Source organism: Pongo abelii, chromosome 20 (genome assembly GCF_028885655.2).
Source record: "Pongo abelii isolate AG06213 chromosome 20, NHGRI_mPonAbe1-v2.0_pri, whole genome shotgun sequence".
Taxonomy (NCBI): Eukaryota; Metazoa; Chordata; class Mammalia; order Primates; family Hominidae; genus Pongo; species Pongo abelii.
The window spans coordinates 61,928,317-62,065,475 of NC_072005.2; the positions used below are offsets into that span (position 1 = coordinate 61,928,317).

Below are 137,159 nucleotides of genomic sequence, written 5' to 3' on the forward strand. Positions count from 1 at the left end.
TGCAAGGTGAAAGCCTGAAGCTTAGAGAGATGCAAGGTGAAGGCCTGAAGCTTAGAGAGATGCAAGGTGAAGGCCTGAAGCTTAGAGAGATGCAAGGTGAAGGCCTGAAGCTTAGAGAGAAACATTTAGTTGCATCTAGGGAGAATTTTCCTAAACTTCATAAAATTGGTACATGGAGGAACCTCCCCTCCTGGCCAGAGTCAGCATCTAAGCACTAAGGCAAGGAGGCAACTCTAGTCAGCACTGTGCAAATGTTTTAACACACTGGGTGGGAGAGGGAAGCAGGCAGGGAGAATGCTTCCTTCTTGTATTTTTTATTTTTGAGACAAAGTCTTGCTCTGTTGCCCAGGCTGGAGTGCAGTGGTGTGATCTCAGCTCACTGCAACCTCTGCCTCCCGGGTTCAAGAGATTCTCCTGCCTCAGCCTCCTGAGTAGCTGGGACTACAGGTGCGTACCACCACGTCCAGCTGATTTTTATGTTTTTAGTAGAGACGTGGTTTCACCACATTGGCCAGGCTTGTCTCAAACTCCTGACCTCAAGTAATCCTCCCACCTCAGCTTCCCACAATGCTGGGATTACAGGCGTGAGCCACCGCACCTGGCTATTTTTTACTTTTGAGACAGGGTCTCACTCTGCTCAGGCTGGAGTGTAGTGATACAATCATAGCTAACTGTAGCCTCGAACTCCTGACCTCAGGCGATCCACCTGCCTTGGCCTCCCAAAGTGTTGGAATTACAGACATGAGCCACCACACCTGGCCTATTTTTAAATTTTTAGTAGAGATGAGGCCTTGCTATGTTGCCCAGGCTGGTCTTGAACTCCTGGCCTCAAGCCATCCTCGTACCTCAGCCTCCCAAAGTGCTAGGGTTATGGTTGTGGGCCACCATGTCCAGTTGGAAAATGCTTCCTAATTATCATAAAAATGGACACTTCGGTGGACATCACCATGCCACGCCTCCTCTTATGGGTTGGATTATGTCTCTCAAAAAAGACGTTTGAGTCCTAACTACCCAGTCCCTGGGACTGTGACCTTATTTGGAGAGAGGGTCTTTTCAGATGAGCAAGTTAAGATGACGTTATCTGGGAGGCTCCTAATCTAACGTCGTCAGTGTCATCATAAAAAGGGGGAGTTTGGGCCGGGCGCGGTGGCTCACGCCTGTAATCCCAGCACTTTGGGAGGCCGATGTGGGCGGATCACGAGGTCAGGAGTTCAAGACCAGCCTGACCAATATGGTGAAACCCCATCTCTACTAAAAATACAAAAATTAGCTGGGCGTTGTGGTGCACGACTGTAGTCCCAGCTACTCGGGAGGCTGAGGCAGGAGACTCGCTTGAACTCAGGAGGCGGAGGTTGCAGTGAGCTGAGATCGTGCCACTGCACTCCAGCCTGGGTGACAGAGAGACTCTGTCTCAAAAAAATAAAAAAAAGTGGGGGGTGGCATTTGGATACAGAGACAAACACACACAGAGGGAAGACTATGTGAAGACAGGGAGAACCACAGCTACAAACCAGGGAATGCCTAAGATACCAACCAAGCACCAGGCCTGAGAGAGAGGCCTGAGCAGATCCCCTCTTGAAGAATAAACCAGCCCTGCCACCTCCTTTTTACTTTTTTTTTTTGAGACAGAGTCTCACTCTGTTGCCTAGGTTGGAGGGCAGTGGCAGGATTTCGGCTCACTGCAACCTCCACCTCCCAAGCTCAAGCAATTCTCCTGCTTCAGCCTCCTGGTTAGCTGGAATTACAGGTGCACGCCACCACACCTGGCTAATTTTTTTTTTTTGTATTTTTAGTAGAGACAGGGTTTCACCATGTTGGCCAGGCTGATCTCAAACTCTTGACCTCAGGCGATCCTCCTGCCTCGGCCTCCCAAAGTGCTGGGCTTATAGGCGTGAGCCCCTGCACCTGGCCGGCCTGCTACCTCCTTGATCTCGGACTTCCAGCCTCCAGAACCGTGAGCCATAAAGTTTTGCAAAACTAGTACACCCCACCCACACCCCTACACTTTAATGCTATTCAGCCAAATAATTTGAATATAAGGAGGTGACCTCTAGAATCTACAAACAAATGCTCACATGCTCAGAGGACAGAGGGCTTTCTTAGGACAAAACCCAGAACTTAGAAGCACCCTACAGTGCACCCCCCATCCATCCCCTGACCCCTCAGCTTGGTGGTGGGCCCTGGCCTGGGAACACATGCTTCGAGCCCACCCTTTGGCAAACTGCCCACCTACTACACCCAGCTACACGTTTGTGGCCAGGGGGCCTCCCCTGTGACCCATAAACGTGGGTGGAAATCCATCCTTTCTCCACAGTAAGCCTTGAGACCTTCGATCAGGAAAATGTCCATTTATTCCAAAAAATACCAAGTCGCAGCTCCTCTGGCTGTCCTCACCAGGGAATTAATTAGGGGAAGGGGCCAGTGTTGGAGAGGGGAGTGGAGAGAAGAAGTGATGAGGAGGGAGGCAGAAGCTGTTGGAGGGTCTTCAGGTGTGGAACTATTTATCTTCTCCCTGTGAACTGCCCCCTCCCATGCTCCCCCAACCAGAAGGGGAGATGCCTGTGTGTGTGTCTGTGCTTGTGTATGCATGGGTTTGTGTGCATTTGCATTTGTTGGGGCATGGGGAAGTCTCAGATGACGAGGTCCCAGCTCAAGACGTGGAGGGGAATTGTCAGTACACACCTGCTCCCACCCCTCAAGACCTCTCCCCTCTATGGCTTATTTGAGATCAAATCAAGGCCCCAGGGTCAGGCAGCCTGACCTGAATGGGGACAGGGCTGGGGGTGGGATCCCTGGAATCCAGGCTGGGCTAGAGCTAGTGGAGGGGGGATACAAAAGCTGAAAGGCCCAGACCCCCAAATCCCGGCAGCTGGACAAAGCTGAGTGTTCCGCGGAGGTGTTGAGCAGAGGGGAGGGGGCTGGGAGGGGGCGGGTGCTCAAGCTGGCTCCTTTCTGGGGAAGTCACAGTCAGCCTGAGCGGTGCGGGGCTGGGGAGGCTCTGGAAGGGATGGGAGGAGCCCCTCAGAGCAGCTAGAAGCTGTGGGGTTGAAAAACTGGCACCAGGGCCCAGGTAGATTTGGGTAACCCCCTTGTTTCCTCAGTGTGGTGGGAACCAAGGGCCAGTTGTCTGCCCCAAGCTCCTGACAAGAAGGAGTGTGAGGTGCCAGTGTTTGCGGGGAGACATAAGAGGGAGGGGGACGGCCCAGGGGAGGAAGAAGAGGCCCCCCCCACCTTGCCCTAGGGGCTGGGGGAGGGGCGTGTAGCCCTTTAAGAGTGGAGGAATGGCCGCCCCCGCAACATGGCTATGTACAAAGGGAATTGAGGGAAGATTGTGCATTGGGTGCTGGGGACTTCCTGCCACCCCTGGAGGCTCCCCCGATGTTAGGGTGTTAGGGAGGGAGGTGAAGGAGCACCCCTGACCCCCGCAGATGTGCTGGCAGGGACCATTGCTCTCCAGTGTCCCTGCTGCAGGGTGAGGCCAGCAGAAGACAGCACTGAAGGCCCCAGGTCGGTCACTAGCTTTGACCCATCCCGTGGGGGTCAGGGATCTCTGAGGAGAATTTGGCTGGGGCCAGCGGAGTGCTGATCCTGGTAGGGGCCCAAGAGACAGGGATTGGGCAGGGGGCAGTGGCGTCACCTGAGGGTTGAAATGCTTCCCCTCTGGTGATAATGAGAGGTTGCTGGGTTGACCCTGTCACCAATCAGATGGCTGGGTGAGGGGCAGCGCTGCTGTCAGGAGGGGCCTGGGTGCCTCACCGGGGGGTAAGGTGAGGTTGGCTGAGGCCACATCTGTAGTGGGATTGATGCAAGCATCATCCTCGGTCAGGAGTGAGGCAGTGACGTAGGAGGGCCAGAGTAGGGGTGAAGTCATCAGAGGGGGAGAGCTGGCCCCACCCCTGTCCTTTTTGTGGAAACGAGAATATGGCCTGTTGTGCTGGTTCCCCTTAAGTGAACAACTGTAAGTACCATGCGGCCCCAGAGGACAACTGAAATACAGCCCATCACGGTACTTGGCTCCTAAGATGATGGCTCTTGGGGGATGATGGCACATGGTTGCAGTGGACTCTGGGATGACACCAGGGTTATGGTGGATTCCAGTGGATGGTGACAGCACTGGACCTCATGGATCACAGGAGATGATGACACCAGGGTTATGGTGGATCTTAGTAGATGGTGACAACACTGGACCTCATGGATCCTGGGAGATGATGACACCAGGGTCATGGTGGATCCTAGTGGATGGTGACAGCACTGGACCTCATGGATCCTGGGAGATGATGACACCAGGGTTATGGTGGATCCTAGTGGGTGGTGACAGCACTGGACCTCATGGATCCTGGGAGATGATGACACCAGGGTTATGATGGATACTAGTGGATGGTGACAGCACTGGACCTCATGGATCACAGGAGATGATGACACCAGGGTTATGGTGGATCCTAGTGGATGGTGACAGCATTGGCTCTCGTGGATCCTGGCAGGTGATAACACCATAGTTGAAGTGGATACTGGGAGGTAGTGGCACATGGTTGAATGAAATCCTGGGAGGTGGTGGCACATGTTTGAAGTGGATCCCTGGAGATGATGACACCATGGATCCCTGCAAATGATGATGACACTATTGGGCATCATGGGTCTTGGGAGGTGATGACACCAAAATCATGAGGGATTATGGGAAATGGTGGCATCATCAGTCCTAGTGGATTTCAGTAGAGGATGTCTCTGTCAGGCATAGTGGATTCTGGAAGGTAATGTCATCATTGGTCATGGTGGAATCTAGGAGATGATGACACCGTCAGCTGTGGTGGCTCCTGAAAGATGATGACACCATGGTTGTGAGGAATCATGGAGGATGGTGACACCATTGGCTATGGGGAGTCTTGGGAGATGGTGACACCATTAGTCATGGTAAACCCTGGAAGAAGATGATACCATAGTTGTGGGTCGTAGGGAATCCTGGGGAAGGATTCCATCCTCAGACATGGGTAACACTTGACCCCGGGTGCAGTGCCATCATGAGTGGCGGGTGTTGTGTGATGCTGACAGTGTCAGCGAGGGCAAGAGTAGGTGTACCCCAAGCACCTCCCCCCAGTAGAAGGCTAGGACTTTGTTGACAGAGGCGATTGTCTCTAGATATGGCAGAAAGAAAAGTGAGGCCAGGCTATGGGACACCTATGAGTGCCAGAACTCCAGGATCCTGATGATCCAGAGTGGCCTCCTGGGAGCAGAAGCCTCCTGTCTCTGAGGAGTTATGGCACAGGTATGGGATCCAAGGCCCCATTTCCCCTCAGAGGGTCTGGCAGAGATCCTGCTGGGCATGTCCCTGGAGTCTGGGGAGGGAGCAACCAAGCTAAGTCATGGTGGGACAAGGCAGTAACTCTGGTGACACCATCAATACCGATGGCCTTCCAGAGTGGGCAGTGCCTCTGAGGAGGAAGCTCTGGTGATGCTATCACAGCATTGGGAGTAGGGGTGTCACTGCCAACAGCCTACACAGACCATCATCTCTGGAGGAGGCCCTCCACATGGGCGGCTCCCCAGTGATGCTTCCTTCAGACAACATCTCAGGACAGGGCCCCTCTCTGCTCTCTGGCATCTTCCCTGGGGTGGTCCTGGACTCTGGGCCTGCCCTGCCTTCTACAACATGGTGGCAGCAGTGGAGGCATCTCTTTGTGCCATCTCAGAGCACATAGCCTCTGGGCGACATCACAGAAGGGACCTCCTCCTGGAGAGGTCCCAGAGTGGGTGGTCATCTCTGGTGATGACATCACAGGAAGAGGCACGGTCCCTCTGATGACGTCATAGGGCAAGGCACCTTCTCTGGTGATGGCATCACAGGAAGGAGGCAGGGTCCCTGTGATGATGCTGTGAAAAGGAGACCTTACGTCTAGTGAGGACACAATTGGTGAGGCATTTTCCCCTGCGACGTGTCCCAGGAAGATGGCTTTGTCTGTAATGATGACATTGTAGAACAGAGGCATCTTCTCTGCTGCAAAGACACAGGGAGAAAATATCTTCCCCATGGCGATGATGTCAAAAGAGGCCTTGGAGTTAGAGATGACATCATCCAGGTGAGATTGTCTCTGCAGTGACGCCACAGGAAGGAATGCCATGGAACAAGGCATGGTCTCTGTTACTACACCACAAGAAGGAAGCCTCTGAGGACACCATAGAACATGGACATGGCCTCCAGCGATGACCTCACGGGCTGGCCTCTTCCTCTGGGATGACCTCATGGGAAGGAGGCTTTGTCCCTGTGATGACATCACAGAACACAGATACTTTTGCTAGTGATGACCTCATGGGCTGGCCTCTTCCTCTGGGATGACATCATGGGAAGGAGGCCTTGGCTCAAGCGGTGACGTAATAGGAGGAGGAATCTTGTCTGCCAGGACATCCCAGAAGGAGGCTTTGACTCCTGTCCAAGGGCCGATCTGGGCCCCAGGCCCCTGGCACGTGTGCGCCTGTGTCGGGGGATCCAGGCTGGGACGGGGGGCCCGGGAGGCCGCAGCCCCCCAGCCCCGGCCCTGGCCTCAGACAGTCACCTCGTTCTTGCTGGCCGTGCGCAGGTGCTGGGGCAGGTGGTGGCCCGGGATGAACTGCAGCTGCTCCAGCGTGCCCTGGCGCTGGAAGGGCGGCCTGCGGGCCAGTGTGCCCCCGCCCCCGCCGGCGTCGGACATCCAGGCGGGCTGCGGCGAGCCGTGCAGGGCGTGGTGGTGGTGGGCGTGCAGGCTGGACGGTGGCGGCAGCCCGCGCAGCGGTGTTGGGGGCCCCCCGGGCCCCAGCAGCAGGTTGGAGTGCGAGGCGGCCAGGCTGGCCCGGGCGGTGGGGTCGGGGGGCAGCGCGGGGCTGCGCGGGGGCGACAGCAGGTGCTCGCGACTCTGGCGCAGGGCCTCGGGCGAGGACAGCAGCAGGTGCTCCTGCGACACGAGGCGCGCGCGCGGCAGCGTGAACTCGTAGCGCGAACGGCCACCATCGCCCAGCAGGTGCTCCTGGGACATGACCCGCCGGGGGTTGGGCGCGGGCGCCAGGCCCAGCTCCTCCGGACCGCCCCAGGCCTCCATGCGGTAGCCACCCCCGGTGCCCGGCCGCCGCAGCGCGTGCAGGGGCAGCGTGCCGCGGGGCAACTCCAGGGGCCGGCGCTTCAGGTAGGCCTCGTCCAGATCCTTCTCGGCTGCGGGGAGAGGGGGAAAAGCCACAGCGGTGGGTCCCCTGCGCATCCAGAGCCCTCCCCCTCACACCTCCTCGCATCCCGCTCCTATGCTCCTTGTGCCCCCACAAGGATCCCGGGCATCAGGCTAGCTGTGTGGCCAAAATGCAGATTCCCAGGCCCAACCCACAATGCTGGGTCAGTAGATGTGGAGGACTTCCTCTTCTTTTTTTTCCACCGCTGCCTCTGCCTATCCCTTCTTTTGGGAGTAGAACCCAACTCTTCCTTTTGGGGAACCACTGAACCCCTCTCATCCTGTAGCAATGTGATTCACACTTGGAGTTGTGACCTGTTACACATTGTGAAGTTGATTTTGCGGGTAGTGAGCAGCATTTTGAAAAATGAAATCAAATAGAACAGAAGAGAAAACTATCAGAAAGTGTTGATGTAATAAGGGAATCAGGGGTAAGTGTTGGTTCATAAAATTCTTACTTCAGACGTGTATGTGTGTGTGTGATTGAAATATTAAAGGATGAGATTTAGTTTAAAAGAATCCACCAAGGTCAGATGAGGTGGCTCACTCCTGTAATCCCAGTACTTTGGGTGATTGAACAGGAGGGTCCCTTGAGCCCGGGAGTTCAAGACCGACCTGGGCAATATAGTGAGACTTCATCTCCACAAAAAAAAAAAAAAAAAAGAAAAAATTAGCTAAGCATGGTGGCTCATGCTTGTAGTCCCAGTTACTCGGGAGGCTGACGTTGGAGGATTGCTTGAGTCCAGAAAGTTAAGCCTGCAGTGAGCCATGATTACACCACTGCACTCCAGCCTGGGCAAAAGAGTGAGACTTTGTCTCGTTAAAAAAAAAAAAAAAAAAAAAAAAGGATCCACCAAAAAGTGGGGTGGAGGGAGGATAGATTAACAAAATGTGGCTAATTATTAAGGCTGAGTGATGGGAACACTCTCTACTCGCATGTATGTTTGCAAATGTCCATAATAAAAAGTTTCAAAGCCTTCCTGTAATTAAAAATATATACATATATGTGTGTGTGTGTGTGTCTCACGGGTCACAATATGAAAATTGTTTCTGGGCTGAGCACGGTGGCTCACGCCTGTAATCCCAGCACTTTGGGAGGCCGAGGCAGGTGGGTCATCTGAAGTCAGGAGTTCAAGACCAGCCTGACCAACATGGTGAAACCCCGTCTCTATTAAAAATACAAAAATTAGCTGGGAGTGGTGGTGTGTGCCTGTAATCCCAGCTACTCTTGAGAGTGAGGCAGGAGAATCGTTTGAACCCAGGAGCTAGAGGTTGCAGTGAGCCGAGATGGTGCCATTGCACTCCAGCCTGGGCAACAAGAGTGAAACTCCGTCTCAAAAAAACAAAAAGCAAAATGAAACAAAACAAAAAACGCTGGGCATAGTGGCTCACGCCTGTAATCTCAGCACTTTGGGAGGCTGATGTGAGTGGATCACAAAGTCAGGAGTTTGAGACCAGCCTCACCAACATGGTGAAACCCCGTCTCTACTAAAAATACAAAAATTAGCCAGGTGTGGTGGCGGGCGCCTGTAATCCCAGCTACTCAGGAGGCTAAGGCAGGAGAATCACTTGAACTCGGCAGGCAGCGGTTGCAGTGAGCCAAGATCATGCCACTGCACTCCAGCCTGAGCGACAGAGTGAGACTCTGTCTCAAAAAAAAAAAAAAAAACAATTGTTTCTAGCTGGGTATGGTGGGTCACTCCTGTAATCTCAGCACTCTGAGAGGACAAGGTGGGTGGCTTGCTTGAACCCAGGAGTTTGAGGCCAGCCTGGGCAACCCAGTGAAAACCTGTCTCTACAAAAAACACAAAAATTAGCCAGGCGTGGCCCCGCGAGCTCTTAGTTCCAGCTACCCGGGAGGCTGATGTGGGAGGATCATGCTGGAGCCTGGGGAGGTAGAGGCTGCAGTGAACGATGATCATGCCACTACATCCAAGCCTGGGTGACAGAGTGAGACCCTGTCTTGAAAACATAATGGTAATAAAGAAGAAAAAATGTTTCCTAGTGAGGCTCTCAGTTTAAGATGTTTGAAGGCTGCTCCACTGCCAGAAACGGGCCACGGACTGCAAAATGTCCAATGAGAGTCACAGGAATGGGTTCAGGGATGGGCATGTGACCCAGCTTGCACCAGTGGCATCCAGGCCTGGGATTTTTTGCCGGAATTGTTGGGAGAGACTCTTTTCTGCCAGGGTCCCTGAGCTGGTAGAACGGCAGCCTGAACATCTGCAGGGGGATCGTTGCCACCACGAGGGGAGACTGTCTGAAAATGAGGCCCGCTGGTTGCGTAGAGAGCTAAGAGACAGCTCTTGAGCCCCCAAAACAGCCACATCGCAATCTGGTGACCTGTAAATTTTCCATGATCAAGTCAACATATTTTTTTTCCTTTAGCTTAAGTAGTATTTCTATTAATTGCAAGTCCAAGTCCTGATGAACACAATAATATGTCCTGGGAGGGGAGACCAGAAGGTTGCATTAAAAAAAAAAAATCAGAAGTGATTCTGATACAAAAGTACCTCAGGTAATTCTAGAACCAACTTGGAGTAAAACCTGGGAGAGAATCTAAACCATTGGAAGGCTCTTGGGCCACTGTCCACGGTCCTGAACCCAGGCTCTGGCCCCGCCCCCTCCCCTTCACCGCCGCGCTGCCCTTGCTAGGACTCACCCAGCCTCTTGAGGGAAGAGTAGCGGTTCAGCTCAGATTTCACGGCAGCCTCGTAGGACGGGGGCAGATGCGAGAGGTTGTGGAAGGACCGAGAGCAGGACAGCGTGGAGTAGTGCAAGGAGGGGCTGGGCGGCGGCAAGGCTCGCCAGTCTGGGTTAGAGGGGGCAGGGCCAGGGTCAGTCAGCTTCCTCAGACCCAGGAGTCCAGGCCCCCAGCCCCTGCTCCATCAGACCCAGGAGTCCAGAAACCCAGCCCCTCTTCCTTCAGACCCAGGAGTCCAGGCCCAGCCCCTCCTCCCTCAGACCCAGGAGTCCACACCTCAGCCCCTCCTCCCTCAGACCCAGGCGTCCAGACCCCAGCCCCTCCTCCCTCAGACCCAGGCATCCAGACCCCAGCCCCTCCTCCCTCAGACCCAGGAGTCCACACCTCAGCCCCTCCTCCCTCAGACCCAGGTGTCCAGACCCCAGCCCCTCCTCCCTCAGACCTAGGCGTCCAGGCCCCCAGCCCTTCCTCTCTCAGACCCAGGAATCCAGGCCTCAGTCCCTCCTCCCTCAGGCCCAGGAGTCCAGGCCTCAGCCCCTCCTCCCTCAGGCCCAGGAGTCCAGGCCTCAGCCCCTCCTCCCTCAGGCCCAGGAGTTCACGCTTCAGCCCCTCCTCCCTCAGACCCAGGCGTCCAGACCCCCAGCCCCTCCTCCATCAGACCCAGGAGTCCAGGCCCCCAGCCCCTCCTCCATCAGACCCAGGAGTCCAGGCCCCAGCCCTTCCAACCTCAGACCCAGGAATATAGACCCCAGCTCCCTCCTCCCTCGGACCCAGGAGTCCAGGCCCCAGCCCCTCCACCCTCAGACCCAGGATCCAGGCTCAGTCCTCCTCCCTCAGATCCAGGCGTCCAGGCCTGCAGCCCCTCTTCCCTCAGACCCAGCAGTTCTTTGGGGAGTTAGAAATCTGAGACTGTAGCCCATCACAGTTCCAGCAGTTCAGGCTCCCTCTTCTCACCCCAGCCCCTCTGCTCCAGGAGACAGGCTTGATGCTGGGGAAGAGGGCCCCAAGAGGGGGGCACCGGGCATTTGTCAGCCCCCACTGAGTGCCTGGCCCCAGGCTCCATGCACCTTCTCCTCAACAATGTGGGAGAGAGATGACCACTTTTGGCGTCCACACGAGGAAACAGGCTCATTTGGTGACCTGGCCAGACCATGAGCACCATGAGGACTGGGTTCACAGGGGTCTCACTCCTGTTCTATACTGGGCACCTGGCATGGCTGGCCCAACACAAAGGGGGAAGGGAAGGAGGCCTGCTCTTTCCTGCAGCCAGGCCCTCTTCAGTACCCAGTGTGGCGGCGTGGCGTTTGGGGCTGTTGACGTTGAGGTGCAGGTAGTGGTGGTGCAGATTATCTGGGGGGACCGAGAAGGGAGGTGATGTCACTGCCATCGCTGACTCCCAGCTGGCACCATGGCCCTGATCTCTGGGAAGAACTCTGGCCCCAAGGTCGGCCCCACATTCAGGACCTCGTTAGAGCTCCACAGATCAACCCATGCCATTGGCCACATGGGGGAAACTGAGGCTGGGGGTCTTGAAGTGGAAAGTGTGGGCACAGGCTCAGGGCTGGGTAAGTGGTCTGTCCCAAGTTCCTAGCACCCCCCTCCCTGGTGCCCAGGCTAGAGATCTGAGGGGGTCGCCTTGCTACTTCCCTCCACCTCCCACTCATGTCCACTTGGTTCCTCCTGACATCTGAATCTCTGCCCTGATGCGTCCTCTCCCTCCTGGATCACCAAAGCAGCCTCTGGCCATCCAGCCCATCCATCTCCATGATCAGCCTCACCAAAGTAACTGCCCTTCCACTGCTCAACAGGCTTCCCATGGCTCGCCATCACCCACGGGACAAAGTTGAACCCAGGAATGGTGTTTGAGGCTTCAAAACCTGGACCCACTGGATGTCTGCAGCCCCATCTCCCATCCCTTCCCTCAAGCCCCACTGCTCTCTCCAGTGAGCCCAGCGTGGTCCTGCCACAGGGCCTTTGCACATGCCACCATGCTGTTCTCACTGCCTTGAAGCCCTTCTTCCCATCTGCCTCAAGATCCAGCTCAGATGTCTCTTTTCCTCTCCACCCCTGACCCCAGCTCCATCCTCGTCCTCTTGCTGCCTGGACCATCATCCCAGCCTCCTCCTGGGCCTCTTTCCTCCCATCTCTGCCCTTCGCATGGGTTCCAGAGGACCGGTTCTCCCACCCACTGCTGGCTGTGTTGCTCCTCTGCTCGAACTCCGCAGCTCTCCATCACCCTCAGGACGGAGGCGGAGTTCCTCAGCCCAGCCTGGCGCTCAAGGCCCTCTTTGAGGTCACCAACCACCTTCTCCCTGGCCTCAAGTCTGGCCACCTCACAAGCTCTGCCACCCAGAGCTTCCCAGCCCCAGTAACTCCTCTCCTCCTCCAGGCCTTTGCTCAAATACCTTCCCCTTGGAGAAGCCCTTCTAACGCCTCTCCTCCTCCAGGCCTTTGCTCAAATACCTCCCCCTCTGAGAAGCCCTTCTGCCCCCAAACCAGACCACATCTTCTCAGTTCCCCTGACAGCTCCTTGGACTTCTCCACTGATGCACTCATCGTAAATTATAATGATATAGATCATATTTAAATGATATATAATATTAAATATGATATATCATATTTTAAATATGTAATTATATATATTTAAGAATAGCAATAGCCCACACTTACATAGTATTTTTTTCTGTGTTACACATTATTCTAAACACCTGCCTTGCCAATTCATTTGCTCTTCACCGTAACCCCATGAAGTGAGTATTGTTATGTTTCTCATTTTACGGATGGAGAAACTGAGGCCCAGAGAGGTGAAGTCACTTGCCCCAGGTCACACAGTGGCAGAGTCAGGATTCAAACCCAGTCGGTCTGGCTCCTGACAAATTCGAATTTGGTAGTTGTGCCGTTGTGTGTAGTTGGCTGTTGGGTGGTCTGACACTGAGCGCAGTGGCTTGAGAATGTCTAAACCTACGTCACCAAGGTGCCCATGGAGCCTACCCAGGGGGGTCCACAGGAGGGCAAGGAGAGGGTCTGGCTCTCTACGGAGTTCCTAGCCCCCGTCCGCCTTTTGCAGGGCAGGACCCGGCGGTACAAGGCGGGCGTAGAGGGGTGAGGGCGGGTCCTGGGCGATGGGGGTGGAGCCGCCATGGAGGGCGGGGCTACAGGATGAAGGGGCGTGGCCATAGACGGAGGCTGCGCCGGATCCCACGTGCCACTCACCGAGGTTGGGGGTCTTCACGGTGTTGTAGAGGTTCTTGGGCGTCCTGGGGGCCATGCTGTCGGGACCGCCGATCCCCGGGGTCAGGGAGCTGCTTCGGGCCCGGTCCGGGCGGGTCCCAGGCCCCGCCTGATGTCTCAGAATGTCCACCAGAGCTCTAAAGGTGGCAGAGAGGTGGTCAGCGGCCTGGGGCCTGAGGGTGGCAGGGGTACCGGGAAGGCCCAGGCTTCTTTCCGCTCCCTGCTCTCGCCCTTGGGTAATCTGTCACTCAGTCTGCTTTTTTCGCCTTTGGCCACGCCCCTTTCTCGTTGGCCCCGCCCCCTAGAATGACCCCCTTTCTCGGGCCACACTTCCTGCTTGAAGCGCTGCTGCCTTAACTCGTGTGGAAGCCACCGCTTCTGTGGTCCCTCTCACTTCCCTGTGTGCTCGCCCCACCCTGAATCTGGGACCTCATTCCCGTTCCTTTTGCAGCCTTCCCCATGGCAACAAAGGGTGCTCCATTTACCCAGTGATGCGGACCTCAAACATTAAATCACCTTGATTCTTCTTTCCCCCACCTTCATACCTTTCAGCAGTCCTACGGATCGAACCTCCAAAACATATCCCAAATCAGACCACTACTCACCACCTCTGCAATCTCTCACCTGGATCATTGCAACAGCCCCTTCACGGGTCTTCCCACTCCCACCCTAGCCCCGTACAATCCAGTCTCACGCGCAGCCCGCATAATTTTAAAAATGGACAGATGGCATCACGCCCGAGCTCAGGACCCTGCAGTGGCCCCATCACACTTAGGATAAACCCGGGCCCGCCTGCTTCTCCTCACCTCCTGCTGCCCACCGCTGCCAGCTGCACGGGCGCTTCCCTGCCCTACAGGCCACCGAGGGCCTTTGCACGTGGTTCCCCTGCCCAAAACCTCTCGCCCACAGATCTCTGCCTGGTTCGCTCCCTCCCTTCGGGTCTCCGTTCAGAAGCCTTTTCGGATCACTTCCTCTAATCCAGCGCCCTCTCTCTCAACACTTTCCGCTGATTTTCTTCACAGCAGTCATCTAAAATTATACCGCACATGCATTCGCCTGCTTACGGACTGGGCCACTGATAGTTAATGAGCCCTTACGGTGTGCCAGGACTCTGCACGAATCAACTCACTTAATTACAATCCGAATAGGTGGGGACGATGATTAGTCTCATTGTGCGGACAGGAAACTGAGGAACAGAGAGGTTGAGCAACTTGTCCACCGTCACACAGCCTGTAGGCTGTGAACTTGGATTTGGAAGTCAGGCTTTTCCACCAGGGCAGAGACCTTGTTTTGTTCACTGGTGTATCTCCAGCTCCTGGCCCACAGAAGGTGCTCAAGAAATATGTGTCGAATGAATGAGAGTCTGAGCTTCTCCCGCTCCCTGCATCACTCCGCAACAGCCGGGTCGGCTCTGGCGCGACTTTCTCAGCCCCTGCCCACCTTCAGCTACGCCGGCGGCCGCCACCTGGGTCTCTGACCACGCCCTATCCCTGCAGCCCCTCCTCCTCGGATGGCTCCACCTCCCTTGCTGGGCCCCGCCCCAGGCTCGCAGTATCCTCCCGCCCGAGAGCACACGCACCTGGGCACGTTGATCTCCCGGTGCGCCCGGGGCGCACGGGACGCCTTGCTGAAGGCCACTTTGGCGCCGACGCCCACGGCCAGGGCGAAGCTGATGACCCCGCACACGACGTAGGCTGTGCTGCCCCCGGGGCCCTCGCCCCCACGGCCCCCGGCACCCCCAGTCCGGCCCCCTTCCAACCACCCGGCCTGGCCGGGCCCTGGCCCGCCGCCCGCACTCCCAGCGCCCCCGGCGCCCCCAGCTAGCGGCGGCGGCGTGGTGGCCCAGCGCGGCGTGTCGTAGTTGGAGCAGGAGGCCTGCGCCAGGCGCATGTGACGGTGCTCGCAGCAGAAGCGGTAGTGGCAGGTGCCGCAGCAGAAGCGGTAGGAGCCGGTGCTGCAGTTGAAGGTGGCGTCGTACTGGCCCATGACATCGTAGTAGCCGTGGCAGAGCTCGGCGGGAGGGGGCGCCCGGGCCGCCGCGCCCGCCCCTCCCGCGGGGCCGGTCCTGGTGCTGTTGGCGCCTGGGCTTGCCGCGCCCCCGCCGCCCGTCAGCGCCCCGGTCAGGCGCCGCAGGTGCGCCAGCAGGGCGGGCAGCGGGCCCGCGGGCTCGGCGCTCGTGGCGTTGGACGGGCGCGCCCCGGCCTGGCGGGCGCTAGAGGCCAGGAGTACGAGGAGCAGCAGGGCCGGCATGGGGCTTGCAGGGGGTCGCACCGGGCCGCCAGGCTGCGGGGAGAACGAGAGCAGAGGTTGGAGCGCTGGGCGGGAGAGAGACGGTCAGAGGGTGAGAAACGTAGAGATGGGTGGGCAGAGAGGCTGGGGAGGGCGGGCGGGGGGCGGCAGAGTGTGGGGAGCAACAGGCGCCAGGAGGCAGGAAGGGCGGAGGGAGCTGAGCTGCGTGGGCCCAAGTTGGCCGCCCCACGCGCGGTGGTCGACGATGGGAGAGCAATGGAAACGCGCCAGGGCACGGCTGGGGGAGAGAAATGAGCATGGGCGGACAGAACCGGGATCAGGCGACAGATGAATGCAGGAGAAGCGATTGGGAGGGTCGACAGACACCAGAGGGGTGTGCAGACATTAGGACGAGAAGCGAGGCGAGGCGCGATGTAAGGAGAAGAAACGGGGGCGGCGAAGAGGAGGGGGCAGGGGAGGCAGCTGGAGGGAGGCGCGGGGAGGGGAGGGGAGGGTGGCGAGGGGAGTGGGGACCGCGGAGGGAGGGAAGGAAGGGAGACAGATGAGGGGTGGGTGGGAAAGGAGGAGTCAGGGAGACCGGGAAGGAGGGAGAAAAGAAGGGGAGTAGGAGGAGGGAGTTGAGAGGGAGGGAGGAGGAGAGAGAGAAGTTGAGAATTTGAGTTTATAGACCAGGCAAGTGGTAAGAGGCAGTGCACGGTTTTTCAACACTGACATTCGGGGACCGATGCTGCTTTGTGGTGAGAGCCTGTCCTGAGCACTGTAGGATGTTTGGCAGCGCCCTCTCGATGCCAGCAGCACCACATTCCCCCGAGTTGTGACAATGTAAGATGTTTCCAGGCATTGCCAAAAGTTCCCCTGGTGGGAGGAGGCCACAGCTGCCCCCGTGGAGAACCACTGACTTACACCCATATGGTCCTCAGTGCCCCGAAATGCCAATTTCTCTCCTTTATTTAGATCTGATAATCAAGGGATCTTAGGTGCTCTCTCTCTCTCTCCCCCTCTCTCCCCGACATGCACATGCACACACACCACTCTTACGGCGTCGGGTTTGAAGTGTCTCTGTCCACAGCTGAACCACAAGCACAGCAGGGTGGTTCATCTGCCGACTGGACCTCCTGCCAGCTGCCTGACACTGACAGGCTCTTATCTAAGCTCCCTGTGCCCCAGTTCCCCATCTGTAAAATGGGGATAAGGATGGTTATCTCTGAGTGGCCAGGAGGATGAACTGAGGGAATATGTGTAAAGAGCTTAGAACAGTGCCTGGCATATTGCAGGTGAAATATGAAAGTGTTTGCTGCTGCTGCTAACTATTTCAGAAGGGAGATACAGGCTGAGAAAGGGTGGTCCGGGTGTGGTGGCTCACGCCTGTAAATCCCAGCACTCCTGGAGGCCAAGGTGGGCAAATCGCTCAAGCAGGAGACCAGCCAGCCTCGCCAACACAGCAAAACCCTGTCTTTACAAAAACAAACAAACAAACAAACAAACAACAATTAGCCGGGCGTGGTGGTGCGCACCTATAGTCCCAGGTACTCAGGAGGCTGAGGTGGGAGGATAACCTGAGCCCCAGAGATCAAGGCTGCAGGGAGCTGTGATTTCACCACCGCACTCCAGCCTGAGTTGACAGAGTGAGACCCTGTCTCAAAAGAGAGAGAAAAGGTGATGGAGAAGAAAGGTGGAAGTTGGTGGTTGTGGTGGTGGGCAGGTCTTCCAGCTGTTTCTATGGCAACAGTCCAGCCAAGTCCCAGACACGCCCACCCCCGTGGACATAGAGGGATGATAGGGGTGGGAAGGATGCTGGCCTCGGGTTATGGGAGAAGGAAACGTCTGAGCTCTACCTGCAGGAGGAACCCCCCAGGGGTCTGGGGTGACTGCCCACGGAGTCTTACGTTTCCTCTCTGCAAGAACCTGATCTGAACAGCCCCTGCCCTGAGCGAGCTGCCGAGAGGCTGCCATAGAGCTTCCCAGGAGCCGGCATGATGCGCCGGATGTGCATTTGTTCTGCAAATCTTCATTCAATAAATGTCTCCTGAGCAGCCTCCCTGGGCTGAGGATGCAGCAGTGAATAAGCCCACAGGGTTCCTGCCTTTACGGGGGTTTACGTGCTAGTGAAGGGGGACAGTCAGCAGATGGACACAAATGAATGGGACACATGTTGACGCCAATTGTGAAGAAATAAAAAGGAATGATGAAGGAAGCCGTGAAGAAATGAAAGCACATAAAGGGATGGAGGGGGTGGATGGGATTGAGTCAATAAATATCACTCGGTGTTATTTTCTATTATATGCCTCTTTCCATCGTGTGTGTGTGTCTAGGGACCACACCACTGTCAACAACATTGCTGCTGGTGGGGAGGGGCAGAGGGTTGGAAGGTTCACCTTCCAGAGCCTCAGTGAGCTTCATCGCCCTCCTGCATGGGGCCTCACCTTTCCTTTTCAGCTCCAGCTTGGACCCCTCCCCTGACTCGGTGCTAGAATACCCCACTGCCCACTGGACACTTCCTCCTGGGTGTTTAATGGGAGTCTTAGAAGTGGCTTGACCCCACACTGTGGAAGAGAGTTTGGTGGTTCCTTAAAAAGTTAACTAGAATTGGGCCAGGCCCAGTGGCTCACGCCTGTAATCCCAGCACTTTGGGAGGCCGAAGTGGGCGGATCACTTGCGGTCAGGAGTTCGAGACCAGCCTGGCCAATATGACGAAACCCCGTCTCTACTAAAAATACAAAAATAATTAGCCGGGCGTGGTGGCATGTGCCTGTGGTCCCAGCTACTCAGGAGGCTGAAGCAGGAGAATCGCTTGAACTCCGGAAGTGGAGGTTGCAGTGAGCCGAGATTATGCCATTGCACTCACTGCACTCCAGCCTGGGCAACAGAGTGAGACTCCGTCTCAAAAAAAAAAAAAAAGTTGGCCGGGTGTGGTGGCTCACGCCTGTAATCCCAGCACTTTGGGAGGCCGAGGCAGGTGGATCATGAGGTCAGGAGATTCAGACCATCCTGGCTAACCAGGTGAAACCCTGTCTCTACTAAAATTACAAAAAATTAGCCGGGTGTGGTGGTGGGTGCCTGTAGTCCCAGCTACTCGGGAGGCTCAGGCAGAAGAATGGCGTGAACCCGGGAGGCGGAGCTTGCAGTGAGCAGAGATCGTGCCACTGCACTCCAGCCTGGGCTGACAGAGTGAGACGCCGTCTCAAAAAAAAAAAAAAAAAAAAAGTTAACTAGAATTACCATGCACTTCCACTCTGCAGTGTCTACCCCAAAGAATTCAAAACATGTGTCCACACAAAAACTTATCCTTGAATGTTCATAACAGCACCTTGCACAACAGCCAAACACTGATAACAATACAATCACCCATTATGGAGGAACTGACAAACCAACGACGGCCTACCCATGTCACAGAATATTACTCAACCGTGACAGGTACCAAGGGCTGAGATACAAGCCACAGCATGAACCAACCTTCAAGACATGACGTTCAGTGGAAAAGTCCAGCCATAAAGCTCACGTAGTGTATGATTTCATTAATATGAAATATCACAATAGTCAAATCCACAGAGACTGAAAGCCGATTAATAATTGCCCGGAGCTGGGGACAGGGGGATGGGGAGTGACTGCTAAAGGGTGGCCAGGCTTCCTCGTGTGGTGAGGAAAATACCCTGGAAGTAGATAGTGGTGATGGTTCCACAACCTCATGGATACGCTAATGCCACCGAATCAAACACTTTGAGAATGGTTAAATGGTGTATTTCCCCACAATTAAGAAGGTAACAGGGACTGGCATGGTTGCTCACGCCTGTAATCCCAGCACTTTGGGAGGCCGAGGCAGGCGGATCACTTGAGGTCAGGAGTTCGAGACCAGCCTGGCCAACATGGTGAAACCCTGTCACTACTAAAAATACAAAAACGAGCCTGGCGCAGTGGCGGGAGCCTTTAATTCCAGCTACTTGGGAAGCTGAGGCAGGAGAATTGCTTGAACCCCGGAGGCTCAGGTTGCAGTGAGCTGAGATCACACCACTGCACTCCAGCCAGGGTGACAGAGTGAGACTCCATCTCAAGAAAAAAAAAAAAAAAAAAAAAAGGAAACAGGTCAAATGGCATCAACCACTCCCCTGTCCACATTCTGGTTCCCTGTCACACCTGGAATAAAACCCCAACTCTGCCAGTAGCTCCTCTTCTCATCCTTTCCTTTTCCCTTCATACCTTCCAAGTTCATGCTCAAGACGCTCCACCTTCCTGCTTGTGCACCTGCTGTTTCCTTCGTCTGGGAGCCCCTTCCTTTCCACAGACCCTGCTCTGACCTGCCTCCTTTCTCTCTTCCTTCAGGGTGTCCCTGGCATGTCATTTCAGCCAGCCTTCCTGTCCTAGCGGTAACAGCAGCCCCAGACATGCTCCCAATTCCTCACTTGCTTTGCAACTTTCATAGCTGTCATCTCTGCTGGCCACATATATGTGTATTGACACACTCATTTCAGATGAGGACGCTGGGATTCCAAGAGGTCACATCATTTGCCTGAGACCCAAGGTGCCCAAAGAGTGGGGCTGGGCTTTGAACTCAGGTCTCTGAGCACTGTGACCTGTACAGCATGGATGCCTTTGTCCCCCACACAGAGACACATCCCTTCCAGAAGTGGCACATGCACGCAGCACTGCAGATTCCTTGATTCATTGAGGGCTGCCATGTAGGGTTGGGCAGGTCGTGCACTGCACAAGGGGGTCTGGCTGAGAGGCTGAAATCCTGCTGGGCTCGCCTCCCCAGGGCGTGTGCTAGTGGGGCTGCATCCATTTGGGGTAAGGAGTGCCCCTTTCAAGCTCACACAAGGGTGCCATCTGCCTGCCAAACCACAGACCTAGGAGAGCTGATTGGGCAAGGTGGGGGGTGCCTTTGTCTCATCTGCACAGAGGCTGCTGTATGGGCTGGCAGTTCTGCTCACTCCGCATTCTGTGCCAAGCCTCCGCCAGGCTCCATGGACACTATTTCTCCCTCTGCTGACAGAGTCCCACTGGCTCCTCCAACTGCACGCACGTGGTGCACACACCCAGGGAGACACAGCTCCAGGCCATTGACAACTCCAGCAGGGGGACAGGGAGGGAGAGCAGGAGCAGTGGTGCACCTCCTCTCAAACTCAGCGATACACGCAGACACACCACACACAGACCACACATACACACACCACACACACACCACACACACACCACACACACACACCTCACACTGACCCCCCACACCACACACACGCCACACAGACCACACATACACACACCACACACACACATACCACACACCACACACACACCTCACACTGACCCCCCCACACCACACACACGCCACACAGACCACACATACACACACCACACACACACATACCATACACACACACACACCACACACACACCACACACACACACACCTCACACTGACCCCCCACACCACACACACGCCACACAGACCACACATACACACACCACACACACACCACACACACACCTCACACTGACCCCCCACACCACACACACGCCACACAGACCACACATACACACACCACACACACACCACACACACACCACACACACACACACACCTCACACTGACCCCCCACACCACACACACGCCACACAGACCACACATACACACACCACACACACACATACCACACACCACACACACACCTCCCACTGACCCCCCCACACCACACACACGCCACACAGACCACACATACACACACCACACACACACACACCTCACACTGACCCCCCACACCACACACACGCCACACAGACCACACATACACACACCACACACACACCACACACACACCACACATACACACACACCTCACACTGACCCCCCACACCACACACACGCCACACAGACCACACATACACACACCACACACACACCACACACACACCACACATACACACACACCTCACACTGACCCCCCACACCACACACACGCCACACAGACCACACATACACACACCACACACACACCACACACACACCACACATACACACACACCTCACACTGACCCCCCACACCACACACACGCCACACAGACCACACATACACACACCACACACACACCACACACACACCTCACACTGACCCCCCACACCACACACACACCACACAGACCACACATACACACACCACACACACACACCACATGCACACCACACATACACGCACACCACACACTGACCCCACACACACACACCACACACCCACCACACACACACACACCACACACACACACACCACACACACCACACAGAACACACATACACACACACCACACACACCACACACACGCCACACAGACCACACATACACACACCACACACACACACCACACACACACCACACACTGACCCCCCCACACCACACACATGCCACACAGACCACACATACACACACACCACACACAGACCACACATACACACACACCACACACACCACACACAGACACCACACATACACACACACCACACACCACACACACACCACACATACACACACACACCACACACAGACCACATACACACACCACACACACCACACACACACCACACAGAACACACATACACACACACACCATGCACCACACACACCCCACACATCACACACACAAAACACACACAACACAGACACACACCACACACCACACACAGGCACCACACACACATACACCACACAACACACACCACAGATGCACACACCTCCCACACACACCACACACCACACACACACCACACACATACACCACACACGCACCACACACACACCACACACACCACACACACACCATAGATGCACACACCCACACACACACCACACACACCACATATCACACACACCACACACACACCACACACAGCCCACACACCACACACTGCACACACCACACACACACCACACATACCACAGATACACCACAGACACCACACACCACACACAGACCACACACACCACACAGACACCCCACACACCACAAACACCCCACACACTCCACACACTACACACACCACACACACCACACATGCCACACACACCACACACCCCCCATACACTGCACACACCACACACACCACACACACCACACACCACACATACCACACTCACACACCACACACCACACACACCACACACACTGCACAAACCACACACCACACACACACCACACACCCCCCCCACACACCACACACAGACCACACACCACACACACACCACACACCACACATACCACACACACCACAGACACACACACACCACATACACACAAACCACACAACACACACATACACAACACACACACCACACACACACACACCACACACAGTTTCTCTACTCCTCCTGGTCAGGGCAGCACCTATAGGTGGGTGGAGAGAGGACGTGCACCTGCAGACACAGCGGCCCCATCCAGACACTGGACGAATTCTTCCCTGACCTGACACAAAGCTGTGCAGAGACACTGCCGAACACGCTGACAAAGAGCACAGGGCACCCAGATAGTCCCAGACACAACACACTGCCGAACACGCTGACAAAGAGCACAGGGCACCCAGATAGTCCCAGACACAACACACTGCCGAACACGCTGACAAAGAGCACAGGGCACCCAGATAGTCCCAGACACAACACACTGCCGAACACGCTGACAAAGAGCACAGGGCACCCAGATAGTCCCAGACACAACACACTGCCGAACACGCTGACAAAGAGCACAGGGCACCCAGATAGTCCCAGACACAACACACTGCCGAACACGCTGACAAAGAGCACAGGGCACCCAGATAGTCCCAGACACAACACAAAAGGACCTGGTGGCACTCCTGTGGCCTCCTCCCGGCACACGGACACACATACACACCACCCCACGTGGACACACAACACAAACATGGGCTTCTGCACATTTCAACCCCTACACACTGGGACCACTTACAGCTCTGGGACAGGGCCAGGGACCTGCCCCACCTGGCTCCACGTGGGCCCACGACCACACACATCACAGCTCACAGCCATGCAACCTCAGGGGTGCACACACGTGTGCAAATACACCGTCACCAGCAATGGAGAGTCTGGAAGGAGCCATGTGACACCTCCGCCCCACACCCGCCCCCACCTCGGCTCTCACGCACACAACGGCGCTCTCCTCCTCCACAGCTGAGGGGGAAGGGGTCCGGGACCCCAGGCTTCACGTCTGCATCTTGCATGCCCCGCTGCACCCCAGCTCAGGACCTGACAGACACAGATGTGGGGACACAGGTCAGAGAGCCAGCCTGGGCAGGGTCCCTGGGCTTCTGGGAGCTCCTCCCCCACCCCCCACCAGCCCCCTGCCCAGCTCTGTGCTGCACACTCCACCTGCTGCGTCCCCTCCCAACCCTCTTGGCTGGGGGCTGGGGGCCAGGACACCCAGAAGCTCAGAGAAAGGGACAGGGATACTGAAGGGGAAACAGGTCCTGGGAGAGGGGACAGAGAGCCAGAGGCAGGGCAGATTGTGTGTGTTTGAGAAGGGGGTACAGAGACCCAGAGAGGGGGGACAGAGACCCAGAGAGACAGAGGGACAGAGAATAGAGAGACAGGGGGACAGAAACCCAGAGATGGGGACAGAGACACAGAGAGATGGGGGACAGAGACCCAGAGAGAGGGGACAGAGACTCAGACGGGGACAGAGACCCAGAGAGATGGGGGACAGAGACCCTGAGAGAGGGGGACAGAGACCCTGAGACAGGGGGACAGAGATCCAGAAAGACAGGGGGACAGAGACTCAGAGAGAGAGGGAACAGAGACCCAGAGAGAGAGGATGACAGAGACCTAGAGAGACAGGGGGCAGAGACTCAGACAGAGAGAGAGAGGCGGACAGAGACTCAGAGAAAGAGGTGGACAGAGACCCAGAGACAGGGGGACAGAGACCCAGAGAGAGGGGGACCAGAGACCCAGAGAGAAGGAGACAGAGACCCAGAGAGGAGACAGAGACCCAGAGAGGGGTCAGAGACCCAGAGAGAGAGGGGGTCAGAGACCCAGAGACAGGGGGACACAGACCCAGAGACAGGGGCACAAAGACCCAGAGAGAGCGAGAGGGACAGAGACCTAGAGACAGGGGGACAGAGACCCAGAGACGGGGGACAGAGACCCAGAGAGAGAGGGGGACAGAGACCCAGAGAGAGAGGGGGGACAGAGACTCAGTGAGGGGACAGAGACGCAGAGAGGGGACAGAGACCCAGAGAGAGAGGCAAAAGAGACCGGCGGGGGGCAGGAGACAAATGCTCAGAGGGGATGCAGCGTCCTAGAGAAGTGGGGTTCAGAGACCCTGAGAGGAGAGAGAGCCAGAGAGGGGAGGACCTGACCTACAGAGGGGACAGACGCCCGAGAGAGTCGGCGCCTCTGGGGTCTCGGGAGCTGGGCTGGAGTGGGGTCCGCAGGGGGTGGGTGGGGGGCTGAGGGGCGCAGTGGGTATGGAGAGAGAGGCCAGGGCTGGGCCGGGCGGGCGCCGGTCCGAGTGCGAACGGTGGAGCTCTTCTGGGGTTGGCAGGTCGGTTTGGGGTAGGGGTGTGCGTTCAAGAGGAGGCGGGCCCAGGCGGGTGGGGAAAGCCCAGAGAGAAGGGGCGGGCTCCTGCTGGAGGGCGCGGGGACCCCAGTTCCGGGCGCCAGGGGCGGCGGGGCGGGGAGACCCTGGGGGCTGCACGGGGGCGCCGTGCCTCGCGGACCGCGGAGAAGGCAGGGACCGAGCGAGGGAGGCCGGTCCCGGCGCCCCCGCCCAGATCCCTGCGCCGCCCGGCCCGCGTGCTTGTCTCCGGGCCTCTGGGTCTCTGCATCTTCGCGTCCCGGGGCGCCCCGTCCACGCCTCCTCCCGGACCCCCGCCTCCCCCGCCCGTCTCTGTCTCTAGGGGGGTCTCAGCCCTCGTCTCTCGCTGCAGGTCTCCTCGCATCTCGGCGTCTCTCTCCGCGTCTCTCTCCGTCCCGGCGCCTCTGTCCCGGGCTGTCCCCAGCTCCGAGCCTCAGTTCCCTGCGCGCCTCCATTTCCCTCCTTCCCCCGCCCGGTCTCCGTCACCCCTCTGTCTCCACATCCCGCTTGTCTCTCCTCCCTGGCTCCACGTCTCTGTCTCTGTCCCAGGTTTGCTGTCGTCAGATCTCTGTCTGAGTGTCTGTGTCTCCACTCACCCCCGACCCGGACCCCCGAGCCCCCTCCCGGGTCCCCCACTCCCATTCAGGCCGGGGTTGGTGGGGTGGGGGGGCGCTGCGGCGGGAGCTGTGTGTTCCCAGCGCAAAATAGACTCTCGTTGCCATGGCGACGCGCGCGGGGCCTCGGAGACGCGAGGCTTCGGGCTTGGGGGGTGAGGAGGGGGGACACCTGGATCCGGAAGGCGGGGGCCGGGGGCGCCGCCGCCCGGTCCCAGGGGCTCCTCCTAGATCCCTGGGGAGAGGGATGCTGGGCGCTTCGACGCTGGGGGCCAGGGGACCGGACCTTCTGGGAGGGGTCTGGGCTCCCAGGGTCGGCGGTGGGGGCTCCGATTGCCCAACGCGGGGCAGGCTGGCTGACAGCTCTGGCGCCGGTGTCTCTGAGGACTCAGGTGTGGCCTCTCAGGTCCCCAAGGTTGGGGAAGAGGCAAGGGCTGCAAATCTGGAACGGAGGAGCTCTCCCTGGGGGTCTGCAGAGTTCCAACTCCTAGATCTGCAGAATTCTGGGAGCCCCCATGTGGGTCCCGGAACTCCTGCGTCTGGGGGAGCCGGGACTACAAGGTTTTCAGCCCTTCCTTCCGTCCATCCATCCTTCCATCCATCCACCCACCCATCCACATGGCTGTGTCTTCCTTCCTCCCTGTCTCCATGTCCCCTTGCCTCAGTTTCCCTTCCGCACCGGGGTGCGGTCTCGCTCACCTCGCTTTCCGGATGCGGGACCCTTGGGGAGCCGGGGGTGGTGGCGTGGGGGGCGGCCGGAGGCGGCGGCGGAGCGCGTGTCTGCCGGCAGCTGGGCTGGGCGTGCGCGCGCCGGCGGGGGGCGACCCCGGCCGCAGTTCTCCTCCGAGCAGATGCGCCGCGTCCGTGCAGATGTGTCAGCCGCCAGCCCTCGCCTTTGCCTCGCGCCGGCTTCGAGCCGAGAAGAGGCACCTCCCCCTCCCCACCTGCTGGGGACCCCGCTTTCTCCCTCCTGCAGCCCCCAGTCGCCCCCGGGATACCCCCCAACCCAAGAATGGTTTGGTCCACAGCCACATATATGTTTATTCTGCGAGTCCGTGTCCCACAGTCTGAGACTCTTCTTCCCCTCCCCTTCCCGCCCCGTGAAGTGGCCCAGGGCCGAGCCCCGCCTCCATCTCGGCTCAGCCAATTCCCACCCAGCTTCCAGGAGTCTCATTTGCATTTCCGGGAGCAGCTGTCCAATGGGAAGGCAGCACCCTGCCCCTCCCCCCCAGGGGGCGGCACTCCTGGTGGATCGCACCACTCTTGGGATCCAGGGATGGGGGGAACGCACTTCCACTGAGGTCCGGGCGACAGGAGGGTGGTCTTCCCTCAAGGCAGGGTTGGAGTTCAGTGGAGGAGGGAGTTCTGGCCTTGGAAGAGGCCCAAGAGTCCGCTGTCTGGGGCGGGCTCCTTGATGAGCTTCTGGATCTGTAAGGGCAGAGGGCGTTGGATCAAGAAGCGTCTAGGGTCCTGATCTCCATGGATGACAAATCTGAGGGACACCTCTCCGTCTTCATCTCTCGGACCTTCTGGCCAGCAGCTGCCTAAGACAACACTCCCTCTTCCCAAGACTTTTCCTGGGGCCTCCCTTTCATTACACGTGACTGGTTGAGCTCCTCACTGCCCGCCATCTTGGTGTGCTTTGCGGGCTTGGACCACTAAGGGTGGACAGCTCTGTGCTGGGGCTTCCTGTCTACACCTTCCTCTTCTTAAGTAACCTTATTTCTCCCATCCTTCTTCTGGGTCCTCAGCTCACAAATCCAGCCTGGACTTTGCCCCTGAACTCGACTCATCTATCTAACTGCCTCTTAGATTGACATGAGCAACCAACCGCATTTCATCCATCAGCAAGTCCCAGCAAGTTTATCTCCAGAAAATAAAAAAAAATTAAAAAAAAAAAACAACAAAAAAGCATGCATCCCCACTGCCTCATCACCGCTTGCCTGGGTGCCCAAATTAACCTCCTTCCTCCTTACTGACAGGTCTCCCTCCTCCCCTCTACGCCCCACTCCCTAATCCATTGGTCACACTGTGCCGGAAAGAATTTTGTAAACTGCCGATCTGATACGGCCAGCTCCCCTGCATCAAACCCTGATGGCTGCCCATGGCTGAAATCCCAAACCTTTGGGCTCTGGCTGCTGTGTGAAGACAGGGTGCTGGCTCCTCCCACCCAGTGCTCACCCTGGCCTGCTACAGCTCCTCGGACAAAGAAAGCTCAGTCCCCCCTCCCCTGCGAACACTGTGAGTGCCTGATGCCCCCTTCCCCGGCAGGTCAGAATTCAGGGCCACCCCTGCCACTCTCGCTCATCCCTCTGCAACTCCTGCCCCAGCTGGGGGTCACAATGTGTCACTGAACATGGATTGATGCAGACTCCAGGGCTCACCACAGTGGCTGGCACGGAGTAGGTGCTCAGTCAATGTCCCACAGAGCTGAACTAGGAGGGCAAGGAGCAGACCTGGGAGGGCCTGGGAATGTCAAGGTCTGGGGCCTCTCCAGCATCCTGAGGGCCAACGGCTTGAAGCAGGGAGGCTCAGTACCTGGCTGACCCCAGTAGCAGGGTGGCCAGTGGAGTCTGAGAAACTGGAGGAGGGGCACCCGGGCCGGAAGGGGCAGAGGCGGAGGAGATGGAGAGTTGGAGATGGGTGTGGACGGGTCAAGGGGCTTCTATCTAGAGGGTCTCTGCTGACCTGTTCTTCCCCAGTGTCCTGTCCGCCTGGTCACTCCCTCCTTCAGTTCATTCTAAAGTCACCTGCTCCAGGACGCCCCCCGGACCCTCCAATACAAACCCCCTCCTCTGTGCCCTGACCCTCTGGATCGCCTCCCCCATTTTATTGTTCTCTGTGGTTCTTGTGGTCCATCTGTGGGCTCCTTTCATGGATTTATGGCGGTGACAGTGACCAGCAGCCTCCCCTCCAAGAACCTGGGTCCCCCTGGAGGCGGCAGCCTGCTGGTGCCGACATGTATTCTCGGAGCCCAAAGACAAGACCTTTGTCAGATGCAGGGGAGGTGGGGGTGGCCAGGCGGGCATTACCTCCTTGAACTGGGGGTGGGCGGCATCACCCACAAGCTGCAAAATGAGCCCTTCGCTGGTGGAGAGGAAGGCACCACTCTGTCTCATGCGGGCCAGAGCCACCAGCCGGTCCACCTGGCTGTGAGTGGGAGGGAGGGAGGGAAGGTTGGTGTGGACGCCGTAGTCTGGACACCCAGACACGCGGGCACCCTGGTGGGAATGCCACCTGTGGCCCTACCTGGGAGCCCCTGACGGCCCCCATGTGCACCCACCCAGGGAGGGGCCCTCTCACCTGCGTGAGGAGCAGGCGTCCACCACCACGTGGACCTGCAGCCCCCGGTCCAGGAGATCCAGGGTTGTGTTCTATGGGTAGAGAGAGGTCAGGGCCAACCCCGGATAAGAACAGGGGTCCCGGGTAAGGAACTGGGGATGGTGAGTCAGAATTAGGGGCCCAGAATGGGGAGGAGGGAGGCTTGGATCAGAGCAGGGGGCCCCCAGGTCAGGAGGGAATCCAAGATAGGATGGGGCCCACAGGTGAGGAGAGAGGGCCCAGGTCAGGATGGGGGTCCTGCAGGGAATGGAGGTTTCTGGTCAGGGTTAGTACGAGGGACCCCTGGGGTCAGTCAGCATCTCACCAAGATGCAGGCCTGTGCCTCAATGCCACAGAGCAGCACAGAGCGCAGCTGGGGCCGACTGTCCAGCTCCTGCTGCAGGGCGGGCACCATGCTGAAGCAGGTCTTGGCCAGTGGCCGAAGGCCCTCAGCCCCCAGCTCGGGCACCGTGGGGCCCAGGCCTTGCGGGTACTGCTCCGTCAGCATGACTGGCACCTCAAGCAGCCGGGCCACCTGTGCCAGTGATGGGGAAGAAAGGTCAGGGTCTGAGGGAAGAAGAGCTGGGCCTGGACTCCTGGGTCTGAGGGAAGAGGGGCTGGGCCTGGACTCCTGCGTCTGAGGTAGGAGAGGCTACGCTTGGACTCCTGGGTCTGAGGGAGGAGGAGCTGGGGCCTGGACTCCTGGGTCTGAGGGAGGAGGAGCTGGGCCTGGACTTCTGGGTCTGAGGGAGGAGGGGCTACGCTTGGACTCCTGGGTCTGAGGGAGGAAGAGCTGGGGCCTGGACTCCTGGGTCTGAGGGAGGAGGAGCTGGGCCTGGACTCCTGGGTCTGAGGGAGGAGGAGCTGGGCCTGGACTCCTGGGTCTGAGGGAGGAGGAGCTGGGCCTGGACTTCTGGGTCTGAGGGAGGAGGGGCTATGCCTGGACTCCTGGGTCTGAGGGAGGAGGAGCTGGGCCTGGACTTCTGGGTCTGAGGGAGGAGGGGCTATGCCTGGACTCCTGGGTCTGAGGGAGGAGGAGCTGGGCCTGGACTCCTGGGTCTGAGGGAGGAGGAGCTGGGCCTGGACTTCTGGGTCTGAGGGAGGAGGGGCTGGGGGTCTAGACTCCTGTGTGTGAGGGAGGAGGGGCTATGCCTGGACTCCTGGGTCTGAGGGAGGAGGAGGAGCTGGGCCTGGACTTCTGGGTCTGAGGGAGGAGGGGCTGGGAGTCTGGACTCCTGGGTGTGAGGGAGGAGGGGCTATGCCTGGACTCCTGGGTCTGAAGGAGGAGGAGCTGGGCCTGGACTTCTGGGTCTGAGGGAAGAGGAAGTGGGCCTGGATCCCTGGGTCTGAAGGAAGAGGAGTTGGGCCTGGACTCCTGGGTCTGAGGGTGGAGGGCTGAGCCTGGATCCTGGGTCTGAGGGTGGAGGGCTGAGTTTGGATCCGGGGTCTGAGGGTGGGAGGCTGAGGTCATACCCTGAGCATGCGGGCAGCCACTGAGACGATCTGTGGGAAGTAGGCGATGTTGTGGCGGAACTTCTCCTGCATGTCACACAGGAACAAGATAGAGGATCCTGGGAGGACTCGACCCAGGCTGGGCCTGGCAGCCGCCATTTTCTGGGGGTGGGCAGAGGGGCGGTGGATCAGGCCCAAGGGCTCCTCTCAGTGTCTCCAGCTGGCATCCAGGTCCTCGCACTCAGAGCCTGGCAGGGCCTGGGGCACCTTGCCAACCTTCTTCCCACCTCCAAGTCTCTGCGTCTGCTGTTCCCCGGGCCTGGAATGGGCTTCTTTCTTATTTCTGTCCTGTTCAGCAGGGAGGTGACTTCCTTGGGAAGCCTCTGGGCCACATCCACACGTGGCTCCGGGTGTCTCTCTCCTGGTCCCTGCATTCTCCTTGCTGAGGACTGTGCACAACGTCAAGGAGTGCTTCATGATCCTGGTTACCATCCGCCCCGGTTACCATCCACCCTGGTTACTATCAGTCCCAGTTACCATCAGCCCTGGTTACCATCAGCCTTGGTTACCATCTGCCCCGGTTACCATCAGCCCCGGTTACCATCCACCCCAGTTACCATCCACCCCGGTCACCATCCGCCCTGGTTACCATCTGCCCCGGTTACTATCAGATCCCAGTTACCATCAGTCCTGGTTACCATCAGCTCCAGTTACTATCAGATCCTGGTTACCAATAGATCTGGGTTACCAACAGCCCCAGTTACCATCAGTCCCGGTTACCATCAGATCCTGGTTGTTACCATCAGCCCCGGTTACCATCAACCCCAGTTACCATCAGATCCCGGTTACCACCAGCCCTTGTTACTATCAGATCCTGGTTACCATCAGATCCCGGTTACATCAGTCCCGGTTACCGTCAGCCCCGGTTACTATCAGATCCCAGTTACATCAGTCCCGGTTACCGTCAGCCCCGGTTACTATCAGATCCCGGTTACATCAGTCCCGGTTACCGTCAGCCCCGGTTACTATCAGATCCCGGTTACATCAGTCCCGGTTACCGTCAGCCCCGGTTACTATCAGATCCCGGTTACATCAGTCCCGGTTACCGTCAGCCCCGGTTACTATCAGATCCCGGTTACATCAGTCCCGGTTACCGTCAGCCCCGGTTACTATCAGATCCCGGTTACATCAGTCCCGGTTACCGTCAGCCCCGGTTACTATCAGATCCCGGTTACATCAGTCCCGGTTACTGTCAGCCCCGGTTACTATCAGATCCCGGTTACATCAGCCCCAGTTACTGTCAGCCCTGGTTACCATCAGCCCCAAAACGGAGGCTCTGCTGGGCGTCCTCCTGTGTTAGGCCAGCCCACTCCCCAGGGCCTCCTGAATGAAAGGTCCACCCTGATCCTCACCCCACTCCAAGAGGAAACTGAGGCCATATTCTTCAGCCATAGGAAAGAAGGGGGACCCTGCACAGGTCACAACCTGGATAGACCTGAACACAAAAGCCACGGAGTGTGTGATCCCGTTTTCCTGAAATGCCCAGAACAGGCAAATCCGCAGACAGAAAGCAGATGGGGCCGGGTGCGGTGGCTCACACCTGTAGTCCCAGCACTTTGGGAGGCTGAGGCGGGTGGATCACCTGAGGTCAGTTCAAGACCAGCCTGGCTAACATGGCAAAACCCTGTCTCTACTAAAAATACAAAAATTAGCCAGGCAGTGGCGGGTGACTGTAACCCAGCTGCTGGGGAGGCTGAGGCAGAAGAATTGCTTGAAACCCAGGAGGCGGAGGTTGTAGTGAGCCGAGATCACACCACTGCACTCCAGCCTGGGTGACTGAGCAAGACTCTGTCTCAAAAAAAAAAAAAAAAAAAGAGACTGGGCTTGGTGGCACACGCCTGTAATCCCAGGACTTTGGGAGGCCGAGGCGGGAGGATCATCTGAGGCCAGGGGTTTGAGACCAGCCTGGCCAACATGGTGAAACCCCGTATCTACTAAAAATACAAAAAATCAGCCAGGCATGGTGGCACGCACCTGTTGTCCCAGCTACTTGGGAGGCTGAGGCAGGAGAATCACTTGAACCTGGGAGGCGGAGGTTGCAGTGAACAGAGATAGCACCACTGCCAGTCCAGCCTGGACAATAAGAGCAAAACTCCATCTCAAAAAAAAAAAAAAAAAGAGAAAGAAAGAAAGCAGATGGTTGGCTGCCAGGGGCTGTGGCCCGGAGGAATTCAGGTTGACTGCTGGGGGGTGTAGTTTTCCGTTTGGGATGGTGAAAATGCTCTGGGACTTGGTGGTGACGTCTGCACAACAGCGTGACTATGAATGCCGCTCCACTGTGCATTTTCAAATGGCTGAAAGGGTAAGTTTTATGTTAAGTGCATTTTACCATAATAAAAAAAGAAAGAAAGAAAGAAAGAAATGAAACGAAAAAGAAAAAAAGGACAGGCTGGTGAAGCCACCTGGCCAGCAATTCTTTTGCAGGGGAGGAAACCTCGACCCAGAGGGCCCGTTAACCTGCCCTAGGTCCTGCAGCCATGCAGGGCACACCTGACTTCCACTCAGTCAGAGCGTCTATACTGTCAGAGCGTCTACACCGCAGGGGCCCTGAATCAGCATGTCTTGGCCTACGTCCCTGGGAGGCTTGTGCTTTTGGGTCTCCGAGTTTGCTGCACCACTGAGGGTTTGGGCCGGGCTTTTGTCTGCAGCTTTCTCCCTGTCTGTGTGTACAATTTGTTTGTACTTAACTCATTTATTCATTAATTCACCAGGGAAATGGGAGACCCTGGAGGCTCATTGGAAGCAAGACAGAAGGTGTTCTGGGAAGCTGAGGGAGGCAGGGCACTCAACAAGAAGCTGCTATTTTCTTTTTTCTTTTTTTTTTTTTTTTGAGATGGCGTCTTGCTCTGTCACCCAGGCTGGAGTGCAGTGGCGCCATCTTGGCTCACTGCAACCTCTGCCTCCTGGGTTCAAGGATTCTCCTGCCTCAGCCCCCCAAGTAGCTGGGATTACAGGCTTGTGCCACCATGCCCGGCTAATTTTTGTATTTTTAGTAGAGATGGGGTTTCACCACGTTGGCCAGGCTGGTCTTGAACTCCTGACCTCGTGATCCACCTGGCTTGGCCTCCCAAAGTGCTGGTGATTACAGGTGTGAGCCACCACACCTGGCCTTGAGCTGCTATTTTCAAAGCTGGGTAGTGAGGACAATGTTGTTCATTGTCTTTCTTTCTCTCTCTCGTCCTGGCCTCAAGCAACCCTCGTGTCTTGGCCTCCCTGTACTATTTTTCCTTTTTGAGACAGGGTCTCATAGTGTCACCCAGGTTGGAGTACGGTGGCGCAATCATAGCTCACTGCATCCTTAACCTCCTGGGCTCAAGTGATCATCCCACCTCAGCCTCCCAAGTAGCTAGAGCTACAGGTGTATGCCACCACACCTGGCTAATTTTTGTATTTTTATATTTTTAGAGACAGGGTCTTGCTATGTTGCCCAGGCTGGTCTCGAACTCCTGGGTTCAAGCGATCCTCCCACCTCAGCCTCGCAACATGCTGGGATTACAAGCGTGAGTCACCAGGCCTGGCCTATTATTCTTTGAACAAAATCCATCTATCATAGCAGATGTTTTCTGTGTGCACCATATCTCAAGTTTAAAAACGAATAAATGGTTAAAATGGTGAATTTTATGTTGTGCAAATTTTATCTCATTAAATAAAATTGAATGGAAACTCCCTCTGAAACAAAACCACAGTGAATTAATCCCATAATTACAACTGTGATAAGTGGGATTTGGAGGGAGCCAGATCCGGCTTGGCAGGGGCTGCAGTGTTCTCCTAGAGAAACTGAAGACAGAAAAATGATCTTTTCACAAAACACAAAGCTATTACTCCCCTGTCTCAAACTGTCCCCTGACCCCCACGGATTCTCTCTGTCCTCAGGACTAAGATACAGACGCCCCTTTCCCCCACCCCGCACTGCTCTGAAGACCCTCCAGCCTCAGCCCAGCCACTCCCTCCTCTCAAACAGCCCTTGCGGTTTCCTCCCCCTGGAGTGACCGTCTCATGCCCACTCACATGCTAACTCTTCCTCCCCTGTGCAGGAGGCAGGACCTGGGACACCCAGGCCCCAAGGGATGGTTCTGAGGGAACCAGGAGCTGGAGAGCTGACAGGTGGGTCACAAGGGCCGTGGAGTCTCTCTGCTGAGGGCAGTGAGGAGCCATGGAGGGGCAGATCTGGGGGCCAGCATGTCCAAAAGCCTAGGACAGGCATCTGTAGCACCCAGGAACTCCCCTCTCCTGGTAGGACTGTGGGTCACAACAACTCCTAGGGACAGCTGAGCAGCTGCATTTCTCAAAACGATGGATACACAAACCCTCTGACCTCAAAAGCTGCTCCTAAGCATTTATCCTACAGACATTCATGTGAAACGACACAGGGTTATTCATTACAGGACTCTTCCCCAGAGCAAACGAGCAGAAGTAAGTATCAATGTCCACAATTAGGGTACTGGTTACGTAAGTCATGCCGTAACTATACTCTGTTATTCCTCGCAGCCAGAAAAAATTACGAGGAAGCTCTTTAAGTAACAATACGAAAACATGTTTGAGAGAAGTGAAAAAGAAGCAGAACAGTGTGTATGGAATGCTCCTTTTTGTGCCAAAGAAAAAAGGGAGAGGAAAATGTGTCTGTGTTGCCTATATCTATATCTGCTATCTCTGGCAAACAAGCAAGAAACGGGAGACTCAGGCGGGTGAACCAGGCACCGGGGAAGTGTGTAGGAGCCTTTTCACTGGGTTCTATTCTGTTTCTTCTGAATTCTGGACAATGTGCAACAGGTTGTCTAGTCAATACTATATACAATAAAGGGTTGACATAAAGCCCAAACCCAGCAAAACTGATCTATGGCGTCAGAAGCCAGGACAGTGACTGCCCTTGGACCACAGTGATGGAAATGACGACGGCGGGAGATCCTGGGATGTGGCGCATGTTTGACTTTTTTCTTTGGCTACTTGTTTACACCAGGGTGCTCCCTTTATAAATATTTATTTAAGCTGTGTATTTGCAAACCGTTTGATTTTCTGCGTATGCGGTATTATTCCAGAAAAAGTGTTCAAAATGCAAAATACAAAGATGGCTTCATGGCCCCGCCGTGCGGTTGAACTGGAGGCAAAGGCCAGAGAGCAGGAGGTCGGCGCTGGGGCCCAGTGGGACAGGGGAGAAACAGGAAGGGGCAGCTGTGACGGTGGGGAAAGTCGGGGAGAAAGGCCCCCAGTTTCTGGTCGAGCCAGGGGCATGATCTGAAGATTCATAGGGGATCCCGGGGAGGGGAACTGATTTTTGGGAGATGAAAAATTGGGTTGAGGGTGGGTATGCGAGAGACAGATGTGGAGGGGAGGTCTGTGCTGGAGAGGGTTGGGCGTGTCCTGCGGAACGAGGAGAGATTCAGCCTGGGTGGAGGGTACTCAAGGCCAAAGGGGGCGTGGCTGGAGGTGGGCGGCAACAGGGGGCGGGGTAGGGCCGTTGATTTTCCCACGCGGTCACGGAAACCCGGCCTTGGAGCCCGGACTTCCTGGCTGTGTGACCTTGGGCAAGTTTCTCTTTGTCTTAGCCTCAGTTTTCTCGTCGGAGAAATGGGGATTAAACCTGCCCACCCCGCAGCGCTGTTACAGAGGCGGCAGGCGCGACCCAGGGACGCTTCGAGTCTCTGGCCAGCCAATTCTGGCGGGGCCAGGTGGAGTCCTCCTTCTGGTCCTGTGACCTTGGCCCGGGACGAACAGGCAGAGCCTCAGTTTCCCCATCTGCTAGACGGGAAGGTCGGTCTCCAAATAGCGCCAGCAGCAAGAGAGGACTTACCCGGAAGGTGCCGGGTTCGAGCCCGGAACGGCCCCTCCGCAGGTGAGGCCAGGGACACCCTCACCTCTCGGCGCTCGGACGGCCACCGCTGAGGTCTCTTGCGGGCTTCCCGGGACTGGTCACCGTTTCATTAGGGCAGGACACGTGGCCCACCCCCTGCACCGTCCGTTTTCCGCCCACTTGGGCCCAGCCGTCCAATCGACACTCATCATGCTCTGCCTCGCCCCTCTCTCCGGCCAATCCGCATGTGCCACTGCCTCTGCCCGCAATCGGCGCTCACCAACTCTCCCCGCCCCCTGCCTCTCAACCAATCCGCATATGCCGCTGCTTTGCTCCCGCCCCAGGGGAGGGGCGGTGCCAGCAAGGCTGTCAGTCTCAAGAAAATGATTAGCTTGCAAAGGCGCGGTGGAGGCGGGGCAGCAGGTCGTTCTGCCAATGGAGAGCCGTAGAGGGCGTGAGTGGCGGCCGACGGGGCGGAGTCGCGCGGCGGTCTCCGAAGGCTCAGATCCTGGCTGGAGAGAGGGCGTCTCGGCCCGCCCCATTGCACAGAGCAGATCGCCGAGGCCGGGAGAGAGAGAGAGGGGTCTTACCTAGAGTAGACGCATGTCTGCAGTTCGAACCTTGGCCCTGTCTCAACAAACGGAGGCTTACAAAGATACTCAGGCACTTTCCAGGAAGGGGCTGGCTGAGGGAGCGACCAAGTGAGGAATTTGACGCCCCCCTGTCCTTTGCGCTCTGTGCTGCCTCAGTTTCCCCATCTGTACAGCACCTGCCTCCTCGAGTGGTGTTTAGAATAATTTAGACTCTGTGCTTGGAAATGGTGGTTGAGAGAAAGAGAGAATTCCCTATCTGTCTTGGAATAAATCCAAACTCCTCCCAATTCATGGTGGGCCTTCCTGGTCCCGGCAGACCTCGCCTCTCACCACTCCCCCTGCTCACTCCGCTCCAGCCACTTGGGTCTCCCTTTGCTGTTCCCTCAATGTCCCACCGCAAGGCCTTTGCACGTGTGCTACCTCAGCCTGGAATCCTAGGACTCCCCATGGCCCAACCTTCCAGGCTACCACCTGGTGTCAGGTAGCCCTTCCATCAGGTCGCTGTTTTTAATTTTTTTGAAACATCAAAAAAAAAAAAAAATTGCTCTATCACTCAGGCTGGAGTACCATGGTAAGATCACAGCTTGCTGCAGCCTCAACCTCCTGGGCTCAAGCGATCCTCCCACCTCAGCCTCCTGAGTAGCTGGGACCACAGGTATGCGCCACCACACCCGACTAATTTTTTAATTTTTTTGTAAAGACGGAGGTCTCACTCTGTTGCCCAGGCTGGTCTTGAACTCCTGGGCTCAAGTGATCCACCTGCCTTGGCCTCCCAAAGTGCTGCGATTACAGGTGTGAGCCGCCGCACCCGGACTTGTGTTTTATTTTCTTTTCAGCACTAACTCCAATCTGAATTGGAAATGAATCTTGCTTTTTGAAAAATGCATGGATATACTCTTTTATTGTCAGTTCCCCGCCAAAACACACACATGCACACAGAACGGGGAGCTCCCTGAGGCAGGGGTCCCGTCTGCCTTGTTCACTGCTGAATCCTCAAGTCCTAGACCTGGGCCTGGCCCGTAGTAGGCACTCGATACATCTTTGGGAATAAATGAGAGGAGAGCAGACATTAGGCAGAGGTGAGCCTGGGTGAGAGTGAGGGGTGGATGCCGAGATGGGGCTGGGCAGAAGGGGGAAGGCAGGAAAGCAAGAATGGGGCCCCCAGAAGAGGTGGAGGTGGGGCCCCTGGGCCCAGGAGGAGACCCCTGAGGCAGTGGTTTGAAGTGGGGGTCTGGGTTGGTATATTTTCCCAGGGGCTGCCAGGAAGGGAGTGGACAGGTTGGGGGCTCCTGAAGAGGGCTGTAGAGCTGTCATGGAGGGGCCTCTGGCTTGTCCTGGGTTCTGGGCTGGGTTGTGATTGGCCTCATGGGGAGCTGGTCCCCCAACCCTCGGGGATCCCCTGAGAATCCCAGGCACGAGGCACCTCCCACCAGTCCACCCAACCCCAGTCGGGAGCCACGAGATCAGCCTCTTCCCCCAGGGCATGCTGGGGAAGGGGCAGGGGGCCGCAGAAATGTGGGACCTGCCTCAGGTCTAGCTGGCCCAGGTCGCGATAGGACAGACCCGGCACTGGCAGGGGAGCATCAGGACCAGAGGAGAGGTCCCATGGCACTGAGGCACACTCTGGGGTGAGCGCAATGTTGTCAAAGAGGTCGAGGGTAGAGGTGTCCAGGGCAGCGAGACTCAGGCTGGCGCTGGCATGGGGAGCCTCAGTGGGGGCCACAGCACAGGCCACTCCCAGGAAGGGGGACGGAGGCGGCGGGGGTGGCTTTTGGAGCGAGGGTCTCTGGGGAGGTGCCTCCTGGGACAGGATGGAGAGGGCCAGGCGCTGGGTGGCGGCCTCAATCTTGGTGAACTGCCTGTAAAGACAGATGTGAGCAGGCTGGTCTCTAACGCCTGAACTCAAGCGATCCTCCTGCCTCGGCCTTTCAAGGTGCTGGGATTGCAGGCTTGAGCCACCACCCCCGGCCAGCATATTTGCAAGGGTCACCTATGTGGTCGCATCACACCATGCTAGTTATTGATTTTGGTGATTCCTACCGTCTGCCACCCCCATGAAAACACAACCTCCACGACAGCAAGGAACTTTATCTGCTTTGCTAACTGGCCTGGCACACAGTAGGCACTCAATAAATGCACGCTGACTGTTGCTGGCATCCAGCCCTGGGGGCTGCTCCTCTCTGTCTGTACCTGGTCTCCCCCAGCCAAGGGTGCTGGTTGCTCCTTCCCCTCTTCCCCCTCCCGTACCCACCTTCCCCACCAGCCCCCTCACCTGCAGATCTGGTTGTGCAGAAACCTTCTGTGGTTGGGCCGCCTCTTGGGGGGCCGGGTGCGCCGGGGCTGCAGGGCCCGCAGCATGTGGCCGGCCGCCCCGCTCACGAAGGCACACAGCTCCCGGGGGCCGGGCTCGGAGACCCCAGGGCCTTCGGGGACCCCGGGGTGCATGGCCAGGGTGGTCTGGAGTAACTCCCCACAATATTGCTGACCAAAGCGCCCCCAAATCTGTGAGCAGGCAAGGGCAGGGAACTCTGGAGGCCCAGGCACCCCAGGCCGGGGAGGAGGCAGGGCTGGGAATTGGGCCAAGGCCTCCCCACCGTGCCCTAACCCTGTCCCCACCTCCCAGGAGCCCGACCTGAAGTCTGAGGGAACGGCAGGTGGGGGCTGATATAGGAAGGCAGGGAACAGGGATGGGAGGGGGCTTTCTGGGACCCTCTAAGTGCCCAATTAGCGCATAGTTGGACCTGGGATATGGAACCGGCGTGCGTCGGCGGGGGCAGAGAATGGTGCCTGGAGATGGCCAATTAAGGGAACAAAGGCCTCATTCGGGAGGCAAGGCCGCCAGTAAGTCAAATGCAGCGATTGAGCATGGAGGACGCTTAATTGGAGCCATGGGGAGGGGGCTGGGAGGGAGCGGAGCTGGGCTGCACTTGCCCACCCACCCCCAGACACACCTGTGCCTCCCTCCCTCTGCTCAGCCCGGCGTCTTAGGAGGGGAACCCGAGGCTCCCAAAGGGGCTGGTGCGGGCCAAGGTCTCCAGCCAGCAGGAGGGGTTGGCTTCTGGGGGGTCACCCCCGAAATCCTGGGGCTCATAGAATCCTGAGCAGCAGAGTGAGGGAGGAGAGGGGAGGGGTGTGGCAGGATGGGAGGGGACGGGAGAACAGGGCGCAGTCTCCCCCAGGATGTTTTATTGAGGGACTGGGACCCCTGGTGTCTGTGGCAGGCAGAGGATGGGCCGGGTCACCTTGTTTCTGGAAGGGTGTTGGCCAGAGCGGGGACCCTGGGTCTCAGGTTGGGTAGGGGAGCGCCGGGCATGACAGCCTCAGTCTCTGCTCAGACCCCCACCCTCGGGAGTCTACTCTGGGAAGCCAGGATGTTTCCCGAAATTGGTGTAACAAATGACCACGGCTCAGTACCTAGAACTGCACGCGCTGATTCTCCTGCCTGAAGCAGGGATTTGAACCTGACGTCATGAGTTTGCTTCCCAGGCCCGCTCACTGGCCAGCAGTACTATGGGCAAGGTCAGCAGCTGAGGTCCTACCAGGCCTAGGGTGGGGGCCAGCAGGCAGGTGGGGGCATATTGGGAGCTGGGGCTGAGTGCAGCCAGTGATGTTGCCAGAGGTCCACTTTTCTGTCAGAAGGACATGGTGAGACCAGCTGCAGTAGGACAGCCAGACACCCAGTGCCCTCACCAGCCATGGCACGTACACGTTGACTGCTACCCCTGCCATGCTCAACACTACCACCGTGCTGAACTACTGCACAGGTGGGGCTGCTGGGCCTGGTGCGGCCGGTGTCTGTGTTGGGGACATCATGGGCCTCCCATGTTTCTCTTGGGTGTCTCCAAGGGTCTCCAGCCTCTTAGACAGCCTCTTGTACTCTGCCCCTTGGTCCCTCTGCCTGCCAGCTGTCTGTGACTCACATTAGCCCCATTGCTATCTCTCCATCTCGCCCGCCCTTGCTCTTTCCTCTTCTGCTCCTCCTGGCTTTCTGTCCATCCCTGAGTTATCCACAGTTCTCTCAACTATCATCTATCTATCACCTGCCTATCTATGGATCTATCATCTATGTATGTGTGTGTATGTATGTATATATCTATTTTTAGAGACAGAGTCTGGCTCTGCCACCCAGGATGGACGGCAGTGGTGTGATCCTGGCTCACTGCAGCCTTGACCTCTTGGGCTCAAGGGATCCTTCCACCTCAGCCTCCTGAGAAGCTAGGACCACAGGCACCTGCCACCATGCTTGGCTAATTTTTTTCTTTTGTAGAGATGGGGTCTCACTATGTTGCCCAGGCTGGTCTCAAACTTCTGGGTTCAAGTGATTCTCCTGCCTTGACCTCCCAAAGTGCTGGGATCACAGGCGAAAGCCACCGTGCCCAGCCTCTCTCCTCTGTGTTGCCTCTCTGACTTCATCTCTCCCATTTGTGTTCTGGTTCCTCTCCCTGTCTCTGTCTCTTTCACCGTCTCTGGAGTTTCTCTCAGTGTTTATGTTTTAGACTCTGAATGCTCTTCACTGCCTGTCTCTCAGCTTTTCTGTTTCTGTCTGTCTGTCTTCCCCAGGGCATGGTGTGGGTGTGTGTGTGTGTGTGTGTTTGTGCACGTGTGTGATTGTTACTGGATGGTACTGTGCAGTTCCAGTCTCCTGGTGTCCAAAACAAAGAATTGGATGAGACACGCACAGACAGCAAAGGAAAGGAGCAAACGTTTATGAAGCACAGTAATCCACTCTCAGAGGGGAGAGCGGACTGAACTCTCCGAGATGAGATCAGCCCCAGTTTGTTACATTTCATGGCCTTTTTTTTTTAAAAGACTTTTTTTAAATTTTTTTTTTATTATTATTTTTGAGATGGAGTCTTGCTCTGTCGCCCAGGCTGGAGTGCAGTGGTGCGATCTTGGCTCACTGCAACCTCCGCCTCCCGGATTCAAGTGATTCTCCTGCTTCTACCTCTAGAGTAGCTGGGATCACAGGCTTGCACCACCATGCCCGGCGAACTTTTGTGTGTTTTTAGTAGAGACAGTTTCACCATGCTGGCCAGGCTGGTCTTGAATTCCTGACCTCAAATGATCCGCCCACCTCGGCCTCCCAAAGTGCCGGATTACAGGCACGAGCCACCGCGCCCGGCCGTACGTTTCATGGCCTTTTATATGTTTTTCATCACTTGCTTAACCTCACTTTATCTCTTGTAACTTAATTGCTCATCCTTGCCTAATCTTACTTTATCTCTTTTGACCAAATTGCTCATCTTTAGCTTTATTTTTCGTGGCCAAACTGCTACTGCAAGTCCTTCTGGCTTATTTTCCTTATCTTGCATGTTCCAACTCACCGCTTCCTCCCTTATTTCGCATGTCCTGCTTCTGCCCTCTGACACGTTTTGCTTCTGCTTAAGATAACCTATGTCCAACGGTCCCCTTTGCCCCCCGAATTCCTCTGCTATTCTCCTGCCTCAAGATGTTCGTGAGTCTGGTTCACGCCTGTGGTATTGGGGGTGGCCTGAAGGTTTCCTGTCCTGTTCCGCTCCAGGTCTCAGGCACAGAGGGAAGGGTCCAGGGTCCCTTGGCAAGAGGCCGAAGGGAGCGGACCCCTGGGTCTCTGGAGGATGGGAAGGAAAGGATTGGCTCTGAGAGCCGGGAAGGGGCCGCCGCCACGTGGCTGGGGCATGACCTTTGCTACCTTGATACACACTTTATCGTGTATATTCACATCTGGTAGCTTTTATTTCAAAATTTGCATTCCACAGTCCAGGGGCCAAGAGCAACATCCACCGGCCAGCTCTGTCCCACTCAGGCCGGCCAGCAATGCACAGGGCGGCCGCCTGCAGGCTGCGGCCTCGGGACTGTCCACCAGGGGGCGCCCACCTGGCCGGTGCTGGGCGGCCCGGCTCGAGGGGTGCGGCCGGAGAACTTGGGGCCCTCTCCTGTCTCCTGTCATTGAGAACAATCAACCACAGCAGGGAGCTGGCTTCATGGGGTCTTTGTTGAGGACCTGCACTTTCAGGTGCTGGAAGGTCTTCCCCAGCCTCCTCTCCCCTATCCCAGCCCTTGAAATTCTGTGTGTGTTGGGGGGTGGATTTAGTCATTAAACAAATTTATTGAGCATCTTGCTTTACTGAGCAACGGAGGAGGTGAAGTCAGAGAAGCTGAGGGGGCGCGGGGGGCAGACCCGCAGGGCTTTGTGAGCCAGGCAAGGGTTGGGCTATAAGGGTAAGCATGATGGAGAACCGTAGAGGGTTTGGGGCAGGAGTAGACCTTGCCCCCAACCTCCTTTGTAGGCCTTGCTACAGCTGGAATGTGGAGACCCCAGCCCCCAATCCCCCTACAATCTGGATGGGGGTGTCAGGGCCAGGCCAGGAAGCCAGGGACAACCCAGGTTGTGTCCTTCCCTGTCCCCACCTGCTCATCTGCTATCTGCTCCCTCTCATCCAGTCATTGTGGGACCTTGTTTCCCTTAAATTTTTTTTTTTTTTTTTTTTTTTTCTGAGATGGAGTCTTGCTCTGTCACCCAGGCCAGAGTGCAGTGGTGCGATCTCGGCTCACTGCAAGCTCCGCCTCCCGGGTTCATGCCATTCTCCTGCCTCAGCCTCCCGAGTAGCTGGGACTACAGGCGCCCACCACCACGCCTGGATAATTTTTTTTTTTTTTTTGTATTTTTAGTAGAGACAGGGTTTCACGGTGTTAGCCAGGATGGTCTCAATCTCCTGACCTCGTCATGATCTGCCCACCTTGGCCTCCCAAAGCGCTGGGATTACAGGCGTGAGCCACCGCACGCCTGGCCTTTTTTTTTTTTTTTTTTGAGACAGAGTCTCTCTCTGTCGCCCAGGCTGGAGTGCAGTGGTGCAGTCTTGGCTCACTGCAACTTCTGCCTCCTGGGTTCAAGAGATTCTCCTGCCTCAGACTCCCAAGTAGCTGGAATTACAGACGTGCACCACCACGCCCGGCTAACTTTTGAATTTTTAGTAGAGACGGGGTTTCACCATGTTGGCCAGGCTGGTCTCGAACTCCTGACCTCAGGTGATCCGCCCGCCTTGGTGTCCCAAAGTGCTGGGATTACAGGCGTAAGCCACTGTCCCCGGCCCCCTTAAAATTTATTATAAAAATGTACAGATGGCAGCATCACAATGTATCACCCTGGTGTTCCCAACCCAGATGCAGAGGGGCCAACCCTGTTGTGTTTGGTTCACAACTCTTCTTCTGAGAGAAGGCAGGCGGTGGCTGCATGTGTCCCCCCAGATTCAGATGTTGACATTGTAACCTCCATGGTCCAGAGTGAGACAGTATTAGGAGAAAGTATTTAAAGAAGCAATTAACCCAGGTCTCAGTGGCTCACGCCTGTAATCCCAGCACTTTGGGAGGCCGAGGCAGGTGGATCACCTGAGGTCGGGAGTTCGAGACCAGCCTGACCAACATGGAGAAACCCCGTCTCTACTAAAAATAGAAAATTAGCCGCGTGTGGTGGCGCATGCCTGTAATCCCAGCTTCTCCGGAAGCTGAGGCAGGAGAATCACTTGAACCTGGGAGATGGAGGTTTTGGTGAGCCGAGATCACACCATTGCACTCCAGCCTGGGCAACAAGAGCAAAACTCCGTCTCAATGAAAGAAAAGAAAAGAGGCTGGACGCGGTGGCTCAGCCTGTAATCCCAGCACTCTGGGAGGCCGATGCGGGCGGATCATGAGGTCAGGAGATGGAGACCATCCTGGCTAACACAGTGAAACCCCGTCTCTATTAAAAATACAAAAAATTAGCCGGGGGTGGTGGCGGGCGCCTGTAGTCCCAGCTATTCTGGAGGCTGAGGCGGGAGAATGGCGTGAACCCGGGAGGCAGAGCTTGCAGTGAGCCGAGATCAGGCTACTGCACTCCAGCCTGGGTGACAGAGTGAGACTCCGTCTCAAAAAAAAAAAAAAAAAGAAAGTAAAGAAAAGAAAAGAGAGGAGAGGGGAGGGGAGGGGAGGCAATTAAGTTAAACAAGGTCATTAGGGTGGGCCCTAATGCAATCTGACTGATGTCCTTATAGAAGAGATTAGGACACAGACACGCACAGAGGGGCCACCATGGAGGCCCCACAAGGAAGACAAGCGTCTGCAAGCCAAGGAGAGAGGCCTCGGGGGAAAGCAACCCTCCTGACACCTTGACTGCGGACGTCCGTATCCAGAACTGGGAGAAAATAAGTTTCTGTTGTTGGGGCCACTCAGTGTGGAACTTTGTTATGGGGGTCCCAGCAGACTCGTATATATAACGAGTGTATTCGCTATCTACGCTGTGTAAGAAATAGCCACTGATGCAATGGCTTTAAACAACGTACATTCATTATCTCACAGTTCCGTGGCCAGGAGTCCAGGCACCATGGTTTATCTTGGTCCTCTGGTCAGGGTCGCTGCAATCCTCGAGTGACCCAGGGCTCATCTGAGGTTGGGGTCCGCTCCCAAGTTTACATAGCAGCATCCATTTCTGTGCTTCTTTTTTTTTTTTTTTTTTTTTTCAGACGGAGTCTCGCTCTGTCGCCCAGGCTGGAGTGCAGTGGCACAATCTTGGCTCACTGCAAGCTCTGCCTCCTGGGTTCACGCCATTCTCCCGCCTCAGCCTCCTGAGTAGCTGGGACTACAGGCGCCCGCCACCGCCCAGCTAATTTTTTGTATTTTTAGTAGAGGCGGGGTTTCACCGTGTTAGCCAGGATGGTCTTGATCTCCTGACCTCGTGATCCGCCCACCTCGGCCTCCCAAAGTGCTGGGATTACAGGTGTGAGCCACCGCACCCGGCCTCATTTCCGTGCTTCTGAGGAACGCATGGAGCCCTGGGTTCACGGCCAGCAGGAGAACCTCAGTGCTTCCCATCTTTGATCTCTAGGCCCAGCTTTAAAGAGCTCCACTGACTAGATCAGATCTACCCAGGGTAATCTTCCTGTATTAGTCAGGCTTCTCCAGAGAAACAGAATCAATAGGCTATGTCTGTCTATCCACCCATCAATCAACCTATAAATCCATCTGTTTATCCATAGATTGATCTATGTGGATAGCGAAAGATATGAATAGCTACAACAATACAGATATATCTCTCCAGAAAGAGACTGATTAGAAGGTGTTGGTTCATGTGATTATGGAGGCCAAGAAGTCCCACGTTTGCTGTCTGCAAACTGGAGAACCAGAAAAGCCAGTGGTGTAGTTGGAGGGCCTGAGAAGCAGGAGCTGATGGAGTAGATTCCAGCATGAGTCTGAAGGCTGGAGGACCAGGAGGCCCGAGGACAGGAGAAAACTGATGCTACAGCGCAAGCCTGAGGGCAGGGATGGAACTCCACCTTCCCCTGAGGCTGGATGCCCACCCACGCTGCGGCAGGCTGCCTGCTTGGCTCACGCTGCCAATTAATCTCTTCCGGAAACACTGTCACGGACACACCCAGAATCATGTTTAACCAGGTATCCGCACATCCCGCGGCCCAGTTGAGTAGATGCATAAAATTTAACCATCACTTTTCCCCTTGAACTCAAAGTCCACTAATCAGGATTCTATTTTTTTTTTTAATGAGACAGAGTTTCACTCTTGTTGCCCAGCCTGGAGTGCAGTGGTGCGATCTCAGCTCATTGCAACCTCCGCCTCCTGGATTCAAGCGATTCTCTTGCCTCAGCCTCCTGAGTAGCTGGGATTACAAGTGCTCTGCCACCATGCCCTGCTAATTTTTTGTATTTTTAGTAGAAACGGGGTTTCACCATGTTGGTCAGGCTGGTCTCAAACTCCTGACCTCAGGTCATCCACCCGCCTTGGCCTTCAAAGTGCTGGGATTACAGATGTAAGCCACCGCGCCCGGACTCAGGATCCTTGATTGCATCTGCCAAGACCCCCCTTGCCTTCACCATATCACATAACCATCACATCCACACGATGCAAAGGCACTCACACAAGGGCACGGGGTCCATGGGGGTCATCGTAGAATGTGGCAGCCACTCTTAGGGAAATTTAGCATGTATCTGTCCCTGTCCGTTTTTGCACTTAAAACGGAGGAATGTTTTACCTGTACAGATGGAACCCTGTATATTGTTGCTTCCTCCAGGGAGTCTGCCCTGGTTTCCCCCAGGCTGCGTGAGGAATGTTTTACCTGTACAGATGGAACCCTGTATATTGTTGCTTCCTCCAGGGAGTCTGCCCTGGTTTCCCCCAGGCTTCGAGAGGAGTCTCCCCTAGCTCCCACGTCCTGGGCAGCCTCCATGAGGGCCTGACCGTGCATGTGAGACCTGCTCGATAGGCCTTGGAAGTGGGTGGACTCTGGGGTTGGGCACATTCCTGGTCCAACCACTTCTGGGCTGTAGGAATTACTTCCTGGTTACAGGACACTACATCATTTCCTGGTTCTGTGGCTTGGCCATGAGACTTCAGAGGGCCTTGCCTTACCCCACTGTGAAATGGGGATCGCACCCCTTCTGAGTGGAGAGGCCCGTTAGCTTGGGGCCGGCTGGGGCTGCCACGGGGGCCTTAAGAGATGTCAGAAGGGAGCATCCTGGCCGGGTGCGGTGGCTCACGCCTGTAATCTGAACACTTTGGGAGGCCGAGGTGGGTGGATCATCTGAGGTCAGGAGTTCAAGACCAGCCAAATTAGCTGGGCATAGTGGCAAATGCCTGTAATCTCAGCTACTCAGCAGGCTGAGGCAGGAGAATCATTTGAACCCGGGAGGCTGAGGTTGCAGTGAGCCAAGATTGTGCCATTGTACTCCAGCCTGGGCAACAGAGTGGGACTCCGTTTCAAAAAAAAAAAGAAGGAAGCATCCTAAGTCTGTGGGAGGCATAGGCCTGCCCCCTGGGTCCCCTGTCCCTGGTGACTCCCTTTGCCCATCCCCTCTGGTGACTCCCTTTGCCCATCCCCTCCACCTTCGGCCTAAAATGCATCTCTGGTTCCTTACTCAACTTGTTTGAAAAAGGACGTTTTATTTTTCGTCTCTGGCCCTGGGAATCCAGTCATTACTCCAGATACCTCCTTCAGTCCCTGACTCCACTTTCTGGAGAGGGAGGGAAGGGGAGTGGCAGGTCCTTTCTAAAGCCTTCGGCTGATCCTCCTGGGATCGGGGTGGATGGAAAAGAATCTCCGAAGTGCGTGCAGGGCCTCTGGGCAGGAGTGACAGCGCAGTCCCCAGGAAAGGATGGGTACCTAGAGGGGCTGAATGGTTTACTTGGCTGGCAGGGGGCAGGGCTCAGAGTCTGAGGCTGGGCAAGGAGGCTGATCTAGTTGGGGTGGGGGGAATCGTGCCCCCAAAACACCTGGAGTGGGGTGTTGTTGGCCAGAAACAGAAACGTCTGGGGCCTGCAGGGGTGCAGGGGTGCAGGGGTGCAGGGGTGCGCATCCGGGTGTCTGCTTGGTCCTGCATTTGAGGCTCTGGAGGTCCCCTCGCTGCCCTGGAGCTATATTCCCTGCTGGGCTTTTCCCTGCAGCACTGCGCAGCGGGTAATCTGTCTTCTTTGTTACCACTGCATGCCCTGGGAGGTTTTGTGAGCTCACTGGGATGGCAAGTTTTTTATTGGCTTTCCCCCTCCACATTGCTATGATCCAGCTCCCAGGGCAGGACTTGGGGTGGAACCCTGGTCTGGACTGTGGGTGGGAGCGCTGCTGGGCCTGGAACAGCTGTAGCTGAGGATTCTGTGTGATCTTATCCATGTTTTTGGCTATTTGATTCTGTTTTTGTCTGTTTGTTTGTTTGAGATGGAGTCTCGCTCTGTCGCCCAGGCTGGAGTGCTGTGGCACGATCTTGGCTCACTGCAAACCTCCGCCTCCCGGGTTCAAGCAATTCTCCTGCCTCAGCCTCCTGAGTAGCTGGGACTACAGGCACATGCCACCATGCCCGGCTGATTTTTGTATTTTTAGTGGGGGGGGGGGGGGTTACCACGCTGGCCAAGCTGGTCTCGAACTCCTGACCTTGTGATCTGCCTGCCTCGGCCTCCCAAAGGCTTGGGATTACAGGCGTGAGCCACTGCACCCAGCTGATTCTGTTTACTTGTCAGCATGAGGGACCTGACAACATCCCTTGAAGGGCTACACAGATGTTCCAGGGGGTTGGGGGACAACCCCACCTCCCCATCTAGGTCCCTGAGACTCCTCCTTGGCCAGGAAAGTGTTGGACACAAGGCTGACCTGAGTTTCCTCCCGTCACTGTCTCCAAGGGGCTACGAGGCTGTTCTGAAAACAAACCTGTTGAATCCACACCACCTTTTCAGAGACAGCAGGTTGCCCAAGGCCATTGACTTCAAAACCTTTGTTCACCTTCTGGCTGCAAAGTGGGGAATGTTAAGGAGAGTAAGAGCCAGTCTTAGCCATGCCAATCTCTCTTTCTTTCTTTTTTTTTGAGAGAGGGTCTCGCTTATTGTCCAGGCTGGAGTGCAGTGGTACAATCTCGGTTCACTGCAGACTTAACCTCCCAGGCTCAAGCGATCCTCTCACCTCAGCTTCCTGAGTAGCTGGGACTACAGGCATGTGCACTACATGAAGCTTATTTTTTGTAGAAATGAGGTCTTGCTATACTGCCCAGGCTGGGTGTCCCATCCCTTTTGTAATGACTCTGGGTGGGCAGGTAAATGAGGGGGGCTGAGCTGAGGGCCCCTTTCACTATTGCAGAGACCAAAATGGCCCGAGGCAAGGGGGACGGAAGTGGGATCCGCACCTCTGGGCTTTCCTGGCCGGGCAGCCAGGTAGGCAGTGCATTCCCGTCCATGTCCCCACCCCACATGGCAGCCGCTTTGTGTGGTTAATGCTGACGTGAAACGAATGTTGGGCTGAGCTGGATGCCAAGGGTTTTTACACGCACGAATGCACGGAGACATCACCACCAAGACCCTGTAAGGTAGGGGTGGGTTCACATCAGCGCAGATCAGCCCTGAGTTCCGGCCTGCTTGTGGACTTGGGAAACGGTGTGGGAGACTGGAAAAATCCACTCATTCAACAAACAAGTACCGTCTGCTTCTCCATCAGGGCCCATGCTGGTTGTTTGGAATACCTGGGCAGCAAAGACACGAAAGGTCCTCGCTGTCATGGGACATAGATAAATATCGCTGAGCATGTAACAGGGACACCACCTAGCACAGGAGGCTTTCCAGTGGGATCTTGCTGGGCAGGGATGGGTTAAGGGCAGAAGGGCCTTCTGGCCTGAGAAACAGCATACAGAATGGTCTTTAGGCTGAGGGGACTGCCTTTGAGCAGTGGCTCTCAACTAGTGAACATTTGGCAATGCCTGGAGATATTCTTTTTGTTTGTGTTTTTTTTTTAACAGAGTCTCACTCTGTCACCCAGGCTGGAGTGCAGTGGCACGATCTTGGCTCACTGCAATCTCCGACTCCTGGGCTCAAGCGATCCTCTTGCCTCAGCCTCCTGAGTAGCTGGGATTACAGGCGCCTGCCACCATGCCCGGCTAATTTTTGTATTTTTAGTAGAGACGGGGTTTCACCATGTTGGCCAGGCTGGTCTTGAACTCTTGACCTCAAGTGATCTGCCTGCCTCAGCCTCCCAAAGTGCCGGGATTACAGGTGTGAGCCACCGCGAATATCTCTATCTGGAGATATTCTGAGCTCTCCTAAGGGGTGTGTGGAGCGGGACTGGGGATGCTACCTGCATCTAGTGAGTGGGGGCCAGGGATACTGCTCACACCCTACAGTGTGTAGGACAGTCCCCGCTGCAATGAATCCATCCCAAATGGCACTAGTGCTCTGGATGAGAAACTGCGTTGAATGACCCTCAGAAAAGCCAATGTGGCTGGAACGCTGGGTTGGGCGGGGATTGAGCGTGGAAAGGGGCTCTGGAGCAGCTCGGTCTCCCACTAAAACCCTAGGCCCCATAAGGAGTCTCTGGATTCCAGCCTCCTTGAACGGACCTTTGCCCAGCAGGAACCAGGTTTCTGCAGCGTCTGGATGAGCGTGCACGAAGCACACGCCCGAAAATCCTGAGCACGTGGCTCTACCGAGAGACTGGAAGCGCTCCAGGCCTCTGTTTCCCGCTGGAGCGATTACACCCTGGGGGCGGGGCCCGCTTCACGGGAGGGATTTTTGTACAACCGTGGTGCATGGAAGGATTTTTCTGCAGATGAGAGGGAATCGGGACTAATAAAGGGGAACTTGCAACCCCGCGTCTCGAGCTGGCCGTCCCTGGCCTTGGGCTCACCGGGGCCTCGGCCCCCAACACCTGACAGCTGGAGTCCGGGACCACAACAGGGAGAACTACAACTCCCAGGATGCCGCGCATCGCCTGCGCCTGAGCTCGACGGGGCCTCGGACAGCCAATGGGAGGGTCCGGGGGTGGGAGCTCGGCGTACGTGCGTCGTGACGCGCCAACGGCGACGTCGGGGTTTGTGTGCGCGAGAGACCGCCGATAAAGGTTGGGTGCCTCGCGCCGGGGGCCGTTGGGAGGGAGTGCGCCCCTGCCCCCCCTCCCCGGCCCCCACAGCTGCACCGCCGCTGCCGGGGCCCCACCTTCCCGTCGACCCCCGCGGGAAGGTCCTGGGGCTGCCACCCTCGTTCCCCCGATTGGGGCCGCAGGTGAGAGAGCGGAGGGGGTGGGGGTGGGGGGAGGGACCGGAGGGCGGAGACGTTGCGGGGGGGGGTGGAGGGGGGGGGCGTGAAACCGGAAGGGGTACCTTAAAGGGGAGTCGCTATTTCACCGCCGACTTTTGCCCGCTAGGCCGGCTCCGCCCTCTTAAAGGGCAAGGGGCTGCATTGAGAGGGCGGGTCAGGCTTTGCATTTTTACAGGAGCTTTCTGACTTCAAACAATGTTTTTCCCCTAAAAGGCGTTTATCTCATTAAAGGCCAGTGACCGTTTCTCAGACATTGAAGCAAAATTTCCTGAGTCCTGGTTGCTTCAAAGCGATCCCCAGTTTAGCTCAACAAAGGTGGAGATGGGTCTGCAGTGGTAGCATCCCCTTAAAGGGGAGGTCCAGCCTGCTGAAAGGGTGTGGCGCGGCCTTTTAAAGGGGATGCCCTCTTGCTAAATGAGACCCCGAAATCTTTCAGGGCACGGATATCTCCTTTAAGGAGATGCTCGGCCTTCTCAAAGGCACATGCAGCTTCTTAGCATCAGTAGGTTTTTTTTTTTTTGGAGACGGAGTCTTGCTCCGTTGCCCAGGCTGGAGTGCAGTGGCGCGATCTAACCTGCTTACATATTAAAGGATACACTTATCTTTTAAAAAGGAAGTTCTTGGCTAGGCGCGGTGGCTCACGCCTGTAATCCCAGCACTTTGGGAGGCCGAGGCGAGCGGATCACTTGAGGCCAGGAGTTCAAGACCAGCCCAGGCAATATGGTGAAACCCCGTCTCTACTAAAAATATAAAAAGTAACCGGGCGTGGTGGTGTGCACCTGTAATCCCAGCTACTCGGAGGCTGAGGCAGGAGAATCGCTTGAACCCGGGAGACGGAGGTTGCAGTGAGCCGAGATCGCGCCACTGCACTCCAGCCTCGGTGACAGAGCGAGACCCTGTCTCCAAAAAAAAACCAAGAAGTTCTTGTAGCTTGTCTGAAGGCGATACCTAGCCTTCATTCATTTAAAACTTGTTTACTGAGCACACACTCTGCCAGACATTATTGTAGGCACTGGGATGGCATACAACAGTGAACCAGACAGAAGCCCCTATTTTCCCGGCGTTGACATTGTACCATGGGGAGACATAATAAAACAGAAAGCACACTGGTTGTATAGTAGCGGTTCTCATCTGGGGGCAACGGTGCTCCCCAGGAGCGACACTGCGGCTAAGACTTGGAGGTGCAGGAGTGAGCTTTGTGGACAGTGTAGAGGAGGGCTTCATAGGCCAATGTCAGGCGTCCAGTGGGTCGAGGCCAGGGGCCAGGGCTGCTGCTAAACACCCTACAGTGCACAGGACAGCCCTCAACAGAGAATGGTCTGGCCCCACATCTCAGCACTGCTGAGGCTGAGAATCCTAGTACATTTGAAGGTGATAATTGCTGTGGGGGAAAAAATAAGGCAGAAAAAGGGAATGGGGAGTTGGAAGGGGTTGTGGATTTAAATAGGGCTGTCAGGGAAGCCCTTGCAGAGGCGATTTCAGCGAAGACTCAGAGGTGAAAGAGCGAGTGGCGGGCACAGGTGGAAAGGAAGGGGGTGGTTCTAGGCAGGTGCCCTGAGGTGGGAGCAGGACTGCCTGGCCATCCTGGGTGTCCAGAGTGACCAGGGGCAGGTGGCCAGTGAGATAGCAGGAGGACAAGTCAGGGAGGGGACAGGCTGCAGGAAGTCGGCAGGCTTGAAGACCAGAACTGTGGCAGATTTCTGAGTACAGGAATGCAATGCCCAGCCCTCCCTGTTGATGGGTTCGCTTCAGCTGCTGTATTGGGAACAGACGGGTGGGCAGGGCATGGGAGGAAACACGGAGATCCGTGGGGAGGCTGTCGCAGCTGCCTGGGAGAGAGACAGTGGTGCCTCAGATCAAGGTGGAGGCCTATGAGAAGTGGCCAGATCTCAGATATGTTCCGGCTGGAAGGGGAATCTGCGGACAGGGGTGATCGAGAGAGAGGAGGCGAGGAGCCTTTGGCCTGAGGAAGAATACGGCTGCTATTTTCAGAGATGGAGAAGCTATGGGTGGAGTAGAAGTTGGGGGCGAGGAGCAGAAGACCATAGTTAGATTTTGGGCACGTTAAGTTTGAGGTGTCTAATGAGGCATCCAGATGGCACAGTCTAGCAGGTGGTGTGGCATTCAGAGGGTAGGTCTCATAGAGCTGGAGGCCTGGAGTCATTGTTCATAGACTGTGGAGTCCTGAGAGTGGGTGGGGGCTCCCAGGGAGAGAGGACAGACAGAGGACCAAGTGGCGCTGGAGCCCCGGGCGCTCCCACATCTAGAAGTCAGGGAGGTGAGAAGGAACCAAGCTGGGGACTGAGATGGGGTGACAGGTGACGGAGGGCAGCGAGAGAGCGAGGTATCCCGGAGGCCAGGGGGAGGCAGGCCACGGACCCAGTGACAAGTGAGCCATTGTGGGCCACGTGCCACCGAGGCCATGGAGTGGGGGCACCAGTGTGGGACTGAAGGGGTTTGAGCTGAGAAAGAGCGGGTTGACACTTGAGTTGCTGTGCTGTAAAGGAATGGAGGAAACGAGTTTGCATCTGGACAGGGAAGTGGAGTGAAGAGCTTTTTGGTTTTTAAAGATGGGAGACATAGATTGTTGGTTCTGCAGATGGGAATGTCCAGGAGAGGAGGAAAAGTGGAGGATGTGGGTGGGAAGGCAGGGTCCATGGGCACTGGGTCAGGCCTGTGGGAAGGGATCGTGCAGGGTTTCTGGACCTCGCACTGCTGACATTGTGGATGGGATGGTTCTCAGCTGTGGGGCCGTCCTGTGAATTGTAGGGTGTTGAGCAGCATCCCTGGCCTCCACCCACTAGATGCCAGAAGCACTTGCCTCTCTAGTTAACAGATAACCCAAAATGCCTCCAGGCATTGCCGGATGTCCCCTGGGTCGAAGGCACAATTTGTTCCAGTTGAGAACCACTAGTATCGTGGTCAGAATGTGAGAAGCTTCACGTCTGATTGCTTTTATTTTCACAGAGGCATGATCAAGGACAGGCTTGCCTGCCAAGAACAGGAGGGGAGAGGAGGGGCTGGAGGTTTCAGGAGAAGGAAGCATGTCAGGTAGTCACCTGGGGAGTGCATAAGCCACAGACATGTAGCGTGAGCCAGGGAGGGTGACGGTGAGGGGGCCGCAGATTTCGTGGGCTTGAAGGCAAAGTGAGACTGAGGCCAGGCAAGGCGAGGCCAGGCAAGGGGGTGCCTGTCATGGCCACCTGCAGCGTTTGTGCAGCGTCAGGCGGGAGTGAGGATGTGGGTTGGCTGGAGGCGGCAGGGCAGGCTGGATGGTAGATGGGCCGGAGTCTAAGGATTTGGGGAGTTGGAGCCCCAAGCGGGAGTGACCTAGAAGGCTTTGTGGTGGTGGGAAGAGGTTGTTCCAGGCTCAAACCATGAGGACACTTTTTTTTTTCCTTTTTTTTTTTTTTTTTTTGAGATGGAGTCTCTCTCTATTGCCCAGGCTGCTCACTGCAACCTCCACCTCCTGTGTTCAAGCAATTCTCCTGCCTCAGCCTCCTGAGTAGCTGGGATTACAGGCGCCCGCCATCACACCAGGCTAATTTTTGTATTTTTAGTAGAGACAGGGTTTCACCATGTTGGCCAGGCCGGTCTCAAATTCCTGATCTCAGGTGATCTGCCTGCCTCGGCCTTTCAAAGTGCTGGGATTACAGTCGTGAGCCACAGTGCCTGGCCCCATGAGGAGGCTTTAGTTAGCATGAAAAGGCTTAGGGTACGGCAGTGGGAGGAGTGTTGAGGCCGAGATGGAGGATAAGGTCTTAGAGGGAGAGCAGCAAGGAGCGGAGCCAGAGCCTCTCTGCGTGTGGTCTTCAGGGACCCTGCCTGTCTGGAGAGGGAGGGAGCAGACTCCTAAAGGCAGCGCTTGCTCTCTTGAAGGCGGGGCCCAGCCTTCTCAGACCTGGCCAGCCTCCTAAGGAGGGTGACCACCAGTTTGCTGGAGAGTTTCCATTTCAGCACTGAAAGTCCAGCATCACTGGCACCTGCTCAAGTCCTAAGCAAACTGGGACCATTGGAGACCCTAATCCTAAGGAAGGTCCCCTGCAAAGTGGGTGACCTGGGGAGGTAGTCCCTGTCCCTTAAAGAGCCAGTTTGTGGGTTTTGGGTTGAGATGATCCAGTGTGGGGGTGAGCCGCTGACCCAGAATCCCTCCCCCAGGTGTGATGGTCGGCTCCCACGCGGACATGGCGCCGGCCTCTACTGCGGAGGGGGCCGGGGAGAAGCCAGGCCCTGCGGCCCCCGCCCCGGCGGCCCAGTACGAATGTGGGGAGTGTGGCAAGTCATTCCGGTGGTCGTCCCGGCTCCTGCACCACCAGCGCACGCACACAGGCGAGCGGCCCTACAAGTGCCCAGACTGCCCCAAGGCCTTCAAGGGCTCCTCGGCCCTGCTCTACCACCAGCGAGGCCACACGGGCGAGCGGCCCTACCAGTGCCCCGACTGCCCCAAGGCCTTCAAGCGCTCCTCCCTGCTGCAGATCCACCGTAGCGTGCACACCGGCCTGCGGGCCTTCATCTGCGGCCAGTGCGGCCTGGCCTTCAAGTGGTCGTCCCACTACCAGTACCACCTAAGGCAGCACACAGGCGAGCGCCCCTACCCGTGCCCGGACTGCCCCAAGGCCTTCAAGAACTCGTCCAGCCTGCGGCGCCACCGCCACGTGCACACCGGCGAGCGGCCCTACACCTGTGGCGTCTGCGGGAAGAGCTTCACGCAGAGCACCAACCTGCGGCAGCACCAGCGCGTGCACACGGGCGAGCGGCCCTTCCGTTGCGCGCTCTGCCCCAAGACCTTCACCCACTCCTCCAACCTGCTGCTGCACCAGCGCACCCACGGCGCCGCCCCCGCCCCCGCCCCGGGTGCCGCCCCCGCGGCCCCGCCCCCCCAGCCCCGGGAGCCCGGTGGCGGTGGCGGCAAGGTCTTCGTGTGCGACGCCTACCTGCAGCGGCACCTCCAGCCCCACAGCCCGCCCGCGCCCCCCGCCCCGCCGCCCCCGCCCCCGCCCGTGGTGCCCGAGCTCTTTTTGGCGGCGGCGGAGACCACAGTGGAGCTGGTGTACCGCTGCGATGGCTGCGAGCAGGGATTCAGCAGCGAGGAGCTGCTCCTGGAGCACCAGCCGTGCCCCGGGCCCGAGGCGGCGCCCCAGCCCCAGGAGGCACCCCCCGAGGCGCCCAAGGCCGACCAGCCACCGTCCCCTCTGCCGCAGCCCCCTCCTCCCCCTGCCGCCCCCGCGCCTGGCTTTGCCTGTCTGCCCTGCGGCAAGTCCTTCCGGACGGTGGCTGGGCTCTCCCGCCACCAGCACAGCCACGGGGCTGCCGGCGGGCAAGCATTCCGCTGCGGCAGCTGCGACGGCTCCTTCCCGCAGCTGGCCAGCCTCCTGGCGCATCAGCAGTGCCACGTGGAAGAGGCGGCGGCCGGGCGCCCGCCCCCGCAGGCTGAGGCTGCCGAGGTGACCTGCCCCCAGGAACCGCTGGCACCTGCCGCGCCCGCCCCGCCGCCACCCCCCTCCGCCCCCGCTTCTGCGGAGCGGCCCTACAAATGTGCCGAGTGCGGCAAGGCCTTCAAGGGCTCCTCCGGGCTGCGCTACCACCTGCGGGACCACACGGGCGAGCGGCCCTACCAGTGCGGCGAGTGCGGCAAGGCCTTCAAGCGCTCCTCCCTGCTGGCCATCCACCAGCGCGTGCACACGGGCCTGCGGGCATTTACCTGTGGCCAGTGCGGCCTCACCTTCAAATGGTCGTCCCACTACCAGTACCACCTGCGGCTGCACTCTGGCGAGCGGCCCTACGCCTGCGGGGAGTGTGGCAAGGCCTTCCGCAACACGTCGTGCCTGCGTCGCCACCGCCACGTGCACACTGGTGAGAGGCCCCACGCCTGCGGTGTCTGCGGCAAGAGTTTCGCGCAGACCTCCAACCTGCGGCAGCACCAGCGCGTGCACACGGGCGAGCGGCCCTTCCGCTGCCCGCTCTGCCCCAAGACCTTCACCCACTCCTCCAACCTGCTGCTGCACCAGCGCACGCACTCGGCCGAGCGCCCCTTCTCCTGCCCCATCTGCGGTCGCGGCTTCGTTATGGCCGCCTACCTGCAGCGGCACCTGAGGACGCACGCCTCGGCCAACACGGCTCCCAGCACCACAGCCCCTGCCGCCGGCCCCCAGCCCCCTGCTCCACTGGCTGCCGCCCGGGCCCCGCCAGCCACCCAAGATGTCCACGTCCTGCCCCACCTCCAGGCCACGCTCTCCCTCGAGGTGGCGGGGGGCACGGCCCAGGCCCCGAGCTTGGGGCCAGCAGCGCCCAACTCTCAGACGTTCCTCCTGGTGCAAACTGCCCAGGGCCTCCAGCTGATCCCCAGCAGCGTGCAGCCCCCTACACCTCCGCCCCCTCCCGCACCTCCCAAGCTCATCCTGCTGCCCTCCTCCAGTGCTGGGGCTGGGGGCGGCCGTGCAAGGCAGGGCCCGCGGGCAGTGGGGAAAGCGGGCCAGGGGGCGGGAGTGGTCTGGCTGCCAGGCCCTGGGGGTCTAGGGGTGCAGGGAGCGGCCAGCGCTGGGGCCAGCGGGGCAGGGCAGAGCCTCATCGTTGTGCAGAATGTGGGGGGTGGGGAGGCAGGGCCACAGGAAATGAGTGGGGTGCAGCTCCAGCCCCTCCGGCCAGCCCAAGAAGTAACCACGGTCCAGCTCCAGCCAGCACAGGAGGTGACCACAGTCCAGCTCCAGCCAGCACAGGAAGTAACCACGGTCCAGCTCCAGCCAGCACAGGAGGTGACCACGGTCCAGCTCCAGCCCGTGGCCGGCCAGCTCTCCAATTCCAGTGGGGGAGCTGTGGCTACTGAGGCACCCAACCTGCTGGTTGTTCAGAGCGGGGCAGCTGAGGAGTTGCTCACTGGCCCGGGCCCCGGGGAGGCGGGGGATGGTGAGGCCAGCACTGGTGTGGTCCAGGATGTCCTCTTTGAGACACTCCAGACGGACGAGGGCTTGCAGAGCGTGCTGGTGCTGAGCGGGGCCGATGGCGAGCAGACTCGGCTCTGCGTACAGGAGGTAGAAACACTTCCTCCTGGGCTGACCGAGCCGCCTGCCACCGGCCCACCCGGACAGAAACTCCTCATCATCCGCAGCGCCCCAGCCACTGAGCTGCTGGACAGCGGCAACACTGGAGGAGGCACCGCCACGCTGCAGCTCCTGGCCCCACCGTCGTCAGGCCCAGCCTCGGGCCCCGCGGGACTCCCCGGGGCTCCAGCCTCCCAGATGGTGCAAGTGGTCCCCGCAGGAGCTGGGCCTGGTGTTATGACCCCTCAGGGCCTGCCCTCCATCCAGATTGTCCAAACTCTACCCGCAGTCCAGCTGGTGCACACGTTTTGAGGAGAGCCAGTGATTCCCCTCCCTCCCCGCACAGAGACCCCGACTCACTGCCAGCCGGGGCGGGGCAGGGTGCCGCAGGCTGGGCTTGCTAATAAAGACCCGAGTCTCCCCGCCTGTGTTTTGTTTTCCTGGGGGGAGGGAAGGGGGCAAAGTCGTGGTCCTAGCCCCCGCCTGGGAGCGTGGAGTCTTTTAAGTCTTGCGTCCTGGGTCGCAGATGGCTTGTTCTGCGTCCTGGGGCCAGCCACTACGTAGGGCTCAGTTCCCCTGTCCTGAAACCAAAAAAGGATGCAGGGGTCATTATAGTGGAGAGGTGGTGGCATCAGACTCCAGGGAGTGCCACTTGTTTACTGTAGGTCGCCCCGCTGCCCCCCTCGTGTAAGAAATAGGAGGATCCTTATGCGGGAGGGTTCTGCGACCCCGGGCGCCCCGTGGGTGAAATGGGGTCCCTGGGGATGGGGGAGCCGGGCGCCGCTGGGCTGGAGGATGCTGAGCGTGGCCGGCTCCTCCCGCGAAGGCCCCGGCACGGATGAGAATCCACCCGCTGGCGTCGCCGCCGGGCGCTCAGGTTGCTCAGCAACGAGAGAACGTGGGGCGGGAGCTCGCGCTGGTCCCCAGCCCGCCGCCCGTCTCCTGCCGGCTTCCGCTCCCGTTTTTCCCCAGATCCCCTTTCCCCGTTGCTCCTTCTCTAGGGATAGGAGAGGTCGCTTCCCGGCCCTCCGCAGGGTCACAGCTCGGTTCCTCCCCGCCCGCCCTCCGGGGAGCTTAGCAACGGTTGCTACGGGCCGGAGCGGGCGCCGCCCCGCCCCCACCGCGCGCTGTCTGACGTCACTTCCGCCCGCGACCCCCTTCCAGACCCGCTCCCGAAACCTTGTCGAAGGACCAAGGGCGACCCGTGCAGGTGCTTGCTGGTCCTTGTTCTTGTGGCGCGGGACGGGGACGACTATGGGGGAGGGGGCGCTGGGGACCGGGGTGGAGCGAGCGTGGTCCGTTCTCTGGCATGTGGGGAGGGTGTTCGTGGACCCCAGTGCCTGGGAGGGCGCCCCGTGCTGCAGTGTTGGCGTCCACAGCGCGTTTAAGAGTGTAGATCGCTGAATAACACGGGGGAGGGGGGATCCCGGGAGACTTTAGCAAGGTCGCTGAGTATTGTGGGGGGCGCCTGTCCTGCCGAGATCCTCGCTTGTGGGCCCCGAGGGTTCTCAGTGTCCTGATCTAGGAAGTGCCGCTGCTGCTCCCCACCCCTCGGGGGAGCTTTGGGGACAGAGGTGACCCCCTGACGCTGACCTACTTATGTTCTCACCAGGTGCACGACGCCAGCTCCCTTCTGGGGGGCGGGGGCCTGGGGGCTGCCATGGCCCCCAGCCACCTGTCAGTGCGGGAGATGAGGGAAGATGAGAAGCCCCTGGTGCTGGAGATGCTAAAGGTGAGAGGCAGGGGCCCCAGGAGGCCTGGGAGTGGCTGCAATGGGGGCATTGCAAGTGGATTCAGCCACCCCCTCCCAACCACCTGAGCCAGCCTGGACCCCTGGAGCGGGATCTTTTCCTCCTGAGCCTCAGCCGCCCTGCTGCTGAAAACCACAGCAGGTGTGGCAGCTGGGGCTCACCCCCCAGCCCTACTGGGACACCAGCACCAACGCCCTCCCTGGTCTCCCATCTCCAGTCGGCTCTGCACGCCAGTGCAACAGCCAGCTCTGTGCCTCCGACCCCAACTCTTCAAAGCACAGCCCAGCACCCCAACCTAGCCCAGCAGCCTCCCTCCAGCCTCCACTCCAGCCTGAGGCACCCTCCCTGTTCTTACTTCCCTGGCGCCTCACTGTGGCATTGCTACTGAATTGAGTGCCCCCACAGCTCCTAATTCACTCATCCATCCATCATTCACTCTCGTTCATTCATTCACTCCATACCCAGTGTGCCACACTGACCATCGGACCGTGCTGCCTTCCCTTCCCATTTGGGAGCCCTCACCCCGCCCCGGGCAGGGTCTGCCTCCTCTCTTTGTCCAGGAGGCCCTAGCGTTTTGGATGGCTGAGCCACCCCTCCTGCCCACAGGCCGGCGTGAAGGACACGGAAAACCGCGTGGCCCTCCATGCCTTGACACGGCCGCCGGCTCTGCTCCTCCTGGCGGCTGCCAGCAGCGGCCTGCGATTTGTCCTGGCTTCCTTCGCCCTGGCCCTCCTCCTGCCGGTGTTCCTGGCTGTGGCCGCCGTGAAGCTGGGCCTGCGGGCCCGATGGGGCTCGCTGCCTCCGCCGGGTGGCCTGGGGGGCCCCTGGGTGGCCGTGCGGGGCTCCGGTGACGTGTGTGGGGTCCTGGCTCTGGCCCCTGGCACAAATGCAGGGGACGGGGCCCGGGTCACCCGCCTGTCTGTCTCTCGCTGGCACCGCCGCCGAGGCGTGGGCAGGAGGCTGCTGGCCTTTGCGGAGGCCCGGGCTCGGGCCTGGGCTGGGGGCATGGGGGAGCCCCGGGCCCGGCTCGTGGTCCCGGTGGCTGTGGCCGCCTGGGGGGTGGCGGGGATGCTGGAGGGCTGCGGCTACCAGGCCGAGGGGGGCTGGGGCTGCCTGGGCTACACGTTGGTGAGGGAATTCAGCAAAGACCTGTGAAGCTACAGGCTGACAGCCAGGGCAGGGGAGGAGGGAGGGGCGCCAGCACCTGATGAGCGCCTACTGTGTGCGGGTACTTTTACCTGCGCTCCCTCAGTGCGTCCTCAGCCACCCCGGGCCCAGAAACAGAGGCCTGCCGAGGGGAGGAGCCTGGCCTCTGTCCACCTGTCAGCAGTGTGAAGTCTGTAGTGTTTGAGCTTCTCAGAGTGGAATGACTCCTTTTCCTTTCTGGCCCTCAGGGGGCCTCTCGAGGTCAACCTGTCCAACCCCTACCTCAGCTCTGTCTGCACTGAGAAACCTCCCTGGGTGATGTCTGCAGTCTGTGCTGTCCGTGCCCCAGGCTGGGAGAGCTATTTGGGGGGGGGGGGAGAGGAGGCCAAGCAGAATACACCCCAGAGTTAGGGTTTGCGACTCCGCCTCCCTGGGACCTGGATTGGGTCAGATGCCTGTCCTTGGAGGGGACGAGGTTGACTGCTTAGGGGGCGCGGTGCACAGGGCTGCCAGGCCTGGCCCCTCTCTGGGAAGGTTGAGAGCTGAGACGGGCAGCCCCGTCCCTTCCTCCAGATCCGTCTGGTTTTTTACACCGTTTGTTAATAAAGCCTGAAACTGCTGTGTGCCTGTCTCTTCTCTGATGCCTTTCCCAGTCTGTCTCCGGACGCCCCCCCGCCCATTTCTGTCTGGCTCCTCCTTTTCCCAGTTAACATTAATTGTTGGGGGGCGGTGCTGGACTGGGAGAAGGGGAGGCTGTGAGCTCAGGGGCAGCCCCAGGCCCTGCCAGCCCTTCTGAGTCACGCTCCCCATTACCGAATTTTTTCCGCCTCACAGCTGCCTGGTGTGCAGGCAGTGGGGTGTGTGTGTGTGTGAGTGTGTGGAAGAGTGTGGAGCCCTCCCCGTCCCAAGCCTTGACCCTTGTGCTGCTTATCCCCCGACCCCGGCTCCCTCTGGGACAGTGAAGTTCAACCTCTGCTCTCAGCTGGGGACTGGGGCTTCACACTCAGATCTACCAGTGAGTGGGAGGACTGGAGGGCTGGGTCTTTCAGTCTCTTTTCCTAACCCAGGAAGTCCCTCCTGGTGTCTGGCTGCAAATCTTCTTGCTGGTGCACCAAGAGCCCCAGGTCTGCCCAGCCCCCAACCCTAGCAGTGGTCTCACTGGATTTCCCTGACCAGACAAGAGAGGAGACAGCAGGTGGGCGCCCCCTCCCGCTCATGCTGCCTCCCCATGCACACGTCCCCCAACCCCTGTCCTGTGCCTTCCTGCAGCCGGCCACCCCCTAAGCATCTCTGAGCACAGCACTTCGCTGGCTGGAGCCTGCCTGGCTCCCGTGTGGGTGTCTGCAGTTGGACACCCTCCCTCCCGCCCGCCACCCGCCTCCCCCCCATGCCTCAGCCGCCGGCCAGCCCCCTCCTTCCCCCCCCCCGTCCCCTGCCGCCTCCCTGCAGCCTCTTTCTTCCTCCTGGCAAAGCATCCAGCCCTGCCTGCTCCTCCTCGGGCCTGGGCGCCTCCGGCAGGCGCTTCCCTCCCTCCCTCTCTCCCCAGCTGCCTCCTCCTCTTCTCTCCCGCTCTCCTTCCCCTTTCACCCCATCCCCTGCCCTGGCTGCAACCATGAGGGTCTTGGCCTGCCTCCTTGGTGAGTGATCCGTTCTCCTTGGGGACTCAGGGGGCCTAGGCCCCCACCTCTGACCCCTTAGCTTGTCCAGTTTAGGGACTCAAACTTCCGGGACTGGTCACTGGTGCTCTGCATACCCTGACATCCCTTCTGAGGATCCCTGCCTGATCTGCCCAGCCTTCTGCCAACCCAGAAGCCCAAGGGACCTGCCCCCTGCCGGCCCCCCTGCCCGCCTCCCAGCCTTGACCCTGCGGGGGATTTCCCAGACATCTGACCTTTAGCCAAGCCCATATGGGAGCACCAAAGCCGTGGTCCCGAGCCCTGACTTCAGGGGCCAGGCATCTGCAGCCCCACCCGCCTCAGAGACCTGCGTCTCAGCCCGCCCCTGTCCAGAGTCCTGCCTCCCAGCAGTGGGGTTTCTGGTTCAGAGGTGTGAGGACCGTGTATGTGTGTGTGTGTGTGTGTGTGTGTGTCTGTGTGTGGTTTCTGGTTCAGAGGTGTGAGGACCGTGTGTGTGTGTGTGTGTGTGTCTGTGTGTGGTTTCTGGTTCAGAGGTGTGAGGACCGTGTGTGTGTGTGTGTGTGTGTGTGTGTCTCTGTGTGTGTGTGTGTCTGTGTGTGGTTTCTGGTTCAGAGGTGTGAGGACCGTGTGTGTGTGTGTGTGTGTGTCTCTGTGTGTGTGTCTCTGTGTGTGTGTGTGTGTCTGTGTGTGTGTGTGTGTGTGGTTTCTGGTTCAGAGGTGTGAGGACCGTGTGTGTGTGTGTGTGTCTCTGTGTGTGTGTGTGTGTCTCTGTGTGTGTGTGTGTGTCTGTGTGTGGTTTCTGGTTCAGAGGTGTGAGGACCGTGTGTGTGTGTGTGTGTGTGTGTGTGTGTGTGTGTGTGGTTTCTGGTTCAGAGGTGTGAGGACCGTGTGTGTGTGTGTGTGTGTGTGTGTGTGTCTGTGTGTGTGTGGTTTCTGGTTCAGAGGTGTGAGAACCGTGTGTGTGTGTGTGTCTCTGTGTGTGTGTGTGTGTCTGTGTGTGGTTTCTGGTTCAGAGGTGTGAGGACCGTGTGTGTGTGTGTGTGTGTGTGTGTGTGTGTGTGTGTATGTGCGCGTTGGGGTATTCAAGATGAGGGGACTGCGCTGGAGAAAGGGCCACCCCCAGCCTGCCCCTCACTCTGCCTCACCCTCTGCCCTCCCTTCCAGCGGCACTGGTGGGGATCCAGGCTGTTGGTAAGTGCCCAGACTCCTCCCATCTGCCCCCCCACCCCCCGCCACCACCCAGCGCCAGGCCTCCCCCTCCTGCCCATCCAGGCCTGGCCTCACCCCCACTGGGTCCCCGGCCCACCCGAATTCCACTGTGACTTTGGCCCCTGCTCCGCACGGGAACCCCCCAGGTGTTTGGCCGCATCTCTCTGAGCACCCAGGAGTCTGGGCTCAGGGGCCAGTGAGCAGGGCCACTGGCCTACCGACAGTACCTGCAGGACAGCCCCCTGCCCCTACAGTCGCCCTGGCCCTGGGGCCCCCAGGATGCCCCTCCCCAGTCACAGCCATCCCTCCAACCCTCAGAGCGCCTGCGCCTGGCCGATGGCCCCCACGGGTGCGCTGGCCGCCTGGAGGTCTGGCATGGTGGGCGCTGGGGCACTGTGTGTGATGACGGCTGGGACCTGCGTGATGCCGCTGTGGCCTGCCGGCAGCTGGGCTGCGGAGGGGCACTGGCCGCCCCGGGAGGCGCCTTCTTCGGGGAGGGGGCAGGGCCTGTGTGGCTCAGCGAGCTGGCTTGCCGGGGCAACGAGGGGCAGCTGGGCCTCTGCCACCACCGGGGCTGGAAGGCCCACATCTGCTCCCACGAGGAGGACGCGGGAGTAGTCTGCGCAGGTGAGGACACCCTGGCTGCTCCTTCAGGGGGAGCTCCTTTGGAGATGACCCAGGAACCCCAAGTCCTTAGCCCCAGCAAGTCTGAGCGTGCAGCAGTCCAGAGACACCCAACCTCCCATCCCCTCCAAAGCCAGGTGGCTCACTCCCTCTTCCAGGGACCCAAATGGCCTGGATTCCCCTCCTCTCCTCATAGCTTCTGTCCCCGCCCCCCACCGCAGGTCAGCGTGTGGCTAACTCCAGGGACGATTCAACATCTCCCCTGGATGGGGCTCCCTGGCCAGGGCTGTTGGTGGAGCTGAGCCCCAGCACGGAGGAGCCCCTGGTGACAAATGGTGAGCCCAGGGGACTGCCCTGCCAATCCCCACCCAGCACACCCTCCTGCTCCCTCCAAGGGGAGAGGGACTGCCCTGCCAACCCCCACCCAGCGTGCCCTCCTGCTCCTTCCAAGGGGAGAGGGACTGTCCTGCCAACCCCCACCCAGCGTGCCCTCCTGCTCCCCCCAAGGGGAGAGGGACTGCCCTGCCAACCCCCACCCAGCATGCCCTCCTGCTCCCGCCTAGGGGAGAGGGACCTCTGCACTATGAACTCCCAGGGGACACACTGCCCTCCGCCCGCCCCACCCCGTCTCCTTCATAGCCTAGGGAGTCCTCCATCACTTCAGACCCTCAGAGACGGAGGCCTGGCCCCCAGGTGGGAGGAAGGATGAGGGGCTCAGCTCCTGACCCCTGGCTGTCTCCACTCCCAGCCCCCCGCCCAGCTGGGAGCCCCCAGAACACCTCCCGGAAGAAGAGCCCCCGGCCCAAGCAGGCCAAGTCCACCCGGGCCCCTCTGCTGATGACCGGAGCCCCCCGCCAAGGTAAGCTCCCTGCAGGCTCCCCCGACCCCAAGGCTGGTTGCTGTGAGGCCCGGGGCCCAGACAAACTGAGGAACTGTGGGTGCCCTCTCCTTAGCCGGGGCCCTGGAAGGATCCCAGTGTTCCCCGCGTCCCTCCCCCAGGGATTTAGATGGCCAGGCCTGGTCTCCCCTCTTCTTCCTGCCCTGTCAGGAGGCCTAGGTGTCCTGGCCCACTCAGATCGTGGACTCACCTCTTAACGAGCTGCTGGCGGGCAGATCTCAGGCCACCGCTCCCTCAGGCCTGTTTCCCCAGGTGAAAATCGAGGAAGGGGTGTTTGAATCATTTCTCACTGGCCACACCTTCCCCTCCCTGCTCACCCCACAGAGCGGCTGCGCCTGGTCTCTGGCCCCCACAGGTGCGCCGGACGCCTGGAGGTCTGGCACGGCGGGCGCTGGGGCACCGTATGTGACGACGGCTGGGACCTGCGCGACGCTGCTGTGGCCTGCAGGGAACTGGGCTGTGGTGGGGCGCTGGCTGCCCCCGGGGGTGCCAGATTCGGGCCTGGTGCAGGGCCCGTGTGGATGGACGATGTGGGGTGTGGAGGAGGAGAACAGGCCCTCCGAGACTGCCCCCGAAGCCCCTGGGGCCGGAGCAACTGTGACCACAGCGAGGATGCCGGGCTGGTCTGCACCGGTACGTCGGGCCGGGGCCTGGCCCCCTCCTATCTTCCTCAGACCTCAGCTCCCTCTTGCCCCTCCAGGAAGCTGCAGCGGGCCTGCTCCCAGCTCTGCCTCCTGCCCGCCTGCTCTCCGCATGCCCAGCGCCCACTCACCACGCTCTCCAGCCCCTCCTTCCACAGCTCCTGCTGTTCTCCTTGCCAGGAACAGGAGGAGCAGGCTTGGGGCTTGGGCTAGCGCTCAGCCCTGTCCCGGGGCCTAGGCCAGTGACCGTTTGTTTAAGCCTCAGTTTTCCTGAAGGAGCGATGGAGCTAAGAATGCCTGCCTCAGGCTTGAGCCAAGTCCTGGAATGCAAGGAGCCCTGCCTGCCCTCTGCCACTGGGCTGGCCACAGCAGGGGACCCTCTCGGAGAGCCCTTGTCTCTGTGGCCAACCTCTGCTCCTTCCCCATCCTCAAGGGAGCTGGTGGGAAGGAGGGAGGGAGGGCGGTGACTTGGGGGCATGGAGGGAGACTGAGGCAGGGTGGGGACACCCACGGGTGAGCCCCTATCTCCCCTCATTCACGCCCCCTCAGCGCGGGGTCTCCTCCCCTCATACACACCCCCTTGGCAGGGGGTCTAGCTGTCTCCCAGGGGGGTCCCTCCCCTCTCCCATCCCCCTTGGACCTGGGATAGAACCCAGCAGACAGCTGTTGAGGGGGTGTTAGGTGAGAGCTCAGGAACTCCCTCCCTCCTCCTCTCCTTCCTTCCTCCCTCTCTTTCCCTTTCTCTTTCCTTTCTTTCCTTCCACAAATCTTTACACACCACCATGGCAGGGCCTGGAAACAACAGGAGAAAGGCCAGGCCCCACCCTGCTGGACTGCCCGATCCATTGACTGTAGGAGGCCGGCAGGCGGAGGGCACCCACCTGGCGTTTCATCAGCGCTGAGGTGGGGACAGTACAGGGGCTGCAGGCAAAGCTGGGTGCCTGCCCAGGACGGGTAGGAAATGCTGACATCAGTGGGTATCCAGGGGGAAGAGAAGAGAGAAAGAGGCTGACCCAAGTCTCTGCTGTATGCTGGGCCCTGTGCTGTGCACGTTACCTGGGGCCGCTCTGAGCCTCCCGCAGCCCTGACGGGGTGGATCCTCATCCCTCTCTTCACAGATGTGGGGCCGAGGCTCAGAGAGGTGACGTAAATGTCCCAAGACCCAGGTGCCTAGCAAGCCCCAGCCCCAGCCGCTGACCCTTCTGGGTCTGTATAGACCCACGCCCCACACCTGTGCCACTGCACAGTCGGCCGTAGGGATGTGGTGGGGACATGGAGGTCAGAGTAGGAGTGAGAGGCAGAGAAGGCTTGTGTGGGGTGAGGGTGGTGCCTTTGTATGCCTAGTGTACAAGCTGTGGGGGAAGAAGTGGGACCTTCAGAGCAGAGTTCACTGGAGGGAAGATGAGGCTCTGGAGAGGAGAGGGTGAAGGTGCCAAGAAAGGAAACAAATGAACTAAGGCGCCCGGTGAAGCTGGGAGCTTCGCCAGCATCTGATTTAATTCTCATGGCAACCCCGGGAGGGAGACGCTCCCCTCCCCTGTCTGCAGATGAGGAAAAGCAGACAGGTGTGTTAGACTCCTCCCTAGTTCTGTGCTCTTCTCTAGAACAGTGACTGGGGGTGATTCTGCACCTGCCTCGTTGGGGCACAGAGACAGGGACTCCAGAGTCCTCCAGTGATGACTCAACTCTTACCCCAACAGAAATGTACCCGAAGAGCCAGGCATGGTTACGGGCTCACACCTGTAACCCACATGCTTTGCGAGGATTCTTGAGGCCAGGAGTTCAAGACCAGTTTGGGCAACATAGTGAGACCCTTTCCCTACAAAACATAAAATAAAAAAAAATAGCAGGGCATGGTGGCGCATGCCTGTAGTCCCAGCTACTTGGGAGAGGCTGAGGCAGGGAGGATTCCTTGGGTCCAGGAGGTCGAGGCTGCAGTGAGCCAAGATTGCACCATTGCACTCCAGCCTGGGTGACATAGTGAGATCCCCTCCCCCCAAAAATAAAAAAATGAAATGTACCCTATGTACCCTAAAGCCAGCAAGAGGTTAATATCTAGACTAGTGGCTTTCAGCTGGCAAGGGAGTGAGGGCTTTCTTATCCTCTTCCTCCCCAAAGGACATCAGGCAATGTCTTGAGACATTTTTGGTTGTCACAGCTAGGGGAGGGGTTGCCACTGGCACGTGGTGGGTAGAGAATGCAGTACAGGACGGTCCCCATGATAAAGGAGGATGCCCAATGCTAGTAGCGCTGAGACTTGGCAATCCGGCTTTCTAGGATGGGAGGGGCCAGGAAGGGGAGGTGGATCCAGGGGACCAGAGCCAGAGCTCCCAGCATCCCCAGCCCTCACCGCCCCGAGGCAAGGGATATGGGGGATGCACCAGAGTTGGACTCTGGGCCAGTGACTTCCTGTCTTGGAACGTTTTCCTCATTTGGATAGTGAAGATGGAATATTTGCTTCCCAGAGTCACCTTGGGGTTGCAGCCTGCCTGAGCATAACTTAGTCCCCGCTCATCCACCCTCGTTTCCTGGCCCTGTGCTCCCTCTCCCACTCTCCAGGCCCAGCACCTCGGCTGCGCCTGGCCGATGGCCCCCACGGGTGCGCCGGCCGCCTGGAGGTCTGGCACGGGGGGCGTTGGGGGTCAGTGTGTGATGACGCCTGGGACCTGCGAGATGCCGCTGTGGCCTGCCGGGAGCTGGGCTGCGGAGGGGCGCTGGCTGCCCCTGGGGGCGCCTTCTTTGGGGAGGGGTCCGGACCCATCATCCTGGACGACCTTCGGTGTCGGGGAAATGAGACGGCCTTACGATTCTGCCCAGCTCGGCCCTGGGGCCAGCATGACTGTCACCACCGCGAGGACGCCGGGGCCGTGTGTGACGGTGAGGGGGCTGTGGTGGAGGACCGGGAGGTGGGCGTGGTGGTGCTTGGAGCGGAGGGTCAAGTCCGCTGGGGGGGGGGGTGGGTCCCTGCGCACCCTTCCTGCCCTCTGTCCGGACTTTCCACTCCGCCATCTTATTCCCCTCTGAATCGTCACCCTGCGTCAGTGGTTCTCAGCTGGGGGTGGCTTTGCCCCCAAGGGGACATTGGACAGTGTTTGGAAACATTTTTGATGGTCACAGCTGGTGGTGGGGGTGCTCCTGGCACCCAGGGGTTAGAGGCCAGGGGTGTTGCTTAGGATCCTGCAGTGCACAGGACGCTCCCACAGCCAAGAACAATCCAGCCTCAAATGGAAACAGAGGCGAGGATGAGCCTCAGCCCTGTGGCAGCCCTGGCCGGCCCTGCCTTCTGGCCCCCGGCGGAAGCCAGCCTTCTCCTCTGCATAAGGTCACCCCCCGCTTCTCTGTCACCCCTAAGCTACCATGCCCTCTGCTCTCTCTCTTCCGTTGCTCCGCATTCACACCCCCTCTCCCCAGGTCAGGGATGTGGAAAGCCGTGGGCTGTGTCTAGGGAGGAGGTTTGGCAGGAAGAGATCTCCGTGTGCAGCTGAGAGGACTGAGGAAGGATGACGCAGGAGGTGGGGGTGCCGGCTCCGGGATGGAGGGTGTGTGGGGGTGGCAATCACTTACCCCCTGCTCCACAGGCATGCCCTTAGGCTATGTCCCTCCCACGGCCCCCACGGACAGCAACAACTCCACGCCCAGGGAGGCTGCCTCCAGGCCCCTATCCACCATGACGAGCCAGGCTCCAGGGACAGCAGGCGTTTCACCTCCTCCAGCCTCCCCTACTGTCCTTTGGGAGCCTGGACCGGAAGCCGGTGAGTCCCTCCATGCTCCCCAAGAAAACAGGGTCCTTCCTTCTGTTTCCATCCCTCAGCTCTGAGACTGTCTCATGGGGGGCCTCTTGCAAAGAGAAAGGTGGAGAAGAGGAGCACAGGGGCCTCGCCCAGGACACTGAGCTGGGTTCAATGCTCTGCTGTCACATCTGGGAGCATGTGATAATTCTTGAACAAGGGGTCCTGACTTTCATCATTTACCGAGCCCCCAAAATTCTGTAGCCAGTCCTGGATAAGAGAAAGGATGCTGGGCTAAGAGTCTGCTCTATTCCCGAGCTGCATGGTGTGGCTGTAGGATCCATCATGGGGTACTCAAGGCCAGCTTCAAGCAACAGCCCTGCTCAAACATTACCTTTACTTTCCAGAGTCTCTGGTTCTTTAGCAAATGTGATCAATGGTTCTGCCTGCCTCCTTTCCACTATATATATATATATATATATTTTTTTTTTTGAGATTGGATCTAATTCTGTCACTCAGGCTGGAGTGCAGTGGTGTGATCATGGCTCACTGAAGCCTCAACCTCTCAACCTGCAGGCTCAAGTGATCCTCCCACCTCAGCTTCCCAAGTAGCTGGGACTACTAATTTTTTGTATTTTTTTGCAGAGATGGGGTTTGCCATGTTGCCCAGGCTGGTCTTGAACTCCTGAGCCCAAACCATCTGCCTGCCTCAGCCTCCCAAAGTGCTGGGATTAGAGGTGTGAGCCACTGCGCCTGGCCTCTTTCATGAGTATTGAAAGGACTGTTGTTTTAAAATATAGGTGTTATTATTACCCAGGTATGGTGAGGCCAGGAGCTCAGGAGATGACAGCCACTAAAAAGATAGTGACTAACGGTTCTCAAGAGGACGGTGTGCCACACAGGGCCACACAGGAAGCACCAGGGCCAGGCAGGAGGTAGAGGGAGTGAGGGGGAAGCACGGCAGGAATCTTTTATACATTTATTTAGAGACAGGGTCTCACTTGGTTGCCCAGGCTGGAGTGCAGTGGTGTAATCACAGCTCCCTGCAGCCTCAAACTGCTGGACTCAAGTGATCCTCCCACCTCCGCCTCCTGGGTAACACAGCTGCATGCCACTGGAGCCCAGCTAATTTTTTTTTTTTTTTTTTTTTTTTTTTGTAGAGACAGGGCCTCACTATTGTCCAGGTTGGTCTCAAACTCCTGGCCTCAGATGATCCTCCTGTCTTGGCCTCCCTAAGTGCTGGGATTATAGGCATGAGCCACCTGGCCAGGTGCAGGGGTCTTTCTTGTGTTTTTTGCAGGAAAGAATAGGTGAGACAGGTTGAGCAGGCTTAGAATTGGCTGGTTTGAAGAATTTCAGCGAGGCGAGGTGGGGAGGGTGGCGGCTCACAGGGTTGTCCTTAGTCATCTGGTACTTGGCCCTGGGGCAATGAGGACAGGTGCAGAGTGGCCTGGGGTGCGAGAGCCCAGTGGAGAGGGTGGTTTGCACACAAAAGGCATGCTCAAGCCATTTACCATCTCTAGGAATTAGCTAACCCTGGGAGGGTCAGTCCCTCAGGATCAGGAATGCTCCAAGATGTCAAAGCATCAGAAATACAGAAAATAAAAAGGCGTGGTTAACACAGCTATCTCCTCAAGATGGGAAAAGGCCGAACAAAAGCAGCAACTTATTTTCACCATGATCACCATTCCCAGAGGCCTCGTTCCCCTTTTCCTGAATAATAATATCAGCTAACACTGAACGAGCATGCACTGGCTCCTGGTGACTGATTCTGTTCCCAGTTCTCTCCGTGTCTCAGTCCAGGTGATGCTTACAGCCATTGCAGTGTGGGTACTGACAGGTCTCCATGTTACAGATGAGGCAGCACAGCTGAGAAATGGGAGAGCCAGGATTCAAGCAAAAACACTTGTTCCAGGGCTCACGTTCTTTAAAAAACAATTGTGATAAAACATACATGACATAAAGTTTACCATTTTTACCAGTCTTTTTTTTTTTTTTTTTTTAAACAGGGTCTCGCTCTGTCACCCAGGCTGGAGTGCAGTGGCACGATCTTGGCTTACTGCAACCTCTGCCTCCCGGTTCAAGCGATTCTCCTGCCTCAGCCTCCCGAGTAGCTGGGATTACAGGCTGAGCCACTGCACCCAGCCCATGCCTGGCTAATTTTTGTATTTTTAGTAGAGACAGAGTTTCTCCACGTTGGCCAGGCTGGTCTCAAACTCCTGACCTCAGGTGATCTACCCGCCTGGGCCTCCCACAGTGCTGGAATTAACAGGTGTGAGCCACCGTGCCCGGCCTGCTGCTCCCTGTCTTTTAAAGGACTTCCTCTGAGAAGGCTTCTCTAGCTTCCTCAGGCAGAATTTTTCTCACCTTCTCCTCGTTGTGTGTCTGCCTTGCCTTTTGGGCACTTCCACTACTCCCTTTAGCTTGCTGAGCTGTAATGAAGTGTGTGCATGCTACTTTCCCTAAAGACCGAGAGCTTTTCAAAGCAGAGGCTGTGCCTGACTCATAAACAACAACAAAACACCTTATTATCCCTGGTGGTCTAGAGGTTAGGAAAATAAAATCTAAAAAAGAAGAAAAAAACCCTTATTAAACCAATAATAATGAGAGAAAATTAAGGGTGGTGAACAATTGCATGGAAAAAGACATTTTAATTGAGGTGAAATTCATGTAACATAAAGTTAACCAGTTTAAGTATACAACTTAAGTGGTATTTATACATTCAAAATGCTGTACAACCACTACTATTTGGCTACTGTGAATGGTGCTGCTATGAACATTGACATACCGGTATCTGTGTGAATACCTGTTTTCAGTTTATTTTGGGTATATCCCTAGTAGCAGACTTTCTAGATTATATGGTAATTTGATGTGTAGCTTTTTGAGGATCCTCCAAACTCTGCCTGACTCATTATCCCTCGTGCCTAATGCAGAAAATGGCACAAAAAAGGCCTCATGAAATACTTGCTGCCTGGAGGAAAGGATGGATGAATGGAGGGAAGGCCTAGATGTATGAGTGGAAAGGAAGATGGGGGGAGAGAAAGGTGGATGAAGAGTCAGGAGGCTGGGCGACTTCCCTGACTCTAATTCTTTGGGTCTCTTCTACCCCAGGGTCCCCCCAGCTGCGCCTGGTGGCTGGGCCCAGCAAGTGCTCAGGTCGACTGGAGGTGTGGCATGACCAGCGCTGGGGGACCGTGTGTGACGATAGCTGGGACATGCGGGACTCAGCCGTGGTCTGCCGGGAGCTGGGCTGTGGTGGACCTCGGCAGCCAGACCCTGCTGGTGGCCGCTTTGGCTGGGGCGCGGGCCCCATCTGGCTGGATGATGTGGGCTGTGTGGGGACCGAGGCTTCGCTGTCCGACTGCCCTGCTGCTCCCTGGGGAAAGCACAACTGCGCTCACAATGAGGATGTTGGGGTCACCTGCACTGGTAAGGAGGCCCTAGCTATCTGTTGACTCCAGGAGGGCTTCCTGGAGGGGAACAGTAACTAACATGGGCACTAACATTGATTGAGCGCTTCCTAAGCCCCAGCCCTGTCCTGGTGTTTCTGCATATATAACCACATTGAAATCACATAATAAGTCTAGGGTGGTGTGTGTTATGCCCATTTTACTGATAAAGAAGCTGAGGCATAGAGAGGTTGGGTAACTTGCTCAAGATCACACAGCAACAACTAACTGGCAGATCTGGGATTCCCACTCAGAGAAGCTGCTGCTTCCTCTTCCTTCCAGGAATCAAGGAAATCTCCCACTAAGAAAGGAGCTTTAGCTTTCCTAAGATGAAAGGAAGCAGGCAGGGCACTGGGAGATGGAGAGAAGCCGAAGTGAGAGCCAATTAACATAAACTCAGGCAATGCCTGTTATTAAATTGAAGAGGCTGCCAGGTGCAAGGTCCTCATGCTGGGCTCATGAATGGAATGAACATGGTCTTGGTCTTTGAATAGCTCATAGCTCATGAAGAGAAAGAAATACTCTAACAAATCATTGCAAACCTGTGTGACTCGTTATAGTTTGAGGTTACCAAGACCACTGTCAGAGTCAATAATCTGCTAGAAGAACTCATAGAAACAAAGAATCTGTTACACTCAGGGTTATCATTTATCACAGTGAAAGGATACAGATTAAAATCAGCCAAGGGAAGAGGCGCCTGAGGCAGGGCTCAGGAGAGAGCAGGTGTGAGCTTCCAACTGTCCTGTCCCAGTGGAGTTGTGCAGACAGCACTTCATTATCCCAGCAACGAAGTGGGACAACACACATGAGGAACTGCCAACTAGGGAAGTTCCCCTGAGCCTTGGCGTCCAGAGTGTTCGTGGGGACTCAGTCACGTACATGTGGCTGACCATAAATCACACTGTTAGCAAAGGCGATCTGGCATGGCCCAAGTGCCCCAGGGAAAAAAATCTCTTATCAGGCAAGGTGTTCCAAAGGCTTCGAAGTCATCTCCCAGGAGCCGGGGAAAAGGCTAAACCCTTCTTTGGGCAAGGTTAATCCTTTACTGCACACGTGTGCTAATCAGAAAGATGGAAGATGGAAAGTGGTGTCTCAAAGGATGGAGGCATCACCTCTGCTGGAAGCTACGGCTCTTCCCTCTGTCCCCGTCTTCCTGAGGGCCACGGGGGCACCACAGAAGGATTCTGAGTTCAGGAGTGGCCTGTCAGTAAGAATTGACAGGGAGGTGGGGAGACCTGTCAGAAGGTGTAGGAAATGAGGCCCTGACTCAGAGCAGAAGCTGAGGAGATGGAGAAGGGCGGTCAGGTGTGAAAGGGTGAGGGGGTCAGTTATGTCCAGATTGTAAATGCCAAGAAGGCGGGGGTGGTGTTGGGTTTGGCTTGCCACAGGCTCCCCAAGGGTCTAATACGGTGTGTGGCTCATAGGAGGTGCTCAATAAATATTTGTGACAATAAATGAATGAATGATGAATGAATGGGAACTGGGTGAATGACTGGAGAGAAGGAGGGGCCTGGGTAGATGATCTTGTCATCATGGTGTCTCCGTCTTCTCTTCCTGTGCCACTCACCTTCCAGGGCCCCCAGGCCTGGACTCCATCTCAGACCCCTTCAGCTGGAGCTGGATTCCTGGACTGGGGAGAGATCGGGATGCCTGGCTCCCGGGAGAGCTGGCCACCAAGCCCTCTGCAAGTGTGACTGCCAGTGTTCTGGAGAAAACAACCACGAAGGCCCCAGGGAAAATGCCTAAGAGTACTAAGAAGTGGGTGACAAAAAATGCAAAGAGACCAACCACTCAACCCCCAGTGATGCCAACCACGAAACACTCCAGGGCCCAAAGCCCCCGAAACCTAACCTCACAGACCACTACAGCCCTGACCACTGAGGCCTCCCGAAGACCTACCTCTGAGTTTACCAGAAGGCCGACCACGGAGGCCCCCCAGAGATGGACCTCTCACACCACTGCCACACTGACCCCTGAGGCCCCCAGAGAACGGACCACTAAGACCATGGCAATGCTGACCACTCAAGGCCCCCAAGAAATGACTTCTGAGTCCACTATCAAGAGTATCCCTCAGGCCTCCCTGGAGCCATCTGCTGAGATCCCAGAAGGGTCTCCAGAGTCACCCAAAGACCCAGCCCCCTCTCCCAGTGCTAGCACCACTGGGGAATCAGGTGAGTGGCCGTGAGGGGTGTGGGAAGAGAATGGGAGAGGCTGACCCTCCCTCCTGACCTAAGGGCCTTCCACGCAGGCCTGTTCCGGGTTCGTCTGGCCGATGGGCCCAACCGCTGTGCCGGCCGGCTGGAAGTGTGGCATGCCGGACGCTGGGGAACAGTGTGTGATGACAACTGGGACCTGCGGGACGCCACTGTGGCCTGCTGGGAACTGGGCTGTGGAAAGGTCCGGCCTCGAGTAGGCAAAACCCATTACGGCCCTGGGACTGGGCCCATCTGGCTGGATGACATGGGCTGTAAGGGAAGCGAGGCCTCGCTGAGCGACTGCCCCTCGGGGGCTTGGGGGAAGCACAACTGTGACCACGAGGAAGACGTGGGGCTCACCTGCACTGGTACCAGGGCATGGCGGCGGTGGTGGGGTTGTGGGGGGTGGCCAGGAGAATGGAGTCAGGGTGGAGCCAGGTGACGGCACCATGGTCGACTCTAAAGAACTGGGCATGAGGGGTCGGGGTGGGGAGATCCCAGAGTTGCTCCAGAAGATTCCAAAAGGTGAGGGAAGAGCAGCAGCAAGGACCTCTGAGAAAGAGGATGGGGTCAACCATTACCCCCATTTCTCCAAAGGCTACACAGACTATGACGATTATCCCCCCTGGACCTGGGACCCCACCTCAACAGAGGACCTGGCCAAGGGGACCACCACAGCGGGGGTACCTGGACACACTCTCCCCTGGGGCACCACCAGGCGCCTGGGGAGCTCCTCCCCAGCAACAAGGCGCCTGCCGGACACAGGTGAGGGGCCTGATTGGGGTGGCCATGGGGGGCCTCCATAAATGTCCATTCGCTTCCCTGCAGGGTTTCCAGAAAGACCCTTCTCAATGAGTTGGCTGAGGCCTCGGGGCACCCCGGAAAGGTTTTCCTTGGCTCCTGAGACCCTAAACGCATTACCTCCTTGGACTCAATGGTGACACTTCTTCAGAGCCAAGGACACCATCTAAGAGGTCAGGCTAAGCTCAGCAATCCTGAGTCCATGGCCCTCCCGTAAACCACACAATACGCAAGCCTGGGGCCCTCAGTCAAACCCACAACCAAGGGCCACACTGTCATCACATCACCGTCCCCACCCCAGCTCCCCCAGAGCAAGAGAAACCTTACCCATTCTTGAAGCTCACGCTCTGGTCTGGGTCTGGTATGGCTCAGACAGAGGTGGGGACTCCTGGAGTGCAGCTTCTCTCCTTACCCTGGCTGTCCCCTCCCTCTGGCCAGCAGAATCAGCCTCCAGGGCCACAGCTCTGTCCCCCTCTGCTCTGTGGCCTCTGTCTTGCTGTTGCAGCTCCTTCCACACCTGGGACCACACCTGGGACCTTGCCCCGCTTTGGCCTCCACATCGCTGCCACCACATTCTTCTGCCTTTTTCTTTGCCTGTCTTCCTTGTATCCCCATCTCTCAGGGTCCCTGTGAATCCATCTCTGCTCCTGTTTCTCACTCGCTGTTGGTCTCTTTTTCTTTCATTATCCATTTCTCACCCTCATCATCTCTATCTCTGTATTGCCCAGGATGGAGTGCAGTGGTGTGATCTCAGCTCACTGCAGCCTTGACTGCCCGGGCCCAAGCGATCCTCCTGCCTCAGCCTCCTGAGAAGGTGGGACTACAGATGTGCGCCACCACACCCGGCTCATTTTTAATTTTTGTAGAGACAGGCTCACTATGTTGCCCAGGCTGGTCTCAAACTCCTAAGCTCAGGCGATCCTCCTGTCTCTCTCAAAGTGCTGGGCTTATGTCTGGGTTTATACACGTGAGCCACCATGCCTGGCCTCACTCCATTTTCCATGGTCAAATTCTCTATCTTTTCTTCTCTGTGCCAATCTCTTTTTTCCTTTCATTTTCAATTTCTCACACTCATCTTTATGCCGTATTTTTTTTCATGGTAATCTCTTTTGCTCTCTCTCTCACCATCTTTCTCATTTTTTTTTCTTTCGTTGTCAGTTTCATATTCCCATCATTTCTTTTTCCCTGTCTTTCTTTTTCAATTTCTCACCCTCATAATCTCTATTTCTCACTCCAGTTTTCGTGGTCAGTTTCTCTTTATTTTTTTCTCCCGTGTCCTTCTGTCTTTTTGTTTCATTATCAGTCTCACACTCTCATCATCTCTGTTTCTCACCTAGTTTTTCCTGGTCAACTTATCTGTCTTTCCCCCTCAGTCTTTCACTTTTCTTTCAGATCTCACCTTCACCACCTCTGTTTCTCACTCCATTTTTCATGGTAAATTTCTCTCTCTCTTTTTTGAGACAGGTTCTTGCTCTGTTGCCCAGGCTGAAGTGCAGTGGTGCGATCTCAGCTCACTGCAGCCTTGAACTCCCAGGCTCAGGTGATCCTCCCACCTCAGCCTCCTGAATAGCTGGGATTACAGATGCACACCACCATGCCTGGCTAATTTTTTTTTTTGAGACGGAGTCTTGCTGTGTTGCCCAGGCTGGAGTGCAGTGGCGTGGTCTCGGCTCACTGCAACCTCTGCCTCCCGCGTTCAAGTGATTCTCCTGCCTCAGCCTCCTGAATAGCTGGGATTACAGGCACCCGCCACCACACGGAGCTAATTTTTGTATTTTTAGTAGAGACGGGTTTCACCGTGTTGGCCAGGCTGGTCTCAAATTCCTGACCTCATGATCCGCCTGCCTCGGCCTCCCAAAGTGCTGGGATTACAGGGGTGAGCCACCGCTCCTGGCCTGATTTTTTGTCGAGATGGGTTCTCACTATGTTGCCCAGGCTGGTCTCAAACTCCTGGGCTCAAGTCATCGGCTTGCTGCGGCCTCCCAAAGTGCTGGAATTGCAGGCGGGAGCCACTGGGCCCAGCCTGTTTCTGTATCTTCCCTTCTCTTGTCTTTCACTTTCAGTTCTCAGCTTCGCCACCTGCTTCTCACTCCATTTTTCACGGTAGGTTTTTCTATAATTACCTCATACTCTCATCATCTCCATTTCTCACTGCGTTCCCTCCCCAGGCCCAGGGCTGTGGTATCTTTTCCTTCGTCTCTTAACGGTTGTTTTCTGAGTCTCTGTCTCCCGCGCCTTCCCTGTAGTCTCCTGCGTGCTCTCTTCTCTCTCCCCCTCGTTTCTCTCACGGTCGGCCCCCTTCCCTCCGTTTCTGTCTCCCGCGGGCTCCTCTGTCCGTTTCTCACCATCCCCGCCGCCCTCGCCACTCCCTCACGGGAGGTTTCACTCCCCACAGCGTTTCTGCCCTCCCTCTGTGCCCGTCGCAGTCGCTGTTTCTCCGTCTTCTCCCTCCATTCCACTCTCCCGTCCTGCTTGCCGTCTGGGACTGCCTGGGTTTCTGCCTCTGTCGCCCCGCGCCCCGTACCTGGGCCCTCCTGAGAGGCCCAAGCCTCCCGCTCCCGCAGGAGAATCTCGCCACAAGCGTCCTTTCCCGCCTTTTTTTCTGGCCCTCAGCACGCATGCGCACGCGCAGTGGGCCCGGGAATGGAGGGATGGGAATGGGGCAGGAGTTCATCTGCCTCGCACCTCGTGACGTCACAGGCGCGCTGCGCCTCCTGATTTGCCAGCCGGCGCATCGCCGCGGTAATAACAGCTGGGCGAAGGGCAACCAGGCCCCAAGAAGCGGGCCTTGCGGTGGGGAAAGGGAGGGAGGAAGCAGGCCCTGGAGGCGCCGTGACTTGGGGGTGGGTGGGCTCCAGTTGTGAGTTAGAGCTATCATTACGTTTCCAGAGCCGGAAGCGGGAGCTCCGAGAGGTGATGCTCCTCCTTCAAGGACTGCCAGGGTTGCAGCGCCTCCCTAGCCCATAGCGCCTCCTCGTGGTGGAGGCGGGCACGTGCCGGGCACGGCGGCTGCGGAGACAGCGGGTCCAGCCTCGGGACCCCTCCCGTAGGGTAGGGAGGCAGCCAATGAGCAGAAATAAATGCAGAATTACAAACTGCGCCGGGGAAATGAAAAGACAGCCATGTGTGCAACCTTATCAATAGGAAGACTTGGAGGCGTGTGCGGGGTGGGGTGGGAGACACGGCAGGCATGCATTCTTAGCTTCAGGAGCAACGTAACCTTGAAAAAGTGACTTCATCTCTTTGAGTCCCCGTTTCTTATTTATATTGTTTTATTTATTTATTTATTTATTTATTTATTTATTTATTGAGACGGAGTCTCGCTCTGTCACCCAGGCTGGAGTGCAGTGGCGCTATCTCAGCTCACTGCAACCTTTGCCTCCCGGGTTTAAACTATTCTCCTGCCGCAGCCTCCCGAGTACTGGGATTACAGGTGCCCGCCACCACACCCGGCTAATTTTTGTATTTTTAGTAGAGACGGGGTTTCACCATGTTGGTCACGCTGGTCTCAAACCCGACCTCGTGATCCACTCGCCTCGGCCTCCCAAAGTGCTGAGATTACAGGCGTGAGCCACCGCGCCCGGCCACCCGTTTCTTTCTCTGGAAAAAAAAAAATGGGGCGCCAGGGTTGTTGGAAAGGTGGAAGGAGAGCTCACCTAGTCTGTGCTGGGCATGCATGACCCCAACTGCAGGCCATAGGAACTGTTGCTACACCTGTGTTTCAGATGGGGTAAAAAGTGAGGCTCAGAGTTGTTTAATTTAGGAGCCACGATTATAATCTGTTTTAAGTGATTTCACACGTTTTGCTCCTTGGATTGGGAACCATGTATGCTAAAATAGAAGCACGAGTCTGGAGTCCGACTCTCCTACCAGGTTCCAATCATGGTTCCAACCCGGATTAGAACTAGTTGGGTGACTGCAGGCCCCAATTCAATGAGCAAAATGTGTGTGAAATCATTTAAAACCGCAGAATATTGCTTGTTAGGGTTATTTGCTGAAAACGAACAACAGCTGCAGGATTCCAGGGAAGGAGCGATTATTTGTAGTAGAGAAATCAAGGAAACCTCACAGGGGAGATGGTATTATTTCATCAGCAGGCCACAAGGAGAAATGAATTCTCACAGAAGCAAAGGGTAGGAGAAATTTGCATTGCCAGAAATTTTCATCAGTGTTACCCATCTCTGCTAGACTTTAAGCTCTGTGAAAGGTCTGTATCTATTTCCATTACTGCCATAATACATTGCCACAAATTTAGTGGTTTAAAACAACTCAGACTTATTATCTTGCAGCTTTGTAGATCAGAAGTCAGATTCGCTTAGTGGGCTAAGATCAAGGTGCCAGCAGGGTGGTTCCCTTTGGAAGGCTCTAGGGGAGAATCCATTCCCCTGCCTTTTCCAGCTTCTAGAGGCCTCCTTGGCTTGTGGCTCCATCCCCCATCATCAAAGCCAGCAACATTGCACCTCTCTGACCTTTCCTCTGCCTTCGTATTTTTCTATCTCACTGTGGCTTGAAAGGTTCTCTGATTTTATTTATTTATTTATGAGACAGAGTCTCACTCTGTTGCCCAGGCTGGAGTGCAGTGGTGTGATCTCGGCTCACTGCAGCCTTCGCTGCCCAGGTTCAAGCAATTCTCATGCCTCAGCCTCCTGAGTAGCTGGGATTACAGGCGTGTGCCACCACTCCTGACTAATTTTTGTATTTTTAGTAGAGATGGAGTTTCACCACGTTGGCCAGGCTGGTCTCGAACTCCTGACCTCAGGTGATCCGCCCGCCTCGGTCACCCAAAGTGCTGGGATTACAGGCGTGAGCCACGGCACCCAGCCAGTTCTCTGAGTTTAAGGACTTAGATTGGGGCCACTTGGCTAATCAGGATAATTTCTCCATTTCAAGGTCTGGACCCTTAATTACATCCACAAGTCCCCTTTTGCCACGTAAAGTAACATATTCACAGTTTCTGTGGATTGGGGCACACACATCTTTGGGGGAGGGGCATATTATCTTGTCTATCATGGATCTGTCTGGAATCCCTAGTGTCTAGGGCAGTGCTTGAAACTCAGTAGTTAATTTTTACGTTATTTGTTAAACAAATGAACGAACAAATGAGAGATGGCAGTGTAAGTCTAGAGAGACACAGGAGATGAGATGAGGTTGGAGGCTTGTGGAGTTTTTTTTTTTTTTTTTTTGAGACGGAGTCTGTCGCCCAGGCTGGAGTGCAGTGGCATGATCTTGGGTCTCTGTCAGCTCCGCCTCCTGGGTTCACGCCATTCTCCTGCCTCAGCCTCCTGAGTAGCTGGGACTACAGGCGCCCACCACCATGGCTGGCTAATTTTTTGTATTTTTAGTAGAGACGGGGTTTCACCGTGTTAGCCAGGATGGTCTCAATCTCCTGACCTCGTGATCTGCCCTCCTCGACCTCCCAAAGTGCTGGGATTACAGGCGTGAGCCACCATGCCCGGCCAGAGTTTGGATTTTTATGAAGCAGCATTTCTTCAGGTTTCCTGGATGATGGAATTTGGAGACACAGATGTCAGTTCATGTGTCAAATGCCTACTGTGTGACAGAGCATGTACTAACTACTGGGCGGTAGTGTTAGGGAACAAAGCAGGGGAAGGGGCAGGAGAGACTGAGGGTTGCAGTTTAAAATAGGATGGACAGGTGTGGTGGCTCACGCCTGTAATCCCAGCACTTAGGGAGGCTGAGGCAGAGGGATCGCTTGAACCCAGGAGTTCGAGACCACCCTGGCCAACATGGTGAAACCCGGTCTCTACTAAAAATACAAAAAAATTAGCCTGGTGTGGTGGCACATGCCTATAATCCCAGCTACTCGGGAGGCTGAGGCAGGAGAATTGCTTGAACCTGGGAGGCGGAGGCCACAGCGAGCCAAGATTGTGCCACTGTACTCCAGCCTGGGCAACAGAGACTGTCTCAAAAAAATAAATAAATAAAAATAAAATAAAATAAAAAATTCAGCAAGCATGGTGGCGTGCTCCTGTAGTCCCAGCTACCCGGGAGGTTGAGGCAGAAGAATCACTTGGGCCCTGGAGGTTGAAGCTGTAGTAAGCCATGGTCAAGCCACTGCACTGCAGCCTGGGTGAGTGAGACCCCGTCTCAAAAAAAAAAAAAAAAAGGATGGTTAAGAGACATCTTATGGGCCGGGCGCTGTGGCTCACTCTAGTCCCAGCACTTTGGCAGGCTGAGGCAGGTGGATTACCTGAGGTCAGGAGTTCGAGACCAGCCTGACCAACATGGTGAAATCCTGTCTCTACTAAAAATACAAAAAATTAGCCAGATGTGGTGGCGCATGCCTATAATCCCAGCTACTCGGGAGGCTGAGGCAGGAGAATCGCTTGAATCCAGGAGGCGGAGGTTGCAGTGAGCTGAGATCAAGCCATTGCACTCCAGCCTGGGTGACAGAGCGAGACTCCGTCTCAAAAAAAAAAAAAAGAGAGACATCTTACTAAGAAGCTGCCACTTAAGTGAGAAGGCCCTGAGGCCCTGAGGTGGGTGCATGCTCTGCAGGTTTAAGGAATAGCAACAAGGTGGATGGGGCTGGAGCGGATTGTTGGGTGGAAACAGTGGCAGTGGCGGAGATGGGGAATGGACTGTAGGGGCCAGAGTGGATGCAGGGAGCCCGGGAGGTCCAGGGGAGAGTGACAATGGCTCTGATCAAGGTGGCAGTGGAGACCAAGAGAGACGTGGATGTATTCAAGCCATATTCTGGGGGTTGAGCTGATGGAGCTGAGTGATGGGTTGGGGACGGTGAGGAGAGGGAGGCAGGGAACGGGTACCTTTTACCAGGTTGGGGAGCTCTGTGAGGTGGGGGCACAGCAGCCAGAGTGGGGATATCAGGAGATATTAGCTGTGCATCCTGGAGGTCCAGGGAGCGCCTGGGCTGAGGATATAACTTAGCGAGACGGAATTTGAAGCTGTGGGAGTGGATGTGACTGCACAGATAGACAGCTGTGTCTAATGTAGTTCCCGCCACTGCCAGCTGGGAAGCCGGGGAGACCCGTGCATGGGGTATCACCGGAGGTTTATCACCCTATGAGGTCATGCAGTTAGAAGAGGATCCAGGACTAAATATGAGATTAACTTTAGAGGCTGGATGATGATGAGGATAATGGTAGCTACTATTTTATTGCATGCTCTCCATGTGCCAGGCGCTGTTCAAAGTGCATCCTGTGGTTAAACTCCCTTCCTCCCCATGCAGCCTTGTGAGGTGAGTCCTATCCTTAGCTTGATTTTACAGATAAGGAAACTGAGGTACGGAGAGGTCAGGATTGCAAAAGGCTGAACTTGGATTCAAACTCCAGATTCCATACCCTTACTGGCTCTAGCCTTGGAGAGTGGGAAGGACAGAATTCGGTTTGTAGAATCCAGGGCGCATAGAGCAGAGATGGCCTCATCCACAGGGGATGGGGGAGGCCTCCTGAGGACATGGCCTTTGGACTAACTCCTAAAGGATGGATAAAGGCTTGCCAGGGAAGGAAGGGGTGAGACTTGGGAGATATGTACCCAGAGGGAAAGAGAACCATTTAGAACCAGGTAGATCTGCTGGGGTCTGGAGCTGGATGCTGTCCCTTAGCTGTGTTACCCTAAGAAAGTTTCTTGCCCTCTCTGGGCGTCAGTTTGGCCATCGGTGTGAATCAGCAGCCTCCCCAGCCACCCTCTCCCCATAAGACCAGCAAAAATGACACAGTCTGACAGCATGAAGGCTGTAGGATAAAGGTGTGAGTGAGGATCCCCGTGCACTCAGCGGGGCAGGTTTGCAGTATCTAAGGAGATAAACCTGCTTCCACACAGCAATTCCACAACGAGGTGTCGAGAAATTCTCGCTCATGAGCCTAAGGACATGGGCACAAAGAGTTCACTGAAGCCATATTTGTGACAGCAAAACACTGGGAGTAACCTAAATGCCCGTCAACAGGAGCATAGATTAATACCCAGCTGTATATCCATGCAATCGAGTAGTACGTAGAGGTTCACAGAATGACCCAGAGTTATGTGTATCTTTTTATTCTTTTTTTTTTTTTTTTCCAAGACGGAGTCTCACGCCTGTAATCCCAGCACTTTGAGAGGCTGAGGCAGGCGGATCACCTGAAGCCAGGAGTTCGAGACCAGCCTGGCCAACATGGCTAAACACTGTCTCTACTTAAAATACAAAAAAATTAGCTGGGCATGGTGGCAGGCGCCTGTAATCCCAGCTACTAGGGAGGCTGAGGCAGGAGAATGGCTTGAACCTGGGAGGCGGAGGCTGCAGTGAGCCGAGATCTTGCCATTGCGCTGGGCAACAAGAGCGAATCTCCGTCTCAAAAAAAAAAAAAAAAAAAAAAAAGAGAAAAAAAGAAAAAAAAGAAAGAAATATGCATATGCGAATGAGAAACCAGATTTCTCACAGTGTATTCTGAGAGTACACAGGAGGCTGCCATTTCAAAAGGAAGACGGCTTCAGTTTGTGTTCTTTTTTTTGTTTTTTTGTGACAGGGTCTTGCTCTGTCACCCAGGCTGGAGTGCAGTGGCATGATCACAGCTCACTGCAACCTCTGCTTCCAGGGCTCAAGCAATTCTCATGCCTCAGCCACCCAATCAGATGGGACTACTGGTGTGCACCACCACACCTGGCTAATCTTTGTAATTTTTAGTAGAGATGGGGTTTCAACATGTTGGCCAGGCTGGTTCTGAACTCCTGGGCTTAAGTGATCCACCTGCCTTGGCCTCCCAAAGTGCTGGGATTACAGGTGTAAGCCACTGTGCCCAGCTTGATTTGTGTTCTTCATGGAGTCTTCCTAAAACCTAGCATCTTGAAAATACATCTTTTAAAAAAATTTTTTTTTTTTTAAGATGGAATTTTGCTCTTGTTGCCCAGGCTGGAGTGCAGTGACGTGATCTTGGCTCACTGCAACTTCCGCCTCCCAGATTCAAGTGATTTTCCTGCCTCAGCCTCCTGAGTAGCTGGGATTACAGGCACATTCCACCACGCCTGGCTAATTTTTGTATTTTTAGTAGAGATGGGGTTTTACCATGTTGGTCAGGCTAGTCTCAAACTCTTGACCTCGTGATCCACCCACCTCAGCCTCCTAAAATGCTGGGATTACAGGTGTGAGCCACCACACCCAGCTGAAAATACATCTTTAGTGATTCACTGATAATGGGTTTTTTTCCCTGGACTATTTTTTCTTTTCTTTTCTTTTTAAATTAATAGTACCACTAATGGTGGTGTTTTTTTTTTTTTTCTTGGTTTGCTTTTATGTTTGTTTGCTTGTTTGTTTTTGAGAAGGAGTCTCACTCTATGGTTCAGGCTGGAGTGCAGTGGTGTGAGCTCAGTTCAGTGCAAACTCTGCCTCCTGGGTTCAGGTGATTCTCCCGCCTCAGCCTCCTGAGTAGCTGGGATTACAGGTGCCTGCCACTATGCCCAGCTAATTTTTGTATTTTTCGTAGAGACAGGGTTTCACCATGTTGGCCAGGCTGGTCTTGAACTCCTGACCTCAGGTGATCTGCCTGCCTCAGCCTTTCAAAGTGCTGGGATTACAGGCGTGAGCCACCATGCTCGGCCATTACCACTAATGGTTTTTCAGGTTTCCTAATGGGTATGGTTATCTGGTAGGATTTTATAGCTACCCTTTTAAGGCGTCTAATAGAAATGGAAAGGTATTTGATTAAGAATGGTTAATAATATGAAGGCATGACTGAGGTGTCTGCTGTGCCTGGCATCAGGGTGAAATTTGACCCTTGTTCTATCAGCGTGCAGTGTCGTAGCAGGTAACAGAGCAAGGGATTTCTGTAATTGGGACCGCTAGCCACAGAGCTCAAGGCGACATCGGTGAACTTGCCCAAGGTCTTGGACACTGCCCTTCTGCCTGGTTTTGCGTTTGGAATGAGAAAACATCCTAACGGGCTCAGTTGGGTAGGAGATGAAGAGGAAGGGAATTCCGGGTGGGGGCGGCAGCGTGGGCAGAGGCTGGGAGGTGTGAAAAGCCTGCGCGTTGTGGTTGTTCCAGTGTTTTGCTGTCACAAATATGGCTGCTGTGAACTCCTTGTACCCATGAATCCCTGGGCTCATGGTAAGAATTTCTCAGCGCCTCCTTGTGGAATTGCTTGTGGAAGCAGGCATGTCTCCCTAAACATTGCAAACCTGCCCTCCTGACTCAAGGTCAGGGTCCAGCGTGAGCAGAGCATTGTGTGGGACAAGACGATGCTGGAGAAGCTGGCAGGGGCTGGTTATGAAGGAAGGTGGTGTCTGTGGGGTTCATGCTGTGGGCCGTGGGGACTCATGGAAGGGTTTACGGTAGAAAGGGGCAGGTGTCTGCCAGTTTTTAAGAGGCCTCCAGGGTCAGTGTGGGGGGCCAAGGTCTCAGGGGAAGTTGGTTTGATGATTCAGATATGAACAACCAGGGCAATGAGTATGGAGTGTTTTGTTCGGGTGATGAAAATGTTCTTAATTTTGATTGTGGTGATGGTCATACAACCTTGTGACTGTGCTAAAAAAAAAACCACTCAATTGCACATTTTAAGTTGATGAATTGCATGATATGTGAATTATATCTCAAGAAAGCTGTTGTTGAGGCCGGGCATAGTGGCTCACACCTGTAGCTCACTTTGGGAAGCCGAGGCAGGAGAATCACTTGACCCCGGGAGGCAGAGCTTGCAGTGAGCCGATATTGTGCCACTGTACTCCGTCCTGGGTGGCAGAGTGAGACTTTGTCTCAAAAAAAAAAGAAAAGAAAAGAAAGCTGTTGTTCGTATAAAGCTAGGACTGAATTATCATTCTATTCTCCCTAAATAAAATGGCATACATATATGTATATATATTATACATTTGTATGTTATATAAAATTGCTATTATATAGAGATTAAGTGCATTCAGCCAAAAAAAAAAAAAAGGAAAAATAGTATTATAGAGATGTTCCAGGCAGTTAATTAATAAAGATATGGTTTTTCCCCCGCTAGGGCAGGAGCCTTGGGGAATTAAAATAACAAATTCCTTTTTTTTTTTTTTCTTTTTTGAGGCAGTGTCTCGCTCTGTCGCCCAGGCTGGAGTGCAGTGGCACAATTTTGGCTCACTGCAACCTCTGCCTCCCGGGTTCAAGTGATTCTCTTGTCTCAGCCTCCCGAGTAGCTGGGATTATAGGTGTATGCCACCATGCCCAGCTAATTTTTTGTATATTTAGTACAGATGGAGTTTCTCCATGTTGGCCAGGCTGGTCTTGAACTCCTGACCTCAAGTGACCCGCCTGCCTCAGCCTCCCAAAGTGCTGGGATTACAAGCTTGAGCCACCGCGCCCGGCCCAAATGCCCTTTATTTTATGTGTTAGTTTAGTGACAGTTTCTGTTGTTGGTAGCCAAAAACATCCCAGCTGAATGGAGAAGGTCTCCACGAGGTCAGGGAGGGCTGAAGTGGTGGTGCAGTTGAGACGGGATGATGCCTGAACTGGGGCTGGCCCAGGAGGAGAGAGATGGGGAGTCAAACTCAAAGGGAAGTTGGAAGACTCAATCCTCTTCCCCATATCTCTCTAGGCGGCAAAGATGGTTACAAGCTTCCCTGGACGTGGGACACACCATCAGGAAGGGGCCTGGCTGAGGGGACCCCTACCGCAGGCAAACTAGGACCCACTCTTGGGGCTGGCACCACCAGGAGCCCAGGCAGTCTTCCAACTCCGAGAGTCCATGGAGACACAGGTGAGACACGTGGCTGGGGTGAGGGGACTGGGACGGTATTTGTCCTGGGGTAAAGAGACGGATTCCAGACTCCCCACTGGAACCCTTACCCCAGAAAGACTCAGCAGAAATATACCCTAAAACAAGGGGTTATCGGCTGAGCATGGTGGCTCATGCCTGTAATCATAGCACTTTGGGAGGCCGAGTTGGGAGGATTGCTTAATCTCGGGACTTTGAGAGCAGCCTGGGCAGCATGGTGAACCCCCCAAGATATGAACATTAGCTGGGTGTGGTGGTACGCACCTGTGGTCGCAGCTGCTTGGGAGGCTGAGGCAGGAGGATCCCTTGAGCCTGCATGCTCAAGGCTGTGGTTGTGCCACTGTATTCCAGCATGGGTGCCAGAGCGAGACCTTGTCTCAAATAAAAACAAAAACAGAACCAAGAGATTATTATCTAGACCACTGGTCATCAACTAAGGTCGATTTTGCCCCCAAGGGGCATTTGGCAATATCTGAAGATATTTTGGATTGTGAGAGGCTACCCACTGGCACCTGATCGGTAGAGGCCGGGGTGGTGATAAACATCCACAATGCACATGACATCCCCCATAACAAAGAACCACCCAGCCCTAAATGACAATAGTACCGAGGTTGAGAAACCCCAGCCTAGATGGCATAAGTCACTGTGACAAATAGGAAAATGATAGGAAACCCTAGATGAGAAAGAGGAAAAGATACAGACAGGTGATTCCCAGAAAAGGAAGCCCAAATGGCTGAGTGTATTTAGAAATGCCCACGCTCATCAGGAACCAGAAAATACAAATTAAAACAATGGCAAGTACAGAGGAGAATGAGAAAGGTGGGTATTATCAAGTGTGAGTGACAATGTGGGAAGACAGGCAACCCCACTGGACAGAGCTGTTTGATAAAGACAATCCAGCAGTATTTAGTAAAGTTAAGCATGATTAGGCCGGGTGCAATGGCTGACGCCTGTAATCCCAGCACTTTGGGAGGCTGAGGCGGGCAGATCACGAGGTCAGGAGATCGAGACCATCCTGGCTAACACAGTGAAACCCCGTCTTTACTAACAATACAAAAAATTAGCCAGGCGTGGTGGCAGGCACCTATGGTCCCAGCTACTCGGGATGCTGAGGCAGGAGAACGGCGTGAACCCAGGAGGCGGAGCTTGCAGTGAGCTGAGATTGCGCCACTGCACTCCAGCCTGGGCAACAGAGTGAGACTCCGTCTCAAAATAATAATAATAATAATAATAATAGTGATAATAATAGTCAGGTGTGGTGGCAGGCGCCTGTAATTCCAGCTACTCGGGAGGCTGAGGCAGGAGAACTGCATGAACCTGGGAGGCAGAAGTTGCAGTGAGCTGAGATTGCACCACTGCACTCCAGCCTGGGCAACAGAGAAAGACTCTTGTTAAAAAAAAAAAAAAAGAGAGAGAGAGAAGAAGGGAGGAAGAAGGAAGGGAGGAAGGGAGAAAGGAAGGAAGGAAATCTGCATGAGCTCCATGATGTAGATCTATAATTCTGCCCATTTCTCAGATGTGTGAAATTGAGGCACAGACATCAGTGACTCTGACATCAATAATTATGAGAGTGCTTATTCTATGCTAGACATTACGCTAAGTGCTTTGCACAACCACAGTCTCCCTGAGTCCTTTTGACAGCTCTGCAAGGGAGATACGTTGATCATCCACAGTCTGTAGCTGGGGAAGAAACTGAGATTCAAGCAGTGAAGTAACTTGGCCGTGGTCACTCCGCTAGGAAGCCATGCAGCTGGGGTTTAAACTCGGACAGCCTGCCTTGAGCACAAGCCCTTAACCGCTTCTCCAATCCTGCAAACAAAGGACAAGGTGGGGAAGGGATGCGCCTGAAAGACCCTGCCCTGCAGGAACAAGTGGAAATCTGTAGATCTGTGTGGTTCAATACGGTAGCTACGAACACTGGGCATGGTGGCTCATGCCTGTAATCCCAGCACTTTGGGAGGCTGAGGCGGGCAGATCACCTGAGGTCGGGGGTTCAAGACCAGCTTGAACAACATAGTGAAACCCCGTCTCTACTAAAAATACAAAAAAATTAGCTGGGCATGGTGGCACATGCCTGTCATCCCAGCTACTCAGGAAACTGAGGCAGGAGAATCACTTGAACCCAGGAGGCGGAGATTGCAGTGAGCCAAGATCGCGCCACTGCAGTCCAGCCTGGGCAACAAGAGTGAAACTCCGTCTTAAAAAAAAAAAGTTAAATGAATTAACACTTTGAAAATGAAACATTTGCCGGGCGCAGTGGCCACGCCTGTAATACCAGCACTTTGGGAGGCCGAAGTGGGCGGATCACAAGGTCAGGAGATCAAGACCATCCTGGCTAACACAGTGAAACCCCGGTCTCTACTAAAAATACAAAAAATTAGCCGGATGTGGTGGCGAGCGCCTGTAGTCCCAGCTTCTCGGGAGGCTGAGGCAGGAGAATGGCGTGAACCCGGGAGGCAAAGCTGGCAGTGAGCTGAGATCATGCCACTGCACTCCAGCCTGGGTGACAGAGTGAGACTCCGTCTCAAAAAGAAAAAAAAAAAAAAGAAAACGAAACATTCAGTTTCTCATTCACACTGGCCGCATTTCAAGGGCTTGGTAGCCACATGTAGCCAGTGGCTACTGTATTGGCACTGTAGACCACAGCGCACTCCCATCACTGCAGACGTGGGATTTCATTGCCTAGACTCTATGTGCAAACAACTTGGGTTCAAGTCTTAGCCCTGCAACTTGCAAACTGTGTCTGTGTGACCTTGGGTGAGTCACCTGCCCTCTTGCCCTAATTTCCTCCATCTGTAAAATGGGGATAAAATTGGCACTCACTTGGAAGCCAGCCCCAGAAGAGGGTCAGGCTCCTCCTGCCTCTCAGGCCCAAAATTTAAGGGGGTGCCCAAAACGCCAAAATCAAGATACATAATATCATAATACAGTATTTTTAAAAATGAAAATTAATGCCAAAAAAAAAAAAACCCATGATGAACTCAGTATCAAAAATGTAACTGAAGGCCGGGCGCGGTGGCTCACGCCTGTAATCCCAGCACTTTGGGAGGCCCAGGCGGGCGGATCACGAGGTCAGGAGATCGAGACCATCCTGGCCAACACGGTGAAACCCCATCTCTACTAAAAATACAAAAAATTAGCCAGGCGTGGTGGCAGGCGCCTGTAGTCCCAGCTACTCGGGAAGCTGAGGCAGGAGAGTGGCGTGAACCCGGGAGACGGAGCTTGCAGTGAGCCGAGATCGCGCCACTGCACTCCAGCCTGGGTGACAGAGCAAGACTCCATCTCAAAAAAAAAAAAAAAAAAAAAAAGTAACTGAAGACAGGATTCTATCCGCCTCACTGGGCTCACCCTCATCCTGGCCCTGTTGGATCCCGTCTTTGGTTAAAATGTTAACTTTGGTTAACTGTGGATATTTTGGATTAATTTTGATTGTTTAAAAATATTGCATAAAAACGCTTGAGCCCAGGAGTTCGAGGTTACAGTGAGCTATGATCTTGCCACCGCACTCCAGCCTGGGCGATGCAGCCAGACTTTATCTTAAAAAATAAAAAATTCCATAAAAGTATTTATTTTGATTACTAAAATTACCCTTCAGAGCCCTCTTTGGTCTCCCTGCCTCCCCCAGCTCCCCACATCTGCCAGTCCCCCGCTGTCTCAGAATCCTCCCGTATGCTGCACGCTTCTGAGCACTCCCGCCCCCTCCCGCACCCCAGCACCCCCCGCATCCCTCCCTCACCTCACCCGCCTGCACCCGCTCCTGCAATCCGCGTGCCCCTCCGCATCCCCGCATCCTCCCGCAGCGGAAGACGCCAGGTGGCGCCTGTAGACATCCGAGGACGTAGGGAGGAGGGGCCCTAGGGCCGGGTGAAGTCTGCCGGTGACCCATGACGTCTCGAGGCTCTGCGCCTTTCCATTGGTCGGCTCTTCGAGGGGCGGGGCGAGACGCGTGGTGGGCGGAGCCGGCTGACCTCAGACCGTCCGTCTGTCTTTCCTCCTCCTCCAGGTTCCCCGAGGAAACCGTGGCCCGAGCGCCGGCCACCGCGGCCCGCTGCGACCAGGACAGCGCCCCCAACCCCGTCCCCAGGTCCCTCCGCCTCTCCGGGACCCCCAGGCCCAGCGCTGACCTCTGACTCCAGTCCAGAGCTCACTCCCCACTCAGCCTTGACGCCCGAGGCGACCTCTGACCCTCCGGACACTTCACCACCCACCCCAGACCCAGCCTCCCGGACGAACCCCGACCTCATCTTGACAAGCCCTGACTTTGCTTTGTCCACCCCTGACTCTAGTGTGGTTCCCGCGTTGACTCCAGAACCCTCACCCACGCCCTTACCCACCTTGCCCAAAGAGCTGACCTCTGACCCTTCTACACCGTCGGAGGTGACCAGCCTTTCCCCTACCTCAGAGCAGATCCCAGAATCTGACACAACCCCAGATTTGGACACAACTCCATACTCTAGTACAGTCTCAGAATATTCTAGATCCCCAGACCCCTCCCCAAGCCCTCACCCCACTACTACCCCTGATCCCACCATGACCCCTGACCCCACCACAACCCCTAACCCTACTGTGACCCCTCACTTCCCTACCACCACTCACTCCACCATGATTCCTGACCCCACCACAACTCCTCACCCCACCACAACTCCTTACCCCACCACAACCCCTCACCCCACCACGACCCGTCACCCCACCACCACCACTCACTCCACCATGATTCCTGACCCCACCACAACTCCTCACCCCACCACAACTCCTTACCCCACCACAACCCCTCACCCCACCACAACCCCTCACCCCACCACCACCACTCACTCCACCATGATTCCTGACCCCACCACAACTCCTTATCCCACCACAACTCCTTACCCCACCACAACCTCTCACCCCACCACGACCCCTCACCCCACCACCACCACTCACTCCACCATGATTCCTGACCCCACCACAACTCCTCACCCCACCACAACCCCTCAACCCACCACAACCCCTCACCCCACCATGACTCCTGACCCCACCACGACCCCTTACCCCACCACGACTCCTGACCCCACCATGACCCCTCACCCCACTACAACTCCTCACCCCACCACAACCCCTCACCCCACCACGACCCCTCACCCCACCACGACTCCTGACCCCACCACGACCCCTTACCCCACCACGACTCCTGACCCCACCACGACCCCTCACCCCACCACAACTCCTTACCCTTCCTCAACCCCTATCATCACTGCTAAGTCCCTTCCAACCTCCTTGGGGACAGAACTCTCCTCTCCCACTCTAGCACCAACAGTCAAGCCCAGTCTGCACCCCCAGTTGACCTTCACAGCACCTGCCCCTCACACCTCCACATCCCAGATACCCACCTTAGAGCCCTCTCCAGCCTTGGAGTCCAGCCCCTCCAGGTCCTCCACAGCCACAAGCATGGACCCACTGTCCATTGAGGACTTCAAGCCACCCAGAAGCCAGAGCCCCAACCTAACCCCTCCACCCACCCATGCCCCACACTCAGCCTCTGACCTCACTGTGTCCCCTGACCCCCTCCTTTCCCCCATAGCCCACCCCTTGGATCATCCTCCCCTTGACCCCCTCACCCTAGGGCCAACTCCTGGTCAGAGCCCAGGCCCCCATGGTCCATGTGTGGCCCCAACACCACCTGTAAGGGTCATGGCTTGTGAGCCACCTGCCCTGGTGGAGCTGGTGGCTGCTGTGAGGGATGTGGGTGGTCAGCTGCAGAGACTGACCCAGGTCGTGGAACAGGACCAGCAGGAGCGCCAAGCCCTGCTGCTGGGGCTGACGCAGCTGGTAGAGGCTGCCCGGGGTCTGGGGCAGCTGGGTGAGGCCGTGAAGAGACTGGCAGAGATGGCCTGGACCACCAGCATGCCTGCACCAACCACCACTACCCCAGAGGAAGAAGAAAGACCTCTGAGGGGAGATGTGTGACCCTCTCCAGGATTTGAGGGGCTTAAGACACCCCTGACCAAAAAAAAAACCACAAAAAACCCCAAAGTATCTAAAAACAAGGTGTGAGTGGTGTTTTTGGGGAATCCTAGAGAGACAGAATCACAAGACCGATTTTGATATGTGAATAGCCCAGGTGCCATGCAAGGCGGTGTTGACAATGGAGATGATTATGAGGGTGGTGATGATGGTGATAATCTTGATGGTGATCATTGTGGTGAGGATCGTGAGGATAATGGTAAGATGGTGGTGGTGATGAAGACGGTGAAATAATGCTGATGATCATGAGGGAGTGGTCATGGTGATGAGGCAGTGACCATCATGATGACGGTGGTGGTGGTGATGATGATGATCATGGTGATGATGGTGGTGCTGGTCATGAGGGAGTGGTCATGGTGATGAGGCAGTGACCATCATGATGACGGTGGTGGTGGTGATGATGATGATGATCATGGTGATGATGATGATGATGGTCCTGGTCATGAGGGAGTGGTCATGGTGATGAGGGAATGATGGTGATGATGATGGTGATGGCGGTGGTGATAATGGTGATGATGGTCACATTGATGGTGATGGTGATGGTGGTGATGGTGGTCATTATGATGATGATGATGATGATGAAGATGGTGAAATGAAGGTGATGGCGATAGTGATGGTGGTGAGAGAATTGTCATGGTGATGAGGCAGTGACCATCATGATGACGGTGGTGGTGGTGATGATGATGATGATCATGGTGATGATGGTGGTGCTGGTCATGAGGGAGTGGTCATGGTGATGAGGGAATGATGGTGATGATGATGGTGGTGGCGGTGGTGATAATGGTGATGGCGGTGGTGATAATGGTGATGATGGTCACATTGATGGTGATGGTGATGGTGGTAGTGGAGGTGATAATGATGGTGTGAAAGGTGATCATGGTGGTGATGACTGTGAAGGAACAGTCATGGTGATGAGGGAATGATGGTGATGATGATGATGATGGTGGTGGTGGTGATAATGGTGATGATGATCATGGTGATGATGGTGCTGGTCATGAGGGAGTCATCAGGCAATGATGGTGGTGATGATGATGGTGATGGTGATGATGTTGGTGATTATGGTGGTAAAGATGATCTTGGTGGTGATGATCATGGTGATGGTCGTGACAATGATGAAGCTTCATGTGAGCAAAACGGCCTTGTTCATGGATGTAAGCCCAGTTTCTAGGAAAGAAGCTGATGCAGAGTACACACTCAATAATAAATATCTTTTGAATGAAAGAGTGCATCATCATCATCATCATCATCATGACTAATATTTGTTGGGTGCTTCCTATGTGTCAGGCTCTGTTTTAAGGGCTTTGCATGGATGATGATGTCATTTTGTCTTAACGAGTGCCTGCTGAGGAAGGTACTGTTACCACAGCTCAGCAGATGAGGAGGCGAGCTTTGCAGCCTGGATTCCTGAGTTTGAGTCCTTGCTGGGAGTAAACATAAGCCAGTTACTTAACCTCTGGGTCTGAGCTTCTCCAACTATAAAACAGGGATAATAATAGTACACATACCTCATGGGGTTGCTGTAATGATTGAATAAGTTAATACCTAGGAGAGTGCTTATGATGGCTCTTGATAAGCGCCCATCGTGTGAGAGCAATTATTGTATTTATCCCCATTCTGCAGATCTGGGCTTCGAGGCACAGAGAGGTTTGGTTGTGCCCCCCAGATCACTCAGGGAACACGTGGTGGGCCATGCTTGGCACTCAGGGCCCTTGCTCTTAAAATAATATTTTGGCTGGCCATAGTGGCTCATGTCTGTAATCCCAGCACTTTGGGAGGCCAAGATGGGAGGATGGCTTGAGGCCTGGAGTTCCAGACCAGAAATATAGTGAGACCCCCATCTTTATTAAGAAAGAAAGAAAGAAAATATTCCACGGCTGTGTCAGACTGACCTGGGTTCAAGTCCTGGATTAACCATGTCCCAGCTGTGGAACTCTGGCAGTTTCCCTCCCTTCTCTGAGCCTCAGTTTTTTCACCTGTAAAATGGGTAGAGCAATAGCACCTGTCTCATGGGGTTGTGAGGATTAAATGTGGCAGTGCAGATAAGGACAACGTGGCATGTAGGATGTGCTCAGTTAACAATAGTGCTTGCGACCACGCCTGCCTGTGCTTTTCTGTGCTAACGCTGCATGGACTGTTAATCCATGTACATCCAGTCCTCACCACAGCCCTTTGAGGGAGAAACTGATCCCCGTTTCAGAAAGGACTCTGAGGCTCAGAGAGGGCAGGCCCGTTGCCAAAGGGCACACAGCAGAGCCAGGGACTCAAACCCTGAATACTGTGATGTGAATTTCCGTGCTTTGACCATGGCCTGCGTTTCCAGATTAGGGCTTCCGTGACTGCCCCAATCCAAGCGACCATGGGTGGGCTCCTTCCCATCTCTGTGCCTCAGCTTGCTGGTTTGTAAATTGGGGACCGTCTTGGAAGACCCCGCTACTCTGATTCTGGCTCCTGCAGCCTCAGGCAGGAAACCATTTCCTCCTCCTCCTCCTCTCTCAGCTTAGAGGTCGTGGAAGGTGATGGAGGCTGGCGCCCCCGCAGTCCTGCAAAGGCCAACAGGGTCCAGTTACTTGGGCGGCGGGGGGGTGCGGGGTGCGGATAATGTCTGGGGGTCCTGATAGATGGACAGTCTGCTCCTGCCAGCGGGTGAAGGAGCATGCTGAGAATTCTGTTCCCCAGATCTCATTAAGCCCCGAGACTTAAATAACTGCTGACTGGTTCCCTGGAGAGGCTGAGGGGAGAGCTTCTGCCCTGGGGAGTCGGGGGGTCACAGGGCAGCCCCCCAACATGGAAGAAAACAGCTCCTTTTCCAGGTCCAGGTGGGAGCAGATGAACGCTGGCTCTGGGTCATCCCCCACCAAAAATAACAGAGGGCCCAGCCTGGGGTTCGGGCTCCCGGCCCCTCTCTGCAGACCAGAGGTGGAGGGGGGCTGTTGGGCACTCTGGCCTTAGGCCCCTCCGCCCCCTGCCACCTTCTGCCAGCTCTGTAGAAGGGAGTGCTTAATTACCCAGTCACTCTATCCCTGCTTGGCCAGGCAGTTAAGCCCAAACATCTGGCCCCAGGGCCCACGGCCAGAATGGGTGGCCAGCCCCCGCCCAGTGCTGGCCCTGGCTCTGGACACCTCCCACGGGACAGCTGAGCTCGATCTTCTGCCTGCCAGCTTGCAACCAGCCCAAAACAGTAGCTGCATAGGCCCAGCAAGCTCAATTGATGCAGGAAAAAAAACATTTGATGAAATTCAACAGCCATGGTGGTACACACACACACACACACACACACACACACACACAGAACAAAGTTGGAGCAGAGAGGACTTCCTTCATCAGATAAGCGGTATGAAGGAAGACACATATCTTTGATTTTCCCTGGGCAATGGATATGATCTCCTATGAGCGCTGACACAGGAGGCCCCGAAGAACGCAGCAGGTAAGCGGTTTGCGTGAGTGAGAGCTAGGCCCGATGCTGGATCCATACTCTAAAGTCATCTTCTCACATTCCTTGCACCTCAGAATGTGACCCATGGACCTGCAGCATTGGCCTCACGTGGAAGCTGTTTACAAACACGGAATCTCATGCTCTGCCCAGAGCCACCAAAGCAAATTCTGCCTTTTTTTTCTTAATTTCTTTTTTTTTGAGACAAAGTCTCGCTCTGTCGCCCAGGCTGCAGTGCAGTGGTGCGATCTCAGCTCACTACAACCTCCCCCTCCCAGGTTCAAACGATTCTCCTGCCTCAGCCTTCCGAGTAGCTGGGACTACAGGCGTACGCCACCATGCCCGGCTAATTTTTGTTTATGTTTTTTTTTTTTTTGAGATGGAGTCTCGCTCTGTCGCCCAGGCTGGAGTTCAGTGGCGCGATCTCGGCTCACTGCAAGCTCCGCCTCCCGGGTTCACGCCATTCTCCTACCTCAGCCTCCAGAGTAGCTGGGACTACAGGTGCCTGCCACCAAGCCCGGCTAATTTTTTGTATTTTTTAGTAGAGACGGGGTTTCACCATGTTGACCAGGCTGATCTTGAACTCCTGACCTCAAATGATCCACCCACCTCGACCTCCCAAAACGCTGGGATTACAGGTGTGAGCCACCGCACCTGGCCTTTTTATTTTGTTTTGTTTTGTTTTTGAGACAGGGTCTCACTCTGTCGCCCAGCCTGGAGTGCAGTGGTATAATCACAGCTGACTGCAGGCTTGACCTCCTGGGCTCAAGCGATTCTCCCACCTCAGCCTCCTGAGTAGCTGGGACTACAGATGCACACCACCACACCTGGCTAATTTTTGTAATTTTGTAGAGATGGGGTTTCACCATGTTGGCTAGGCTGGTCTCAAATTCCCCACCTCAGGTGATCTGCCCACCTCGGCTTCCCAAGGTCCTGGGATTACAGGCATGAGCCACCGCCCCAGCCCATATGGTAGACTATTCAGTGTACAATAGCATCATGTCTAAAAAAAAAGTATTTAATCTAGGCGTGGTGGCACGCGCCTGTAATCCCAGATACTCAGGAGGCTGAGTCAGGAGAATCGCTTGAACCCGGGAGGCAGAGGTTGCAGTGAGCCGAGCTCATGCTGTTGCACTCCAGCCTGTATGGCAGGGTGAAAAAAGTATTTAATTATATACTTTAATTAAAAATACTTTATTGCTAAACATACTAATGACCACCTGAGTCTTCAGCGAGTCATAATCTTTTTGCTGCTGGAGGATCTTGCCTTGATGTTGATGGCTGCTGACTGATCAGGGTGATGGTTACTGAAGCCTGGGGAGGCTGTGGCAATTTCTTAAAATAAGACAATAATGAAGTTTGCTGCATCGACTGACTCTTTCATGAAAGATTTCTCTGTAGCATGCGATGCTATTTGATAGTATTTACTCCACAGTAAAAATTTCTTTCAAAATTGGAGTAAGGCCGGGCATAGTGGCTTACGCCTGTAATCCCAGCACTTTGGGAGACTGAGGCAGGAGGATTACCTGAGCCCAGGAGTTTGAGACCAGTCTGGGCAACATAGCAAGACCCTGTCTGTACGAAGAAAATAAAAATTAGCCAGCCGGGCGCGGTGGCTCACACCTGTAATCCCAGCACTTTGGGAGGCTGAGGCGGGTGGATCACGAGGTCAGGAGATCGAGACCATCCTGGTTAATGCGGTGAAACCCCGTCTCTACTAAAAATACAACAAAATTAGTCAGGCGTGTTGGCGGGCATCTGTAGTCCCAGCTACTCGGGAGGCTGAGGCAGGAGAATGGCGTGAACCCAGAAGGTGGAGCTCGCAGTGAGCTGACATCGCACCACTGCACTCCAGCCTGGGTGACAGAGTGAGACTTCGTCCAAAAAAAAAAAAAAAAATTAACCAGGTGTGGTGGTGTGCACCTATAGTCCCACCTACTTGGGAAGCTGAGATGGAAGGATCACTTAGCCCAGGAGATGGAGGCAGCAGTGAGCTACGATTGTGCCACTGCACTCCAGCCTGGACAACAGAGCAAGACCCTGACTCTAAAAAATTTTTAAAAATTGAGTTAATCTTCTCCAACCCGGCTGCTACTTTATTAACTAAGTTTGTTAACATTCTAAATCATTTATTGTCATTTCAACAACATTCACAGTATCTTCATCAGAAGTACTTTCCATCTCAAGAAAGCACTTTTTTTGGTGCTTATTCATAAGAAGCAACTCGTCTGTTCAAGTGTTATCATGAGATGGCAGCAATTTAATCACATCTTCAGGCTCTGCTTCTAATTCTAGTTTCATTGCTATTTCTGCCACATCCAGTGACTTCCTCCACTGAAGTCTTGAACCCTCAAAGTCAGCCATAAGGGTTGGAATCAACTTCTTCCAAACTCCTGTTAATGCTGACATTTTGACTTCCTTCTCTGAGTCACGAATGTCCTTAATGACATCTAGAATGGTGAATCCTTTCCAGGAGGTTTTCAATTGACTTTGTCCAGATCCATCAGAGGAATCACTATGTATGGCAGCTATAGCCTTACAAAATGTATTTCTTAAATAATGATACTTGAAAGCAAAATTATTAAGGCCAGGTGCGGTGGCTCACGCCTGTAATACCAGCACTTTGGGAGGCCGAGGCAGGTGGATCACTTGACGTCAGGAGTTCGAGACCAGCCTGGCCAACATGGTGAAACCCTGTCTCTACCAAAAATGCAAAAATTAGCCAGGCATGGTAGCGGGCGCCTGTAGTCCCAGCTACTCGGAAGGCTGAGGCAGGAGAATGGTGTGAACCCTGGAGGCGGAGTTTGCAGTGACCCGAGATTGCGCCACTGCACTCCAGCCGGGGTGACAAAAACAAAACTCTGTCTCAAAAAACAAACAAACAAAAAACAAAAACAAAATAAAGAAAGAAAGAAAGAAAAGAAAAAAAGATAATACAAACTTTCAATGAACTAGTTGCCCAGGCTAGTCTCAAACTCCTGGCCTCAAGCGATCTTCCCACCTCAGCCTCCCAAAGTGCTGGGATTCAAGGCGTGAGCCACCGCACCCGCCCATGCTTTTATATTCTCTCACACACGTGCATGCTGTCTCATACAGTGTCTTGATCTCTCACACACAGTCTCACAATCTTACACTCATCCTCACACTCACATCTACACCTGTACTCAATCTGAAACGTTTATGTTCACCCCCACACATACAGCTCGCTCATGCTCACAAGCTTACTCCCTCATGCTCACACACTCACAATCACCCGCACACACACCCTCACCCGCACACTCACCCACACCCCCGTGCCCCCAAGCCCCTCCTCCCGCTGAGCACGGCAGGACATCCCTGCAGGTTAACAGCAGGGACCATGTGCGGGAGCCCAGCTGCGTTCGACTCCGGGCTTTGCCCCCCGGCCCGGTGTGTGGGTGTGGCGGGAACCTGGCTGCCCTGTGCGTGAGATGGGCAGAGCCCAGGGACCCCCGCCACCATCTTGGGGACAGGTCAGGGAGCAGATGTGGCCTCCAAGATCCCTGGTTGGGGTTCAGCCTCCGGCCAGCACTAAGCATTACTTAATTAGTGTCGTCCCTGCCTGCCTGTCGGGGTCAGGCCCTTCCTGGGAAGTGTATGTCCTCCCCTGTGCTTCGCCCATGACAGGCTGGTCATTATCACCTTCCAGATAATCCTCAGCTGCCGCCAGCAATCAACACCTCGTGCCCCCTGCCCCCTGCCCGGTCTCCACTCCCACCCAGCATGCTGCATCCCAGCCACCTCCAGCTTTTTGGGACACATTCTTGGCCTAACAGCTCAGGCTATTTCAGATTCACAGATACAGGGGCAGGAGGTCTTGATATACTCCACCCGCACCCCCCACCCCCCGCGTTGTTGACTCCTGTCTTCTCCCCAGTGATCCCTGCTCCAGGAAGCTCACCCGGATTGTCCAGGTCAGAGGCCCCAACGCTATGGCTTGAACCTGGATTCGAAGGCTCCTTGGGGTCACTCCACAGGAGCACACCTGCTGTCAGCCCCGCTCCAGGCAACACCTCGGTGGCCACAGCAGGGGCCCTGCGGGGTATGCAGGGACCAGGGAGTGCGTGACACACGATCCAGCTCCGAGTTGTAGCTTTGCTCTGGGCCTGAGGCCAAGGAGGGCGCGGAGAGGAAGAGACAGTGTTTGCAAACAGGGCAGCTGCCAAGCAGGGGCGGGGAAGAGAGGAGGAAGGTGCGAAGGAGAGAGGGCCCAGGCGGCGCCCGCCCGCAGCGCCTGCGTGACCACCCTGGCTACACATTGACAGGCATGTGCGCGCACACACACACGGATCCGATGTCCACACATAGCGAGTCACATTCACTCCCCATACACACAAGTACGTCAGCACACTCAAGCTCGGATGCTCATGGAAACACAACAGGCACAAAGCTGTATTATCATCCACGTGCAGTGAGACACACACAACCCCATCCTCCCTCCTTTCCATGCATATGCACTCACATGCACACTCACACTGGCATACACATTCATGGTCACCCACGAATTTACACTTGCACACATGTGCACACTCCTACTCACATGCACACACATACCCGTAGACACACATGCACACTCACACTGGCACACACTCATGCTCATACATGACATGCAAACTTGCAGACATGTGCACACTTGTACTCACATATGCACATGCATACACGCAATCACACACACACATGCACACACTCGCACACACTCATGCACAGGACATTCACACTTGCACATATGTGGACACTTGTACTCACACACATACACACTTGCACACATGTGCACACTCATGCACACTCACTCTCATGGACACACATGCACACTCACACTGGTGCACATACTCATGGTCACACGTGACACACACTTGCACACATTTGCATACTCACATGCACACATACACTCACAATTGCACACACGCACACATTCACACTTGCACAATATGCACACTCACTCGCACACATACACACTCACACTCACGGACACACATGCACACTCACGGGTGCACACATACTCATGCTCACATGACATTCACACTTGCACACATGTGCACACACATATGCACACGCATACACTCACTCGCACACACATGCACACTCACACACACTCATGCACACATGCATATAGAGCTCCTTGATGGAAGCTTTGAGGACCATATTTTTAATTCCATTGTTAGCACACAAACTTTGGTTTGGTTAAGGAAAGGGATTCTTACAAGCAAGTGGCTCACTCCCTCCTGCCCACAGGTCTGCCATCAGGACCCCCTGCAGGACAGCGGGGAGGCTCAGGCAGCACCATGAGCTCAGGCAGCTCATCCTCGCCCCTCTGTCTCTCTCTCTCTCCCTTCCTCTCTGTCTCTTTTCTCTGTCTGTGTCTCTCTTTCTGTGTTTGTCTCTCTCCACCTCTCTGTTTCTCTCTCTTTCTCTCTGTTTCTCTTTCTCTCTAACTCTGTATGTGTCTGTGTCTGTTTCTCTGACTCTCTCTCTCTTCCTCCACCTGTTTCTTTTTCTGTGTGTCTGTTTCTCTATCTTCATCTCTCCTTCTTTTTCTCTCCCCCATCTGTTTCTCTGTGTGTGTGTCTCTGTCTCTCTCCATCTCTCCCTGCTCTCTGTTTCTCTGTGTCTCTGTCTCTCCACCTCTGCACCCCCCCCTCCCTCCTCCACATGTCCTCTGATGCACACTCCCCTTCTCGTTCCCGAGCAGACAGATTCGCAGCAGCACTGGGATCTGAGTGCCAGATGGAGTTTATTTGCAGAGCGGCTGGGGTGAGAGAAGGCAAAACACATCACAGAGAGGGTGGTGCCAGGTGGGAGGGAGACCCGGCCAGAGAGAAGCAGAAAGGACGGCGGGAGGACAGGGACGGAGGGGAGGCTGCGCCACACCGGACAGGCTTATTTATTTAACAGACATTTCCTGACCCCTGCTGCAGGCCATCGCTGAGTACATGGGGTCTGTCAGCAAACGGAAGGTGGCAAAGACCCCCGACTCCAGGAGCTCACAAAATAACCACAAAAAATAAGCCATACAGTTAGAAGAAGATACACATCCTAGAGCAATAGTAGAGTGGGGGGATGAGGAGGCAGACAGTAAGCATTTACGATGCACAGCTGTAATCCCAGCACTGTGGGAGGCCGAGGTGGGAGACTCGCTCGAGGCCAGGAATTTGAGACTAACCTGAGCAACGTAGCAAGACCCGCCCCCAACCATCTCTAAAAAAAGTTAAAAATTAGCCTAGAGTGGTGGCACATGCCTGTAGTCCCAGCTACTCAGGAGGCTGAGGCAGGAAGATTGCTTGAGCTGTGGATTTTGAGACTGCAGTGAGCAGAGATTGCACCACTGCACTCCAGTCGGGGAGAGAGAACGAGACCCTGTCTCAAAAAAAATAAAAATGCAGGGGGTGACGGGATGAGCCTAAAGGGTCCCGAGCAAACAGCAAGTGCAGAGCCACGCGGAGGTCTGAGGCCCTGGGGAAGGTGGCGGCAGGTATGGAGGGACACGCAGAGGTCTGAGGCCCTCATGGACCAAGAGAGGAATGCAGCCTGCAGAGACGAGAGAGAAGGAGGATGCAGAGGGGAATCCCAAGCCCCATGGATGAAAACACAGTGAGGAGAAACCAAAAGCCGTTGGCCTTGGAGGCCTCGGGTGGTGAGGCTTCCCGTTCTGCATCCCCCAGGGCCTCCTCACTGCCCAGCCTCCTCTTCCACCGCTCCCACTTCTTCAGCCTCGCCCTCCCGCTGCCTCCAGGGGCGCCCCAGGTGCTCCCTGATGGAGCTCACAGCGCTCCTCCTTCGGGGGTGAGGGTCCAGCAGCCCCCACAGAAGCGCGTCGGCTGCGGGGGCCAGGCCGAACCAGGGCTGAGGGCGGTCCTGGGGCTGGCCCGACGCCTGCCAGATGAGGAAGTCCTCGTAGAAGGGGTCGGCCTCGGCCAGGGGCTGGTCCCAGGGGAAGTAGCCCGTGAGGAGGCAGAAGAGCAGGACGCCCAGCGCCCAGGCGTCCAGGGCGGGCTGAATGGGCAGGCCCTCGGGCAGGGGCGGGGGCGCGCAGAGCTCGGGGGCCGTGTAGGGGATGGGCGGCCCGGCCAGGCGCAGCAGGGTCCCGCGAGGCCTCGTGTGGCCGAAGTCGGTCAGCTTGAAGCGCCGGCAGTCCGGGTCGCACACCAGGATGTTCTCCGGCTTCAGGTCCCGGTACACCAGGCCGCGGGCGTGGATGTACTCCAGGGCGGAGGCCAGCTGGGCGGCGCAGCGGTGCACTGCGGGCTGCGGGAGGCCCACCTGCGGGGAGAGTGGTCAGGACCCAGTGCCCCGAGGCCACGGAAGGCAACCGAGACCGCGGGACCTCTCCTCTGCCCAGCAAGCAGGCCCAGGACACTAAGGAGGCCGGTAAGGAAGACGGTGAATAGTTGGCCCTGTGAGGCTGAGTGTGACCTGCGAGGCCTGTGGGTTTAGGAGGCCTAGGGTGACCCCATAAGGCCCGTGGGTTTAGTGGCGCCTAGGGTGACCCCATAAGGCCCGTGGGTTTAGTGGGGCCTGGGGTGACCCCATAAGGCCCGTGGGTTTAGTGGGGCCTAGGGTGACCCCATGAGGCCTAGTGGGACCTGTGAGGCCTGTAGCTTTATTGCGGCCTAGTGTGACCTATGAGGTCTGTGGGTTTAGGGGGCCTGGGGTGACCCCATGGGGCCTGCGGGTTTAGTGGGGCCTGGGGTGACCCTGTAGGACCTGTAGGTTAAGCGGGGCCTAGGGTGACTCTGTAGGGCCTGTGACTTGATTGGGGTCCAGTGTGACCTGGTGCTGCCTGGTGAGTCTCCATAGTGTATCGCGTGAGTTCTGTGATGTCTATGAACTCCAAAGAGGCCTAACAACTCCACGAGTCCTGTGGGCCCCGCGAGGGGCCTCCGGGGGGTAGGGGAGGCCCAATGCAGTGGCTGTGGCTTCTGTGGCCCAGGCTGCTCAGGACGTTCCTGGGAGGCGGGTGAGGCACTCGGAGGCGGCTTGGGGTCTGCCTACGCACCTTGGGCTGGATAAAGGCCATGAGATCCCCGTGCAGGACGGGCTCCGTCAGGAAGCTGTAGGAGTGTGCCGACTCGATGCCAATGCCGTAGGCCGTCACGATGGCTGAGTGCGCGCCCAGCGAGAGCCCCACACAGAACTCGTACAGGAAGCCACGGAGGGACGTGCGGGGTTTCGGGAGCTGCTTCAGTGCCAGGGGTGTGCCTGGGGCAGCAGGGACAGGTGTGGGAGGCGTGCAGCAGCCAAGGGCCACCTGGGCCAGCTGCTCTGTTCCCCTGTGGTCCCCCCGATGGCCCCTCAGCTTGGACTCTTTCCCATAGGCCATCTCCACCTTCTCCATCTCCCGCCTCCCTCCTGAGCCCACCCTAACAGCATGGCCACCCAAGCATCACCAGTGGTACCAATAGTTACAGCACGCCGGGGCCCAGCTGGGGGCTCAGGCCTGCGATCCCAATGCTTTCAGAGACCGAGGCGGGAGGATCCCTTGAGGCCAGGAGTTTGAGACCAGCCCGGACAACACAGTGAGACCCTACCTCTAAAAAAAGTTTTAAAAAGGCCGGGCACTGTGGCTCACGCCTGTAATCCCAGCACTTTGGGAGACTGAGGCGGGTGGATTGCTTGAGGTCAGGAGTTCGAGACCAGCCTAGTCAACGTGGTGAAACCCCTTCTCTACTAAAAACACAAAAAACTAGTCGGTTGTGGTGGCGCATGCCTGTAATCCCAGCTACTCGGCCGGCTGAGGCAGGAGAATTGCTTGAACCCGGGAGGCAGAGGTTGCAGTGAGCCGAGATTGTGTCACTGCACTCCAGCCTGGGGGACAGAGTGAAAAAATTTTTTTTTAAAATAATTAGCTGGGCATGGTGGCATCTCTAAAAAATTAAATAAAATAATAACAGTACGTGGTGAATTTCTACCCTGCTTTCTTACAAGGCTATAACCATGGAGATGGAGAGATACCATGAAATTTCCCCAATGACCTCGTTTGGCTTCTCATGACAGCAAACCCGTGTTTGAGGCAAAAAGGTATTTTTGAGACACCTGGGGAAAAGGTAACCTACACTGGTTAAGAAAGCCAATTAGGAATTGTGGATTTTGTCACGTGTGGAAACGACTTCCTAGAAGCTAAACTCCTTGCAGACAGGAACTTCTGATGTCTTCCTTTTTTTTTTTTGAGATGCAGTTTCACGCTTGTCCAGACTGGAGTGCAGTGGTGTGATCTCGGCTCACTGCAACCTCTGCCTCACGGGTTCAAGTGACTCTCCTGCCTCAGCCTCCTGAGTAGCTGGGATTACAGGCACCTGCCACCATACCCAGCTAAGTTGTGTATTTTCAGTAGAGATGGGGTTCACCATGTTGGTCAGGCTAGTCTCGAACTCCTGGCCTCAGGTGATGACCCACCTCAGCCTCCTGAAGCACTGGGATTACAGGTGTGAGCCACTACACACGCTTTTTTTTTTTTTTTTTTTTAAGACAGGGTCTTTCTCTGTCGTCCAGGCTGGAGTGCAGCAGCACAATCACGGCTCACTGCAACCTCCGCCTCCCAGGCTCAAGTGATTCTCCTGCCCAAGCTCCCCAAGTAGCTGGGACTACAGTCGTGCACCACCACTGGGCTAATTGCACACCAAGCTAATTTTTTTCCCCCGACACCAGAAATTCCTGCTAACTGGCTAAGTTTTTAAAAAAATATTTGTAGAGACGGTCTCGCTATGTTGCCCAGGCTGGTCTCAAACTCCTAGGCTCTAAGCAATCCTCCTGCCTTGACCTCCCAAAGTGCTGGGATTACAGGTTTGAGCCACCGTGCCCGGCTTGGTTTCTTTGATTTCTGAGCCATCAGCTGCGAGGGTGCAACCTTCCCCATCACAAGGCCGTGTGTGACTGGGATAAATTCCCTCCTTATTGGCCCAGCGCAGTGGCTCATGCCTATAATCCCAGCACTTTGGGAAGCCAAGGTGGGCAGATCACTTGAGGTCAGGAGTTTGAGATCAGCCTGGCGAACATGGTGAAACCCCATCTCTACTAAAAATACAAAAATTAGCCGGTGTGGTTGCACGTGCCTGTAATCCCAGCTACTCGGAAGGCTGAGGCAGGAGAATCACTTGAACCCAGGAGGCGGAGGTTGCAGTGAGCCGAGATTGTACCACTCCACTCACTGCAGCCTGGGTGACAGAGCAAGACTCCATCTCCAAAAAAGAAAAATAGAAAAAAAAGAAAGGCCAAGTGCAGTGGCTCACACCTGTAATCCCAGCACTTTGGGAGGCCCAGGCGGGTGGATCACTTGAGGTCAGGAGTTCAAGACCGGCCTGGCCAAAATGGTGAAATCCCATCTCTACTAAAAATACAAAAATCAGCCAGGTGTGGTGGTGCATGCCTGTAGTCCCAGCTATTTGGGAGGCTGAGGCAGGAGGATTGCTTGAACCCGGGAGGTGTAGGTTGCAGTGAGCCGAGATTGTGCCACTGTACTCCAGCCTGGGTGACAGAGTGAGACTCTGTCTCAAAAAAATAAAAATAAAAAATAAAAAAGTTCCCTTCTTATCGAAAACACCGGCCATCCCCGCCCACTCTGCAGCCAGATGCAGTGGGGTCTCTTCCGCGTTTTCACAGCGCTCCTGATCACTGCCTCAACAGCCACGCCACCCGGTGTTGGCAATCCCTGCCCATCTATGCTCCCCACGGTGCCCTGAGCTTCTTAACGACAGTGGCATGCTCAGGGCCCCAGCATCATGCAGCCCAGGGGCAGGTGTGCTAGAGGCCTCCAGGTGCAGGTTCAGTGAAACGCCCATGGAGGGGCCTCATTGCCAAAGTCCCCGCCCGTTACTGCTCATGCATCCGGCTTTGTGAGCACCCAGGGCTGGATCTCAGCGTCTGCAGCTCTTCCTGAGGTGTGCTGTTGTGTGGCTGTGTTATTGCCCTCTGCGTTATTACTGAATTGTGTCTCCCCAAATCTCATATGTTGGAGTCCTAACCCCCCCATTGCTGAATGTGGCTGTATTTGGAGATGGGGTCTTTAAAGAGGTAAAATGAGGTCACTAGAGTGGGCAGGCCCTCGTCCAATGTGACTGGTGTCCTTATAAGAAGAGGAGATCAGGACACAGACACACACAGAGGGACGACCACGTGAGGACACGGGGAGAAGACGGCCAAATGCAAGCCAAGGAGAGAGGCCTCAGGAGAACCAACCCTGCTGACATCTTGATCTCAGGCTTCCAGCCTCCAGAGCTGTAAGGAAACAGAGCTCTGTTGTTAGCCAGGCACAGTGGCGCACGCCTGTAATCCCAGCACTTTGGGAGGCTGAGGCAGGAGGACCACTTGAGGCCAGTTTGAGACCAGCCTGGGCAACACAGTGAGACCCCATCTTAAAAAAAAAATTTAAAAATTAGCCGGGCATGGTGGCATGTGCCTGTAGTCTCAGCTACTTGTGGAGCTGAGGTGGGAGGATCCCTTGAGCCCAGGAGGTCAAAGCTGCAGCGAGCTATGATCGCGCCACTGCACTCCAGCCTGGACAACAGCAAGACCCTGTCTCAAAAAAAAAAAAAAAAAAAGAAAAGAAAAAAGGCCGGGCACAGTGGCTCATGCCTGTAATCCCAGCATTTCGGGAGACCGAGGCAGGGGGATCACTTGAAATAAGGAGTTCAAGACCAGCCTGGCTAACATGGGGAAATCCGTCTCTACTAAAAATACAAAAATGAGCCGGGCATGGTGGCATGCACCTGTAATCCCAGCTACTCGGGGGGCTGAGGCACAAGAATCACTTGAACTTGGGAAGCGGAGGTTGCAGTGAGCCGAGATTGTGCTACTGCACTCCAGCCTGGGCAACAGAGCAAGACTCCATTTCAAAAAAAAAAAAAAAGAAAGAAAAAAGTCAAAAGTCCTGTTGTGGAAGCCCCCGCCTTTGTCATGGCAGCCCCAGCAGATGAATGCACACTTTTTCTGCGTTCATGCTAGGAGATTCTTGAAGGCAGAGACTGGCTGTGTTCAATTCTGGGTCCCCTGCCCGCCCGACCCCCTTCCCCCCAGCACAGGGCTGGCCTCAGAAGGCATGCCCTGAACTGACTGACCTCAGGTTGCCTCCCTATTTTCCGTTTCATGGAAGGACACAGTGCTTGGCAGAAAGGCCCAGGGTAGTGGGGAGCTGTCCTGCACACCCACTGTGTGCCTGCCTTGCTAAGTGCTTAGCAGACAGCATCACTCTGCATCATCCCACGGTAACCACTACAACCGCCACGGGAGGCTCCTGAGCTGGGAGCTCTGTCTTACCCAGCATTATACACCCCCAGCAACTAGAGCAATCCACATTCACTCAGAGGATCAACCATTCTTCCAAGTAGAAATCATTACCCACATTTTTCAAAGGAGGAAGCTGAGACTCAGAGAGGGCAAGGGAGTTCCTCAAAACACACAGTTTTTGGCGGGGCACCGTGGCTCATGCCTGTAATCCAAGCAATTTGGGAGGCTGAGGCAGGCGGATCACTGGAGGCCAGGAGTACAAGACCACCCTGGTCAACAGAGCGAAACCTCATCTCTACTAAAAAAGAAAAATACACACACACAAATGTAGCTGGGTGTGGTAGTGCATGCCTATAGTCCTAGCTACATGGGAGGCTGAGGCAGGAGGATCACTTGAACCTGGGAGGTGGAAGTTGCAGTGAGATTGCGCCACTGCACTCCAGCCTGGGCGACAGAGCCAGACTCTGTCTCAAAAACAACCAACCAACCAAAAGAACAAAAAACACACAGCTTTGGAGGGCAGAGGTAAGACTTGATTCAGGCCTACCAGCCTCCCCAGCCTGGGCTACCCCAGGCCCGTGCCCCGCCCCCAGCTGAACCCTGCCACCTCCGGCCCCACAGCCTCGTACCTTTCTGACGATGGATGACCAGAAGGACGCGGCCATAGCGACCCTGGCCCAGGGGACGCACTTCCTCGTAGAGCTCGTCCACCTCGGCTCGGACCAGGGTCTGAGCACTCAGTGTCATCATGTCCTCCAGCGCCCGGGCAGCCTCCTGGCCCTGCTGGAGCTCCTCTAACGTCAGGCCGCCCAGACCCTCCTCTCCGCTGTCCTCCGAAGCCCCTGCCTCCGCTGGCCCTTCCTCAGACTGTTTGCCAGGCATCTCTGCAAGAACAGAGAGGGGTGCCCAGGCTCAGGTCCCAGGCCCAAGGGAGGAGGGGACTGGGGGTCTGGACTCCTGGGTCTGAGGGAGGAGGGGCTGGGGGCCAGGACTCCTGGGTCTGAGGGAGGAGGGGCTGGGGGCTCATCGCGCCTCTCATTGTGACTCAGTCTCCCTCTTGGTGAGAGGTGGGGAGACAAGTCTGGTGTGAGTTCAAGCCCCAGGTCACAGATGTCCCTGCCCCCACATTCCTGCGCACTGCGGCCGCCACCCGCCACCCTGAGGTTGAAAGATGAACCAGATAACTGAGACTCCCCCATCTTGTTTCCAAAGCAAACAGACTTGGGCCCTGGGGGTGGATGAGTAGACTCTGTCTCCTGAGAACAAACAGGTGCTCTTGGGCTCAGGGCTGGGAGGGCGGGCTGTGCAGAGGGCCTGGGACGCCTGGGTCCTGCATGGGACCGAGCACTTGGGATCAGTCCCCAAGCTCCTGACAGGCCTGGGGTCCCACTTTCACAGCCTAGCCACCTCCCTCAGACCCAGCCCCCCAGCCCCTCCTCCGCCAGACCTAGGGGTCCAGGCCCCCAGCCCACCTCTCTCCTGGAACCTCATACAATTCACACAACTGGGGACCCCCCGATTCTGTTTCCCTCATCCTCCACCGCTCTACAGCCTCCAGGTGCAGCCCAGGCTCCCCTGAGGGACCAAGGACTCGGGCCACCGGGCACAGTCACCCTCAGGTGCTGCCCACCTCAGGCCAGGGCACCTTGCCCACCTCCCAACCTGGGCTCAGACCTCCAGACCTCACCTCCTCCAAGGCCCGCCTGACCCTTCGGCCGCCGGCTGTGGTCAGTGCCCGGCACTTAGGGCCCATGCCAGCAGAGGCCTGCCCAGGAGCAAGACCCCGCCCCGACTTTGGGGGTCGTAAAGCCCCGCCCCTGGGCCTGCCCCTTCTGCCCCCACTGGGAGCAGAGCGACATCGTGCGATGACTCCTGGAACTGGCTGTGGTCAGGCGAATACCCTGACCCAAGAGTTGAGACCTCCTCCCTCAGACCCAGGAGTCCAGGCCCCAGCCCCTCCTCCTTCAGACCCAGGAGTCCAGGCCCCAGCCCCTCCTCCTCCCTCAGACCCAGGAGTCCAGGCCCCAGCCCCTCCTCCTCCCTCAGACCCAGGAGTCCAGGCCCCAGCCCCTCCTCCCTCAGACCCAGGACTCCAGACCCCCAGCCCCTCCTCCCTCAGACCCAGGAGTCCAGACCCCCAGCTCCTCCTCCTTCAGACCCAGGAGTCCAGGCCCCAGCCCCTCCTCCTCCCTCAGACCCAGGAGTCCAGGCCCCAGCCCCTCCTCCCTCAGACCCAGGAGTCCAGGCCCCCAGTGCCTCCTCCCTCAGACCCAGGAGTCCAGGCCCCAGCCCCTCCTCCTCCCTCAGACTCAGGAGTCCAAGCCCCCAGTGCCTCCTCCCTCAGACCCAGGAGTCCAGGCCCCAACCCCTCCTCCCTCAGACCCAGGAGTCCAGACCCCCAGCCCCACCTCCCTCAGACCCAGGAGTCCAGGCCCCCAGTGCCTCCTCCCTCAGACCCAGGAATCCAGTCCCCCAGTGCCTCCTCCCTCAGACCCAGGAGTCCAGGCCCCAGCCCCTCCTCCCTCAGACCCAGGAGTCTAGGTCTCCAGCCCCTCCTTGCTCACCCAGGAGTCCAGGCCCCAGCCCCTCCTCCCTCAGACCCAGGAGTTCAGGACCCCAGTCCCTCCTCCCTCAGACCCAGGAGTCCAGACCTCCAGCCCTTCCTCCTCCCTTAGACCCAGGAGTCCAGGCCCCAGTCCCTCCTCTCTCAGACCCAGGAGTGCAGGCCCCAGTCCCTCCTCCCTCAGACCCAGGAGTCCAGACCCCCAGCGCCTCCTCCCTCAGACCCAGGAGTCCAGGCCTTAGCTTCCCCCACCCATCTGCAGTTTTCCGGCAGAACTGAGGCCTCCCTACCCGCCTCAAGGCCCCTCTCTTCCCAGTTGCTCCACCACCTGCTTCCCGCCCCACTAAGTCTGAGGTCATCCCACACTACATCGTTCTGGAATCTCATTGTCTCATTCTTTCCCCAAACAAGACCCCAGCATCTGATCCCCTGGACACCCCTCTCCAAGCACTTGTGTCTGACCTGTCAATGGGGCATTGATGGGGGAGCTGGGTGGAGTCAAGGCAGGGGTGGGTTCCAGAAATGATTTCATTTTCTACACAGGACCTGGACTCCTGGGCCTGAGGGAGGAGGGGGTTGAGGACCTGGACTCCTGGGTCAGAGGGAGGAGGGCCTGAGGGCTCCTGATTCCAAAGAGAGGAATAACAATAAAAATAGTTTGAAAGCGCACAACAGGAATACAGGCCAGTGAGTGCCTCCCTGCTGTAAGCACAGGGAGATTAAGCCCCACTCGGAAGTCCCCAAGCCTTGGGCCACAGTGGGACTTCAGACCCCTCTTTTTTTCTGGGACGGTTGCACCCATCCTTCAGCGTTTTTTATTTCTTTTTTTTTTGCTTTTTGAGACGGAATCTCGCTCTGTCGCCCAGGCTGAAGTGCAGTGATGCGATCTCGGCTCACTGCAACCTCCAACTCTCTGGTTCGAACGATTCTCTCACCTCAGCCTCCCGAGTGGCTGGGATTACAGGCATTCGCCACCACGCCTGGCTGATTTTTGTGTGTTTTAGTAGAGACAGGGTTTCACCGTGTTGGCCAGGATGGTCTTGATCTCCTGACCTGGTGATCCACCTGCCTCGGCCTCCCAAAGTGCTGGGATTACAGGCATGAGCCACTGTGCCTGGGCTATTTTTGTTTTTTTGAGACAGAGTCTTGCTCTGTTGCCCAGGCTGAGTGCAGTGGCCCGATCTCAGCTCACTGCAATCTCCACCTCCCAGGTTCAAGTGATTCTCATGCCTTGGCCTCCGGAGTAGCTGGGACTACAGGTGCCTGCCACCACTCCTGGATAATTCTTATATTTTTAGTAGAGACAGGGTTTTACCATGTTGGTCAGGCTGGCCTCGAACTCCTGACCTCAGGCGATCCACCCGCCTCAGCCTCCCAAAGTGCTGGGATTACAGCCGTAAGCCACCGGGCCCGGCCCACCCTTCAGGTTTATACTGCCATGACTGATGTGAAGTCACTTCATTTTTTTAAATAAACTTTTTATTTTGGAATCATTTTAGGTTTATAAAATGGTTGCCAAGATCCTGCGGAGAGTTCCCATGCACCCTCCCCCAGCCTCCCCCGGTGTCGGCATCGTGATGCAAACCATGAGACATTTGTCAAAACTACGAGGCTCACAGTTGGGCCAACACCAGACTGTTATTTCAGCAGCGCTTCCACGATGGATCGAGCCCAGGATGCCGTGTCGTATGTAGTGAGCTCACTTCCCAGCCTAGAAGCATACCTTCCTGCTTAGGAAATACGGTTTCCAGTTCTGGACCCTCCGCTGGATGCTGGGGTCTCGGATTTGGATCTAGTTCGTCCCCGTCCTGCAGGCGTGAACCTCCACAAGCCAGGCTCCGTGTCCTGTCTGGGAGGTGCCGTGGGACTGCGGGACGCGGGCTGGCCTTGGTGAGGAAGGAGACCCATGGGTACCAGGCCTGGCTCTTAGGATTGACGGGTCTGAGAAAGGCGGACGGAGCTGGGGCAATCACAATCCGTGGTGCTCTGTGGGAGCAGAACTGGGAAGGATCTAAATATGGAGAAGACCAGGTCCAGCCTGGACAGTCAGAAAGGGACACGGATTGTTCTAATACAAGTTCCCCAGGAGGCCAGAGAGGGCTGGGGGTGGGGGCCACTTTCTGGAACCATGGGACAGGGAGAAGACGCTCTCAGTGGAGGCCACACAGTGTGCCAATGTCTGCCAGCAGCTGTGCGTGCACGTGTGTGCAGGCATGTGTGTGTGCGCGCATGTGCGTATGGGTGCGAGTGCGGGTGTGTGCATGCATGCATGCGTGTGTGTGTGTGCGTGCATGTGCGTATGCGTGCGAGTGCGGGTGTGTGCATGCATGCATGCGTGTGTGCGTGTGTGTGCACGCATGCGTGTGTGTGCATGTGCGTGTGTGTGTGCATGCGCGCGCGTGTGTGCATGTGCGTGTGTGTGCATGTGCGTGTGTGTGTGCGCACGTGTGTGTGTGTTCTCTCACATGTGTAGATTTAGGTCCAGAACAGATGAGTGGCTCCCATGACATCACCCACAGCCCAGAGAAATGGGAGAGGTGGAGGGTGAGGTTTACATGGTGTCAGATCCTAAAGTTCAGATCTTGTGACATGGACAGCGGGAGCCACCGAAGGTCTTAGAGGAGAGGAGTGATCCCATCAGAACTCCATGATGGCCAGGCGTGGTGGCTCATGCCTGTCATCCCAGCATTTTGGGAGGCCAAGACGGGTGGATCATTTGAGGTCAGGAGTTCGAGACCAGCCTGGCCAACATAGTGAAACCCCACCTCTACTAAAAATACAAAATTAGCCAGGTGGTGGGAGGTTGAAGCAGGAGAGTCCCTTGAACCTGGGAGGGGGAGGTTGCAATGAGCCGAGATCGCGCCACCGCACTCCAGCCTGGGCGACAGAGCGAGACTCAGTCTAAAAAAAATAAAAAATAAAAAAGAAGACACTCTGGATGGAGGGAAGAGGAAAGGTCCTTGAGGGAGGTAGGGCTGGGAGCCTGGATCCTGCGTCTGAGAGAGGAGGGGCAGGAGCTGGGCTCTTGGGTCTTCAGTTGGAAGAGGAATGCGCGTCCAAGCCCAGCGTTCCGTAGGGAGAGTGCAATGTGTTCCCTCTCTGTCCTCCCGGGTGCAGCTGTCTCTCCATCCAGGTGGCCCTGGGGGCTGGGGGAAGGGCCTCTGGCCCAGGCTCTGGCCACCTGTCTCCGTCACCTGGTCAGGGAGCTCCCCCATCTGTCTCCGTCCTCCCACCACTTTTGCCGTCATCGCCCTCATCTGTCCACTCCTCCAGGCTTGAGCCTCCCTCCTCCCCGTCCTCATAGGACACGCTCCCCAGAACCCCAGGTCCCTCTCTGTTCCCCTGCAACCCCCAGTCGTCCCCCAGGAAGTCCAGGACAGCCAGTGGGGGGCTCCTAGTCTCAGGATCCAGGTCCAGAAGCCCCTGGAGCAAGGCCAGGGCTGGGGGCGCAAACTGGTCCCAGGGTGGTGGTGGCTGAGGTGGCTGAGGCTTGGTGGTCACCCAGCCAGCGAAGGCCTCAAACTCAGGGTTGGGGGCCAGTGCCACATCCCAAGGGAAACAGGCAGTGGCAGCACAGAAGAGAAGCACCCCCAGGCCCCAGGAGTCCACGGCTGGCCGCAGAGGCAGGGTGTCGGGTGGTAGCAGGAGGCAGAGCTCAGGTGGTGCTGTGGGCAGAGGCACTGGTGGGGCAGGGGTCGGGCTGCCCTCTGGCCGGGTCAGACCCAGGTCTCCCAGGGCCACACGGCTGCAGACCGGGTCGAAGACCAGCACATTGTCCGGCTTGACATCTGCATGGACCAGCCCCCGGCTGTGGAGGAAGTCCAGAGCTCCTGCCAGCTGGGCCGCCACCCGCTTCACCAGCAGTTCTGGGAGGCCCTGGGGTCCAGAAGACAGGAGGAGGGTCAGAGTGTCTTGGTTTTGTCTTTTTTATGTTGTCCAGGCTGGTCTCTAACTCCTGGCCTCAAGTGATCCTCCTGCCTTGGCCTCCCAAAGTGCTGGGATTATAGGCATGAGGCACTGCACCAGTTGGTTCCTTGTGAATAATTTTTGAAAGAGGCTCTAGACTCCTAAGTCCTAAAAGTTTGACTCTTGGGGTTTGAGAATCTAGAACCCCAGACTAGTGGCTGCCTCCAGTGTTCCCACCACATGCTCCCAAAGACTTTCTCTCCATCATCCTCAACCTCAACCTGCAGCCATATCTGCACTCCTATAGACCAACTCCCAGCTGGTCTCCCAGTTTTCCCCACTGGAACCCCAGTTATAACCAGTAGCTCCTTCTTTTAGCTTCTTTCAAAGATTCTCCTAACTCAAATACTCAGGCCCACTGTGAACATTTCTTATATATCTTTTGTAAACTGACCATCCAGATCTTCTCCAGTGAGAACTCAAATTTCATTCTTAACCCTAATCTTAGTCTTATATGGGTCTAGACCCCATCTCTAACTCAGAGGCTTTTCTAAAATTCCCCAGTTTATTTCATCAATTGATTATCTATCCGTCGCCAGACAGCAATTCATCCATGAAGCCATCCATCCTTCCAACAGTATTCAACAGTGTGTCCATCCAACATCCATTCCACCAACCAGTCAGCAATCCAGTAAGTTATTCTGTTATTTAATATCCAACATCCATATATTTATCCTCCCTTGCTTCCTTTCACCCATCCACTCACCATCCATTTATCATCCATCCATCAATCCTTCCATCCACCCACCCACCCATCCACTCAACCAATCCTTTCATCCATCCACGCACCCACCCATCTACTCATTCATCCATTCACTCACCCACCAAACCTATCATTCATCCATCCACCCATCCATCCACCCACCAATCCATCCATCCATCCATCCATCCATCCATCCATCCATCCATCCACCAATCCTTTCTTCCATCCATCCATCCATCCATCCATCCATCCATCCATCCATCCATCCATCCATCCACCAATCCTTTCTTCCATCCATCCATCCATCCATCCATCCATCCATCCATCCATCCACCCACCAATCTTTTCATCCATCCATCCACCCCTCCATCTACCCACCCACCCATCCATCCACCCACCCATCCATACACCCACGGATCCTTCCATCCACCCACCCACCCATCCACTCAACCAATCCTTTCATCCACCCACCCTCCCACCCATCCGCTCATCCATCCATCCACTCACCCACCAAAACTTTCATCCATTCATCTATCCATCCATCCATCCACCCACCAATCCTTTCATCCACCCATCCACCCACCCACCCATCCATCCACCTACCCATCCATCCACCCACCCATCCATCCATCCACCCACCCATCCATCCATCTACCCACCCATCCATCTACCAGTCCTTCCTTCCACCCATCTATTCACCCATCCGTCTGTCCACTCACCCATCCTTCCATCCTTCTAATTCTCAATGAGACTCATTCATCCACATGTACCTTCCTCATCCCCTTCCTTCTTTTGTTCCTTCCATTTATCCCTAACTTTATCTGAAATCCAAAATCTATTCCTGAAACTATCCCTACCCCTAATCTCCAAACTCTAGAGACCCTAGAATATCATGGGTTCTGTCCTGACCTGGTCTCCTTTCTAGAAGAAACCCCATTACAGCCCATCTCCAACTCAGTCTATATACACATCCTCAACCGTCTCTGCTTCTCTCTGCAACCCCATTCATGCCTTTCTCCATACTCATGATCAATCTATAATCAACTCTAAACTCAACCCACTCAACTCCACCTGTGCCCATGCCCTAACCTCAGAGTCAACTAAAATCCCAACCCTGTCTCCCTCCCCACCCCCTTCATTGACTCCAGTCCATCCTCAATCCCACCCCCAGCTCCCTGCCCTTCCGCGCTTGTGTTTGGGTGATTGGATGGATTAGGGTTGAGGTCAAGCATGGAACTTCGTTGAGAATTAGAAAGGGGGAGGTCATGTGGGGACTCAGGGTGGAGATGGATTGGGCGGGCCCTGATTTGGGGGTCAGAGTTGGAGATAGAGACGGGGCTTGGGACAGAGTTGGACCTGGGATAAGCGCTCCCAACCTTTGTCCCTCGTGGCCTCACCCTTTCCTGCAGCATCCTGCTGAGGTCCCCACAGGGTGCGTACTCCTGGGCGAAGGCAAAATAGCGGGGGGTCTGTAGGGGTCCTGCCAGGGTCTGCAGCAGGCCTGGGTGTGCAGAGACGCAGCGACCCACACAGAACTCCCTCAGGAAGGTGCTTCTCAGGACCAAATCCCGACGCAGGAGCTTCAGAGCCACAGCTGGACCTGCCAGGGAGATGGGTCGGAGGGACACTCAGGCAGCTCCAGTCTTGCTGTGGGGCCTGAGGGAAGCCGTGTAAACTCTCTGAGCCTCACACTTCTCATGGGCAGCACGGGCTCCTCTGTCTGTGAAGTGTGGGTGGGAGGAGTCCTTCTTTGAAGACCCTCCCTGCTCTGCCTCGGACTGTGGCGTGGGCTTGCACAGCCGCCTCACCCTCTCCGGGCCTCAGTTTCCCCTGGCATCAAGTAAGAGACATGGTGGTGACTTGGGTTCCAACCTGAGTTGCATACCTGTCTTGCTGTGGGACCGTAGGCAGCCCCTTGCCCTCTCTGGGGTGGGGCCTGTGTTTCTCAGAAGATCCCAGAGCTCTTAACTTTCAGAGGGCCCCCACCGAGAAGGGTCCCCATCAGCTCCTCCTGGGAATGCCCCCTGTCTGGGTGGCTTCCGAGAACGCTTATTGTGGGGCAGTTGGGGAGGCTGCCCTTGGGTGGCCGAACTCACCCCCCTGGTGAGGCTGGGCGAGGAGCACACGGCCGTAGGAGCCGGAGCCCAGCTTCCGGATGAGGTGGTACTGGTCCCGAAGGCTCCTCACCGGGGTCACCCTGCTGGTCGTCAGCTCCACCAGCCGTTGGAGGGCTGTGGCTGTGTCCTCCTACGGGAGAGGGGCAGGGTGAGGAGGGGGCGAGTCTGGGGTCTGCTGAGAGTGGTGGGGGAGGAGGTCATGGCGCAGCCCCGGGATGGAGGGTGGGGCAGGGGACAGGGGTCACTGTCCCCAGAGAGGAGGATGAGTCACAGTGACTCACCCGGACTCGGGCCACCTGTTTTTGTGTCCTGGCGAGGTTAGGGGTCACTGTCACAGAGGCCCCACCTGCCCCTGTCTGTGGGAGTGGGCCAGGAGCCCCCAGCCCCAAGTCGGGGTGCATCCCCAGCCCACACAGCACCCCCCGCCCGCCCACCCTGGTCTCTCTTTTCACCGTCCTCTTCCCCTGTGCATCCCACTGTGTGTTTCTGAGTCCATTTCTCTGGGGGCCTCGGTCTCACTGTGTGTCCTTGGATCTCTGTCATCCTCTCTCCCTGGGTCTGGGTCTCTGAGGTCTTTGCGTTTCCCTGTTTTCTGTTTCTCTTCCTCTCTCTCCCCGTGTTGCCTCCTGCCTCTCTCTCCTTTTCTCTCTCTGCCTTCCTCCCCTGGCTCCCGTCTCTCACCTCTGGGTCCCCATCCTCAGGGGTCTCGGAGGCCCTGCGCTCCATCTCAGGGCTTCCCGATGTGGGGTGGCCCTTGGGCGGGACCCCCCCGTCAGGGCTCCCCAGAGAGCAACCAGCCCCCTGCACCCCACAGGTTCTCGCTGTGCAGAGCCAAGGGATGGAAGCTCGTCTGCAAGGTCAGCCTCAGTCGCCCCTTGTCTGTCCGGGTCTGTCTAGCTGGAGGAGTGTCTCTGCCTCTCTGTGCCCTCCTGCCACCCTCTGGGTGTATTCCCTGCTGTGCTTCCCAGGTGATAGCCCTCAGTCCCCGCGCCCTCTCTTCCCCTCTCTTTAGCCAACCCCAGTCTCTCCTTCCTTCTACACGAACACCTTTCTGTCAGCCTCTCTCTTGCTCCCTCCGTCTCTCCTCTCTCTGTGTGTCTTTGTCTCCTTCTCTCCCCGTCTCTCTCTCTCCACCCTCCCTGTCTCTGTCTCGCCCTTGGGTCTCTGGGGTGGGACTCCCCCTCCCTGTCCCATCCGCACACTGTCTCCACTCTTTCTCCACCAACTCTGGGGGTGTCTCCACGCTCTGCTCCCTGCCTGCTCCCCTCTCTCTCTCTGTTTCCCGTCTCTCCCGGCCCCTCTGGGCATCTCCGTCCGCTCTCCCCAGTGTCTCTGCGTCTCTCTCCTCCTCTTTGTTCCTGACTCTCTCTCAAAGCCTTTGTCCCTCCCTTTCTCTGGGCCTGGGACAGGGGTGTGTGTGACAGCTCAGAGACAGAGACATCCTGTCCCCCCACACCCCTCCCTCACCCCCTCTGACCGCTGCCCCCTCCCTCTCCCTTCCAAACTTAGACCGGCTTGGACTCTGGGCTCCAGTCCCAGGACAGATGGGACAAAACATATTGTGAACCCCCAACAAGGCCCAGGCCTGAGGGCAGAGGAAAGGGTGGGACAGACCCCTCCACACACCTGAGCTGGGATGACAGGCCCAGAGCTGAGCGCCTCTGTCTTGCCCCAGAGGCCAGGAGCGCTGGTGTCCAGGGACCAGGGAACAGTTCCCAAAGCCCTCCCCCTTCACACCAGGAGTCCTGGCCCCAGTTCCTCCTCCCTCACACCCAGGAGTCCAGGCCCCAGCTCCTCCTCCCTCAGATCCAGGAGTCTAGGCCCCCAGCCCCTCCTCCCTCAGACCCAAGAGTCCAGAACCCCAGCCCCTCCTCCCTCAGACCCAGGAGTCTAGGTCCCCAGTTCCTCCACCCTCAGAACCAGGAGTCCAGGTCCCCAGTTCCTCCACCCTCAGAACCAGGAGTCCAGGCCCCCAGCTCCTCCTCCCTCAGGCTCAGGAGTTCAGGCCCAGCCCCTCTTCCCTCAGACCCAGGAGTCCAGGCCCAGCCCCTCCTCCCGCAGGACTCAGGAGCTGAAGTAGCTGTGGGAAGCGTCAGGGACAGAGGTGCTCTCATGTTCTCAGCACCTGTTCCGCGCCTAGCCCTGTGCGGGGCTTTACACTGGATCCTCCCAGCTGCCCAAAGGGTCAGTATTTATCCCCAGTTTACGGAGCAGGAAACTGAGGTTCTGAGAAGTGATTGTGTTACACAAGGTCAGAAGGGTAGCGGGCCCCGGGCCAGGCCTGTGTGACTCAGAGGCCTGCTGCCTGCCCCACTCGTGTTTCCACTACTACTACAGCCCTGCTATTAATAAAGACACAGCAACGGCAGCGACGAGTAGGTGCTGGAAGGATCTGCAGGAAACCGGCTGCGGCGCTGGCCTCTGGGGAGCTGGATGGGGCCCAAGGAGAGGCAGAGGTAGAACTTCCTTTGTTGTTCTGAGGTTAGATTGGGGAAAGTCGCAAACCTACAGAAAAGTAGAAAAAGTGCTGTCCGTGCCTGTAATCCCAGCTACTTGGGAGGCTGAGGCAGGAGAATCGCTTGAACTCCGGGAGGCGGAGGTTGTGGTGAGCCGAGATTGCACCACTGCACTCCAGCCTGGGCAACAGAGTGGGACTCCGTCTCAAAAACAAACAAACAAACAAACAGAAATAATAACAACAAAACAAAAACAAACAAGCTCTGTCATGAACGCCCATTGGCTAAACTTCACAGATGTGACCATTTGGCCATACTTTCTTGATATTTATTTCTTTGTCTGGGGGGGCATACAAACTAGTTTCAAGTAAATGATAAATATTGAAGTCTTTTGGAAGTGGAAATGCTGAGCTGCCTGGTGTGTTTGCTTTAAAATCATCTGGCCGGCCGGGCACGGTGACTCACGCCTCTAATCCCAGCACTTTGGGAGGCTGAGGCGGGCGGATCACCTGAGGTCGGGAGTTCGAGACTAGCCTGACCAACATGGAGAAACCCCGTCTCTACTAAAAATACAAAATTAGCTGGGCATGGTGGTGTATGCTTGTAATCCCAGCTACTTGGGAGGCTGAGGCAGGAGAATCACTTGAACCCGGGAGGCAGAGGTTGCGGTGAGCTGAGATGGAACCATTGCACTCCAGCCTGGGTAACAAGAGCAAAACTCTGTCTCAAAAACAAACAAACAAACAGTCTGGCAAAAGAAAAGAAAATGTGTATGTGTGTGTGTGTGTGTGTGTGTGTATATGGGGGGGGTGGGTGGGTGGTGAGACAAGTGAGAGGGAAGGGACTCATTTTATTCCTCTGTTTTTGGTTATGCTGGAAATTTTCCTTCATGAAAAGCTACAAGTTATAAACTAAACTACAGGCATCATGATAAATTGTGCCCAAACACTTGGGAGTACCTATCTATAAAAGTAAGGAAAATTTCTAGCTCAACTACAGTAAAATTGTCATAATGACTTTTTTTTTAACAAAATTGAAGATGAGGCCAGGCGTGATGGCTCACGCCTGTAATCTCAGCACTTTGGGAGGCTGAGGCGGGCAAATTGCCTGAGGTCGGGAGTTTGAGACCAGCCTGACCAACGTGGTGAAACCCCATCTCTACTACAGATACAAAAATTAGCCAGGCGTGGTGGCGGGCGTCTGTAATCCCAGCTACTCAAGAGGCTGAGGCAGGAGAATCTCCTGAACCCGGGAGGCAGAGGTTGCAGTGAGCCGAAATGGTACCACTGCACCCCAGCCTGGGCGACAGAGCGAGAGTCTGTCTCAAAAAAATAAAATTAAATAAAAAATAAAAAATTTAAGATGGGGTCTTGCTGTGTTGCCCAGGCTGGTCTCAAACTCCTAGGCTCAAGTGATTTTCCTACCTCGGTCTACCAAAGTGCTGAGAATACAGGTGTGAGCCACAGTATCCAGCCAGACAATTTCTCGAAATCAGGTAATAACAAGTCTGTCTTCAATTTCTCACATTTATTTTTTTTTAAATGCCTTGGCTGGGCACGGTGGCTCATGCCTGTAATCCCAGCACTTTGGGAGGCCAAGGCAGGTGGATCACCTGAGGTCAAGAATTCGAGACCAGCCTGACAAACAAGGTGAAACCCCCATCTCTACTAAAAATACAAAAATTAGCTGGGTATGGTGGCAGGTGCCTATAATCCCAGCTACTTGGGAGGCTGAGGCAGGAGAATTGCTTGAACCTGGGAGGTAGAGGTTGCAGTGAGCCGAGATGGACCACTGCACTCCAGCCTGGCGGCAGAGTAAGACTCTGTCTCAAAAAAAAGAAAAAAAGAGAAAAAAATGCCTTATTTGCTTTATGAGTCAGGAATCAACGTCAACATCCTGTATGACTTTCAGGGAACTTTTTACCACGGTGCCTTTTACATTATTTGAATTTTTCCTGTGAGTATGTGTTACTTATTCAAAAATTTTTAATGAAATAATACAGTGATGATGGTACAGTAATATAGTAACACTCGGTGCTTACTTGGTGCCAGGCCCTGGTCACGCTCTCTCGGTCTCTCTCTCTTTTTCACCTAACACTTTGTGGAGTCCTCCCAACAAGCCCTGGGTCGGTAGAATGATGGTTTCCAATTTCCTGATGGGGACAGTGAAGCATGAAGCGGCAGACTCATGGGCCGCAGAGCCACAGCCAGCGAGAGGCAGAGCTGGGATACCTCGAGGTCTGGTGACTCCAGGCTCCTCTGTGCCCCCTGCCCACGCAGCTCCTGTGAGGCCGACCTCAGGTGCCCGGCTCGAGCTGAGCTCCTCCACTGGAGACCCGGGGCTGGCTGTGCGTCGACAGGCAAGCGCATCTGCTACTCTAGAGCCGAAAGGTCGGACTGCAGAGCCGGCCACCTGGGTCCCCCGGGAGGAGAGTGAGAGGGGACGCTGCGGGCCTCCAGCGCTCCCAGCCCTCCCCCGGAGGCTCGCTGGTGATCCGAAGAGCTTTGCACCTCCCCATTTAGTAACGCCGCTCTGCGGGGTCACCCGGAGTGACCTTGGCACACAGGTGTGGTGGGGGAGGTTGCAGTCCTGCAGCCCCAGGGTACACACACACCCGTCATTAAAGCTGGGCGGTGTGCCTCTCTCCTCCCCTCCGTCCTGCCCACCAGCCTCCGAGGGCTCCTTTTGTCACCGTTTCCTGGCTTTGTCCCCTCCTGGCCGAATGAGGGCACGCCAACAAGTTAAGTGTGTTAACAACAACAACAGCAATAATAATAGTGTTCAACACTCATACTGTACTCGGTGCTGTGGCTTGTGTTTTCATCTATTTTTGTCATCGTTGTGAAGAGTTTTTGCAGAGACGGGGTCTCACTATGCGGCCTCTACCCTCTCACTATGTTGGAATTCGAGGCTGGTCTTGAATTGCCGGGATGCTTCTGTGCTTCAGTTTTCTCCTGTATGAAATGAAGGTCATCCCCAGCTCCTACCCACAGCGCTGTTGTTAAGAAAATTGACATGTATAATGCATAAACTAATGTAATAATATTATATCTAAGATAATTATTTTAGATATGATATATACTATCCTATATTATATATTAAGTGATATATGTACTATATATCTTATGTATAATATATATACTAGTATGTTATTTTTAAAGTAAATTCAATTAAGAAAATATATACTGAAAGAACATATAAAAATTAATTTACACTTCAAAGATTGTTCAGTTGACAATGTAACCCACCCACCATCCCACTCCATCCTTGGGCCAAAAAAGGTGAAAAGAAAAACAGAAGAAAAAAGTGTTAACATTAAACTGATTTGCTTTATCTGGAACGAGTTAGATTATAAACTAGTAGACCAAAATCTCAGCCTTTAATAGTCATCCTGATGAGTTAACCAAACTTTGCAGGAAAGGTGGAAATGTTTTCACTCTTGATTTTTATTTTTATTTTTTGTTGTTTGTTTGCTTGTTTGAGACAGAGTCTCACTTTGTCACCCAGGCTGGAGTGCAGTGGCCCGATCTCGGCTCACTGCAACCTCCACCTCCCGGGTTCAAGTAATTCTCCTGCCTCAGTTTCCTGAGTAAAGTGCTGATTACAGGCGTGAACCACCGTGCCTGGCCCACTCCTGTTTTTTTTTTGTTTTGTTTTTAAGACAGGGTCTCACTCTGACATCCAGGCTGGAGTGCAATGACACAGTCATGGCTCACTGCAGCCTTGACTTCCTGGGTTCAAGAGATCCTCCCACCTCAGCCTTCCAAGTAGCTGGGATCACAGGTGCATGCCACTGGGCTGGCTACTTTTTAAGTTTTTTGTAGAGATGGGATCTCACTATGTTGCCCAGGTTGGTCTCGAACTTCTGGCCTCAAGCTATCCTCTGGCCTGGGCCTCGCAACATGCTGGGTGGGATTACAGGCGTGAGCCACCTGGCCCTTTGCTCCTGTTTTAAGACAGTAATGCTATTTTCTTTCTATCACACCATGTATACATTGAACAAATATTGTTAAATAAAATAATGGATGAAAACATAAGCCATACCACCGAGCATAGTGAATGCTTAACAATTATTATTATTGTTGTTGACAAATGCGCTTACGGCGGTTACTATGGGCCAGGTACCATTCTGGGGCTTTGTATACCCTTACAGTAATCTCATTTAATCCTTATGTTCTACATATGACATAGGAACTATTATTTCCCGAGGCACAGAGAGGCCACACGTGCTAAATCTTATCGTCATCTCTGACCTGCTCACACACAGCACAAAACCTTGCTGGGATTCTCTGTGACATGAAATATTTCACACATATCCCCCAAATATGATGAGTATTCATGTCTCCACCATTCTGTTTAAGAAATATAATTCTCAGCCAGGCGCGGTGGCTCACACCGGTAATCCCAGCACTTTGGGAGGCCAAGGCGGGCGGATCACGAGGTGAGGGAGATCAAGACCATCCTGGCTAACATGGTGAAACCCCGTCTCTACTAAAACTACAAAAAAAGTAGCCCGGCATGGTGGCGGGCACCTATGGTCCCAGCTACTCGGGAGGCTGAGGCAGGAGAATGGCGTGAACTCGGGAGGCAGAGCTTGCAGTGAGCCGAGATTGCACCACTGCACTCCAGCCTGGGCGACAGAGTGAGACTCCGTCTCAAAAAAAAAAAAAAAAAAAAAAAAAAAAGAAATATAATTCTCCAGATATAATAGAAACACTGCGTGCACTCGCCTCTGCCTCTCCAAATCCCTTCCCTTCTAAAAGTCACCACCATCTCCAATGAGGTATTTGTTATTCTTTGATTGCAAAAGACTTTTGCTACATAGTGTAAATCCATAACTGCTAGTATGCTTGCATGTTTCTAAATGTTTGTATAAATAGTATGGTGTTCCTGACCTTCTGCAGCTCACCAGCTGGACACTGCTTGCAAGGGATTGTTACACACAGCTCAGGCCTCTTCTTTTGCAAAGACGTTTAATCTTCGAGTACGTGGACATACTGTCTTCCAGGGATCCATTCTTCTGGGGATGGACATTTTAGGTTTCTCCAGTACTGTGCTCTTAGGAGCAAGCAGGGCAAAGAATATTCTTTTTTTTTTTTTTTTTTGAGATGGAGTCTCGCTCTGTTGCCCAGGCTGGAGAGCAGTGGTGCGATCTCGGCTCACTGCAAGCTCTGCCTCCCGGGTTCATGCCGTTCTCCTGGCTCAGCCTCCCGAGTAGCTGGGACTACAGGCGCCCGCCACCACGCCCAGTTAATTTTTTGTATTTTTAGTAGAGATGGGGTTTCACCATGTTGGCCAGGCTGGTCTCGATCTCCTGACCTCATGATCCGCCCGCCTGGGCCTCCCAAAGTGCTGGGATTACAGGCGTGAGCCACCGCGCCCGGCCATAGAATATTCTTACACGTGTTGCTTTGTGCTAAGTGGCATGTTTTCTCCGGGGTATTGGCCTCAAAGTGGAATTCCTGGGTCAGAGGATAGGAGAATAAGCAGCTTTCTTAGATGTTCTCACATGACTCTCCAGGGTGGTTGTATCTGATTTTTTTGTTTGTTTGTGGGTTTTTGTTGTTGTTGTTTTGTTTTGTTTTGTTTTCAGTTCGTAGATCCCTTTGGGAATCTGAAGAAAGCTGGAGAGACTTTTGTGTGGTCCAATACAGAAACCACTGGCCATGTGTGGCTCTAAGGCATTAGAAACGTGGCTTTTCAAACTGAGACTTGCTGTCAGCATATAGTAGAATCTGCGATTGAAAAAGAGAGTGTCAGCTAGCTCTGATTTATTATTTTATTTGTTTGTTTGTTTGTTTATTTTGAGACAGATTCGCTCTGTTGCCCAGGCTGGAGTGCAGTGGTGTCGTCTTGGATCACTGCAACCTCCACCTCCTGGGTTCAAACAATTCTCATGCCTCAGCCTCCAAAGTAGCTGGGATTACAGGTGTGCCACCGCATCAGGCTATTTTTTTTTGTATTTTTAGTAGAGATGGGGTTTTGCCATGTTGGCCAGGTTGGTCTCAAACTCCTGGCCTCAAATGATCTGCCTGGCTCGGCCTCCCAAAGTGCTGGGATTATTATAGGCGTGAGCTACCCTACCTGGACAACTGATTTTTGTATCAATTACATGTTGACATGATAATGTTTGGATACACAGTTGCTCTCATTTGAAGATTTCGTATTTGCAAATTTTCCCATTCCCTAAAATTGATTTGTAACTCCCAAATCACAGTGCTGGCCCAGTGCTGTGGCTCACACCTGTAATCCTAACACTTTGGGGCCCAGGCAGGAGGATCATTTGAGCCCAGGAGTTCGAGAACAGCCTGGGAAACATAGCTGGTCTTGCCAAGACCAGCTTAGGAAACGTAGTGAGACCCTATCTCTACAAAAAAAAAAAAAAATTTGTTTTTATTGAGACAGAGTCTCACTCAGTCACCTAGGCTGAAGTGCAATGGTGTGATCTTGGCTCACTGCAACCTCTGCAACCTCTACCTCCTGGGTTCAAACAATTCTCCCGCCTCAGCCTCCTGAGTAGCTGGGATTACAGGCACCCGCCATCATGCTCAGCTAATTTCTTTTTTCTTTTTTTTTTTTTTTGTATTTTTGTAGAGATGGGATTTCACCTTGTTGGCTAGGCTGGTCTTGAACTCCTGACCTCAGGTGACCCACCTGCCTCGGCCTCCCAAAGTGCTAGGATTATAGGCATGAGCCACCGCACCCATCCTACAAGAAATTGTTAACAAATTAGTCAGGCACGGTGGCATGCACCTATAGTCTCAGCTGTTCAGGAGGCTGAAGTGGGAGGATCACTTGAGCCTGGGAGATGGAGGCTGCAGTAAGCTATGATTGTACTGATTGTACCACTGCACTCCAGCCTGGGCAACACAGTGAGACCTTGTCTCAAAAAAAAATGATAATGATGATGATCATCGTCACAGCGCTATAGTTAATAACAATGTATCGTATGCTCAAAAATTGCTGAGAGAGTAGATTTTAAGAATTCTCATGGCTGGACGTGGTGGCTCACGCCTGTGATCCCAGCACTTTGGGAGGCCGAGGCAGGCAGATCACGAGGACAGGAGATCAAGACCATCCTGGCTAACCCGGTGAAACCCCATCTCTACTAAAAATACAAAAAATTAGCCGGGTGTGGTGGCGGGCACCTGTGGTCCCAGCTACTCAGGAGGCTGAGGCAGGAGAATCGCTTGAACCTGGGAGGCGGAAGTTGCAGTGAGCCGAGATGGCGCCACTGCTCTCCAGGGCTCTCCAGCCTGGGTGACAGAGGGAGACTGTTTCAAAAAAAAAAAAAAAAAAAAAAAAAAATCTCACTGCAAAAAAAAAAAAAAAAAGAAAAAAATCATGTGAGGTAATGCATATGTTAATTATACAGCTTGATGTAGTTATTTTCCAATCTGTGTATGTGTGTATCTATATAAACATCATGTTAGTCAGACACGGTGGGACACGTCTAGTCTAGGAGGCTGTCATGTCATGTCTGTCTAGGAGGCTGTCATGTCACGTCTGTCTAGGAGGCTGCCATGTCATGTCTAGTCTAGGAGGCTGTCATGTCACATCTGTCTAGGAGGCTGTCATGTCACGTCTGTCTAGGAGGCTGTCATGTCATGTCTAGTCTAGGAGGCTGTCATGTCACATCTGTCTAGGAGGCTGTCATGTCATGTCTGTCTAGGAGGCTGTCATGTTACATCTAGTCTAGGAGGCTGCCATGTCACGTCTAGTCTAGGAGGCTGTCATGTCATGTCTAGTCTAGGAGGCTGTCATGTCATGTCTGTCTAGGAGGCTGTCATGTTACGTCTAGTCTAGGAGGCTGCCATGTCACGTCTAGTCTAGGAGGCTGCCATGTCACGTCTAGTCTAGGAGGCTGTCATGTCACATCTGTCTAGGAGGCTGCGGCATTTCTCGAGGCCAGGAATTCAAGAGCTAGAGATGCACTTGTGAAAAACACGCACCGCACTCCAGCCTGGGCAACGTCGCGGGACCCTGTCTTTAAAAACAATAGAAAAATCATGTTGTACACAACAATTGTATACATTCTTTATTTGTCAAGGTGGAACAAAAAAAATAATAATAAGGGGGGAAAGAACAACAACAATAACAAAAGAGCGCTTTTGCAGCTGCGCCCACAGCTGTGAAAAACGTGAGTTGCCAATGCATACATCTCCAGCTGAGGCTGAAGAAAGCGATGCTCTGCCTTTTCGTGTCAGCCGCTCCTACAAACAAGGGTCTTTTTTTTACGTTGGTGCCACGATTTTCACATTTTTGTGGTTTTTATTGGTGATTCTGCAGGTTTGTGCTTTTTGTTGGTGATTCTACACTTCACCTCCCACGCACAGGGCTGAACAGGGTCCCCTTCAGTGCTTAGGAATGTTGTGCAGTGCCTCATGTAGAAAATCTGGCCCGGCATGGGGGCTCATGCTTGTAATCCCAGCACTTTGGGAGGCCGAGGCAGGCAAATCACTTGAGGTCAGGCATTTGAGACCAGCCTGGCCAACATGATGAAACCCTGTCTCTACTAAAAATACAAAAATTAGCTGGGCGTGGTGGTGCACGCCTGTAATCCCAGCTACTCGGGAGGCTGAGGCAGGAGAATTGCCGGAACCCAGCAGGCAGAGGTTGCAACCTGCAGTGAGCCAAGATCGTGCTTCTGCACTCCAGCCTGGGCGACAGAGCGGGACTCCGTGAGAAAGAAAGAAAAGAAAGGGAAGAAAGAAATAAAGAGAAAGAAAGACCATGTGTGTTAGATGAACTTCGTTCAGGTACGAGCTGTACTCCTGCTGGCGGTGAGTTCAATGACGATGAATCAACAACGTATGTGTAAAAGATGTCTTTAAACAGAAAGGCAAAGTCAGTGAGGTATTGATTATTTGATGTAGATGTTGTCACCAGCGGCCTGCAGGAATCTAACCCTGTATTTCCCCCAGTGGCAGTGGCTTGGTATTTGCCAATTTGGTGTTTTCAGCAACTTTAAGGAAGATAACCAGCGTGAATAAGGAGAATTGAGCGTGTCGAGTGAAATGAAACATATCATCAGGACTATTTTCACCTTGTTTGCATTTACTTTTGTAAAAATAGAAACACACAGTTTGGCAGACAACATCGGGGATTGCAGATGCCACCGAATCATCTATGGATCTCTCTAGAAGTCTGCAGGTCACAGGCTGTTTCTACATTCTCCATCCCCTGAAGCTGTTCCCCAGACCTCACCCTCTCCTGTGTGGATCACAACCCCAGCTTCTCAGCTTCTTTCTGGTCTCCCCTCTCGCCTCTGGACTGCCCCATCAGACACACAAAGGTTCTCCCTCCTTCCCTCCCCCCTCCTCCCTCCTCCCTCCCTCCCTCCTTTCTTTCTTTCTCTGTTTTCTTTCCTTCTTTCCTTCCTTCCTTCCTTTCTTCCTTTCTTTTCCTTCCTTCCTTCTTTCCTTCCTTCCTTCCTTTCTGTCTTTCTTTCTTCTTTCTTTCTCTCTCTCTTTCTCCTTTCCTGTCCTGTCCTCCTTCCTTGCCTCCCTCCCTCCCTTCCTTCTTTCTTTCCCTCCCTCCCTCCCCTTTCTTTTTTGAGGCAGGGTCTCACTCCATCACCCAGGTTGGAATGCAGTGGTGCAATCACAGCTCTCTGCAGCCTTGACCTCCCATACTTAAGTGATCCTCTTGCCTCAGCCTCCCAAGTAGCTGGGACTACAGGTGTGCACCATCCTCCCCAGCTAATTTTAGAATTTTCTGTAGATACGGGCTCTCACTATGTTGCCCAGGCTAGTTTCAAATTCCTGGGTTCAAGTGATCCTCCTGCCTCGGCTTCCAAAAATGCTGGTATTACAGGCATGAGCCACCGCACCGGCCATCATTCTAACACTCACTTCTGACCCAGGCCCTCTCCTCCTCAGTAGCCTCCTATGGCTCCCTATTGCTCTTGGGATAGAGTCCACACTCCCCCACCTGGCCTCTGAGCCCTTCTGGAGCTGCACCTGTTGCAACTTATTTCCACCCGGCTCATCTCACCCAACACCCAGGCACATGGAAGAACTTGGAATGTCCGAGCACACTGGACTCTCTCTCTGTTTCTCAGGAAACGTGTGCGGAATGAGGAGACAGACGGATGGCCGAACGTGGCAGGTTTGTAATGGCTTCAGAAACCCCATGTGATTAACAATAATTATAGCCAGCATTTACTGAACATATTAGCAGCCCCAGTGCTAATCCTCACAGCACCCCGGGGAGGTGGTCCTATTATTAGCTCAGCTTCATCACTGAGGAAAGTGAGACTCACAGAGACTAAGCCTCCTGCCCGGTGTCTCGCTATAGATCAGCAGCAGGAGGGACTCAAACGCCAATCAACCCTGCAGAGCACACCCTCGGCCTCTCTGCTATTCGTAGATGTTTGTGGGCCGGGAGCCAGGGGCAGGTGTAGGCCAGAGTTGCTGACTTCTGTTCTTTCCATTCAAACAAAACACACATTTCCTGGGGACTTTCTATGCAGAGCCCTGAGCTGAGGCTGGGTGCTGGGAGACCACAGACAGACTCTGTCCCTGCTCCGGAGGTGCCCGGAAGGTTCCGTGAGCCAGGATGCAGCCGTTAAGAAGCAAGGTGTGCCTCTTCACAAAGGCGACCAAGAGGGGCCTAGAAGTGGCTCTGAGCCATCCTGACAGGAAAGTGGGTAGGTGACGAAGGGGTTCAGAGACCTGGCGGATAAGTAAATTAACAGTAGTAAGAGAGGCCGGGCCAGTGGTGACTGGGATTCAAATTAAAACAAGATTGATTAAATAATGATTGAGGGCCAGGTGTGGTGGCTCATGCCTGTCATCCCAGCACTTTGGGAGGCTGAGGCGGGTGGATCACCTGAGGTCAGGATTTCTAGATCAGCCTGGGCAATAAGGCGAAAACCTGTCTCTACTAAAGATACAACAACTAACCAGGCGTGCTGGTACGCATCTGAAGTCCTAGCTGCTCAGGAGGTTGAGGCAGGAGAATCGCTTGAACCCAGGAGGCAGAGGTTGCAGTGAGCCAAGATCGTGCCGCTGCACTCCAGCCTGGGCAACAGAGCGAGACGCCATCTCAAAATAAATAAATAAATAAATAAATAAATAAATTTAATTTAATTAAAAATAATAAATAACAATTGGATACCTACCTGCTACCACGCCGGACTCAAGCATTGCTGCAGCATCTGGGACACACCTCAAAGCGAAGCCGACTCCAGCCCTCAGGAGGATCTGCAAAGACAGGAAGCAGATCTGCGCCTGCCTAGGACATGGGGCGCAGGAGGCAAGTACTGGGGGGCTATGGCTAAGGGGTGCAATGTTTCTTTTGGGGGTGATGAAAAATGTTTTTAAATTGTGTTAGGCCGGGCGCAGTGGCTCATGCCTGTAATCCCAGAGCTTTGGGAGGTCGAGGTGGGCAGATCACGAGGTCAGGAGTTCAAGACCAGCCTGTCCAACATGGTAAAACCCCGTCTCTACTAAAACTACATAAAATTAGCTGGGCGTGGTGGCAGGTGCCTGTAATCCCAGCTACTTGGGAGGCTGAGGCAGGAGAATCGCTTGAACCCGGGAGGCGGAGGTTGCAGTGAGCCGAGACTGTGCCACAGCATTCCAGCCTGGGCAACAGAGCAAGACTCCATCTCAAAAAAAAAGAAAAAAAAAGAAAAGAAAAATTAGCCAGGCATGGTCGTGCACCCCTGTAATCCCAGCTACTCAGGAGGCTGAGGCAGGAAAAACGCTTGAAGCTGGGAGGCAGAGGTTGCAGTGAGCCAAGATCACACCAGTGAACTCCAGCCCAGGCAACATAGTAAGACCCTGTCCAAAAAAAAAAGATTGTGTTGATGTTTGCAGAAACTCTAGGACTACACCAGAAACCATTGATTTGTCCACTTTACATGGTGAATTTTATGGCATATGAATAATGCCAGTAAAAAAAATTTGGCATCTCAATAATGCCAGTAAAAAAAATTTGGCCTAGAGCCAGGCATGGTGGCCAGTGCCTGTAATCCCAGCTACTCGAGAGGCTGAGGCAGGAGAATCACTTGAGACCAGGAGTTGGAGGCTGCAGTAAGCCCAGACTGTGCCACTGCACTCCAGCCTGGGCAACACAGAGAAACTCTGTCTCAAAAAAAAAAAAAAAAAAAAGATTTGGCCTTGTGGAACCTGCATTTTAGTGAGTGAGGGACCACAGCAAACACAGCCTGTGAGATGCCCAGATCATTTTAAATTTTATTTATCTTTTTGAAGCAGGATCTCACTCTGTCACCCAGGCTGGAGTGCGGTGGCATGATCAGAGCTCATTGTAGCCCTGACCTCCCAGGCTTAAGTGATCTTCCTACCTCAGCCTCCTGAGTAGCTGGGACTACACATACATGCCACAATGCTCAGCTGATTTTTTTTTTTTTTTTTTTTTTGGTAAAGACAGGCGGACTCTCACTGTGTTGCCCAGGCTGGTCTTGACCTCCTGTGCTCAAGCGATCCTCCTGCCTTGGCCTCCCAAAGCGTGCTGGGATTACAGGTGTGAGCTACCACATCAGGCCTATTTTTAACTTTTAACACCCCCTCCTGTATAGAATAACTATTTTCAATAACCATCATGTAATAATCACCCGCATCTTTTTCTTGACTGCTGGGGGGGTTTCTTCCTTTTTTTTTTTTTTAATTAATAGACTTTATTTTTTAGAGCAGTTTTAGGTTCACAGCAATATTGAGCAGAAGGTACAAAGATCTTTTTTTTGAGACAGAGTCTCGCTCTGTCACCCAGTCTGGAGTGCAATGGCGCGATCTCGGCCCACTGCAGCCTCCACCTCCCCGATTCAAGTGATTCTTGTGCCTCAGCCTCCCGAGTAGCTGGGATTACAGGCATGTGCCACCATGCCCGGCTAATTTTTGTATTTTTAGTAGAGATGGGGTTTCGTCATGTTGGCCAGGCTGGTCTCGAACTCCTGACCTCAGGTGATCTGCCTGCCTCAGCCTCCCAAAATGCTGGAATTACAGGCATGAGCCACCGCACCCGGCCAGAAGGTACAAAGTTCTTCTATACTCCCTGCCCCGCCCCCACAGCCTCCCCCACTGTCAACATCCCCACCAGGGTGGTGCATGAGACACACCATGGTCACCCACAGTCCACAGTGTACATGAGGCCTCGCTCCTGGTTCATGACGTTGTATGTTCTGTGGCATTAGACAAATGTATAATGACACGTCCCCACCACTATAGTATCAGACAGAGTATCATAGTTTCACTGCCCTAAATATCCCCTGGGCTCCACCTCCTCATCCCTCTCTCCCTCCTAGCTCCTGGCAACCACTGATCTTTTTCCTGTCTCTGTAGTTTTGTCTTTTCCAGAACCTCATATTGTTGAAATCAAACAGTAAGCAGCCTTTTCAGATTAGCTTCTTTCACTGAGAAGCATGCGTTTAAGTTCTCGCCATGTCTTTTTATGGCTTGGTAGCTTTTTTTTTTTCTTTCAGTAAAACCTTTCATTGTCATCTCATTTCTTTTTATTGCTTAATAATATTCCATTGTGTGGATGGACCGCGGCTTATCCATTCATGTATTGAAGGACATCTTGGTTACTTTCTTTCTTTTCCTTTTTTTTTTTTTTTTGAGACGGAGTCTCACTCTGTCGCCCAGACTGGAGTGCAGTGGTGTGATCTCGGCTCACTGCAACCTCCACCTCCCAGATTCAAGCGATTCTCCTGCCTCAGCCTCCCGAGTAGCTGGGATTACAGCCATGCACGGCTATGCCCGGCTGACTTTTGTATTTTTAGTAGAGGTGGAGTTTCACCAGGTTGGCCAGGCTGGTCTCGAACTCCTGACCTCAGGTGATCCGCCCGCCTCGGCCTCCCAAAGTGCTGGGATTATAGGCGTGAGCCACGGCGCCCGGTCAGTTACTTTCAAGTTTTAGCAATTATGAATAAAGTTGCTGTAGACATTCACGTGTGGGTTTTTGTGTGGACATAAGTTTTCAACTCATTTGAGTAAATACCAATAACAGTGATTGCTGAATTCTGGTTTATTTATATATTTATATATTTTTTGACACGGAGTCTTGCTCTGTCACCCAGGCTGGAGTGCAGTGGCGCGGTCTCAGGTCACTGCAGCCTCTGCCTCCTGGATTCAAGTGATTCTCCTGCCTCAGCCTCTAGAGTAGCTGGGATTGCAGCACACGCCACCACACCCGGCTAACTTTTATATTTTTAGCAGAGATGGTTTTGCCATATTGGCCAGGCTGGTCTCCAACTCTCGACCTCAGGTGATCCACCCACCTTGGCCTCTCAAAGTGCTGGGATTACAGGCGTGAGCCACTGTGCCCAGCCTGCATTGTGTTTTAAGAATATGTTTAGTTTTGGCTGGGTGCGGTGGCTCACACCTGTAATCCCAGCACTTTGGGAGGCCGAGGCAGGCGGATCACCTGAGGTCGGGAGTTTGAGACCAGCCTGACCAACATGGAGAAAATCCGTCTCTACTAAAAATAGAAAAAATTAGTCAAGCGTGGTGGCACATGCCTGTAATCCCAGCTACTCGGGAGGCTGAGGCAGGAGAATCACTTGAACCCAGGAGGCAGAGGTTGTGGTGAGCTGAGATTGTGCCATTGCACTGCAGCCTGGGTGACAAGAGTAAGACTCCATCTCAAAAATAATAATATATATATTATATATAATTTATATATATATTTTATATATATAGTGTTTTTGAGGGAAACATATTTAGTCATTGACCTTGTTTACAATTGCTGCACTTGGTGACACTGAAAAGCAGACCAAGCTGGGCACAGCGGCTCATACCTGTAATCCCAGCACTTTGGGAGGCTAAGACAAGAGGATCACTTGAGCCCAGGAGTTCGAGACCAGCCTGGGCAATATAGTGAGTACCCATCTCTATGAAAAAAAATCATCATAATAAAATTTAGAAATTAGAAAGAAAAGCAGACCAAACTTTTGGTTGGCCATTTTATTGTTTTCACCTCCTCTATAGCCAACACCTCCCTTATTGCCTGCGTCTGGAGCAGGCCAGTCCTGCTACCCCTCCACCACCTGGTAAGCCCCTATAGGGAGACCCCATTCACACCCATCAGAGAGGCAGAAATTGGGAAGTGGTTGAGGACGTGGGGAAGCAGGGAGCTGGAGACATTGCTGGTCGGGGAGGGGGGTAGACTGGTGGGGGAGATGGAGGCTGTAGTGGGGAAATGGGTCTGAGGCGTCCTCTTCTGGGTGTACACCCCCGAGAGATCTTCCCACATGTCCTTTGCCACATCATGTGTGTGATGGGAACGGAAGGCAGTCGGGAAGCGCCGGACAGCTTCTGTTTGTCCATCCAAGTCTCCTCTCTGTCGGGGTAACCCCCTCTGACTGGAAGGCATGCAGCCAACTGGACTCCACCTGGCTTCTCTTTGGGTTCAGTCAATGGGAGACTTCAGCAGATGATGCGAAGGTGTGAGGACAGGTGCTATGCTGTCCAGCTCTCTCTCCACTGGGCTGCAGCGTGGCAAGGGTGAGGGCCAATGATGGCCATGCTATGAGTCAGCTGGTGCCATCCACGCCACTCTCTGCAACTGAAATTTGAAAATTATAAGTAATTCTAAGAAAACAAAGATATATCATCACATTGAGTGAT

General features: G+C 55.3%; 9 protein-coding genes and 1 long non-coding RNA gene across 20 annotated transcripts; 4 read left to right on the top strand and 6 right to left on the bottom strand.

Moving 5' to 3' along the window:
* Positions 1-4,627: 4,627 nt before the first annotated feature.
* LOC100939332 (uncharacterized) lies at positions 4,628-6,266 on the bottom strand. The gene has a single exon (XM_009233143.3). The coding sequence runs from the start codon at positions 6,264-6,266 to the stop codon at positions 5,565-5,567; it is 702 nt and encodes a 233-aa protein (XP_009231418.3). The 3' UTR covers positions 4,628-5,564.
* Positions 6,267-6,519: 253 nt separating this feature from the next.
* SHISA7 (shisa family member 7) lies at positions 6,520-26,489 on the bottom strand. Of its 2 annotated transcripts, none has more exons than XM_054539085.2 (5): positions 26,244-26,489; positions 14,699-15,402; positions 13,102-13,256; positions 9,847-9,996; positions 6,520-7,174 (listed from the first exon to the last, which is right to left on the bottom strand). In XM_054539085.2, exons 2-5 carry the CDS (start codon positions 15,367-15,369, stop codon positions 6,534-6,536), a joined length of 1,617 nt encoding a protein of 538 aa, XP_054395060.1. In that variant the 5' UTR covers positions 15,370-15,402; positions 26,244-26,489; the 3' UTR covers positions 6,520-6,533. The 2 variants fall into 2 exon arrangements, with proteins under 2 accessions (XP_054395060.1, XP_054395059.1); XM_054539084.2 differs by lacking the exon at positions 26,244-26,489 and adding an exon at positions 23,504-24,747.
* A 71-nt stretch (positions 26,490-26,560) lies between these two features.
* ISOC2 (isochorismatase domain containing 2) lies at positions 26,561-37,037 on the bottom strand. Of its 3 annotated transcripts, none has more exons than XM_024236384.3 (6): positions 36,166-37,037; positions 30,339-30,479; positions 29,191-29,400; positions 28,848-28,918; positions 28,577-28,694; positions 26,561-26,972 (listed from the first exon to the last, which is right to left on the bottom strand). In XM_024236384.3, the coding sequence occupies exons 2-6, from the start codon at positions 30,474-30,476 to the stop codon at positions 26,892-26,894; spliced, it is 618 nt and encodes a 205-aa protein (XP_024092152.1). In that variant the 5' UTR covers positions 30,477-30,479; positions 36,166-37,037; the 3' UTR covers positions 26,561-26,891.
* Positions 37,038-37,647: 610 nt separating this feature from the next.
* C20H19orf85 (chromosome 20 C19orf85 homolog) lies at positions 37,648-39,424 on the bottom strand. The gene is made up of 2 exons (XM_054539086.2): positions 39,031-39,424; positions 37,648-38,617 (listed from the first exon to the last, which is right to left on the bottom strand). Exons 1-2 carry the CDS (start codon positions 39,201-39,203, stop codon positions 38,122-38,124), a joined length of 669 nt encoding a protein of 222 aa, XP_054395061.2. The 5' UTR covers positions 39,204-39,424; the 3' UTR covers positions 37,648-38,121.
* Positions 39,425-51,816: 12,392 nt separating this feature from the next.
* Positions 51,817-58,747, top strand: ZNF628 (zinc finger protein 628). Its single transcript, XM_063719697.1, has 2 exons — positions 51,817-54,339; positions 55,447-58,747. Exons 1-2 carry the CDS (start codon positions 54,333-54,335, stop codon positions 58,635-58,637), a joined length of 3,198 nt encoding a protein of 1,065 aa, XP_063575767.1. The 5' UTR covers positions 51,817-54,332; the 3' UTR covers positions 58,638-58,747.
* A 197-nt stretch (positions 58,748-58,944) lies between these two features.
* On the top strand, positions 58,945-61,843 carry NAT14 (N-acetyltransferase 14 (putative)). The gene is made up of 3 exons (XM_002834464.6): positions 58,945-59,535; positions 59,938-60,057; positions 60,683-61,843. The coding sequence occupies exons 2-3, from the start codon at positions 59,986-59,988 to the stop codon at positions 61,229-61,231; spliced, it is 621 nt and encodes a 206-aa protein (XP_002834510.1). The 5' UTR covers positions 58,945-59,535; positions 59,938-59,985; the 3' UTR covers positions 61,232-61,843.
* Positions 61,844-62,293: 450 nt separating this feature from the next.
* SSC5D (scavenger receptor cysteine rich family member with 5 domains) lies at positions 62,294-94,117 on the top strand. 5 transcript variants are annotated; one of them, XM_063719696.1, is made up of 14 exons: positions 62,294-62,417; positions 64,024-64,050; positions 64,387-64,695; positions 64,914-65,027; positions 65,441-65,551; positions 65,915-66,223; positions 68,791-69,108; positions 69,810-69,983; positions 73,071-73,388; positions 74,983-75,579; positions 75,657-75,971; positions 76,201-76,368; positions 87,918-88,079; positions 92,101-94,117. In XM_063719696.1, exons 5-14 carry the CDS (start codon positions 65,530-65,532, stop codon positions 94,038-94,040), a joined length of 4,323 nt encoding a protein of 1,440 aa, XP_063575766.1. In that variant the 5' UTR covers positions 62,294-62,417; positions 64,024-64,050; positions 64,387-64,695; positions 64,914-65,027; positions 65,441-65,529; the 3' UTR covers positions 94,041-94,117. The 5 variants fall into 5 exon arrangements, with proteins under 5 accessions (XP_063575766.1, XP_024094080.2, XP_063575765.1 ...); XM_024238312.3 differs by lacking the exon at positions 62,294-62,417 and adding an exon at positions 62,672-62,859; XM_063719695.1 differs by lacking the exons at positions 62,294-62,417; positions 64,387-64,695 and adding an exon at positions 62,672-62,859.
* Positions 94,118-103,264: 9,147 nt separating this feature from the next.
* Positions 103,265-112,668, bottom strand: SBK2 (SH3 domain binding kinase family member 2). Of its 4 annotated transcripts, none has more exons than XM_063719700.1 (5): positions 112,615-112,668; positions 110,391-110,645; positions 105,539-105,741; positions 104,308-104,802; positions 103,265-104,070 (listed from the first exon to the last, which is right to left on the bottom strand). In XM_063719700.1, the coding sequence occupies exons 2-5, from the start codon at positions 110,641-110,643 to the stop codon at positions 103,798-103,800; spliced, it is 1,224 nt and encodes a 407-aa protein (XP_063575770.1). In that variant the 5' UTR covers positions 110,644-110,645; positions 112,615-112,668; the 3' UTR covers positions 103,265-103,797. The 4 variants fall into 4 exon arrangements, with proteins under 4 accessions (XP_063575770.1, XP_063575769.1, XP_054395065.2 ...); XM_063719699.1 differs by lacking the exon at positions 112,615-112,668 and adding an exon at positions 111,449-111,705; XM_054539090.2 differs by having other exon boundaries at positions 103,265-104,802.
* Positions 112,669-113,829: 1,161 nt separating this feature from the next.
* Positions 113,830-120,539, bottom strand: SBK3 (SH3 domain binding kinase family member 3). Its single transcript, XM_024238331.3, has 4 exons — positions 119,792-120,539; positions 119,090-119,240; positions 118,391-118,593; positions 113,830-116,200 (listed from the first exon to the last, which is right to left on the bottom strand). Exons 1-4 carry the CDS (start codon positions 119,834-119,836, stop codon positions 115,523-115,525), a joined length of 1,077 nt encoding a protein of 358 aa, XP_024094099.2. The 5' UTR covers positions 119,837-120,539; the 3' UTR covers positions 113,830-115,522.
* Positions 120,540-131,628: 11,089 nt separating this feature from the next.
* LOC129051802 (uncharacterized) lies at positions 131,629-132,825 on the top strand. Its single transcript, XR_008516295.1, has 3 exons — positions 131,629-131,676; positions 132,041-132,217; positions 132,714-132,825. It is a non-coding gene; the product is annotated as an uncharacterized LOC129051802 (long non-coding RNA).
* The last annotated feature ends 4,334 nt before the right edge of the window (positions 132,826-137,159 follow it).

Excerpts from the sequence above, each read along its gene's own strand:
- SSC5D (XM_024238312.3), top strand. The coding sequence starts at position 62,835 with ATGAGGGTCTTGGCCTGCCTCCTTG. Across the intron at positions 66,224-68,790 it reads TGCCGGGCTGGTCTGCACCG|GCCCAGCACCTCGGCTGCGC; the intron begins GTACGTCGGGCC and ends CCCACTCTCCAG. Across the intron at positions 88,080-92,100 it reads GAGAGTCCATGGAGACACAG|GTTCCCCGAGGAAACCGTGG; the intron begins GTGAGACACGTG and ends CTCCTCCTCCAG.
- SHISA7 (XM_054539084.2), bottom strand. The coding sequence starts at position 23,578 with ATGCAAGATGCAGACGTGAAGCCTGGGGTCCCGGACCCCTTCCCCCTC. Across the intron at positions 15,403-23,503 it reads GAGGAGGAGAGCGCCGTTGT|CCTGGCGGCCCGGTGCGACC; the intron begins GTGCGTGAGAGC and ends TTCTCCCCGCAG. Across the intron at positions 13,257-14,698 it reads CGGGAGATCAACGTGCCCAG|AGCTCTGGTGGACATTCTGA; the intron begins GTGCGTGTGCTC and ends TGCCACCTTTAG.
- ISOC2 (XM_024236384.3), bottom strand. The coding sequence starts at position 30,476 with ATGGCGGCTGCCAGGCCCAGCCTGGGTCGAGTCCTCCCAGGATCCTCT. Across the intron at positions 28,919-29,190 it reads AGGCACAGGCCTGCATCTTG|AACACAACCCTGGATCTCCT; the intron begins GTGAGATGCTGA and ends CTCTACCCATAG. Across the intron at positions 28,695-28,847 it reads GACGCCTGCTCCTCACGCAG|CCAGGTGGACCGGCTGGTGG; the intron begins GTGAGAGGGCCC and ends TCCCACTCACAG.
- LOC100939332 (XM_009233143.3), bottom strand. The coding sequence starts at position 6,266 with ATGTCATCACAGGGACAAAGCCTCCTTCCCATGAGGTCATCCCAGAGG.
- C20H19orf85 (XM_054539086.2), bottom strand. The coding sequence starts at position 39,203 with ATGCACCCCGGGGTCCCCGAAGGCCCTGGGGTCTCCGAGCCCGGCCCC. Across the intron at positions 38,618-39,030 it reads CTGCACAACCAGATCTGCAG|GCAGTTCACCAAGATTGAGG; the intron begins GTGAGGGGGCTG and ends CTGTCTTTACAG.
- NAT14 (XM_002834464.6), top strand. The coding sequence starts at position 59,986 with ATGGCCCCCAGCCACCTGTCAGTGCGGGAGATGAGGGAAGATGAGAAG. Across the intron at positions 60,058-60,682 it reads TGGTGCTGGAGATGCTAAAG|GCCGGCGTGAAGGACACGGA; the intron begins GTGAGAGGCAGG and ends TCCTGCCCACAG.
- SBK3 (XM_024238331.3), bottom strand. The coding sequence starts at position 119,836 with ATGGAGCGCAGGGCCTCCGAGACCCCTGAGGATGGGGACCCAGAG. Across the intron at positions 119,241-119,791 it reads CTGAGGATGGGGACCCAGAG|GAGGACACAGCCACAGCCCT; the intron begins GTGAGAGACGGG and ends CCTCTCCCGTAG. Across the intron at positions 116,201-118,390 it reads GCAGGATGCTGCAGGAAAGG|GGCCTCCCAGAACTGCTGGT; the intron begins GTGAGGCCACGA and ends TCTGGACCCCAG.
- SBK2 (XM_063719700.1), bottom strand. The coding sequence starts at position 110,643 with ATGCCTGGCAAACAGTCTGAGGAAGGGCCAGCGGAGGCAGGGGCTTCG. Across the intron at positions 105,742-110,390 it reads GGTCATCCATCGTCAGAAAG|GCACACCCCTGGCACTGAAG; the intron begins GTACGAGGCTGT and ends CTGCTGCCCCAG. Across the intron at positions 104,071-104,307 it reads ACCCCCGAAGGAGGAGCGCT|GCTGCATTCCTCTCTTGGTC; the intron begins GTGAGCTCCATC and ends TCGTCTCTGCAG.